Genomic DNA, 144,179 nt, shown 5'->3' with positions numbered 1-144,179 from the left:
ATAACTTACGTATATCTTCTAGAGTTTAGTTCGGGAGATGTTAACTCGTTAAACAACTTCTTCCGTGGTGCTCCAAATTCCTAATGAGTTTATTGTTACATTATTAATTTAATTGGGTAACAATTAAACATAGTTAGTTGATTTGACACATAACAGTTATCAGATTAATGAGTCACGTCACGACAATATATACATGTTTATATATATATTAATTATTTAATTAATCTTTTTTTCCACTTTTTTTTCAACGTTTTTCTTTTATTTGTCATTTTTTTAAATAAGATTTTCTCCAAGAATCATTAGGTTGGGCTACATTTGATTAATTTTTTACTCAAAAAAAAATGAATTTAGCAAATGTAGATTGCTTACTTAAGTTGCTTTGAATAAAAGTGTCCGCTAAATGGCATATATTATTGATGAAATGTTATTAAATGTTATTATGAAATATTATTAGTAATTACGTTACCACACAGCTCATCTTACTCTTTCCCCAGTGAGAACAAACATCAGTTTCTATCTACTGCTATAACCTGTTTATTTTCTAATAGACTTCTCACTTTGAGTGCTGCATTGTGAACTGCTATGAGAAATAATCTGCATCACACCTTCACATACTGTACATGCACTTACAAAAGTCACCAATAAGCTTTCGCATAATTCAAATCCAAAGCTCTGCATGAATATCTAGATTGCATCCCAACTGGCACCCTATTGCCTTCATAGTGCACTACTTTTGGTTAAAGCGGTGCACTTAATAAGGAATTAGCTTTATTACCTGGTATGAAGTGTCACCGGCTCCTCCTCTGCCAGGTGCTAATACAATATATTCCACAGCTGCTTCCTGCAGCTGGACTGTGGTAATGAGAGTATTGACAGAGGGAAGACAGCAAATCACTCTGCATCCTCCTGAGTCCTTCACATCACACCGACACAAGTCAATCAGGTACAATCTCACCTTGTTTAAACTCCCTAAGTAGGAGGAAAAACATTTATATTGTGAGGCATAGTGTCTTAAATGTATATCCTCCCTATTAAATGCAAATGGTTTTGTATGTGAGTCTATAGCAATGTGCAAATGATTGTTATCGTCACACCTATGTGTTTGAGAGCAGACCTGAGTTTCTAGTGGTGATAGTTTTCTTTCAAAGACTTGAGTTGTTCTTGATTGAGCTTGCCTGGTGCAATGGGAACCAATTGAGTAGCCCCAAAGGTCTGGCACTCCTGGCAAATGTTTTGTACATTATTTTACCTTTATTTAGTCAGTTAAGAACACATTCTTATTTACCATGACGGTCTACCAAAAGGCCAAAGGCGTCCTGCGGGGACATGGGTTGGGATTAAAAAATAGACAAAACACATGACGACAAGAGTCACCACAATACTACATGAAGAGAGACCTAAGACAACAACATAGCATGGCAGCAACACATGACAAAACAGCATGGTACCAACACAACATGACATCAGCACAGCATTGTAGCAGCACAAAACATGGTACAAACATCATTGGGCACAGACAACATCACAAATGGTAAGAAGGTAGAGACAACAATATATCACGAGGAGCAGCCACAACTGTCAGTAAGAGTGTCCATGATTGAGTCTTTGAATGAAGATATGGAGATAAAACTGTCCATTTTGAGTGTTTTTTTCAGCTCGTTCCAGTCGTTAGCTGCAGAGAACTGAAAAGAGGAGCGACCCAGGGATGTGTGTCGCTTTGGGGACCTTGAACAGAATGTGACTGGCATAACGGGTGTTGTATGTTGAAGATAAGGGCTGCAGTAGGAATCTCAGAGAGTGGGGAGTGAGGCCTAAGAGGGTTTTATAAATAAGCATCAACTAGTGGGTCTTGCGATTGGTATACAGAGATGACCAGTTTAGAGAACAGTATAGAATGCAGTGATGTGACCTATAAGGATAATTCGGGGCAGATCTGATGGCCGAATGTTAAAGAACATCGAGCCACTCGAGAGCACCCTTACCTGCCGATCTATAAATTACTTCTCCGTAATCTAGCATGAGTAGGATGGTCATCTGAATCAGGGGTTTGGCAGCTGGGGTGAAAGAGGAGTGATTGCGATAGAGGAAACCAAGTCTAGATTTAACCTCTGCGCACAGAACCTGTTAGCGGGATGAAATTCGACAACATAAGGTGATGGCTACATAAATAGTCATATTAAACATTCAAAGTGTCTCACATGTTTTGAAAGCCTAGAATCTTGCTAATCCAACTGCGTTGTCAGATTTAAAAAATGATTTACTGCGAAACAATACGATGCGATTATCTGAGGATACAGCCCCATATAAAAACAACTATTTCAACCACCACAGGCGTCACAAAATCACAAACTGCAAAAAATTAATTGTTTACCTTTGACGATCTTCCTCTGTTTGCAATCCCAATGCTCATTGTTACACAATGAATGGTCTTTTGTTTGATAAAACCCATTTTTATAGCTTAACACAAAACATTTTGTGAATCGCTTGTGTCGTGAATTCCGTCTCATTCCATTTTCGACGACACATTCGATGTAAATACACACACGAAACGTGACTTTTCCAGTCATGTTTGGTTTCATTGCAATCAACTGGTTTGTTTGTAACACAACCAAACATGATGGGTCATTTCGCGGGACGTATTGACTGAAAGAAACCGATTTGAAGACCGATTTCAACAAGTAATGACATCATTGTGCACCAATGATAAGACCGCTGTTTCGTTGATTGCCTGTATTTTAACCCAATGACCACTGATTGTCTTGAAATCTAGCTGGGTAGATAAGCAATAAGCTGAGGTAAACAGCAATATGTAATATTTATGTGTTGGAAGACCAACCCATGTAGTAAACTCCAGCGTAAAGAGGATCATTCGCCATTGAAGTTTCATACCGCAAGGAGCAACGCATGTTACGCACAGCGTTGTTTTGGTAAAGCGCATCTTCAGCTGTTTATATATCAATCAGTATGACGACTAAGTCAGGGAAAGCTAAATCTAAGTCTAGATATACAGATGTACACACCATTTTAGAAGAAATTGATAAGGAAAATGAGACAGAGATTGTTTGGAGGACGATTCATTTAGCGATTCCCAAATATTTTTCGTTTTGGACTGGTAAGTTTTTCTCATGCCAATGACTTTGTTTGAAATGAATAATATAAAATATTATTTGAGAAATTAAATAGCCTATTGGAGGCTGTTGAGGGGAGGGCAGGCCCACAACAATAGCCAAAGTGAAATGGAGACAGTAGATACAGCTGGTCTGTTGTAATATAATAAAGACAGTAGATCTAGCTGGTCTGTCATAATATAATAGAGACAGTAGATCTAGCTGAAGTGTCAAAATATAAAATAGACAGTAGATAGCAGGTCTATAATAATATATTCAACCTTATGTTCCCTGTACTCTATATATATCTGTTTATTATACCTGTTGATATAGGGCTATTCTAACTGAACATTTTCTTTCACAGTGACACTGACTCCGAATGGGAGCCCCCAGTGCCAAGATGTCCATCCCCCACTGAAGCTGGTTCATCCAGCTCCTGCCACAAGTGGTCTTCATCTGCCCAAATGTATTTCTGCAGGCATGGATGTGCCTCAGGGCCAAAAGGGCACAGCATGGAGGCGTCGCTGTGTTCTTTGCAAAATAAGTCCCCCATCACCTGCACCACATGCTTGGTGACCCTCTGCTTTACAGCAGAAAGAGACTGCTATGGCACCTGGCATCAGCAGCACAATATTGTGTAGAGGACTGAGGGTCTTCCAAATATTGAAAGTGTTATTTTGTAAATGTTTATTTATTTTTTTCTCATGTTTTTTCTCCATTTTTGGGGGGGGGGGGTGTGTTAGAATCCATTTTGGTATTTTGTATATAGTTATTCCATTCAAAATGTATAACTTCACCAATTTGGCCACTTGGCTACATTTGGGCTACTTGTGTGGAACACCTGGGTGACTTCATGATAAATGTCATGTAGCACACTCATTTTTGAAGTTATCATTCTGAAACTTTGGACAAGTACTGTTGCCCTCTTATGATTTTCACTGAAATTGTCTCCAAAATCCTATCTGAATGTTTGTTTTGTCTTGTTCATTTTAAAGATGTTGATACAACAATAAAAATGAAAAAAAAACATTTTTTTCATTTTATTATCTAAACCAGATCTATTATGTTATATTCTCCTACATTCAATTCACATTTACACAACTTTCAGAGTGTTTTCTTTCAAATGAAATCAAGATTATGCATATCCTTGGTTCTGAGCCTGGGCTACAGGCAGTTAGCTTTGGGTATGTCTTCAGGCGGAAATTGAAAAAGGTAGGGGGGTACCTGTAAGAGGGTAACACAAAATCCGGGAGGGGTCAGCTGACTATAAGACTGTATCATCTGCATATAAATGGATGAGAGCTTCCTACTGCCTGAGCTATGTTGTTGATGTAAATTGAGAAGTGTGTGGGGCCTAGGATCGAGCCCTGGGGTACTCCCTTGGTGACAGGCACTGGCTGAGCCAGCAGATGTTCTGATTTTATACACTTCACTCAAGAGGAGAGGTAGTTAGCAAACCAGGCCAAAGACCTTTCGGAGACTCCAATACTCCTTCGCCTGCCCACAAGAATGGAATGGTCTACCGTATCAAAAGCTTTGGCCAAGTCAAAAAAAATAGCAGCACAACATTGCTTAGAATCAAGGGCAATGGTGACATAATTTAGGGTCTTTAAGGTTGCATTCATAACCTGAACGGAAACCAGATTGCATACCAGAGAGAATACTATAGACATCAACAAAGCCAGTCAGTCGATTATTGACAAGTTTTGACTTTTGATAAGACAGGGTAAAATAGAAATTGTCCAATAACAGTTAGGATCAGCTTGATCTTCCCCTTTATATAAAGGATGCACTGTGGCTGCCTGCCAAGCAATGGGAACCTCACCAGAGAGGAGAGACAGGTTAAAAAGGTCATAGACAAGCTTGGTGATGATAAGGGAAGCAACCTTGAAGAAGAAAGGGTCTAAACCATCTGACCCAGATTTTTTTTTGGGGGGGGGGATCAAGTTTAAGGAGCTGCTTTAGCACCTCAGACTCAGTGACCACCTGCAGGGATAAACTTTGTAGTGGGCAGGGGAAAATGAGTGATGAGCATCGGGGATAGTCATATTAGAAGATGAGGAAATGTTGGACGGGCAAGGAGGCATGGCTGAGTCAAATCGGGAACCCTGACTTAATGAAGTGGTGATTAAAGAGCTCGGCCATGTGCTCTTTGTCAGTAACAACCACATCATCAACATCATCAACATTAAGGGATATAGGCAGCTGTGAGGAGGAGGGTTTATATACCATGTTCCAGAACTTCTTGGGGTTAGACCCACAGAGAGAGAACTGCCCCTTAAAGTAACTAACTTGACTTCCGGATAGCCTGAGTGCACTTATTTTTCATTTGCCTGAACGAGAGACAGTCAGCCTGAGTATGCGTGTGCCGAGCCTTTCACCAAATGCAATTCTTGAGGTGGAGTAACCACTGCAAGATCACGGTCAAACCAGGGGCTGAACCTGTTTTAATTATAATTTTCTTTATGGGGGGCATTTTTATTAACAGTACCACTGAAAATATAAAAAAAGAAGGTCCAAGCGTCTTCGGCAGAGGGGATCAAGCTGATTCTATACTAATTTACAGAGGCCAGGTCATGAAGGAAGGCATGCTCATAAAAACAAAAATTGGAAGCGTCTATGACTTATCAGGACTGGTCGTTTCACTGAGCAGCGATTACGAACACAGGCTATAAAACAGTGATAACGAAGGTCATTACAGAAAACACCAGACTGATACCTAACAGGATTATTTGTGAGGATAACATCAAGGAGAGTAGCCTTTTATGGGTGTTTGCAGTCATACCTTGTGGGATTGGTAATAATCTGAGAAAGATTTAGGGAGTCCTATTGCTTTAGGATTTGGTCAGGGGGTTTAAACATGTCCCAAATTAGGTCACCTAGCAGGACAGATTCTTAGTGTAAAGTTCCAGGAGAGAGCTTAGGGCAGGTAGGGTACAGGCAGGTGCTGTACAGTCAACAAAGAGCTATTTGAATGTTTAATGCTTAAAACCAGCAAATCAAATTGTTTGGGGGCAGATTTGGTGAAGCCAACCGAGCACTGAAGGTGTTCCTTGGTAAAGATTGCCACTCCACTGCCTTTGGAAGATTAATCTTGCCGGAAAAGGTTATAACCAGAAAGGTTAACACTCTTTCTTAATCACATCTCAGTAATGACCGACACATCTGGATTGGAGCTGTGAACCCACACTTTCAATTGATACATTTTAGGTAATAAGCTCAAATAAACATTCAAAGTTATAAAGAGGTGGCTATACTGTATGTAAGTAATGCTCGGTTTATGAAACTTTAATGAATTAATCACCTCCTTATAATGCACATTGTTGAAGAAAAGTTTCAAACTAAAACAGCATGATTAGAGTGAGGTTTAAGGTATTTCTTGCTCTTTGCACAGTGCTTTTGCTCTACCAAAATGTTGCACTGTATATCAACTGTTTCAACACCGATGTCTCTTTCACTGATGTTTATAATATTCATATTCATCAAAGTCCCTATTTTGCCCTGAAACGAAACCTTCAGCCTATGCAATACTTTGTAGACCAGGACCATCAAGCCACCAGCTCCCCTTCCACCACCCCCATTCTCCCTCTCTGACACTGCAGAGTTGAGTTTGCTCCCGTTAATACTCTCTAGGGTGAGCACACATATATATTTGTCAGTGTTAGATATTAGGCTGATAGTGTGTTATGCATTACAATTAACAGTCATTGTCACTCCAGATGAGGCACTTTACCGTTAATGAATTTCAGCCCGGGTGTGTTGCAATCAGTCAATCAATCTATTTGATGGATTGTTTAATACGATATTGTAGCCGTCAGCTCCTCAAAGGCACGGCTAAGCTCTCTCTCTCTCTCTCTCTCTCTCTCTCTCTCTCTCTCTCTCTCTCTCTCTCTCTCTCTCTCTCTCTCTCTCTCTCTCTCTCCCTCTGAAGTGCGTATGACATTATACTTACCTAATGTGCAAAGTTCTGTACTCATCTTTATTCCCTCTTTCCATTTTCTGTATGTTGTTTTGTAGCGAGTTGAATTCGTGCAAACCCACTTTTAAAAATAGCTCTGGTCCAACCCCACTTTAAACAGTAGTTCTGGTCCAACCCCACTTTAGTTCTGGCCCAATAACGTGCTGTCAATTGAGGGATTTGTTGACAATCTTCTGTTTGATTAATATTCATGTGTATTCAATCAATCACTCCACACAAGTCAATGATGTTAGAGATGTTTGTTTCATGACATTAAAAAGTTTTAAGCTCGTTTAGTGAATATCCAAGGTTATCGTTACATAGAATGTATTCTGTTGACAAGAGGAATGGGAATATAACAAAAACAACATTTGGCACTATGAGTGATTTAAATATTTTGGGATATCTTTACATGCTCTGTAACCTATGTAGTATGACTAGGACCTCCTAATTGCGAGCAGCGGAGGACATTTGCATGCACAACCCGACACTCCTAACTGGCATATAATTAAGATGCCACAATATCTATACATGCTCGGTAACCTATGTAGTATGACTTGGACCTCCTGATTGCGAACAGCGGAGGAAATCTGCATGCGTAACCTGACGCTCCTAACTGGCATGTAATTACGGTGCCAAGGATATGGCAACCTTGCCTGGAAGTATGTACGCTGCCTGGATGATGGCCGACTTGTGAAAGTCAAACAGCTACTTTTGAGTTGGAGGTGCATGCCAGTTGACATCTGCTTGCTGGCCTAAGGGCAGCGAAGAATGTTGATAGGGAAAGGTTGGAGGGTTTGGATTACTTCCTGAAGCGTGCTGCGCTTGGCGTGATGAGCTCCACAGGACTCGGACATTCACAATGACCTCTGGACACTGGTCATATATTCGGACAGCCTCTTATAATCTGACTGATGCATAGATGGAATGCTGAGATGGAAGGAGAGGGGAAATGAGAGAGACTGTCACATGTGATGTTGTCTATGCATTTCAGAACTAGCGCGGTAGAAAATCTGACAATACTTATTTTAGGCTCACGTCAGCTTCACTGTTTTAAGGATTTGTACAGATGACACTGATGTTTCTGTTTTGGGGCGGCAGCGTAGCCTAGTGGTTAGAGTGTTGGACTAGTAACCGGAAGGTTGCGAGTTCAAACCCCCGAGCTGACAAGGTACAAATCTGTCGTTCTGCCCCTGAACAGGCAGTTAACCCACTGTTCCCAGGCCGTCATTGAAAATAAGAATGTGTTCTTAACTGACTTGCCTGGTTAAATAAAGGTCAAATTAAAAAAATTAAAATTATGTCTGGGTTATTGGCTGTATACCATAGTTCCAGATATACTGTAGGCCTGTGATTGGTTATAATTGTCACATCCCAAGACCATCATTTCGTACAGAGAACAGTTAACACTTCTAACATTTCATATCAACAATATTTTCTCTCTTTTTGCAGTAAATCGATTTAATTACTTTTAACAGTCAACAAATGTACAACTACTAGCAACCTGACACCATCTAGAATGGTAGCCTTTGGTATTGGCTGTCGTTCCTTGTTCAATAAATTGTTGTACATTCTGGGTTTTTGTTGAAGGATTCTTTGGACTTACACATCAAACGTGAACATCTGGTTCGAATGCCTTTATTGCAATTTAGCATAAGCTTTGACATAAGATACTTCGATGTGTTGCTTGTGTGTAGTTCTAACTTTTTACTGAAGCCCTACAATTGAGCATTGATTGTAATCGTGAATATGATATTTTTTTATGTATAAACGTAACAATAACGCAAGGACAATCGCAACTAAACTGGGTCAATTACGAATGGGTTTTACTTTCAAGCATTTAAAGTGTTTTTGCAATTCTCGCCGTCAACTTAGCCTTACAGAATGATTAATATTTCAAACAGAGGGAGGAAAAAAATAACAATTATTTAATTCAAACTCAAAAATATCCCACTAATCACTGTCTAATTATATCACAGAGTAATTACACAGCAATTACAGCCCTCTATTCTGTCAGAGTAGAGCACATTTAGAGTAGAAGGTACATATGGGTTGATTAAAATTATACATTAGATCATTTGAATGAGGAAATGTTATAAAGTGTAATGCTCTGTCCGTTCTCCATTCCTCTGCATATTTTAATCTGTTTAATTCTGTGTGATTAAACGTAATACATAGTGTGGGTATGGCAGCACTGCCACGTGTTTACTGTAAAGCTGAGCAATGGGGCTGGAGAAATGTAACCACTTTCAACTGAATTAGATGGACCTATGGATACAAGAACTGACAGTCCATGAAATCACATACCCTATAAGTAGTTATGAATAAAATGTCACAATAGCGTTAGATTTGGCTGCTGGGGGCAAGGAGATCCCAGGTCTGTTAAAACCATTGACAACTATGTGCTGTTTTCAAGGGATTGTTAAATAAATGTTTTAATATTGCCTCTTGAAGAGCATATTCAGAACTAAACATTTCGGGATTATTCCACATTTAGCTCTATCATCATTTATACAGCGAGTACAGTGCCTTTAGAAACCTTTCAAACCACTTGACTTTTTCAAAATGTTGTTATGTTATTGCCTGGATCTAAAACATATTATATTTAGATGTTTCTGACTCTCATCAACTTGTAGGGACTGACGCCAGAGATGAGAAGCAGGTACGAGGAGTCAAACATTTAAACGGAACAGACATGGAACAAGACAGGAACAATGTCAGCCCACGGGTATACAAGGACATATGACAATCAATGCTGAAGCGGGGAACAGAGCGGGGGAACAGACAGATAGGGGAGGTAATGACAGAGGTGATTGAGTCCAGGTGAGTCCAATAATCGCTGATGTGCAATGATGGTGGCAGTAGTAAGTCATGTTGGGGAGCCTGACGCTCGAAGAGCGGGAGCAGGCGTGACAGTACCAGCCCCTCTAGGGGAGCCACCCGGCGTCCCAGCTGGGCGAGCCTGACGGGCCTGCCGCGGCACAGGCGCGAAATCCCAACGAACCGGCAGAGACGTGAGAGCCTGGCGGGCCGGGCTGAAGCATGAAGGCCTGTCGATCCAGCGGAGGGATAGCAGCCGGACGAGCCAGCTGGGCATAAAAACCTGACGATCTGGCTGAGGTCTGACGTGGGATGGGTGCTTTCCGAGCCAACCGGGGCAAGAAACCTCTCGAGCTGGCTTAGGCACCCCCGGTTCCATCGGTGGTGGCCCCCGGACCCGACGTCACCACCAACTGGAAAGCCAGCACTCCTCGATGCTTCGTTTTGGTGGCTTCAGCATTCTGTAAGGTCCGACGCAGGAGATGAGAAGCAGGTACAGGGAAATAATCCCAATAGTGTGCAAAGCTGTCATCAAGGCAAAGGGTGGCTACTTTGAAGAATCTCCAATATAAAATATATTTTGATTTGTTTAACACTTTTTTTTCATGTGTAATTTCATAATTATGATGTCTTCTCTATTACACTACAATGTAGAAAATAGTACAAATAAAGCAAAACCTGGAATAAGTAGGTGTGTCGAAACTTTTGATTGGTACCTTATGTAAATTAGATATTTATATATTTCATTTTCAATAAATTAGCAAAAATGTCTAAAACATCTTTTCACTTTGTCATGATTGGGTATTGTGTGTCAATGGGTCAAAAAAAAATTTTTTTACCCATTTTGAATTCAGGCTGTAACACAAAACAATGTGGACTAAGTCAAGGTGTATGGATACTTTCTGAATGCACTGTTGAAGGTACATTATTTGACTAGCAGGACACTGTAACGTCCATTATTCCTCTGAAGAGTATGAATTAAGCTGTTTGAGAAGGTTTGAATCCTAAGCAGCCTGCATATGCATTGTTGAAAGTACAATAGCTAATGTAGTAGGTCAAAGCTGTGCGCTGGAAAACCTTGGTAGAACATGGGTGGAGTAGGAATTGTGGTACTCATGAATTTCTTTATTTTGGGGGGCTTCAGACCAATCCCTACATCCAACTTAAAATGTCGTTTTTTGTTTTTAATTAATGTTTTTTTAAATTAAGGTGATTATACATGCAAAAGGTTTCTTTAAAAATTGTAAGTTGCGCATCAAATTAGGTTAAAAAAATTGTGTTTTGACTTATTTTTCAGGGCCCAGTTTCCAAAATAGTATCTTAAGGCTAAGTTTATCGTTGGAACATTCATAGGCTTTTCGTTAAATTTCTGAGCTGTTTCCCAAAACCATGTTTTACTAAAAAGGCACTTGAAAACAATTGCTGTTTACCCACTGCCTCAGACCACCCGTAGAACAGCTAAATGAGTCCTTCGATGCCTTTTTACCTTTCCATGTCACTTTATACACAATATTTCCGCTAAACATATAATCAAGATGTTTATCTGTCTCTCTGTGACTGCCTATAACTTCAGAACAATGTTCTGGGCAGAAAACTTTCATTCTTAATCTATCTGCACTGTCCCAATTTACAGTAGCTATTACAGTGAAATAATACCATGCTATTGTTTGAGGAGAGTGCACAATGATGAACTTGAAAATGTATTAATAAACCAATTAGGCACATTTTGGCAGTCTTAATACAACATTTTAAACAGATATGCAACGGTTAATTGGATCAGTCTAAAACGTTGCCCATACACTGCTGCCATCTAGGGGTCAAAATCTAAATTGCGCCTGGACTGGAATAACACATTACGGCCTTTCTCTTGCATTTCACAGAAGATAGCACAAAAAAATACGAAAAAACACATGTATTTTTCTTTGTAAACACATTGAAAAGTAACTTGACACTGTTGATCAGAGTGCAAATTTTTATTTAAATGTCATGAAGAAAATTGCATTGACAGAGGAGTGAGTGTACTGATTTTATGTATCATAAGGTAAGGGCTGAAATTTGTTCTGGATGCTCACTACAATGCGCAGTCGATGCGCTACTTGCATGTGTATTGGACGGGTTTAGATTCAACATAGCTACGTGTGCAGTCAGATGTCACTATCAGCACAAACAGCTGCTTGTTAGTGAACATTTCCTCAACCAAGACCAGCCTCTCACAATACAAACTGTAGCTGATAAAACAAATTATCTTGCCCATTGCATGTATTATAAGTTAGCAGTGTGGCAGTTTCCCAAAAGTTCCCAAAGTTTGCGGTTCACTATGAAATGTACTTAGCTAGCTGTCTAGCTATGCTTTATGGAAGAATGTAGCTAGTTTCATGACGTGGCCCTCTCTGGGTGTAGTTCGTGGCTTCCCACTCTCTCTCAAAAAGGAAGAGTCCTAATAACCAAGGCTGAAGGTATCTCTAAATTAACATATGTCGCTCTTTCTTTATATCTTGACAGAAAATAAGCAAAGCGATAGACCATATACTTTTCAACTTTCTGTCAAGAAACCATACCCATTACATTAGGAAAACTGTTGTAATGAACACTTATGAGTATCGTGGGCTGAATTTTATAATACTTTTAAGATCAATTGGATAAAACAATTTCTAAGAAGGCCCACTTCTATGTGGAACTTTATTCCTCATCATGGCTTCTCTACTTTTGGTGGTTGTCACACCAGCCTTCCCTTTGGCTCCCCCTCCTGTCCACTTCAGGCATTCTGTGTCGCCGGCCTTTTAGCTATATATAAACTCCCTCTGCCATTTGTCATTATCGGTCATTGTAATTGTGACTTGTTTTTAGCACAACAGTGTTTGGGTTTCATCCCGTTTTAATCTATGGTGCTTAAATAAACTCAGTAGTTCTAAACCTGCGACTGCCTCCTGCACCAGTGACAGAATGATCGACCCAAGAAAACAGGAAGCAGCAGGACATCCCAGCAGGACATCCCGGAGTGAAACTCCGCCACCACGACTCGTGCCTGGAGCGTCTCTGGACTGCCATAGACGAGGTGCTCCGGGCCGTATGCCAACTGCGGGCTACACCACCTTCCCAGCTCCCCACAGTCGGTCCAGCCACCCCACCACCATCTACATCACCCGGTCCGATCACCAAAGTCCACCTTCCCCTTCTGGAGCGGTTTGACGGCACCCAAGCTCATTGTAGGGTGTTTCTCCTGCATTGTGACCTCCATCTGGCCGGTCTGCCGGAACAGCCTCCGAGAGGGACAAGGTGACCTTGGTGATCTCGGTGCTAACATGCTGGGCTCTGGAGTGGGCGCACGCCGTCTGTCAAACGAACGGACCAGAAGTGCAGTCCTATGAGCACTTAACCCAACTCTTCCATGCTGTCTTCGACCACCCTACAGAGGGCCGAGAGGAAGGCGAGCATCTCCTCCGTTCAAGCCAGGGGTCCAGGACATCGTTGGAGTACACTCTGGATTTCCGGACGGTGGCTGCATCTACTGGCTGGAACGACCAGCCCCTGTTGACTGTTTTCCACAGTGGCCTACAGGCGCACATCCAGACCGAGCTGGCATGCAGCGATGAGGTCCTCACGCGGGATCAGCTCATCGACATGGCCATTCACCTGGATAATCTCCTGCGTGCCCGTCGTCGCCCATCCCGGGGGTTTGGGTCTCTCCCAGGAACCTCCAGCAAGACTGAGCCCATGGAGATGGGCACGATGCACCTTCCCCCAAGGAACGTGAACGCCGCTGTCAACAGGGTCTCTGTTCCTACTGTGGGGAGTTGGCCCACCCCTGGATGACCTGTCCCAGAAGGAGAACCAGGCGAAGAAGCAACAGGCCGTGGAGGGCTCCTGCACCTTCCCAGGTAGGAGTGGACGTGCCTTGCTCCTCTCTGTCCACACCGACCCATCCTCCTCCCTGTCACCTTCCTTGACTATCCTTGCCCCCCACTGAGTCCTGCCCTAGTGGACTCAGGTGCTGCAGGCAATTTTCTAGACCAATCAGTGGCCTTATCATTACACATTCCTCTAGTACCTTCCTCTAGTCTATTTTTCCCTAGACAACTGTCCCCTAGGAACAGAACTGGTACGCCAGACAACGATTCCCATTTCCCTCACAATTCCTCCCAACCACCATGAACACATCACTTTCTTCATCTTATCCCGGAGGAGAACTGGGACATACAGGTGGCCTTTTCGAAGACTTGTGCCACCTGCCTGCCCCCTCATCGTCCATGGGACTGCGCTATCAACCTACTGTCTGGTTCTACCCTCTCTTGCATGCAGAGACCAAAGTCATGGAGGCCTACATCCAGGAAGCACTGGCCCAAGGATTAATCCGTCCGTCCACCTCTCCGGCAGCCTCCAGGTTATTTTTCATGAAGGAGGGAGGTCTCCGCCCCTGTATTGATTACCGGACACTGAATAAGGCTACTGTTAAATTCAGTTATCCCCTGCCTCTCATTCCCACCGTGATCGTACAGATGCACGGTGCTAAGTACTTTACTAAATTGGTTTTACGCAGTACCTACAACCTGGTGCGCAGGTTGTAGGCACCAGCACCGGGCACTACGAGTACAGGGTAATGCCCTACGGCCTGACAAATGCACCGTCTGTGTTTATATCATTCATTAACGAGGTGTTTAGAGACATGTTGGATCGCTGTGTAGTGGTGTACATAGACGACATCTTGGTGTACACTACACGCAAGCAACATGTCTCTCATGTCAGGTCTGTTTTGGAGAGGCTGATAGGGCATCAACTGTACGCCAAGGCAGAGAGGAGCCATTTCTTTCAGCAGGCGATCTCCTTCCTGGGCTATCGGATATCCACCGCGTGAGTGGAGATGGAAGAATAGAGGGTCAGTACAGTACGGTTGTGGCCTGTTCCATCCAACATCAAGGCGGTGCAGCGGTTCCTTGGTTTTGCCAACTATATCAGGCGCTTCATTAGGGGTTTCAGCACAGTAGTGGCCCTTCTCACCTCCCTCCAGAAGGGAGGTCCTCGACAGCTGAGGAGGCCAACGAAGCCTTCAGTGCGCCCAAGGAACGTTTTACTATTGCACCTGTTCTGGCTCACCCTGACCCGTCTCTGCCCTTCATCGTGGAGGTGGATGCCTCTGAGGTTGGAGGAGGGGCTGTTCTCTCCCAACGCACTGGATTACCGCCCAAACTCTATCCATGCGCCTTCTGCTCATGGAAGCTGTCTTCAGTGGAGCGGAATTACGACATGGGGGAGCGTGAGTTGTTGGCCACCAAGAAGGCGCTGAAAGCATGGCGACACTGGCTGGATACCCATTCCTTGTATAGACGGACCACAGGAATTTGGAGTACACTCGAGCAGCGAAGAGGCTGAACCCACATCAGGCCAGATGGGCCCTATTCTTCGCCAGGTTTGACTTTACCCTCTCCTACCGGCCGGGATCAAAGAACGTTAAGGTCGATGCATTGTCCCAGGTTGAATGACACAGAGGATCGGAGGGAGAAAGTGCCACCCATTATTCCCCTGTCCCGCATTGTGGCTCCTGTCATGTGGAATGTGGACACAGACATCCGTTGAGCCTTGCGACAGGAACCCTCACCTGCCCACTGTATTGAGGGGCGTATCTACGTGCCCTCTGATGTGCGGAACCGTCTCCTCGCCTCGGCATACACAGCACCTGTGTCGGGGAACCTGGGTATAGCCCGTACTATTGACTGTCTCTCCACCAAGTTCTGGTGGCCCACCTTGGCCCGGGACATCCGGGTTTACGTTTCTTCCTGCTCCACCTGCACACAGAGCAAGAAACCTAGACACCTCCCCTATGGCAAACTCTACCTACTGCCGGTTACACAACGACCCTAGTCTCATCTATCCATGTCACACCACCATCCTCGTTATTGTGGACCGGTTTCTAAAGCCTGTTGTTTGAATCATCTGCCTGGTCTCCCTACGGCCCTGCAGACCGCAGAGGCTCTCTTCTCTCACATCTTCTGGCACTACGTGATCCCGGAGGACATTGTCTCTGACTGTGTTCCTCAGTTCACTCGCCGTGTCTTGAAGGCTTTCACGGAATGACTGGAGGTCGTGGACAGCCTCGTGGTCAGCCTACCGTCCCCAATCAAATTGTCAGGTAGAAAGGGTAAATCAGGAACTGGGTAGATACCTTCGTAGTTACTCTCTGGACCGGCGGGGGAGTGGGCTGTGTTTCTGCCTTGGGCAGAATACGCACAAAACTCCCACCGTCGCTCCTCCACTAACCTCACATTCTTTCAGTGTGTTCTAGGCTATCAGCCGGCCCTGGCAACCTGGCACTGGAGTTAGATCGAGGCTCCTGCAGAGGGTGATTGGTTCCGGCGTGCAGAGGAGATATGGAACACCGCGCACACCCATCTCCAGGACGTCGTCCCCCGGCAGAAGGTGCAGGCCGATCGTCACCACAGTGTGGCCACGGTCTTTCACCCCGGTGACAGGCTCTGGCTTTCTACGAAGCACCTACCCATCCACCCGTGGTTTGTGGGGCCATTCAAAGTCCTGAGGAGAGTCAACGAGATAACGTACAGATTACAGCTCCCGTTAATTACCGTATCTCACCCTCATTTTATGTATCTCTCCTCAGGCCAGTGGCAGCTGGTCCCTTGGCTAGTGCTGGAACCTACATTTACATTACATTTAACATTTAAGTCATTTAGCAGACGCTCTTATCCAGAGCGACTTACAAATTGGTGCATACACCTTATGACAACCAGTGGAACAGCCACTTGCATCTAAATCTTGTTGGGGGAGAAGGGGGGTGAGAAGGATTACTTACCCTTACTTACCCTATCCTAGGTATTCCTTGAAGAGGTGGGGTTTCAGGTGTCTCCGGAAGGTGGTGATTGACTCCGCTGTCCTGGCGTCGTGAGGGAGTTTGTTCCACCATTGGGGGGCCAGAGCAGCGAACAGTTTTGACTGGGCTGAGCGGGAACTGTACTTCCTCAGTGGTAGGGAGGCGAGCAGGCCAGAGGTGGATGAACGCAGTGCCCTTGTTTGGGTGTAGGGCCTGATCAGAGCCTGGAGGTACTGAGGTGCCGTTCCCCTCACAGCTCCGTAGGCGAGCACCATGGTTTTGTAGCGGATGCGAGCTTCAACTGGAAGCCAGTGGAGAGAGCGGAGGAGCGGGGTGACGTGAGAGAACTTGGGAAGGTTGAACACCAGACGGGCTGCGGCGTTCTGGATGAGTTGTAGGGGTTTAATGGCACAGGCAGGGAGCCCAGCCAACAGCGAGTTGCAGTAATCAAGACGGGAGATGACAAGTGCCTGGATTAGGACCTGCGCCGCTTCCTGTGTGAGGCAGGGTCGTACTCTGCGGATGTTGTAGAGCATGAACCTACAGGAACGGGACACCGCCTTGATGTTAGTTGAGAACGTCAGGGTGTTGTCCAGGATCACGCCAAGGTTCTTAGCGCTCTGGGAGGAGGACACAATGGAGTTGTCAACCGTGATGGCGAGATCATGGAACGGGCAGTCCTTCCCGGGAGGAAGAGGAGCTCCGTCTTGCTGAGGTTCAGCTTGAGGTGGTGATCCGTCATCCACACTGATATGTCTGCCAGACATGCAGAGATGCGATTCGCCACCTGGTCATCAGAAGGGGAAAGGAGAAGATTAATTGTGTGTCGTCTGCATAGCAATGATAGGAGAGACCATGTGAGGTTATGACAGAGCCAAGTGACTTGGTGTATAGCGAGAATAAGAGAGGGCCTAGAACAGAGCCCTGGGGGACACCAGTGGTGAGAGCGCGTGGTGAGGAGACAGATTCTCGCCACGCCACCTGGTAGGAGCGACCTGTCAGGTAGGACGCAATCCAAGCGTGGGCCGCGCCGGAGATGCCCAACTCGGAGAGGGTGGAGAGGAGGATCTGATGGTTCACAGTATCGAAGGCAGCCGATAGGTCTAGAAGGATGAGAGCAGAGGAGAGAGAGTTAGCTTTAGCAGTGCGGAGCGCCTCCGTGATACAGAGAAGAGCAGTCTCAGTTGAATGACTAGTCTTGAAACCTGACTGATTTGGATCAAGAAGGTCATTCTGAGAGAGATAGCGGTAGAGCTGGCCAAGGACGGCACGCTCAAGAGTTTTGGAGAGAAAAGAGAGAAGGGATACTGATCTGTAGTTGTTGACATCGGAGGGATCGAGTGTAGGTTTTTTCAGAAGGGGTGCAACTCTCGCTCTCTTGAAGACGGGAGGGACGTAGCCAGCGGTCAGGGATGAGTTGATGAGCGAGGTGAGGTAAGGGAGAAGGTCTCCGGAAATGGTCTGGAGAAGAGAGGAGGGGATAGGGTCAAGCGGGCAGGTTGTTGGGCGGCCGGCCGTCACAAGACGCGAGATTTCATCTGGAGAGAGAGGGGAGAAAGAGGTCAGAGCATAGGGTAGGGGAGTGTGAGCAGAACCAGCGGTGTCGTTTGACTTAGCAAACGAGGATCGGATGTCATCGACCTTCTTTTCAAAATGGTTGACGAAGTCATCTGCAGAGAGGGAGGAGGGAGCACAACAGCGTTTGGGTTTCGTCCCGCTTTAACCTATGATCCTTAAATAAACTCAGCAGTTCTATACCTGTGACTGCCTCCTGCCTACTCCTCTCCACACCAGTAACAGGGTCCTTAACTTCATGTTGGTTTGCAATTATAATATTGACAAAGTTCCAGTGAAACTCTCTGCTTTTCATCGGAAGGTTTTCTTATCATGGCCCTTAATTTATAATCATAAATTATGGGTTATGGTGTGGGCAGGAATAAGCTACGGACAACAAACACAATTGCATTTAATCGATGGCAATTTGAAAGCACAGAGATAAAGTGACAAGATCCTAAGGCCCATTGTCGTGCCATTAATCCGCTGCCATCACCTCATGTTTCAGCATGATAATCCTCGACCCCATGTCGCAACTATCTGTACACAATTCCCAGAAGCTGAAAATGTCCCAGTTCTTCCATGGCCTGCATACTCACCAGAAATGTCACCTATTGAGCATGTTTGGAATGCTCTGGATCGACATGTACAACAGAGTGTTCCAGTTCCCGCCAATATAAAGCAACTTCGCACAGCCATTGAAGGGGAATAGGACAACATTCAACAGGCCAAAATCAACAGCCCAATCAACTCTATGCAAAGGAGATGTGTCACTCTGCATGAGGCAAATGGTGCTCACACCAGATACCGACTGGTTTTGTGATCCACGCCCCTACCTTTTTCTAAAAGTTATCCATGACCAACAGATGCATATCCCAGTCATATGATATCCATACATTAGGGTCTAATTAATTTTTTTCAACAGACTGATTTCCTTATATGAACTGTAACTCAGTAAAATCTTCGAAATTGTTGCATGTTGAGTTTTGTTCAGTATAGTTATGTGCAGTATAGAGGTCCCTTTTTAATAGTCGACTGATGAAAATAGACAATTACTCTATTAAAATAATTGAGGGTCTCGCTTTAGATGAAGACTATGAATAATGGTCCATTTGAATAGTCTTGCCCTTTGTAATTTGCCTCTACACTGTGTAATATTTTTTAGAGCCAAATAAGTAATTACCATGTGTAATGAATAGGACTGTTTGCCCCTCCTAAAACCATGAAACATAACTTCTTAGTCTCGGCCATGTCTTGCCTACATTCAATAATGATAAGCGTTAAGTAGCTTTGGAAAAACAATTAATACATTTTGAAATAAGGATATAACACACATGTAAAGTCCATGATATGTGCTCTGCTGTTGTGGTATAGTGAAATGTAACTATTCTTCAGACTTCTAGAATACATCCCTACATTAAAATCTTCCACTATCTCACAATATACGGGGCATTTAATGTCCTCAATGATTTTGGATGTACTGTTTAGGTACGTACATGAGATATGAGGATGTTCCTTCACCGTTTCCGGAGACAGTAATAGACATAAATGTCCTCCGCGCATCACTTGATTGATTATTTGTTTAAACATGACTGCTCTTAGGCTAACTTTATTACAAGACCAAGACAGTCGACTACTGTAGGCTACTGTTATTATGACATTATTTGCCCTTTTCGATGTATTTTGTCTGCCTTAAAAATGACTATGTAAATGTTTTAAATCTCCAAGGGTTCAGGTAGAAATCACAGGCTGTTGTCTTGGAAAGTCGATATTTCCCAGAAAGTGTGTCTCCACATGCCTGTTAATTTAGGCTGACTATATGGTGAATAAAAGGCCTGTTTGGATATTGAAGAGGTAGCTTTCCTAATGATCAGGTCTCAATAAGCCCACTGCCGTCCTCCCCACAGCATCTCTGCAACAGTTGCTTAGGAACCACTATCCAGTTCCCTTCTGGTCCTTTTGTTTTAGCTCATTGTATGACTTTATTTATTCACCTTTATGCCCAGAGGCTTTCATAGGGTATGTGCACAGTTTAACTCCCACTGTTTTATAACTTTCTGCAGCAAGTTTATTAGCATAATTTGGCGAACAGTTGTTTACCTGCTCCAGTAGACGTAGGCAAGCCTGATGAGTTCCCTGTAGGGAATTAAGATTCCAAATGGAAACTATTTCACCTTATATAATCCAAGTAATGGATTTGAATTAGTCTTTTGACTCAATTTATCGCGGTAACATTTTTCAAGGAAAACCAATTTCCCATTCAAACACTGGCAAAATCCCCTCACAATGATCTCAAACTGTGTTTCTAACACACAATAAAATTAAACAAAGAATACCCCTTGCTCATCAGGAAACTGTTGGGTATTTTGTGGTGGACTGCTATTGCAATTGCTTGAAGGGAACCTAGTAAAATTATGTTTTGTAGTGTAGCTAGCCACTGAATGGCTCTGAATTCACTTTCAGCGTGCAGTCAAAGCTATAGTAACCACTTTAGGAGCTAACTACAGCACCTTTAAAAAGCATTCATCCCCCTTGGTGTTTTTCCTATTTTGTTGCATTACAACCTGTAATTTAAATTGATTTTTATTTGGATTTCATGTAATGGACATACACAGAATAGTCTAAATTGGTGAAGTGAAATGAAAAAAATAACTTGTTTAAAAAAATTCAAAAAACGGAAAAGTGGTACATGCATATTTACTCACCCCTCTTCTATGAAGCCCCTAAATAAGATCTGGTGCAACCAATTACTACCTTCAGAAGTCACATAATTAGTTAATTAAAGTACACCTGTGTGCAATTAAAGTGTCACATGATCTGTCACATGATCTCAGTATATATACTGAAAGACCCCAGAGTCTGCTACACCACTAAGAAATGGGCACCACCAAGCAAGCGGCACCATGAACACCAAGGAGCTCTCCAAACAGGTCAGGGACAAAGTTGTGGAGAAGTACAGATCATGGTTTAGTTATGAAAAAATATCAGAAACTCTGAACACGAAGCACCATAAAATCCGTTATTAAAAAATGGAAATGTTACGGCACCACAACAAACCTGCCAAGAGAGGGCGGCCCAACATAACTCACAGACCAGCAAGGAGGGCATTAATCAGAGAAGCAACAAAGCTAACCCTGAAGGATCTGCAAAGTTCCACAGCAGAGTTCTTGGCTTTTTCAGCTACCTTGTCCTTGAACCTCAGGAACTTGTGGTCCATCTTCAGTTTCTCTGAGATCATCTCCCTCACTTTGTCTTCAGACTCCGTCCAAATTCTGCAATTCTGTCCACATCCACGTTGTTCCGCCTTGATTGTCCCTTGAGATAATTGTATTTCTCTGTCATTGTTGTCATGTATTCAGATACAGATCTGATGTCCTCTCTCAATGACATACAGATTGCTGTCATCTTACCGTTCTCCTGTTTAAACTCATCGAGCTGAACCTGGGAGAACTGCAAACTGTTCTTCAGTTCCTGGACCTCTCTGGCCAGGTCGTCCATGCTTTTATTAGTTGACTCCACTAGTATTTGGACAAAACACTTGATGAAATTTTCTTGTTTTCTTGTTGTTGTTACAACTGCTTGTAGAACTATTTTTGTTTGCTTAAAAAATCCTTCACCTGTGATAAAGAGACACCCACAGTCTCTCGCCGGCTTTGGGCTTTGTCATGGTAAAAACGTAGGTTACGCTGTTACTCCTCGCAGTTTCAGACAGGGTAGGTCACAGGGAAAATAGAAAACAACAACAAACAGCAGGTGTCTAGACAGCCACAAGCCCGGGACATGGGCTGCGTTCAAGCCCAACTAGCCTGATATGCAACTAGCTAGAAGCTAGACTAGATGCTGCACCAAACAACTCCTCAGACCCAGCCTTGGTCGGCAGGATCACTGGACAGAGAGTAGCGGTTCCATCCAGTTATGCCAACCGCATCATTGGATCCAAACTCAAAAGATAGCTAGCTAGTAACCAAACCTATTCAATAGACTTTCAAAACTTTCCAAAACAACAAACCAAACTCTCTATCTCGTTTCACATTCAACAGGAAGTGTCTGTATTTACACTGCAAAACAAATGCTATTGGTCACATACACATGTTTAGCAGATGTTATTGTGAGTGTAGCGAAATGCTTGTGTTTCAAGTTCCAACAGTGAAGTAATATAATTAGTAATATCTAACAATTCACAACAATACACACAATACACACACACCTAAAAGTAAAATAATGGAATGAAGGAATATACATTTTTATATTAGGATGAGCAGTGTCGTAGTGGCATAGACTAAAATACAGTAGAATTGAATACAGTATATACAGTGCCTTGCGAAAGTATTCGGCCCCCTTGAACTTTCAGTGCAGCAAACTCTCTCCAGAAGTTCAGTGAGGATCCAATGTTGACCTAAATGACTAATGATGATAAATACAATCCACCTGTGTGTAATCAAGTCTCCGTATAAATGCACCTGCACTGTGATAGTCTCAGAGGTCCGTTAAAAGCGCAGAGAGCATCATGAAGAACAAGGAACACACCAGGCAGGTCCGAGATACTGTTGTGAAGAAGTTTAAAGCCGGATTTGGATACAAAAATATTTCCCAAGCTTTAAACATCCCAAGGAGCACTGTGCAAGCGATAATACTGAAATGGAAGGAGTATCAGACCACTGCAAATCTACCAAGACCTGGCCGTCCCTCTAAACTTTCAGCTCATACAAGGAGAAGACTGATCAGAGATGCAGCCAAGAGGCCCATGATCACTCTGGATGAACTGCAGAGATCTACAGCTGAGGTGGGAGACTCTGTCCATAGGACAACAATCAGTCGTATATTGCACAAATCTGGCCTTTATGGAAGAGTGGCAAGAAGAAAGCCATTTCTTAAAGATATCCATAAAGTGTTGTTTAAAGTTTGCCACAAGCCACCTGGGAGACACACCAAACATGTGGAAGAAGGTGCTCTGGTCAGATGAAACCAAAATTGAACTTTTTGGCAACAATGCAAAACGTTATGTTTGACGTAAAAGCAACACAGCTCATCACCCTGAACACACCATCCCCACTGTCAAACATGGTGGTGGCAGCATCATGGTTTGGGCCTGCTTTTCTTCAGCAGGGACAGGGAAGATGGTTAAAATTGATGGGAAGATGGATGGAGCCAAATACACGACCATTCTGGAAGAAAACCTGATGGAGTCTGCAAAAGACCTGAGACTGGGACGGAGATTTGTCTTCCAACAAGACAATGATCCAAAACATAAAGCAAAATCTACAATGGAATGGTTCAAAAATAAACATATCCAGGTGTTAGAATGGCCAAGTCAAAGTCCAGACCTGAATCCAATCGAGAATCTGTGGAAAGAACTAAAAACTGCTGTTCACAAATGCTCTCCATCCAACCTCATTGAGCTCGAGCTGTTTTGCAAGGAGGAATGGGAAAAAATGTCAGTCTCTCGATGTGCAAAACTGATAGAGACATACCCCAAGCGACTTACAGCTGTAATCGCAGCAAAAGGTGGCGCTACAAAGTATTAACTTAAGGGGGCTGAATAATTTTGCACGCCCAATTTTTCAGTTTTTGATTTGTTAAAAAAGTTTGAAATATCCAATAAATGTCGTTCCACTTCATGATTGTGTCCCACATGTTGTTGATTCTTCACAAAAAAATACAGTTTTATATCTTTATGTTTGAAGCCTGAAATGTGGCAAAAGGTCGCAAAGTTCAAGGGGGCCGAATACTTTCGCAAGGCACTGAACATATGAGGTGAGTAAAGCAAAAATATGTAAACATTCTTAAAGTGGCCAGTGATTTCAAGTCTAGGTATATAGGGCATCAGCCTCTAAGGTACAGGGTTACATATCCGAGTGGAAGCTTGAGATAGAAGCTGCTTTTCAGTCTCTCGGTCCCAGCTTTCATGCATCTGTACTGACCTCGTCTTCTGGATAAGAATGGGGTGAACAGGCAGTTACTCGGGTGGTTATTGTCCTTGATTATCTTTTTGGCCTACATTTGACATTGGGTGCTGTAGGTGACCTGTAGGGAAGGTAGTTTGCCCCCGGTGATGTGTTGGGCAGACCGCACCACCCTCTGGAGAGCCCTGTGGATTTTCGCGGTGCACTTGCCATACCAGGCGGTGATACAGCCCAACAGGACGCTCTCAATTGTGCATATGTAGAAGATTGAGTGTTATAGGTGCCAAGTCAAATTTCTTCAGCCTCCTAAGGTTGAAGAGGCACCTTCTTCACCACACTGTCTGTGTGGGTGGACCATTTTAGATCGTCAGCAAATTGTACAAATATAACGTGAGTAGTGGAATCAATAGCATAGAACATCAGCATTGACTATGTGTGTTTATGGTTATGTGTGTAAGCGTTGGATGTGTGGCTATTCAGTGCAAATAATTTCTAAGGTGCATTTCGTCTCTCCAGTGGAAATAGTCTCTAAGTTGCAGCTTTTTAGCAGTCTGGTGGCATGGTGGTAGAAAATGTCTTGGAGGCTGTTGGTCCGAGACCCTATACTCTGATACTGCTTGCCAGATGGTAACAGTCCATGGCTCAGATGACTAGAGTCCTTGACGGTCTTTCAGGCCTTCCTCATACTCGGCCTGGTATAGATATCACCAAGTCCTTGAATTTAGGTTCAAAGCTGAGTGGAAAAAAAATTAAATTCCCTTATGTTAATGACTTTTTCACATTTATTTAACATCATCACATTGAATTATTTTGTTGAAATGACGTGGAAACAATGTTGGTTCAACCAGTTTTTGCCCAGTGGATTGCTTTGAATATGCCACTTAACTTCAGCTTGGCTCAGAGAGCTCTGCCAGAAGTCAATTTGAATGGAGATCACAATATTTTTATTGTTCACTTTGACACCCTTTTTTACTTACACACTTCTGCACACTTTTTTTATGCATGCTGCATTATGGATGATTTCCCTTTTAATATTTTCCTTTCCCTTTAAGGTTATGGAAGAAGTTGCAGAGTGCACAAAGCGATTCCGCAATATTGCAGCCAAGATAATTTGCCGCTACTCGAACTCTGAATTGTATTCATATTTGATTACATTATGAATTGGATGAGGAATATAATTACCAAAGTAAATACACCTGTCCCGCCAAGCAAGAAATGGAGAAAATCCCACCGAGGTGAGCTTTGGGGAAATTCAGCATCTTGGAGAGATTTGCAACGTGATAATCTGCCTTTGTCTTAGATTTGATTCAAGATGCCACCCTTTGAATGTCAAGTGTATGCAAAACTGTCATCAAGGCAAAGGGTGGCTACTTTGAAGAATCTCAATGTCGATGTGGATGGGGGTGTGCTCACTCTTCTGTCTCCTGAAGTCCTTCATTTTGTTGACATTGAGGGAGAGGTTTTTTTCCTGGCACCACTCCGCCAGTGCCCTCACCTCCTCCCTGTAGGCTGTATCGTCATTGTTGGTAATCAGGCCTACTACTGTTGTGTCATCTGCAAACTTGATGATTGAGTTGGAAGCGTGCGTGGCCATGCAGTCATGGGTGAACAGGGAGTACAGGAGTGGGCTGAGCACGCACCCTTGTGGGGTTCATGTGTTGTGGGTGTTGTTTCCTACCTGAGGGTGGCCCGTCAGGAAGTCCAGGACCCAGTTGCACAAGGCAGGGTTCAGACGCAGGGCCCTGAACTTAATGATGACCTTGGAGTGTACTATGGTGTTGAAGGCTGATCTGTAGTTAATGAACACCTTTTTAGCATGGCCTTTAATCAATGAATTTAATGCGGGTTTTACCAGACACAATAAATTGTCAATATCTACAGGCTACAGTTACCAGTCAAAATTCAATTATATCCTGTTGTCTGGAGCAGAAACAAAAATGTTTGTGTTAATTAACAAGTATGATAAAGTCACACTCTACAATATCACCTTGAAAAAACACTAGAATATCTTAACAGTGGAAAACACAACATTCATGCCATCAAAGCATGCCAATTCGTATCATCTGAGATTCCCAAATATTGGAAAGCTGCCGTGGTCATCCCCCTCTTCAAAGAGGGAGACACTCTAGACCCAAACTGCTATATCTATATCGATCCTATAGACCTATATCGATCCTACCTTGCCTTTCTAAGGTCTTCGAAAGCCAAGTTAACAAACAGATTACCGACCATTTAGAATCCCACCGTCCCTTCTCCCGTTATGCAATCTGGTTTCAGAGCTGGTCATGGGTGCACCTCAGCCATGCTCAAGGTCTTAAACGATATCATAACTGCCATCGATAAGAGACATTACTGTGCAGCCATATTCATCGACCTGGCTAAGGCTTTCGACTTTGTCAATCACAACATTCTAATTGGCAGACTCAACAGCCTTGGTTTCTCAAGTGATTGCCTCGCTTGGTTCACCAACTACTTCTCTGATAGAGTTCAGTGTGTCAAATCGAAGGGCCTGTTGTCCGGACCTCTCGCAGCCTCTATGGGGATGCCGACTCTCGCAGCCCCAATGCTTGGGCCGACTCTCTTCTCTGTATACATCAATGTCGCTCTTGCTGCTGGTGATTCTCTGATCCACCTCTATGCAGATGACACCATTCTGTATACCTCTGGCCCTTCTTTGGACACTGTGTTAACCTCTTGGATTTAGGGGGAGCTATTTGAATTTTTGGATGAAAAACGTTCCCGTTTTAAACAAGATAATTTGTCACGAAAATATGCTTGACTATGCATATAATGACAGCTTTGGAAAGAAGACACTCTGACGTTTCCAAAACTGCAAAGATATTGTCTTTAAGTGCCACAGAACTGATGTTACAGGCGAAACCCAGATAAAAATCCAGCCAGGAAGTGAGGAATTTTTTGAAACCGCCTCATGCCAATGACTCCTTATATGGCTGTGAAAGATCTATGAATGAGCTTACGTTTTCCACATTTTCCCCAAGGTGTCTACAGCATTGTGACGTCTTTTTAGGCCTTTCCATTGAAGAATGGATGCAAGGGACCATATATATGTGGTCACATGGTGTCTCCCGCAGAAAACCTTGCGTAAAATACTGAGGTAGCCATTTTTCCAATCGCTTCTTATGAGAAACCAATTGCCTCGACGGATATATTATCGAATATATATGTTAAAAACACATAGAGGATGGATCCTAAACAACGTTTGCCGTGTTTCTGTCGATATTATGGAGCAAATTCTGAAAAAAGTTTGGCGTTATAGTTGTAGCATTTTTCGGTCAATTTCTCAACCAAGCATGATGAAGAAACGCGAGCTTTTTCCCCTACAAAAATAATATTTTTGGAAAAAAGGAACATTTGCTATCTAACTGGGAGTCTCCTGAGTGAAAGCATCTGAAGTTCTTCAAAGTTAAATTATTTAATTTGGTTGCTTTACAAAACCTCCAGACAAGCTTCAATGCCATACAACTCTCCTTCCATGGCCTCCAACTGCTCTTAAATGCGAGTAAAACTAAATGCATGCTCTTCAACCGATCGCTGCACGCACCCGCCCGCCCTTCCAGCATCACAACTCTGACTTAGAGTATGTGGACAACTATAAATACCTAGGTGTCTGGTTCGACTGTAAACTCTCCTTCCAGACTCACATTAAGCATCTCCAATCCAAAATTAACTCTAGAATTGGCTTCCTATTTCACAACAAAGCATCCTTCACTCATGGTGCCAAACATACTCACGTAAAACTGACCATCCTACCGATCCTCGACTTCGGCGATGTAATTTACTAAATAGCCTCCAACACTCTACTCAACAAATTGGATGCAGTCGATCACAGTGCCATACGTTTTGTCACCAAAGCCCCATATGCTACCCACCACTGCGACCTGTACACTCTCGTTGGCTGGCCTTCGCTTCATACCCACTGGCTCCAGCTCATCTACAAGTCTCTGCTGGGTAAAGCCCCACCTTAGACTCTTATCTCCCTAACAAGCTTTAAACACCAGCTGTCAGAGCAGCTCACAAGTCACTCTACCTGTACATAGCCCATCTGTAAATAGTCCATCGAACTACCTCATCCCCATACTGTATTTATTTATTTATGTTGCTCCTTTTCACCCCAGTATCTCTACTTGCACATTCATCTTCTGCACATTCTACCATTCCAGTGTTTAATTGCTACATTGTAATTACTTCACCACCATGGCCAATTTATTACCTTACCTCCCTTATCCTACCTCATTTGCACATGCTGTATATACACTTTCTTATGTGTTGTTGTATGTGTCGAACTGCTTTGCTTTATCTTGGCCAGGTCGCAGTTGCAAATGAGAACCTGTTCTCAACTAGCCTACCTGGTTAAATAAAGGTGAATTTAAAAATGTTTTAATAAAAACATTTTTGGATGTCATCATTCCACATGGGAATGGTTGGAAAATCCATGCAATGTTGAAAGTAACACTCAATGTAGACACAGTGTCACAGTGTCACAACCTTTATTTCCTTTGTTTTGTCTTCATTTAGTATGGTCGGGGCGTGAGTTGGGATGGGCAGTATGTTTTTTTTCTATGTTGGTTTTTGTGTTCAGCCTAGTATGGTTCTCAATCAGAGGCAGGTGTCGTTAGTTGTCTCTGATTGAGAATCATACTTAGTGTCACGTTCTGACCCTAGTTTTTGTGTTATTTCTTTGTTTTAGTTGGTCATGACGTGAGTTGGGTGGGTATTCAATGTTTTGTGTTTCTAGGTTGGGTTTCTTGTTTGGCCTGATATGGTTCTCAATCAGAGGCAGGTGTTAGTCATTGTCTCTGATTGGGAACCATATTTAGGTAGCCTGTATTCTGTTGGGGTTTGTGGGTTGTTGTTTTCGGTCTTTGTGTGTCTGCACCAGATAGAACTGTTTCGGTTGGCACTTTTGTTGTTTTGTAATTTGAAGTGTTCAGTTTTTTGATTATTATTAAATTAAGATGAACACTAACCACGCTGCGCTTTGGTCCTCTCTATTTCCAGGCGACAACCGTTACACTTAGGTAGCCTGGGTTTCACTGTTGGTTTGTGGGTGTTTGTTTCCGTGTGAGTGTTTGTCGCCACACGGTACTGTTTCGGTTTTCGTTTTAATCACATCGTTTATTGTTTTGTATTTCAGTGTTCAGTTTCATTTTTAATAAATCGTCATGAACACTTACCACTCTGCATCTTGGTCCGATCCTTACTCCTTTTCAGACGAAGAGGAAATCTGCCGTTACACACAGTAATCAATTTAATTGGGAGTAAAATGGAAAATTCATGAAAAAGTTACACTTGCCCTGTTTGCAACTGTACTTTCACTTCTTTTGAACATTCATATGCCTCACCTTGGTTCATTGTACTCCATTGCTGCATCTAAGAAGCCAACAAGCAGACAAGATATCGCTGAAGAGTTCATCAAGTTCCTATCAAATGCTATTCAGCGATGGAGCATAGAGGGGGAAAGAGCAAATGTTTATTTTTCTAATTCTTCCAGGTTTGCTCTAGCTGCTCCCATCAGCCCGCCTCTAATCTGTAGGTATCTGGCGTGTACTTGACAAATACATTTGATTATTTTCTATGGGTATAGAAGCCCGAGTTTCGCTCTGAATGCTGCAAGGGGGATGGGGGTCTGTGGATGATCGACTCCAGTGCTGACAAGACACTATTCCTGAAAGAGCTGCTGCAAAATGTTACAGTAATTGTAAAGGTTTATATCAATAGGAAAAAGCTGACTAAGCCTCACGGCTATCAGATCTGGCAGACAATGTGTGTCGGAATGTTGCCTGCCACACTAAAGTCCTGCTTGACCAGGTTTAGCCCAAATGATCTCCGTTGTACTGACCTTAGTCATCATTCCTCCTCTTCCTTATGCAACCTAGGTTTATGTGAGTGCTTACATTCTAGTAAAACAACACGGGCAACACCGCAACAATTCCATCGATGTGCGATCTTAATAGGTTTAAAGGCATTGCTGTAGGAGTTACATACTGTATGGACTATCAAGCATAGCCTTGAAGAGAAACTCCACTCAACTTATATTTTGGTATTTTCTACATTAGTCCACTGTTGATACAATCCCAAAATGTTTTCCATGTCAGCAGCCAAGTTCTCAAGATATTGGACTTTGAAGAAGAAAGTGTCACCAGCCATATCAGCATGATATGCAAAACATTTTGAGACTGTATCAACAATGGACTAATTTTTTTTTTAAATACCAGAATATCAAGGTTCCCTTTAAAAACTCCCACACAACTTCAGGTCTTCCTTTTGCATGAAAGGTTGGAAATCTGACAGATCTCACCAGATGTTTGATAGCTTAACTGTTTGCACAGTGTCACAGTGGCCTTAGCCTGTAAAGGTATTGAACAGCATGGTGTGTCAATGTATAATAGTGTTTCAAAGTGTGTCATAGTGTGTTAAAGTAAGTTCTACATGGAACAGAGGACCAGGAAATTAACTATTTTCTGTTGATTTGTGTGGGAGCACCATCCTGAGTGTTGTTTATATTTGTGTATTTGCTGTGGTTGCTGTATTTGCTGACAGTTGCATTCACTTGAAAGAGCATTTAGACAGCCAGGCTAGAGCACACATGCTAAAATGTTCATGCCTGCTCTTCCTCATAAAAGATTGTTGAAAAGAAAAATAATTATTTGTATTTTCTCGTACACTTTCAAAAGTTTGCTCGTCCCCCTAGAGTCAGATAATTCAACGTAAAATTAGAATAACTATCCCGGGTGTAGTTCAGTATCTCAGAGTTAAACATCTACCTCAGATATTCCATTATTTGAATTTCGAGCAGACTTCGGCTGGATACATCTGCTTTTCTTATAATGGAAATCAGAAGTGTTTAAGTAATTCCATCCCATCCCTCCCCTTTCAGAGCACTCTCAAATTACCAATGGAATGAAGTTTGGACTCTTACTTCTAGAGCCTCAGTAGTTTTACCAGCTAGGACAAGTGAATCTGAAGAAATTCTTCTCTAGGCTTGCATTATGGAAAATAGCTCTCAATCCAGCAGTCAGCAGGCTCTATGGAAAGATGTGAGTCTTAATTTCATTATTTTGTACTAATTGTTCATACTCTACCGACTGTAGAATATGGTAAGGATTAGGAGATGTTGGTAATAAGTGGCAATACATTCAATATCTTCATTGAATTAATACATATCTTGATGCTTATGGACACATAATCAGTGATGTAACATGGGGTCATTGGGTGTTATATTATTGGGTGATGAAAAGATAATGAATGCAATTAAAATGACAACAAATGTCAGTATTTTGTCATGCATATTGGGCAAAAACATCCTTTACAGACAAAATAACAATTGCAATTGGTATATTGTGAGTTTTAGGTGGTTTGAGGGGCTAAAAGATCATTGAGATGTTAAGAAAAAATAAAATACTGATGTATTTCAAATTCCTAGAATTATATCTGACATTTGCACTTTGAATTAACAATTAGAATGGGACTTGATATTGGTGTCTGCCTCAGTGCTTAGAGTATACTATTTTCCTCATCTTTCCTCTCTACCTTGCCTATCTTCCGTACACTTAAGTTGTACAAGTTCACCTGAGCTAGGGGACTTGCTAAATTCCTCCATTTTTTATCATCTAGCTATTATCATCTAGCTATTATTTTGAATTTTAGTACCCTTGTATGTACATTTTTGGGGGGGATAAAATATTGAATTTAGCCTTTACTACCACGACCCATAGAAGCACATTGAATTTCACATTCATAAATGGAAAAACAGACAGTCCCCCAAAGAATCTCATGTGAAGATTGTGTCAATTGTTACAGCAGACTCACTGAGGGAATTATTATGATTCAAAAACCACCTGTGGCATTACATTTCTGAAGAAAATATTCAATAATAAAGTGTGTATTGAATGCAAAGTGGACCACACTTAGTCCAGTCTTGTGGAATAATTTAAACTAGTCTTGTGGACTCATTCAAATGTTGTGTTCAGCAAAAATGTCAATCACATGGGATGTACAGTACATTAGCTCTTGCAGTGTTTTCTTTTTTATTTCATTTCTTAAAGAATGCCCTCTATCCATCCCTCTCTCTTTCTGCCTCCCTCAGAATAACAAGGGGCTTCAGGCTCCCCTCATCACAGACTGAGTCCTGCCATAGAAGCACCAAATACCTGCCTGATTGTCAACTCTTAAACCCGTTTAACACTGGTCGACTGGCAGTTGTCTGTGTGCACACTCTCTACTCCTTTCACTCTCTTCGCCTCTGCCTCCGCCTCCCCCTCCCCCCACCCCCTCTGTCTTTCTTTGAACAATTTATATTCTGTGCAGACAGAGCTTTGTCGTCAAGTGAAGTTTCCACTACATACCGTATGCAAGCTGTTGGAGGAGAGAGTAGACTTCGGCCACATTTATAAGGCCTTCTGTTTCCTATCCTCATTGTGAGGAGAGCTAGAGCCTTGAATGTTTATTGCTACAGTTATAGTTAATCACATACAATGCCTTCGGAAAGTATTCAGACCCCTTGACTTTTTCCACACTTTCACGTTAGAGCCGTATTCAAACATTTATTAAATAGTTTTTTCCCCTCATCAATCTACAGACAATACCCCATAATAACAAAAGAAAAAAATATATTTTTGCTAATTTATTAAACAGAGAAAACAAAAATATCACATTTACATAAGTATTCAGACCCTTTAATCAGTACTTTGTTTGTTGAAGGACCTTTGGCAGCGATTACAGCATTGATTGTTTTTGGGTATGACGCTACAAGCTTGGCACATCTGTATTTGGGGAGTTTCTCCCATTCTTCTCTGCAGATCCTCTCAAGGCGTACAGAGGCCCATTATCAGCAACCATCACTCCTGTGTTCCAATGGCATGTTGTGTTAGCTAATCCAAGTTTATAATTTTAAAAGGCTGATTGATCATTAGAAAACCCTTTTGCAATTATGTTAGCAGAGCTGAAAACTGTTGTCCTGATTAAGAGGCAATAGAACTGGCCTTCTTTAGACTAGTTGAGTATCTGGAGCATCAGCATTTGTGGGTTTGATTACAGGCTCAAAATGGCCAGAAACAAAGAACTTTCTTCTGAAACCCGTCAAGTCTATTCTTCTTCTGAGAAATTAAGGCTATTCCATGCGAGAAATTGCCAAGAAACTGAAGATCTTGTACAACGCTGTGTACTATTCAATTCACAGAACAGCTCAAACTGGCTATAACCAGAATTGAAAGAGGGGTGGGAAGCCCCGGTGCACAACTGAGAAAAAGCCATATCTCAGACTGGCCAATAAAAATAAAAGATTAAGATGGGCAGAAGAACACAGACACTGGACAGAGGAACTCTGCATACTAGGCCAGCATCCCGGAGTCGCCTCTTCACTGTTGACGTTGAGACTGGTGTTTTGCGGGTACTATTTCATGAAGCTGCCAAGGCCCATATCGGCGGATGGGGTGGATTGAGATGCAGTCCATGCAAAAACATATATCTTAAACAGACTGATTTTTATATTGTATATTATTATGATAATTGATTTCCATGGGGGCATGGACATCAACTCTAGGGGGTATTAATGCACGCAGCTTTTGCTCAATACATTTTTTTACGACTACCACACTGTTTAAAGTCCCCACTATTAATAGTATAAACACTATAATAAGAAATCCATTGCATATCAGACTTGGAAAGTCTAAGCTGCCTATCACACACCCCTGATTTTGCGCTTCAGCACCATTGAGAGCAGTTGAATTTGATGTTTTCTTTTTGGTGTCGCCATGGCTAACAATAACATAATCAAAAAAGTATATTTAATGCACATGACTGTGGAAATATCAGAGCTGTGCCCATGGTAACCTCGTGAACAATTAATGTGCTAATGCCCGGCTATTAAAAGGGACAGGCAACTATTTGAGACTCGCCTTTTAGTTGAATTTTTTGAGTACTTCAGACTCCAGAAATAAGCATTTATAATTATTTTACCCATTAAATCTTCATTCACCCCTCTAATACTTGTCCATGGGACCGGCTGACATTCACTCAGTCACACTACTTCTCTCACTCACATTCATGAACAAGATATTGTGTATGAACTACATATACCTTTTATAAATGGCACCCTTATTTTGTCAAGCATTACCCAATTCACTGTAATAATTACAATCACAATAGAGACAACAAAGCTGTTTTATCATAGCCTTGCATGCAAGAAGATGGCCCAATTATTTTAAAGAACAACTTCGCTAATTGAACTTTGCTCCGATATCTTCTTTTCATTGTCCTCTGAGACCTTCGATAGCAGCAGTGTGAATCAGAACATTTCATTCCCTCACCACTGGAGCTTTGTGGGGGAACAAAAGCCCTTTTTTATTAATCTGTGGCCTTGAGCCCAGGGAATTCAGTTTTAATTTTAAGAAAAGTAAAATATACATGACCTTTTAGTATATCTGCAGTTCTGCAGATTTTCAAAATAATTATTATTTACTTTGTGCAGACAAGTACACTACATAACCAAAAGTATGTGGACACCTGCTCTTCAAAGATCTCATTCCAAAATCATGGGCGTTAATATGGAGTTTTTTTTACATTTTATGCTATAACAGCGTCTACTTTTCTGGGAAGGCTTTCCACTAAATGTTGGAACATTGCTGCCGGAACTTGCTTCCATTCAGCCACAAGAGCATTAGTGAGGTCGAGCACTGATGTTGGGCGATAAGGCCTGGCTCGCAGTAGGTGTTCCAATTCATCCCAAAGGTGTTTGATTGGGTTGAGGTTAAACTGTTCAGGCCAGTCCAGTTCTTCCACAGCGATCTCGACAAACCATTTCTTTATGGACCTCGCTTTGTGCACAGGACATTGTCATGCTGAAACAGGAAAGGGCCTTCCCCAAACTGTTGCCACAAAGTTGGAAGCACAGAATCATCTAGAATGTCATTGTATGCTGTAGCATTAATATTTGCCTTCAGCCCCACATCATTATTCTTGGGTATTTGTTTACATAATCCTCCCAGCATTCCTGCAACTTTATATAGTTTGACAGTTCACACTATGAATAGAGTATTCATGGGTTGGACGTTTGTCACAATATTGTTTTGAAGGTTCTCTTGAGGTCTGGTGACCGACTGAATGTTCTACCTAATGCTTTCTCAATTGGCACTGAAGAAGATTTACTGTAAAGTGTGTTATAGTGACTTGGAAACAAAATTACATTTCTAAAGGAGGCAAATAATTAATAGGAAAACCTTTTGTCATCATTGTGATGTAGTCAGATTGACTTTAGATGTAGGATAGCATCATCTAGCTAGCTAAGAGTGAGGAGTGCCAAAAGTTAGTTAGCTAACGTAGTTTTGACAAACTTTGCTTGCTAATGACAACATTTCCATCGATCTAAAGTCAATTCAACGACCTAATGATGACAAAATTGTTTCCTACTAATCATTGGTTTTCCAAGCCACTATAGTGTAATTTAGAAGAAACAATAATCTGCACTCAGTGACTGGGCACCATTTGACTTTTATGCACTTCTATGGCTGAGAGCATCTTGAGAACGTTGATATCAATGGCTTGATGCGACCAAGTGATGTAGGTGAAACCCATAAATAGAGGCTATCTAGAGAATTAACATATTTTTGTAAGCAACATTAGGGATCTTGCATCTAATGATTGTCAGACATGATTTCACTTATGTCATGTTATAATGAGGTTATTACAATGTATATCATTGCTAATACCATTAGAATAACATATTTTCTCAGTGCAGCTGTAGTGATTTTAAAGTCATTATAGTTACTTAAAGGACAGTATGATATGTACATGAACCACTCTGAAGTGTGAATGGATAAAAAAATGCTTCTCAATTCATATGTTCTCCTTAGGTGGAGGTGGGGAAAGAGAAGACCGTGTACCGGAGCTACCAGCGAGGAGCCCTGATTCTGGGGCTGGTTTTCCTGGTGTTGACCCTGGGCATCTTCAGCCTTAGACACCTCTGGAGCCCAAGTCTGGGGAGGGTAAGGCCTGGCTCAGTAACAGCAGTATTGCTACACAATCATCTAGTAAACTAGAGTCACCGTAAATGTTTAGTCTAGGGGGGTAAGACCTGGCTCATGTCAATAACAGGGGGATATCATGACTGATCATATTGCTTCAAGATCAACCAGTTGACTAGAGTCATGGTAAACATTTAGTCTGGGCATGGGGAGGGTAAGACCTATCTTATGTCAATAACTGTGGAATGTTACGATTAGGGCTGTGGTGGTCACAAAATTTCGTCAGCCAGTGTCTGTCAAGTAAATAACTGTCGGTCTCACGGTAATTGAGCATTAATTAACAGAAACACATTTAGCATCTCCTGGCTTTCACACATAGCCTGCTGATGCAGACCTTTGGAACATCTACAAGTCTAATGAATCCATGTAATATAGCCAACAACTTCACAACAAATCTATTTATTTTAGACAGGGTTAAAGAAGCATGATATGAAAATGTAGTCGATTTCAGAAGAACAGAATAGCATACTCCGAGTTGTCCTTATGTTAGGTCCTGATGTGGCTATGCCAAATGGCTTTGGGCTACACTAGTTCATTTAGCAGACAAGATTTCTTTAAAAATCTGTGGCATTATTTTATATTTTATTGTATGAATAATACAATTGAACAAAGCTGAGTTGTTATACAAATGTTGGGCTATATGTTTTGATAAATTAATACATTTTAAGGCTGCATGATGCGACTAATTGTGATTTGTAAAAAGTTGCTTGAAAGGCATGAGCTCTGCTTTGTTTTTTTTGCTCAGGCTGTACACACTTCATCAGTATCTCATTCACAATTTGACAAGCACTTGATAAAAACAAAAACAACAAACGTGTAAACCCAAAACAGTCCCGTGTGGCACAAACACTGACACAGGAGACAATCACCCACAAAACCCAACAGGCTACCTAAATATGGTTCCCAATCAGAGACAATGACTAACACCTGCCTCTGATTGAGAACCAGACACGGGAGACACACAACATAGAATGCCCACTCAGATCACACCCTGACCAAACAAAACATAGAAACATACAAAGCAAACTATGGTCAGGGTGTGACAAGTAGGCTATAAGCGGGAATGTTCAATTAGCGTGCAAACACCATTTTCAAAAGTGACCGCAAATGCGATTATGCATGTAATGCTTTTATTATAAAGGTGCATTTTTATGGTAAATGATCTTCCCCAAAATTGAAACTCATGTGCTGCTTATGTATGCCAGTTAGGCTCTACACCCTTGTAGAGCGGGTTAATGTGCATAATTTTAAGAAGTTATTTGGCAACTTTAGATGTGATACAAACCTTATCAAAACATATAGGCCTATGGTCTAGGCTACATGAGATGTGTGATTATTCGAAAAAGTTTCTTATTGCTGGGCATCATTCACAAGGAATAGGCTAATATTGTCACTCATCAGACTATTCTTGATTTAATCTTATCTATACAAATACTAACTAATGTGTGTAAAATGTATTTTAATTTAGACTGGACCATTATCATGCCCCCGTCGGAAAAAATATGTCATCTATGCACTTAAATAGCAAATGGCAGACGATTTTCCCGTGATTAATTTTCATGCCAGCCAGGTAGGCTGTACTCCTGTTGTAAAGATAAGCAATATGCTTAATTTTAGGAAAATTGACAAATAAATATAGCAGGCCTAACCTAATAGAAAGCTGATTGGATTGGATCCTCCTATTTTTAGTAGAGGCCATCGCTCTGTTTTCTCACGCAATTGCATAGCCTATAGAAATGTAATGCAAATAGAAATGTTTGCAGAAATGTAGGCTCTCATGAGTGTTTGATTTGATTTTCGATGACATTTGCATTGATGTCAGAGTGATTAGCGAGACAATAGAGTACTAAGTAGCAGGCAGTTAGCAAGTTTGGTAGGCTACTAATGACCATTAGCAGCATCAGAGCTTCCAGAAGTCTAATTACCATGACTAACCGGTCACGTGGAATTTCACTGCCTTCATGACTCGTGACCACTGGTGTGGCGGTAATATGGTCATCGCAACAGCACTAGTCATGATGACTCTTCATATTTCTTCACAATCAACCAGTAGACTAGGTATCCATCGCTCTTATCAAACAAGCTCATGTCCGACCTTGAAACAGGTTAACAGTTACACATCTGCTCATTCTTCTCTACCTGCTCATAAAAAAGCTGTATCGATGTCCTGCTACAATGCTGTATGGCCCAGCTTTTAATGGAACATTTGAATTGCTAGGACTCTGGATTGCTAGGACTCTAGATAAAAGACCCACTGAAGCTTTTCCTGACCAAATCATATCTATGACTTTCATGGAAAATGTGTAAGAAATGGAAAGAGATGGTCACACAAAGAGCCAAAGACAGCCTCAGTCTGCATTCGGTATAATATAACAGAGTATAATAATATACTAAATTAAAAGCTCTATTGGCCATCAAAAAGACAGCCATTTTGAAATTATTATTTCAATGTCTTGGCTGTCAACTATGTAATTTCAAGAAGCATTTGTGTTAAACGATGATTTCTCTGGTTGACTGCAGCGTCATTTATCATTTTGTCTATTAGCTTCTCTCTACAAGCCGTGTAAATATGTTTAAGCAATTCGTGTTCCTGATACCTCTGTCCAAACAAACTTAATTGCTGTTGACCACATTGGCAGCACTAGAACTCAAGCCTCTTCATTATATAATTGGAGTAAACTCTTGTCCGATCCATTCGTCTTGTAAAAATCCAATTCACTCACTTTTGATGGAGAGCATTTTCACTCCGCATCTTTCCCCCAGAATACCCAAGGGGGGTAGAAGCTAATTAACTCAAGACTATGCCCCAAAAAAATACATCAATAATTTCTTCTCAAGGACAATTATCCAGTATTTTTGTTCCAGGCGCTACTGTGAATAAGAGAAAATGACTGCAAATGATTTTGTTTCTTAACCAGAAAATTAAGACTGATAATCAAACTACCTATATGCTATATTGCTCAAGTTTGGGAATGTCGTCAAATAATTCATATTTATTCAAATAATTAATATTTATTTATAGTATTCCTAAAAAATAAAAAAGACAGCATTATAGGAAGGGACAACTAATGCAATAATAAACCCCCAAATACAAGGAACTGGAACACAAAAGTACTAAAAAGCCTGAAATTAGGCAGGAATCAATGTGGCAATAGAAACAAAACAAACAGAGGACATATGAGATACGGTATGTGAGTGAGTATATGTGGGGGAGGAGTACAGGTGTGTTTGAAGATGGGGTGCCTGAGAGTTTGTGGGATTGGAACAGTGTGATGAGTTGAAAGTCAGTGAGAAAAGAAAGTAGTTGCAAATGTCGGAACCCATTTGTGTCTGTGAGCAGAAGTTGTGACGAGTTCAGAGATCCACTAAAGCAACCCAGTACCCTCAAGAGTCTGAGCATAATATACAAGGATTTTCTCAAAGCTGCTAATGACAACCTTGACAACTTCGTATCTTGCTGAAGGTAATTCCGGTGGGGTATCAAGAATGGTCCACCACCTAAAGGACATCAGGCAAACTTAACACAACTGTGGGACGCATTGGAGTCAACATGGGCCGGAATGCCAGTATAATGCTTTCGGCACCTTGTAGAGTCCATGCCCTGAGGAATTGAGTCTGTTCTGAGGGCGAAGGGGGGCGATGCAACTCAATATTAGGAAGTTGTTACATAAGTATTCAGACCTTTTACTCAGTACTTTGTTGAAACATCTTTGGCAGTGATAACCGCTTTAAATCTTCTTGGGTATTACGCTACAAGCTTGGCACACCTGTAATTGGGGAGTTTCTCCCATTCTTCTCTGCAGATCCTCTCAAACTCTGTCAGAATGGATGGGGAGCATCGCTGCACAGCTATTTTTAGGTCTCTCCAGAGATTTTAAATTGGGTTCAAGTCCAGGCTCTGGCTGGGTCACTCAAGGACATTCAAGACAATTCCTGCGTAGTCTTGGTTGTGTCCTTATGATTGTTGTCTTGTTGGAAGGTGAACCTTGGCCCCAGTCTGAGGTCCTGAATACTCTGGAGCAGGATTTCATCAAGGATCTCTGTACTTTGCTCCATTCATCTTTCCCTCGATCCTGACTAGTCTCCCAGTCCCTCCCGCTGAAAAACATCCCCATAGCATAATGCTGCCACCACCATGCTTCACCATAGGGATGGTGCCAGGGTTTCTCCAGACGTGACGCTTGGCATTCAGGCCAAAGAGCAATCTTGGTTTCATCAGACCAGACAATCTTGTTTCTCATGGTCTGAGAATCCTTTAGGTGCCTTTTACCAAACTCCAAGCGGGCTGTCATGTGCCTTTTACTGAGGAGTGGCTTCTGTTTGGCCACCCTGCCATAAAGGCCTGATTGGTGAAGTACTGCAGAGATGGTTGTCCTTCTGGAAGGTTTTCCCATCTCCACAGAAGAACTCTGGAGCTCTGTCAGAGTGACCATCAGGTTCTTGGTCACCACCCTGACCAAGGCCCTTCTCCCCCGATTGCTCAGTTTGGCTGGGTGGCCAATTCCAGGAAGAGTCTTGGTTCTTCCAAACTTCGTCCATTGAAGAATGATGGAGGCCAGTGTGTTCTTGGGGACCTTCAACATTGCAGAAAAGTGCCTCGACACAACCCTGTCTCAGAACTCTATGGAAAATTCCTTCGACCTCTTGACTTGGTTTTTGCTCTGACATGCACTGTCAACTGTGGAACCTTATAGAGACAGGTGTGTGCCTAGTCCAATCAATTGAATTTACCACAGCTGGACTCCAATCAACTTATAGAAACATATTGTCGTGACTTGACTTGAACATTAATCTGAGAACTGTTATTTATCTCATCAAGTGACTAACAATTAACTCATTATGATATGGGGCACCACAACAGCGGTTATTTAAAGAGTTACCATCTCTTGAATTAAAATCTAAAAGGTCTTTACCTATCTCATGTATAAACAGTCAACTTATTAATCATGACCTCATATTATATAATAATTCTGAACTGTCAAATACCTCGTTGCATCAGCACATTTGTTTAATTATTTACTTGCTAATTAAATGGTAATACAGGAAAAACATACACACTTAATATGTTAAGAACAGGTCCCTAGCAGACTGACAACAATATGGTTGCTTGTTACAAAAGACATGGAGAGTGTGAGAGAGAGAGAGATGGACAGAGACACTTAACGTTGGTACATTTAGAAACTACTCTCATTTATAGAACTCCAATACTTTGCACACTAACCCCCACCCGCTTGTAGTAAGAAATCATTCAATTATTTTGTGAAATTCCTTGGTTCGCCGTTGTAACGGTTTTCATGTGGTGAAGGAGAGTCGGACCAAACTGCAGCGTGTAGATTGCGATCCATGTTTAATAAACAACGTAGACACGAATAAACACAAACACTACAAAACAATAAACGTAACGAAAACCGAAACAGCCTATACTTTGTGTAAACTAACACAGAACAAGGACATCAGGACACTAAGGACAATCACCCACAACACAACCAAAGAATATGGCTGCCTAAATATGGTTCCCAATCAGAGACAACGATAAACACCTGCCTCTGATTGAGAACCACTTCAGACAGCCATAGACTTACCTAGAACACCCCACTAAGCTACAATCCCACTACATACACACCACATACAAAAACCCATGTCACACCCTGGCCTGACCAAATAAATGAAGATAAACACAAAATACTTCGACCAGGGCGTGACAGAACCCCCCCCTAAGGTGCGGACTCCTGAATGCACCTCAAAACAATAGGGAGGGTCTGGGTGGGCGTCTGTCCATGGTGGCGGCTCCGGCGCGGGACGTGGACTCCACTCAACCACTGTCTTAGTCCCTCCTCGCGTCCTTGGATAGTCCACCCTCGCCTCCGAACATGGCCTAGTAGTCCTCACCCAGAACCCCACTAGACTGAGGAGCAGATCGGGACTGAGGGGCAGCTCGGGACTGAGGCAGCTCGGGACTGAGGGGAAGCTCGGGACTGAGGGGAAGCTCGGGACTGAGGGGAAGCTCGGGACTGAGGGGAAGCTCGGGACTGAGGGGAAGCTCAGGAGTGAAAGGAAGCTCAGGAGTGAAAGGAAGCTCAGGAGTGAAAGGAAGCTCAGGAGTGAGAGGAAGCTCAGGCAGGTTGATGGATCTACCAGATCCTGGCTGACTTGCAGATCCTGGCTGACTGGCGGATCCTGGCCGACTGGCGGATCCTGGCCGACTGGCGGATCTGGAAGAGCCGGGTTGACTGGCAGATCTGGAAGATTCTGGCTGACTGGCAGATCTGGAAGAATCTGGCTGACTGGCAGATCTGGAAGATCTGGCTGCTCCATGCTGACTGGCGGCTCTGACTGCTCCACGCTGACTGGCGGCTCTGGCTGCTCCATGTAGGCTGACAGCTCTGGTGGCTTCTTACAGACTAGCAGCTCTGACGGCTCCGTGCAGACTGGCAGCTCCTTGCAGACTGGAAGCTCCTTGCAGACTGGCAGCACCTTGCAGACTGGCAGCTCCTTGCAGACTGGCAGCTCCTTGCAGACTGGCAGCTCCTTGCAGACTGACAGCTCTGGCTGCTTCATGCAGACTGACAGCTCTGTCTGCTTCATGCAGACTGACAGCTCTGACTGCTCCATGCAGACTGACAGCTCTGACTGTTCCATGCAGACTGACAGCAGCTCTGGCTGCTCCATGCAGGCTGGCAGCTCTGGCTGCTCCATGCAGACTGACAGCTCTGACTGCTCCATGCAGGCTGGCAGCTCTGGCTGCTCCATGCAGGCTGGCAGCTCTGGCTGCTCCATGTAGACTGGCAGCTCTGGCTGCTCTATGCAGACTGACAGCTCTGGCTGCTCCATGTAGACTGGCAGCTCTGGCTGCTCCATGCAGACTGACAGCTCTGACTGCTCCATGTAGGCTGGCAGCTCTGACTGCTCCATGCAGGCTGGCAGCTCTGGCTGCGCTGAACAGACAGGAGACTCCGGTAGCACAGGAGAGGAGAAAGGCTCCGACAGCGCTGAACAGACAGGAGGCTCCGGCAGCGCAGGAGAGGAGAGGCGCACTGTAGGCCTGATGCGTGGTGCTGGCACTGGTGGTACTGGGCCGAGGACACACACAGGAAGCCTGGTGCGGGGAGCTACTACCGGAGGGCTGGTGTGTGGAGGTGGCACAGGATGGGCTAGACCGTGAAGATCACTGGAGATCTTGAGAGCAGTGTTGGCACAGGACGTGCAAGGCTAGGGATGTGCACAGGAGGCCTGGTGCGTGAGGCTGGCACCAACTTCACCAGCCGACTAACACGCACCTCAGGACGAGCATGGAGTGCTGACCCAGGTGCCATCAAATCCCTGACATGTTCCGTCGGGCGAATTCCATGCAAAAAGCACCAACACAGCAACTCCCTCATTTCTCTCTCCTCCAATTTCCCCATTAACTCCTTCACAGTCTCTGCTTCGCTCACCTCCAACACCGGCTCTGGTCTCCTCCTTGGCTCCTCACGATAAACAGGGAGAGTTGGCTCAGGTCTGACTCCTGACTCTGCCACTCTCTCCCTGATCCCCCAAATACATTTTTGGGGCTGACTCTCAGGCTTCCTTGCCAACCGTGTTCCCTCATATCGCCGGCTCCTCTCTCCGGCTGACTCTGCTCTCCTCGCTGCCTCCACCTGTTCCACCTTTGGGCGGCTACACTCCCCTGGTTTAGCCCAGGGTCCTCTCCCGTCGAGGATTTCCTCCCATGTCCAGAAATCCGGTGTCCGGTGGTGTCCGGTGACTTGTCGTGTAGTCCTGAACAGAAGTACAGAGTTGATTTTCCTTCCATTCACTCTGAAAGATGCCTCTTGAAGGTAGGCTATCCAGCCGTGTCAGGGTGGCAGGGTAGCCTAGTGTTTAGAGCGTTGGACTACTAACCGGAAGGTTGCAAGTTCAAACCCCCGAGCTGACAAGGTACAAAATCTGTCGTTCTGCCCCTGAACAGGCAGTTAACCCACTGTTCCTAGGCCATCATTGAAAATAATAATTTGTTCTTAACTGACTTGCCTAGTGAAATAAAGGTAAAATATATTTTTTTTAATTAAGTGTCGATGGTTCCCAGTGGGGTGGTGAGAGTAGAGTAATATGATGGTTTGAGCAGAGTAGTAGAATGGTCCCACTCAATTAGCTTTTCTAGATACTTTACTTAGGACAGTGATTGTCCGGGAGGTGAGTTTATCGTCAAACCACTTTAAATGTAAAGCTGCAGCTCTATGTCTCCCTGGTTTGATATGTTCATTCTTAACCCATCATTTTATGCAGTTTGTTCAAAATGGGTGGTTCCGTCAGGCTGACACACTCTCTGACCTCACTCAGGGATGTCTTTCACTGTGTAAAGCTTATGTAAAATAATTATCTCTTATAGTTTCTTTAAAACAAACAAAACGACATTAGTGTTCTGTAGATCGCCTCTGACCATTCCCCACGTTCTATGATAGAAATATGTTTTTTGTAGTATAGTTTTGAATTTTGAATGTGTTAGAGTTTGGACGTGAAAAAGTATTCTTGAAACAAAGCACACTCCTTGGGTGAATTTGGAGAGGGAGAACAGAATGTTCTGTCCTTGATATACAACAGGGAGAGAGTTGTTAAACCCCCTGCAGTAAATGTGATATTTGTAATACATTTGCAAAAAAGTCTAAAAAGCTGTTCTTGCTTTGTTGTTATTGGACATTGTGTGTAGATTGATGAGTGGGAAAAAAACAATTTAATCAATTTTAAAATAAGGCTGTAACGTAACAACATGTGGAAAAAGGGAAGGGGTCTGAATATTTTCTGAAAGCACTGTACAGTACAACTGAGGCAAAAGCGTTAGAAATGCTGTTGGCGGCACTTTGCTCTTTTCAAAGGTTGGGTCCCGATCTCTGTGAAGCCCTATGGTCTATGTGTGCAGGGGTGTGTCTGCCAGTCATGGGGACGACAATCCAACTAGGGATGGGGGGAGGTTTTAGAGGACAATTGGAGTTTTTAGAGGACAATTGGAGTTTTACTCAGTCACAGCTACAGTATGCTTAACATTGCAAATATCATGGTACATCTTCATCGACACTAAATCATCATGGTACTTTCTAATGGCAGGTTTACAAATATGTATTACGGTAACTACAATTGAAACTTGTATCTCCTTACGGTAAGCGGTGAAATAAGTATAGCTAGTTAAAATTGACATGGCTTAGCTAACAAAAGATGTTAAGTCTTTACCTGCCTACAGGAGAAGGAATATAATATCTAATGTTTACAGGAAACTCATTCTACATTTTTTGATGAAGTTGTGTGGATAAATGACAGGGGGGTGAAATATATTTCTCCCATGGACAAAGTAACTCAAAAGGGGTGATGATATTAATTAACAAACATTTAGATCCGAATGTGCACACTGTCCAAACAGATCCGCAAGGAAGGTGGATCTTTTTAAGTGTGCTATTGGACAATAAATATATTTGTCTCAATCTACTGAGAGAAACGTGGTGGACGCTCCATCAATCTAATCGTCTTGGCTACTTTCTTATATCATTGTCGCTGGCACCAAAAGTTGTTCATTAATATGGGACAGAATGCGGTCGGGCCATCAAGTAATTGGCATACACATTACTCTTACGGCATTTCCACATAGGTGATGATATTGGACATGTCACAACTCTCTCTCTTGTGTGAGGATCATAGGCGCCAGATCAGCTCACCCTCTCTCACTCTCTCACCAGAGTTTTATTACTTAACAACCGGATCGTAAATACTTTGCAGAAACTCTCCCTTCTGCTCCGCAGTATTTGGTTTTAAATATACTTAAGTATCAAAAGTAAAACTATAAATCATTTAAAATGTCTTAAATTAAGCAAACCAGATGGCACGGTTTTCTAGTTTTTAAAAATGTATGGATAGCCACAGGCACAAACCAACATTGAGATATAATTTACAAACAAAGCATTTGTTTTTAGTAAGTCCGCCAGATCAGTGGCAGTAGGGATGACCAGGAATGTTTCTTTTGATAGGGACGTGAATTGGATCATTTTCCTGCCCTGCTAAGCATTCAAAATGTAACGAGTACTTTTGGATGTCGGGGAAAATGTGTGGAGTAAAAGGTATATTACTTTCTTTAGGAATGTAGTGGAGTAAAAGTAAAAGTTGTCAAATGTAAATACCTCCAAAAACAACTTAAGTATTACTTAAGTATTTTTACTTCAGTACTTTACACCACTGCTTTACCCTACAAGAGTAAGCAGATCTCCTTTTTGTTTGGGACACTTCAAATGTTTCATTAGACCCCATGCAATTCAATACTCATTTTTTTAAATTATATATTTCCAGTGCCTACAGAAAGCATTCATACCCCTTGTCTTAATGCACATTTTGTTGTGTTACCGCCTGAATTGAAAATCATTTAAAAAATAATTCATCACACCCATCTACGCTACACACAACACCCCATAATGACGAAGTGAAAATGTGTTTTTAGAAATGTTTATTCATTTCTTGAAAATTACATACAGAAATAGCTCATTTACATAAGTATTTACACCCCTGAGTCAATACATGTTAGAATCACCTTTGACAGCAATTACAGCTGTGAATCTTTCTGGTCTCTAAGAGGTTTTCTTACCTGGATTGTACAATATTTGCATTATTCTTTAAAACATTCTTCAATGTCTCTCAAGTTTGTTGTTAGACAGCCATTTTTTTAGTCGTGTCATATTTTCAAACCACTCAAAGACATTAAAACAATGTGATGGGGAGCATCCACTCCCAGCCTCTTCAGAGGGCAAAAATAAACTCTGTTTTTACAACTGTACATTGTACACATTTTACATACAAGTCACTTTTTTCTCTTTATTTCTTACAGTAGCTACATAACAAATTCATATAATATTTTAATATACAGTGTGTGAAAATAATGCTGTAAGAATGCTTTCAAAAATAGACTTCTTAATAGATTATTTGTATCAATTGTCTAAATTCCAAATGAGTGAACAGTAGAAAAATCTAAATCAAATCCATATTTGGTGTGACCATCCTTTGCCTTCAAAACAGCATAAATTGGTGTAGGTACACTTGCACAAAGTCAGGGATTTTGTAGGCATATAGTCAGGTGTATGATTAAACAATAATTCCAAACAGGTGCTAATGATAATCAATTCAATATGTAGGTTGAAACACAATCATTAACTGAATCAAAAACAGCTGTGTATGAGGAATACAACTGGATGAGGAACAGTCAAACTCAGCTAACAAGTTGAGGTTGCTGAAGACCGTTTACTATCAAAAGTCATACACCATGGCAAGACTGAGCACAGCAAGACCCAAGTTAGTTATACTGCATCAGCAAGGTCTCTCCCAGGCAGATATTTCAAATCAGGCAGGGGTTTTCAGAGGTGCTGTCCAAGCTCTTCTGAAGACGCACAAAGAAATGGGCAACGTTGAGGACCGTAGAAGCAGTGTTCAGCCAAGGAAACTTACTGCAGCAGATGAAACACACAGCATGCTTACTTTCCTTTGCAATCGGAAGATGTCCGTCAGTGCCATCAGCTCAGAATTGGCAGAAAACAGCGGGACCCTGGTACAGCAATCTACTGTCCGGAGAAGTCTGGTCAGAAGTAGCCTTCGTGGAAGACTTCCGGACAAAAAGCCATACCTCCGACGTGGAAACAAGGCCAAGCAACTCAACTATGCACGAAAACACAGGAACTGGGGTGCAGAAAAATTGCAGCAGGTGCTCTGGACTGATTAGTCAAATTGTTAAATATTTGGCTATTGCAGGAGGCAGTTTGTTCACCGAAGGGCTGGAGAGCGGTACACAAATGATTGTCTGCAGGCAACAGTGAAGCATGGTGGAGGTTCCTTGCAAGTTTGGGGCTGCATGTCTGCAAATGGAGTTGGGTATTTGGTCAGAATTAATCTCCTCAATGCTGAGAAGTACAGGCAGAGACTTATGCATCATGCAATACCATCAGGGAGGCATCTGATTGGCCCCAAATGTATTGTGCAGCATGACAAGGACCCCAAATATACAGCGACTCATTAAGAACTTTCAGCGTAAAGAAGGAGTCCTGGAAGTGATGGTATGGCCCCTACAGAGCCCTGATCTCAACATTGAGTCAATATCGGATTACATGAAGACAGAGAAGCACATGAGGCTGCCTAAATCCACAGAAGAACTGTGGTTAGTTCTCCAAGATGTTTGGGCCAACCTACCTGCCGAGTTCCTTCAAAAACTGTGCGCAAGTGTGCCTTTAGAAGAATTGATGCCGTTTAAGGGAAAGGGTCGTCACACCAAATATCGATTTGTCTTCTGTTCACTCACTTTGCATTTTGTTAATTGATAAATATAATCTATTAACATGTCTGTTTTTGAAGCATTCTTACAATACAGCACACCTTGTCACACCTGCCTAAAACTTTAGATCGTACATATACATTGTGTTTTCAGTCAAAACTATTTTAGAACATGAGCTTTTAAACCCACCTCTCAGCTACTCTCAGTAAACCACCCTCTTGTGATTTCTATGTGCCATATTTTTCAACTGTGCTGTTGTAACGGGATTCTTCCGTTGAAGGAGAGGCGGACCAAAATGCAGTGTGGTTATAATTCATGGTTCTTTAATAAAGAAACTATACATGAATAAACTACAAAAACAAGAAACGTGAAAACCCGAAACAGTCCCGTGTGGTACAAATACTGACACAAATACTGACACAGGAGACAACCATCCAGAACCATCCAGAAAACAGGAGACACCAGGAGACACCTGAAACCCCACCTCTTTAAGGAATACCTAGGATAGGATAAGTAATCCTTCTCACCCCCCACCTTTTAAGATTTAGATGCACTATTGTAAAGTGACTGTTCCACTGGATGTCATAAGGTAAGTCGCTCTGGATAAGAGCGTCTGCTAAATGACTTAAATGTAATGTAAATGTAATGTAAATGTAAATATGGTTCCCAATCAGAGACAATGACTAACACCTGCCTCTGATTGAGAACCATATCAGGCCAGACATAGAAACAGACAAATAAGACATCCAACATAGAATGCCCACTCAGATCACACCCTGACCAACCAAAACATAGAAACATACAAAGCAAACTATTTACATTTACATTTAAGTCATTTAGCAGACGCTCTTATCCAGAGCGACTTACAAATTGGTGCATTCACCTTATGACATCCAGTGGAACAGCCACTTTACAATAGTGCATCTAAATCTTTTAGGGGGGGGGGGGTGAGAAGGATTACTTATCCTATCCTAGGTATTCCTTAAAGAGGTGGGGTTTCAGGTGTCTCCGGAAGGTGGTGATTGACTCCGCTGTCCTGGCGTCGTGGGGGAGTTTGTTCCACCATTGGGGGGCCAGAGCAGCGAACAGTTTTGACTGGGCTGAGCGGGAACTGTACTTCCTCAGTGGTAGGGAGGCGAGCAGGCCAGAGGTGGATGAACGCAGTGCCCTTGTTTGGGTGTAGGGCCTGATCAGAGCCTGGAGGTACTGAGGTGCCGTTCCCCTCACAGCTCCGTAGGCAAGCACCATGGTCTTGTAGCGGATGCGAGCTTCAACTGGAAGCCAGTGGAGAGAGCGGAGGAGCGGGGTGACGTGAGAGAACTTGGGAAGGTTGAACACCAGACGGGCTGCGGCGTTCTGGATGAGTTGTAGGGGTTTAATGGCACAGGCAGGGAGCCCAGCCAACAGCGAGTTGCAGTAATCCAGATGGGAGATGACAAGTGCCTGGATTAGGACCTGCGCCGCTTCCTGTGTGAGGCAGGGTCGTACTCTGTGGATGTTGTAGAGCATGAACCTACAGGAACGGGCCACCGCCTTGATGTTAGTTGAGAATGACAGGGTGTTGTCCAGGATCACGCCAAGGTTCTTAGCGCTCTGGGAGGAGGACACAATGGAGTTGTCAACCGTGATGGCGAGATCATGGAACGGGCAATCCTTCCCCGGGAGGAAGAGCAGCTCCGTCTTGCCGAGGTTCAGCTTGAGGTGGTGATCCGTCGTCCACACTGATATGTCTGCCAGACATGCAGAGATGCGATTCGCCACCTGGTCATCAGAAGGGGGAAAGGAGAAGATTAATTGTGTGTCGTCTGCATAGCAATTGATAGGAGAGACCATGTGAGGTTATGACAGAGCCAAGTGACTTGGTGTATAGCGAGAATAGGAGAGGGCCTAGAACAGAGCCCTGGGGGACACCAGTGGTGAGAGTGCGTGGTGAGGAGACAGATTCTCGCCACGCCACCTGGTAGGAGCGTTAGCTTTAGCAGTGCGGAGCGCCTCCGTGATGCAGAGAAGAGCAGTCTCAGTTGAATGACTAGTCTTGAAACCTGACTGATTTGGATCAAGAAGGTCATTCTGAGAGAGATAGCGGTAGAGCTGGCCAAGGACGGCACGTTCAAGAGTTTTGGAGAGAAAAGAAAGAAGGGATACTGGTCTGTAGTTGTTGACATCGGAGGGATCGAGTGTAGGTTTTTTCAGAAGGGGTGCAACTCTCGCTCTCTTGAGGACGGAAGGGGCGTAGCCAGCGGTCAGGGATGAGTTGATGAGCGAGGTGAGGTAAGGGAGAAGGTCTCCGGAAATGGTCTGGAGAAGAGAGGAGGGGATAGGGTCAAGCGGACAGGTTGTTGGGCGGCCGGCCGTCACAAGACGCAAGATTTCATCTGGAGAGAGAGGGGAGAAAGAGGTCAGAGCACAGGGTAGGGCAGTGTGAGCAGAAACAGCGGTGTCGTTTGACTTAGCAAACGAGGATCGGATGTCGTCGACCTTCTTTTCAAAATGGTTGACGAAGTCATCTGCAGAGAGGGAGGAGGGGGGGAGGGGGAGGAGGATTCAGGAGGGAGGAGAAGGTGGCAAAGAGCTTCCTAGGGTTAGAGGCAGATGCTTGGAATTTAGAGTGGTAGAAAGTGGCTTTAGCAGCAGAGACAGAGGAGGAAAATGTAAAGAGGAGGGAGTGAAAGGATGCCAGGTCCGCAGGGAGGCGAGTTTTCCTCCATTTCCGCTCGGCTGCCCGGAGCCCTGTTCTATTCTAAACTATGGTCAGGGTGTGACAGTGTGTGACAGGGTGTGACAGTACACCCCCCCAAGATGTAAAACCTGAACCTATTGGGGAGGGTCAGGGTGGGCATCTGTCCGCGGTGGCGGCTCTGGTGCTGGACGTGGCCCACACTTCACCATAGTCTTAGTCCGCCACATTGTCCGCTTCCATGGCCTCCTAACCACAGCGACCCTTCTAAATGACCCCACTGGACAGAGGGGCAGCTCGGGACAGAGGGGCGGAAGCTCTGGCGCCTCTGGGCTGAGGGGCTCTGGCGCCTCTGTGCTGAGGGGCTCCGGCGCCTCTGAACTGTGAAAACCCGAAATAGTCCCGTGTGGTACAAATACTGACACAGGAGACAACCACCCATAAAACCCAACACAAAACAGGCTACCTAAATATGGTTCCCAATCAGAGACAATGACGAACACCTGCCTCTGATTGAGAACCATATCAGGCCAGACATAGAAATAGACAAACTAAGACACACAACATAGAATGCCCACTCAGATCACACTCTGACCAAACAAAACATAGAAACATACAAAGCAAACTATGGTCAGGGTGTGACAGCTGTGATTGTTTACATAAATGCTGAACCTGTCTAATAGCAAAGTATCTACAGATTCTAAGTTAAAGATTTTTTATTGAAAGTATTATTATATTGTTGATGGATTGACACTGGTTTTCCAAATCTCACATTAATGCTATTTGTAGGGTTAATTTGAGATAAATGTTGAGTTTCCTTCCATTCCAGCAACTGAGTTAGGAAGGACGCCTGTATATGTGTAGTGACTGGGTGTATTGGTACACCATCCAAAGTGTAATTAATAACTTCACCATGCTCAAAGGGATATTCAATGTTGCTTTTTTTCACCCATCTACCAATAGGTGCCCTTCTTTGTAAGGCATTGGAAAACCTCCCTGGTCTTTGTGGTTGAATCTGTTTTTGAAATGTACTGCTTGACTGAGGGACCTTACAGATAATTGTATGTCAAAGGTAACCCTGAAGGAGCTGCAAAGCTCCACAGCGGAGATTGGATTATCTGTCCATAGGACCACTTTAAGCCATACACAACATAGAGCTGAACTTTACGGAAGAGTTGCCAGAAAAAAGCCATTGCTTAAAGAAAAAAATAAGCAAACACGTTTGGTGTTCTCCAAAAGGCATGTGGGATATTACAAAACTTATTGAAGAAGATACTCTGTTCAGATGAGACTAAAATTGAGCTTTTTGGCCATGAAGGAAAACGCTATGTCTGGCGCAAACCCAACCCACCCAGCATTGTAGTGGCAGCATCATGCTGTGGGGATGTTTTTCATCGGCAGGGACTGGGAAACTGGTCAGAATTGAAGGAATGATTGAAATTCTTGAGGGAAACCTGTTTCAGTCTTCCAGAGATGAGAGACTGGGGAGGAGGTTCACCTTCCAGCAGGACAATGACCCTAAGCATACTGCTAAAGCAACACTCGAGTGGTTTAAGAGGAAACGTCTTGGAATGGCCTAGTCAAAGCCCAGACCTCAATCCAATTGAGAATCTGTGGTATGACTTAAAGATTGCTGTACAACAGCGGAACCCATCCAACTTGAAAGAGCTGGAGCAGTTTTGCCTTGAAAATGGGAAGAAATCCCAGTGGATAGAAGTGCCAAGCTTACAGAGACATACCCCAAGAGACTTAGCTGTAATTGCTGTAAAAGGTGGCTCTACAAAGTATCAACTTTTTTTTAAAGTCTTTTTTTGTCTTCTTTCTTGTTTGTTTCCCAATAAATCATATTTTGCATCATCGAAGTGGTAGGCATGTTGTGTAAATCAAATGATACAAACCACCAAAATATCTATATTAATTTGAGGTTGTAAGGCAACAAAACAGGACAAATGCCAATAGGGGTGAATACTTCCAAAAGCCACTGTATATATATATTTTTTTAATTAAGCAAACTGGATGGAATATGGGAAAAAAATATATATATATATTATTAAAATTATTCACAGAAATTTCCCTACATTAAGATTACAACCTCTCACTTTCGGTTATTTGATCAATTAATTAATCTCCAAAATATCGCTATTTTTTAAATAAACCATGGAAATCTGGTTGAAATTTCAGTTTAATCCACCAGGGAAAAAAACAGAATAAATATTGCAACATATTATTGTTAAACTCGAATATACTATTGATTTAAAAAAAAAAAACATTACAAATAAGACAGAAATGCAGTTGAAGATTACATACACCATAGCCAAATACATTTAAACTCAGTTTTTCACAATTCCTGACATTTAATCCTAGAAAATATTCCCTGTTTTAGGTCAGTTAGGATCACCACTTTATTTTAAGAATGTAAAATTACAGAATAATGGTAGAGAGAATGATTGATTTATTTCAGCTTTTATTTATTTCATCACATTCCCAGTGGGTCAGAACTTTACATACACTCAATTAGTATTTGGTAATCTTGCCTTTAAATTGTTTAACTTGGGTCAAACGTTTCGGGTAGCCTTCCACAAGCTTCCTACAATAAATTGGGTGAATTTTGGCCCATTCCTCCTGACAGAGCTGGTGTAAGTGAGTCAGGTTTGTAAGCCTCCTTGCTCGCACATGCTTTTTCAGTTCTGCCCACAAATGTTCTATGGGATTGAGGTCAAGGCTTTGTGATGTCCACTCCAATACCTTGACTTTGTTGTCCTTAAGCCATGTTGCCACAACTTTGGAAGTATGCTTGGGGTCATTGTCCATTTGAAAGACCCATTTGCGACCAAGCTTTAACTTCCTGACTGATGTCTTGAGATGCTGCTTCAATATATCCACATGATTTTCATTCCTCATGTTGCCATTTATTTAGTGAAGTTCACCAGTCCCTCGTGCAGCAAAGTGCCCCCACAACATGATGCTGCCACCCCCGTGCTTCATGATTGGGATGGTGTTCTTCAGCTTGCAAGCCTCCCCCTTTGTCATCCAAACATAACGATGGTCATTATGGCCAAACAGTTATATTTTTGTTTCATCAGACCAGAGGACATTTCTCCAAAAACTACGATCTTTGCCCCCATGTGCAGTTGCAGACCGTAGTCTGGCTTTTTTATGGCAGAGCAGTGGCTTCTTACTTCCTTTGGAGCAGTGGCTTCTTCCTTACTGAACAGCCTTTCAGGTTATGTCGCTATAGGACTCGTTTCACTGTGGATATACTTTTTTACCTGTTTCCTCCAGCATCTTCACAAGGTATTTGGCTGTTTTTCTGGGATCTATTTGCACTTTTCGCACCAGAGTACGTTCATCTCTAGGAGACAGAATGTGTCTCCTTCCTGAGCGGTATGACGGCTGCGTGGTCCCATGGTGTTTATACTTGTGTACTATTGTTTGTACATATGAACATGGTACCTTCAGGCATTTGGAAATTTCTCCCAAGGATGAACCAGACTTGTGGAGGTCTACAATGTTTTTTCCGAGATCTCGACTGATTTCTTTTGATTTTCCCATGATGTCAAGTAAGAGACACTGGGTCTCTTGAAATACATCCACAGGTACACCTGCAATTGACTCAAATGATGTCAATTAGCCTATCAGAAGCTTAGCCTATCAGAAGCTTCTAAATCCATGACATCATTTTTGGGAATTTTTCAAGCTGTTTAACCTGTTATGGCTGCAATCCCATTATCGGGATCGATATGACAACTACCAGTGAAAATAGAGGGCGCCAAATTCAAACCACAGAAATCTCATAATTACAATTCCTATAACAAGCATGTGTTTTATATCATTTTAAAGCTATTCTCATTGTTAATCCCACCAAAGTGTCCGATTACAAATAGGCTTTTCAGCGAAAGCACTACAAACGATTATGTTAGGTCTCCACCAAACCACAATAAGCACAGCCATTTTCCAGCAATGTAGATGATAATACAAGTTATACACATGGGATTATATATATACCTCTCCTTAATGCAACCGCTGTGTCAGATTTCAAAAAAAGTTTACGGAAAAAGCAACCCATGCAATAATCTGAGAAGGCGCTCAGAACAGTAGCCAAATTAGCCTCCATGTTGGAGTCAACAGAAACCAGAAAATACATGATAAATGTTTCCTTACCTTTGATGAAATTCATCAGAATGGAGTCCTAGAAATCCCAGGTCCACAATAAATGCTTGATTTGTTCGAAAATGTCCATTATTTATGTCCAGTTAGCTACTTTGGTTAGTGCGTTTGGTAAACAATTCCAAAGTCACAAAGAGCGTCCACTATAACGTGACGAAATGTCCAAAAATTCCGTAACAGTTAGTAGAAACATGTCAAACGATGTACTGAATCAATCTTTAGAACGTTGTTTTCATATATCTTGAATATTGTTCCAACCGGAGAATTGGAATTACTTCAGATGAGCGGTGGAACGCAAATCCTTCCCCTGTGAACGCGTCTGGTGAAAGCATGTCCACTCATGGCTGTGGTGACTATTTCCTGTGTCAATCGACCCCCCTTCAAATTAGAGTCATCAGACAGAAGTTCTATTGACTGCTGACATCTAGTGGAAGGCGTAGGAAGTGAAAACTCATCCATATCTCGCTGTAATTTCAATGAGACCTTGGTTGAAAATCTGCCTCCTCCAGAAAAAAAACAGGAAGTGGAATTTCTCAGGTTTTTGCCTGCTATATGAGTTCTGTTATACTCACAGACATAATTCAAACAGTTTTGTGATTTCTATCCAATACTACTAATAATATACAAATATTAGCAACTATGACTGAGGAGCAGGCCGTTTGATATGGGCACCTTTTTCCAAGCTACTCAATACTGCCCCTGCAGCCATAAAAAGTTAAAGGCACAGTCAACTTATTGTATGTAAACTTCTGACCAACTGGAATTGTGATACAGTTAATTATAATTGAAATAATCTGTCTGCAAACAATTGTTGGGAATATTACTTGTGTCATGCACAAAGTAGATGTCGTAACCAACTTGCCAAAACTATACTTTGTTAACAAGAAATTTGTGGAGTGGTTGACTCCAACCTAAGTGTTTGTTAACTTCCAACTTCAACTGTACCTTATTTACACAAGCATTCAGATCCTTTGCTATGATACTACTCGAAATTGAGCTCAGGTGCATCCTCTTTCGATTGATCATTCTTGAGATGTTTCTACAAATTGATTGTAGTCTCCTGTGTAAAATTATATGATTTGACATGATTTGGAAAGGCACACACCTGTCTATATAAGGTCCTACAGTTGACAGTGCATGTCATAGCAAAAACCAAGCCTTGAGGTCGAAGGAACCACCAAGACTCTTCCTGGAGCTCGTCACCCAGCCAAACTCAACAGTCAGGGGATAAGAGCCTCTGACAGAGTTCCAGAGTTATTTTGTGGAGATGGAAGAACTTTCCAGAAGCACAACCATGTCTGCAGCACTCCATTAATCAGGCCTTTATGGTAGAGCGGCCAGATGGAAGCCACTCCTTAGTAAAAAGCACATGAAAACCCTCTTGGAGTTTGCCTAAGACTCTCAGACCATGAGAAACACGATTCTCTGGTCTGATGAAACCAACATTTAACTATTTGGCCTGAATGCCAAGCATTATGTCTGAAGGAAACCTGGCACCATTCCTACGGTGAAGCATGGTTGTAACGCTTGTCGTCTGGGGAAGGAGAGGAGGACCAAGGTGCAGCGTGGTAAGTGTTCATATTGTTTAACAAAATATGCAACACTAGACAAAACAACAAACACGACAAACAAACAGCCCTGAAAGGTGAAACAAAAACACTAAACAGGAAACAGTCACGTGTGGCACAGACACTAACACGGAACATAAACACCCACAACTCCAAAGTGAAACCAGGCTACCTAAGTATGATACTCAATCAGGGACAACGATTGACAGCTGCCTCTGATTGAGAACCAGACTAGGCCGAACACAGAAATCCCAAATGATAGAAAAACGAACATAGACAACCCACCCAACTCACGCCATGACCATACTAAAACAAAGACATAACAAAGGAACTAAGGTCAGAACGTGACAATGGTGGTGGCAGCATCATGCTGTGGGCATGTATTTCAGTGGCAGGAATTGAGATAAGTCAGGATCGAGGGAAAGATGAACGAAGCAAAGTACTGAGAGAACCTTGATGTAAACTAGTGTATTACAAACTCAAATATATGAAGTGCAAACAACTAACTGGATCTCAAAAATTCCTTCCATTCAACTTAATTTTATCAGATTTACAACAGTTTTTTGTTGTTTGACCTGCTTACATTCTTCAAGTCCCAGAACTAATGTTATAAGTTTGATATACTTAATGTAATCAGTTACAGACTTATTATTGTACATTTAATTTGCTGAATTTATTCAGTATCGTAATTGATATTCTGTTTTATCTACAAATGTTTTTTTCTCAGTTACTTATGGTACGTCTTGTCGTGTCGTGTCCCTTGTATATATCGTTTTTTTACATATTTTTTACATATTTTGCTTCACATATCTTTTAAAACATTTTGCTAAACCTCAACTTCTAAATACTCTCCTGCAACCTGCCTCACCCAATATAGCGCGGATCTGCTTTTTTTCTAAAGTAGTTACATTTACTTCGGATCCGGAACCCCTCAACTGAAGCTAGCCAGCTAACTACCAGCTATCAGTCAGCAAACCATTGCTAGTGGTCTTCAGCTAACCGGTCATCAGCTAACCTTTAGCTCGGAAAGCTCTCGCCAGTTCGAACAACGCGACTCTAACCAGAGCATAACGGACCTATTATTTTTTTATCCCCGGATTCCCACCGGATTCCCACCGTAAACGGAACATTTTCAGCTGGATCTTCACAGCTAGCTAACTAACTAACCGCAACCCTGGATGATTACTCCTGGCTAGCGTTTCCACCCACTTAGCTTGAAGCTCGCCCGGCCAGAGCTCCTGTGCTACCCCCGAAGCATACTCCTGGGCTACAATATCCGGACCCACGACCGGTCTATCGATGTCACCGCATGAAGAGGCATAAACAGACTCACCCCATTGCGACGTCCCCCAAAGGCTAACTTTCTAGCCCTTGCTATCTCCTTGCTTGCTAATTCGGCCTGCTAACTGCTAGCTTGTTTAGCCCCGGTCCGCTAACTGCTACCTTGTTTAGCCCCGGCCTACTAACTGTTAACTTGTTAGCACAGGCCTGCTAACCGTCTGAATCGCCGCATCCCAACCACTCACTGGACCCATATTTACTTTCAATCTCTTTTCGATTTTTAATTCGTTTATACCTTCCGGTAACCTGCATCACCCAATGTGATACGGAATCGCTATTACTTTTCATTTTTAGAACACACTCAAGAACCTCCAGAAGCTAACCAGCTAACTAGCTACAAGCTATTTAGTCATTGTTAGCCACTGCTAGCGGCTTTTACCTTTTACCTTCTGCACAGCCAGCCAGTTTTTTTAACCTGGATAATACTCGCCAGTCTAGCTTCCCTGCCCCATCCACCGCTGCCCCCTGGACACTGATCACTTGGCTACATAGCTGATGCATGCTGGACTGTCCATTAATCACGCTACTCCATTCTGCTTGTTTATGTTTTATCTGTCAGCCCCAGCCGCACTCAGGCTCTGTGTGTAGTTAATCCGACCCTCCCTGCCTAGTCAACGCCATTTTACCTGCTGTTGTTGTGCTAGCTGATTAGCTGTTGTTGTCTCAACTACTGTGATTACTGTAGGCCTCGATGTATGTCTCTCTCCAATGTCAATATGCCTTGTATACTGTTGTTCATTTTAGTTATCGTTGTTTTAGTTTACAATGGAGCCCCTAGTTCCACCCTTCATACCTCTGATACCTCCTTTGTCCCACCTCCCACACATGCGGTGACCTCACCCATTACAACCAGCATGTCCAGTGATACAACCTCTCTCATCATCACCCAGTGCCTGGGCTTACCTCCGCTGTACCCGCACCCCACCATACCCCTGTCTGCGCAATATGCCCTGAATATATTCTACCATGCCCAGAAATCTGCTCCTTTTATTCTCTGTCCCCAACGCTCTAGGCGACCAGTTTTGATAGCCTTTAGCCGCACCCTCATTCTACTCCTCCTCTGTTCCGCGGGTGATGTGGAGGTAAACCCAGGCCCTGCATGTCCCCAGGCACCCTCATTTGTTGACTTCTGTGATCAAAAAAGCCTTGGTTTCATGCATGTCAACATCAGAAGCCTCCTCCCTAAGTTTGTTTCACTCACTGCTTTAGCACACTCTGCTAACTCTGATGTCCTTGCCGTGTCTGAATCCTGGCTCAGGAAGGCCACCAAAAATTCTGAGATTTCCATACCCAACTATAACATTTTCCGTCAAGATAGAACTGCCAAAGGGGGAGGAGTTGCAGTCTACTGCAGAGATAGCCTGCAAAGTAATGTCATACTTTCCAGGTCCATACCCAAACAGTTCGAACTACTAATTTTGAAAATTACTCTCTCCAGAAATAAGTCTCTCACTGTTGCCGCCTGCTTACCGACCCCCCTCAGCTCCCAGCTGTGCCCTGGACACCATTTGTGAATTGATCGCCCCCCATCTAGCTTCAGAGTTTGTTCTGTTAGGTGACCTAAACTGGGATATGCTTAACACCCCGGCAGTCCTACAATCTAAGCTAGATGCCCTCAATCTCACACAAATCATCAAGGAACCCACCAGGTACAACCCTAAATCTGTAAACAAGGGCACCCTCATAGACGTCATCCTGACCAACTGGCTCTCCAAATATACCTCCGCTGTCTTCAACCAGGATCTCAGCGATCACTGCCTCATTGCCTGTATCCACTACGGAGCCGCAGTCAAACGACCACCCCTCATCACTGTCAAACGCTCCCTAAAACACTTCTGTGAGCAGGCCTTTCTAATCGACCTGGCCTGGGTATCCTGGAAGGACATTGACCTCATCCCGTCAGTTGAGGATGCCTGGTCATTCTTTAAAAGTAACTTCCTCACCATTTTAGATAAGCATGCTCCGTTCAAAAAATGCAGAACTAAGAACAGATATAGCCCTTGGTTCTCTCCAAACCTGACTGCCCTCGACCAGCACAAAAACATCCGGTGGCGGACTGCAACAGCATCGAATAGTCCCCGCGATATGCAACTGTTCAGGGAAGTCAGGAACCAATACACGCAGTCAGTCAGGAATGCTAAGGCCAGCTTCTTCAGGCAGAAATTTGCAGCCCAAGCCTCTCCAGATTCTCCTTTACCCAAATCCAGATAGCTGATGTTCTGAAAGAGCTGCAAAACCTAGACCCGTACAAATCAGCTGGGCTTGACAATCTGGACCCTCTATTTCTGAAACTATCCACCGCCATTGTCGCAACCCCTATTACCAGCCTGTTCAACCTCTCTTTCATATCGTCTGAGATCCCCAAGGATTGGAAAGCTGCCGCAGTCATCCCCCTCTTCAAAGGGGGAGACACCCTGGACCCAAACTGTTACAGACCTATATCCATCCTGCCCTGCCTATCTAAGGTCTTCGAAAGCCAAGTCAACAAACAGGTCACTGACCATCTTGAATCCCACCGTACCTTCTCCGCTGTGCAATCTGGTTTCCGAGACGGTCACGGGTGCACCTCAGCCACGCTCAAGGTACTAACCGATATCATAACCGGCATCGATAAAAGACAGTACTGTGCAGCCGTCTTCATCGACCTTGCCAAGTCTTTCGACTCTGTCAATCACCATATTCTTATCGGCAGACTCAGTAGCCTCGGTTTTTCGGATGACTGCCTTGCCTGGTTCACCAACTACTTTGCAGACAGAGTTCAGTGTGTCAAATCGGAGGGCATGCTGTCCGGTCCTCTGGCAGTCTCTATGGGGGTGCCACAGGGTTCAATCCTCGGGCCGACTCTTTTCTCTGTATATATCAATGATGTTGCTCTTGCTGCGGGCGATTCCCTGATCCACCTCTACGCAGACGACACCATTCTATATACACCCGGCCCGTCCTTGGACACTGTGCTATCTAACCTCCAAACGAGCTTCAATGCCATACAACACTCCTTCCGTGGCCTCCAACTGCTCTTAAACGCTAGTAAAGCCAAATGCATGCTTTTCAACCGTTCGCTGCCTGCACCCGCACGCCTGACCAGCATGACCACCCTGGATGGTTCCTACCTTGAATATGTGGACATCTATAAGTACCTAGGTGTCTGGCTAGACTGTAAACTCTCCTTCCAGGCTCGAAAATCAAATCTAGAGTCGGCTTTCTATCCCGCAACAAAGCCTCCTTCACTCACGCCGCCAAACTTACCCTAGTAAAACTGACTATCCTACCGATCCTCGACTTCGGCGATGTCATCTACAAAATTGCTTCCAACACTCTACTCAGCAAACTGTATGCAGTTTATCACAGTGCCATCCGTTTTGTCACTAAAGCACCTTATACCACCCACCACTGTGACCTGTATGCTCTAGTCGGCTGGCCCTCGCTACATATTCGTCGTCAGAACCACTGGCTCCAGGTCATCTACAAGTCCATGCTAGGTAAAGCTCCGCATTATCTCAGTTCACTGGTCACGATGGCAACACCCATCCGTAGCACACGCTCCAGCAGGTGTATCTCACTGATCATCCCTAAAGCCAACACCTCATTTGGCCGCCTTTCGTTCCAGTTCTCTGCTGCCTGTGACTGGAACAAATTGCAAAAATCGCTGAAGTTGGAGACTTTTATCTCCCTCACCAACTTCAAACATCTGCTATCTGAGCAGCTAACCGATCGCTGCACCTGTACATAGTCTATCGGTAAATAGCCCACCCATTTTTACCTACCTCATCCCCATACTGTTTTATTTATTTACTTTTCTGCTCTTTTGCACACCAATATCTCTACCTGTACATGACCATCTGATCATTTATCACTCCAGTGTTAATCTGCAAAATTGTAATTATTCGCCTACCTCCTCATGCCTTTTGCACACAATATATATAGACTCCCCTTTTTTCTACTGTGTTATTGACTTGTTAATTGTTTACTCCATGTGTAACTCTGTGTTGTCTGTTCGCACTGCTATGCTTTATCTTGGCCAGGTCGCAGTTGCAAATGAGAACTTGTTCTCAACTAGCCTACCTGGTTAAATAAAGGTGAAATAAAAAAAATTACAAAATAAATAAAAAGTACTCAGGTTAGTAAAATGTATTTAAATTGGGTCCCTACTGCTAAAAAATATACTCACAACTATACTTAAAAAGCTGTCAAATAGTTACCTCAATATACTTGGGATAATTTACTAAAAAGTATTATTTCTATACAAGGGGGGAATACGCAAAAAGAAACAATGGTGTTCAACTTCAAACTTCCACACCTTTATTTTGAATAAAATAAATGTTATAATTGTATCATTTCTTCAAACTTCAATCTCAAATTGCACCTTAAACTCTACTCCTTAGGCATTCGTATTTTGTCATCTGTAAGCATTCTGGGTATAGCTCCACCTTGCCTCCTTAGGTAAAGTTACATCCAGATAGCTTGCACCTGACTACAAATACTTTTAGATCTACACAACTGCATAACGTTCAGGTGATAGTTTGAGATTAGCACTTTGACCTCACAATTTGGCAATCATTTTCTGGTGGTCTGTGTGCCCCTTAACAACAAAGCAATATTTTAATAGAAACGTAAATTAACGATTTGTCTTAATAGACTTTACACAAAGCACAATAGGAACTTTAGCTCAAATACAACCTAATTTAAACTGTTTTAGATTAATGAAAACATACATTGCACATTTGTTACAAAATATATGCCAAATTGTCCCTTAAACCTGATTCCATATGGACTAGTGAAGACCATATGGACATATTGTTTTGACAGGTATAAGCATTCTGGGTATAACTCCACCTTGCCTACTTAGGTAAAATTACATCCAGATAGCTGACACCTGACAAATAATATCAGATATCCACCAGTGCATATGGAGTAAGTTTTAAAACAAAGCTGTTTTTTAAACAGGAATAGACAATGTCTCTTATGACTTCACCTGACAAAGAGCATCATATAAACTGTAGCTCCTATACCGCCTAACAACTAGATTTGCAGCTTACTGAGTAGGGTTTAGACCACAGTTTGTGGGTGGCCCTTTCAGAGTTATTATAGATATCTTTATATATCTCTGAAAACAAGTAACTTCATCTTTAGAGCTTGGATCCGTGGGAAGGTCCTGAGATGATCGACTTCCAAGAATACTTTTTGGAACACCTCAAAGGTACATTTCAGTTCTTTGGGGTACCCTAGATTTAAGCCAAAGATGAGGCCCAGAAGTAAGGTACATGACTGTGTAAGACAGGGAATACCAGCCAGGACCACCCATGCTCTATATTCTGGTGCAGATCCTTCACAGTAAACACCTTTGTCGTGTCTTTGGCTATGCCGGATTAAGTGATATGACATGCTATTCTATAAAATAATTTCTCTGTAATTAATATCACCTGTTTGAGCTAATCATGTAAATGTAATTAACTAGAGAGTCGGGCACCACAAAATAATATTTATAGAGCTGTTATCTCCCGAATAAACTCTTAAAGACCTAGTAATATTTTAATATCAATAGCAATTTTCGGGCGACCCATTTCCATGTATACATCAATGATGTTGCTCTTGCTGCTGGTGATTCTCTGATCCACCTCTACGCAGACGACACCATTCTGTATACTTCTGGCCCTTCTTTGGACACTGTGATAGCTAACCTCCAGACGAGCTTCAATGCCATACAACCCTCCTTCAGTGGCCTCCAACTGCTCTTAAATGCAAGTAAAACTAAATGCATGCTCTTCAACCGATCGCTGCCCGCACCTGTCCGCCCATCCAGCATTCCTACTCTGGACGGTTCTGACTTAAGTGGACAACTACAAATACTTAGGTGTCTGGTTAGACTGTAAACTCTTCTTCACCATTGCAACCTGTACACTCTCGTTGGCTGGCCCTCACTTCATACTCGTCGCTAAACCCACTGGCTCCAGGTCATATACAAGTCTCTGCTAGGTAAAGCCTCACCTTATCTCAGCTCACTGGTCACCATAGCAGCACCCACCCGTTGCATGCACTCCAGCAGGTATATCTCACTTGTCACCCCCAATTCCTCCTTTGGCTGCCTTTCCTTCCAGTTCTCTGCTGCCAAAATCACTGAAGCTGGAGACTCATATCTCCCTCACTAGCTTTAAGCACCAGCTGCCAGAGCAGCTCACAGATCACTGCACCTGTACATAGCCCATCTGTAAATAGCCCATCCAACTACCTCATCCCCATACTGTATTTATTTATTTATTTATTTATCTTGGTCCTTTGCACCCCAGTATCTCTACTTGCACATTCATCTTCTGCACATCATTCACTCCAGTGTTTAATTGGTATATTGTAATTACTTTATCTTACCTCATTTGCACACACTGTATAGAGACTTTTTTTTCCTACTGTATTATTGACTGTTTGTTTATTCCATGTGTGACTCTGTGTTGTTGTATGTGTCGAACTGCTTTGCTTTATTCTTGGCCAGGTCTCAGTTGTAAATGAGAACTTGTTCTCAACTAGCCTATCTGGTTAAATAAAGATGAAATATATATATTTTTTAAGTAAGTCAAGAATTCCTATGTGCATCAAAATGGACCTTTTAACTTCACTTGAGGGATAGTACTGGAAGGTTACAGAGCACAGGCTAATCAAGGTACAGCGAAACTTTTTGTATGGAAGTCCGCCTTCTCTTCCTCCCTGCTCACCAGATATAAATCACCTTTGCGTCCGTCTTCTTTGTCCTTGTTAAGTATTTCATGCCGGAGGTGGAGGAGTCATTATTTCTACTTAAGTAAGCTGTGAACACTCTCACGTGGCACATAATACCTCAATCCCAAATGGCACCCTATCTCATATATAGTGCACTACTTTTGACCAGAGCCCTGAGGGCCTTGGTCAGAAGTAGTGCACTATAAGGTGAATAGGGTGCCTTTTGGGACGCAACCAACATGTTGATGGCAGAGGCTGCCCAGTCATTGGACATCAAACCTGTGGGCCCTCAGTTCCCCTTTAATGGGGTCTTGAGGAGGAGGCCTCGTTCTCTGGCCTCAGTGAGAAAGATGGAGCCACTTCAAAGCCCAATTACCTGTCTGTCTGCCTGATGGGAAGCCCCTTTAGACACACAGCAGTAAAATACACCGAATTGTATCCTCTCCAAGCCCATCTGGGTCCTGAAGGAGAGTTTGCACAGAGGATGGGAACATGTGTGTGTGTGAGAGAGAGAGTTAATTAATTAATCAAATGTTATTTTCGTGTCAAATCGCCAGCTGGCAACCGATTGATTGATACATAAATAAACATTACAATAATTCACATTGATTATTTAGTCATTCTCCAGTGTTTTGTGCAGTGCGCACCACATAAAGAATGAAAAAGAAATCAATATATAATAGTAATTAAGGTTATTCAAGCAATAATAATGACCCTAGAGCAGTAAAAAGAATATAAAAGCAAATAAATGAAAAGGAAGGCGTTTGAACCCGGTCTGACACAAATAGAAGTTTCAAGTGTGAGACAGGGCTACACACAATCTATATACATTCGTGCCCTTTGCTACATTTCTGTAGATAAAAATATATATATAATTTAATTATAGGTCACCCTTTTTTCATTTATTTCATTCTTTATCTACAAATTCCCCAAATGGAAATAATCAATGGACAAAAAAAACAAGTACAAGCGTATGCAGTGCATTCAGAAAGTATTCAGACCCCTTCACTTTTTCCACATTTTGTTATGTTACAGCCTTATTCTAAAATGGATTAAAATACTATTTTCCTCATCAATCTACACACAATACCCTATAATGACAAAGTGAAAACAGGTTAAGAAATTTTTGCAAATTTATACACATTTAAAAACAGAAATAGCTTATTTACTTCAGTATGCAGACACTTTGTTTTGAATATCGAAATTGAGTTCAGGTGCATCCTGTTTCCATTGGTCTTCCTTAAGTTGTTTCTACAACTTGATTGGAGTCCATATGTGGTAAATTCAATTGGTTGGACATGATTTGGAAAGTCACACACCTGTCTTTATAAGGTCCCACCGTTGACAGTTCATGTTGGCTGGCTGCCCAGCCAAACTGAGCAATCGAGGGAGAAGGGCCTTGGTCAGGGAGGTGACCAAGAACCCGATGGTCACTCTGACAGAGTTCCTCTGTGGAGATGGGAGAACCTTTCATTAGGACAACCTACCCTGCTGCACTAAACCAATCAGACCTTTATGTTTTTCAGCGGCAGGGACTGGGTGACTAGTCAGGGTTGAGGGAAAGATTAATGGACCAAAGTACAGAGAGAACCTTGAAGAAAACTTGCTCCAGAGCGGTCAGGACCACAGTCTGGGGCGAGGGTTCAACTTCCAACAGGACAACGACCCTAAGGTACACAACCAAGACAATGCAGGAGTGTCTTCGGGACAAGTCTCTAAATATCCTTGAGTGGCCAGCCAGAGCCCGGATTTGAACCCGATCAAACATCTCTGGAGATACCTAATAGCTGTGCAGCAACGTTCCCCATCCAACCTGACAGAGCTTGAGAGGATCTGCAGAGAAGAATGGAGAAACGCCCAAATACATGTGTGCCAAGCTTGTAGCATCATACCCAAGAACACTCGAGGTTGTGATCGCTGCCAAAGGTGCTTCAAAAAAGTTCTGAGTAAAGTGTCTGATATTTCATTTTTTAGTGTTTATATTTTTTCATACATTTTCTAAACTTTTTTTTGCTTTCTCATTATGTGGTATTGTGCGTAGATTGATGAGTGAAACAAACAACAATTGAATCTGTTTTAGAATAAGGCTGTAACGTAACAAAATGTGGGAAAAAAGTTAAGCGGCATGAATATGTTCTAAATGTGCTGTTTATCATGATAGAAATGGAAATAGAGGATAAAATGTATTTCATTCTCTATTTCTTCGAGGTCACAGTACTTACATAGCCTTTCCTCTTCAATTTCACCACAATACCGACCTGCTTCAGCTTCCATAGAAAATCACAATAAGACCTGTAAATATGCAGGCACAACTTCACAGCCCCCTATAAATATTTCAACCACAATAATACCTATTTCATGCACAACCTCCTCTGCCTATGTGGATGAGTCATTTTTTTCTTTAGTTTTTTATCATGTCTTAAAAACTAAAAGCTTGCCTTTCTGTTACCCTGTTAGCTCTCATTAATTATTACCTTGCTCTAGAAAGCTTTAACCCCTGACAAACGAATTAGAAGTCAGTACATAAATAGGGATGGAGATTTCCTCTGCCACTCCCCACTCTGGCAGGAGGCTCCAACACACTGATCTCCTGTGCTCCGCTTTACATAAACTGCCATGGAAAGAACATTTGTTCGGCACATTCTATTTCAATATGAAATGGGAACGAAATGGGAACATCTTTTAATTACTTGCAAACATACAGAACCAGTCAAAAGTTTGGACACACCTACTTATTCAAAGAATTGTCTTTATTTTTACTATTTTCTACATTGTAGAATAATAGTGAAGACATCAAAATTATGAAATAGCACATATGGAATCATGTAGTAGCCAAAAGAGTGTTAAACAATCAAAATAGGTCTGGGACAGGTAGCACGTCCAGTGAACAGGTCAGGGTTCCATAGCCACAGGCAAAACAGTTGAAACTGGAGCAGCAGCACGGCCAGGTGGACTGGGGACAGCAAGGAGTCATCATGCCAGGTAGTCCTGAGGCATGGTCCTAGGGCTCAGGTCCCCCGAGAGAGGGAGAAAGAAAGAGAGAGCGAATTAGAGAGCGCATACTTAAATTCACACAGGACACCGGATAAGACAGGAGAAGTACTTCAGATATAACAGACTGACCCTAGCCCCCTGACACAAACTACTGCAGCATAAATACTGGAGGCTGAGACAGGAGGGGTCAGGAGACACTGTGGCCCCATCCGATGATACCCCCAGACAGAGCCAAACAGGCAGGATTTAACCCCACCCACTTTGCCAAAGCACAGCCCCCACACCACTAGAGGGATATCTTCAACCACCAACTTACCATCCTGAGACAAGGCCGAGTATAGCCCACAAAGATCTCTGCCACGGCACAACCCAAGGGGGGGGCACCAACCCAACAAGTGTAGACCTTACCATGCTTAATTTACAAGCCTTTAACCAACAGTGCAGTTCAAGTAGAGTAAGAAAATATTTACCAAATAAACTAAAGTAAAAAATAATAAAAAGTACCACAATAAAATAACAATAATGAGGCTATATATAGGGTGTACCAGTACCGAATCAGTGTGTGGGGGCACAGGTTAGTTGAGGTCATTTGTGCATGTAGGTAGGGGTGAAGTGACTATGCATAGATAATAAACAGTGAGCAGCAGCACTGTATAAAACAATGTAAATAGTCCGGTGGCCATTTGATTAATTGACTAATCAAATCAAAGTTTATTTGTCACATGCGCCGAATACAGCAGGTGTAAACCTTACAGTGAAATGCTTACTTACAGGCTCTAAACAATGGTGCGGGGGGGAAAAGCTGTGTATGTGTGTGGGGGGGTAAGTAAAGAAATAAAACAACAGTAAAAATACATTTGAAAAAAGAGTAGCAAGTCTATATACAGACACCTGTTAGTCAGGCTTCTTGAGGTAGTATGTACATGTAGGTATCGTTAAATTGACTATGCATATATGATGAACAGAGAGTAGCAGAAGCGTAAAAAGACAGGTTGGTGGGTGGTGGGACACAATGCAGATAGCCCGGTTAGCCAATGTGCGGGATTACTGGTTGGTCGGGCCAATTTAGGTAGTATGTACATTAAAATATATTTAAAGTGACTATGCATATAAGATAAACAGACAGTAGCAGCAGCATAAAAGAGGGGTTGGGGGGAGCACAGAATGCAAATAGTCCGGGTAACCATTTGGTTACCTGTCCAGTAGTCTTATGGCTTGGGGGTAAAAACTGTTGAGAAGCCTTTTTGTCCTAGACTTGGCACTCCGGTACTGCTTGCCATGCGGTAGTAGAGAGAACAGCCTATGAGTGGCTGGCATCTTTGGCTGGCATCTTAGGGCCTTCCTCTGACACCGCCTGGTGTAGAGGTCCTGGATGGCAGGCAGCTTTGCCCCAGTGATGTACTGGGCCGTACGCACTACCCTTTGAAGTGCCTTGGGGTCGGAGGCCGGGCAATTGCCGTACCAGGCAGTGATGCAACCAGCTTTCGATGTTGCAGCTGTAGAACCTTTTGAGGATCTCAGGACCCATGCCAAATCTTTTTCGTTTCCTGGGGAGGAATAGGCTTTGTTGTGCCCTCTTCACAACTGTCTTGGTGTGTTTGGACCAATCTAGTTTGTTATTGATGTGGACACCAAGGAATTTGAAGCTCTCAACCTGCTACACTACAGCCCCGTCGATGAGAATGGGGACGTGCTCGGTCCTCCTTTTCCTGTAGTCCACAATCATCTCCTTAGTCTTGGTTACATTGAGGGACAGGTTGTTATTCTGGCACACCCCGGCCAGGTCTCTGACCTCCTCCCTATAGGCTGTCTCGTCGTTGTCGGTGATCAGGCCTACCACTGTTGTGTCGTCAGCAAACTTAATGATGGTGTCTGGCCATGCAGTTGTGGGTGAACAGGGAGTACAGGAGGGGACTGAGCATGCACCCCTGGGGAGCTCCAGTGTGGAGGATCAGCGTGGCAGATGTGTTGCTACCTACCTTCACCACCTGGGAGCGGCCGGTCTAGAAGTCCAGGATCCAGTTGAAGAGGGAGGTGTTTAGTCCCAGGATCCTTAGCTTGGTAATGAGCTTTGAGGGTACTATGGTGTTGAACGCTGAACTGTAGTCAATGAATAGAGATTGCATCATCTGTGGGTCTGTTTGGGCGGTATGCAAATTGGAGTGGGTCTAGGGTTTCTGGGATAATGGTGTTGATGTGAGCCATTACGAGCCTTTCAAAGCACTTCATGGCTACGGACGTGAGTGCTAGTAGGTATGTAGTAATTTAGGCATTTAGAGAGGTTGCCTTTGTGTTATTGGGCACAGCTATGGTTCACAATCAGCTCCTTGTTCAGCAGTCTTATGGCTTGGGGGTAGGAGCTGTTAATGAACCTTTTGGTCCTAGACTTGGCGGTACCACTTGCCAGTGATGTACTGGGCCATACACACTACCCTATGTTTGGCCTTACGGTTAGATGCCGAGAAGTTGCCATACCAGGCGGTGATGCAACCGGTCAGGATGCTCTCGATGGTGCAGCTGTAGAACTTTTTGAGGATCTGTGGACCCATGCCAAATCTTTTCAATCTCCTGAATGGGAAAAGGTTTTGTTGTGCCTTCTTCACAACTGTCTTGGTATGTTTGGACCATGATAGTTAACTGGTGATGTGGGCACCAACGAACTTGAAAATCTTGACCCGCTGCACTACAGCCCTGTCGATGTTAATGGGGGCCTGTTCGGCCCACCTTTTCCTGTAGTCCACAATCAGCTCCTTTGTCTTGCTCACATTGAGGGAGAGGTTGTTGTCCTGGCACCGCACTGCCAGTTCTCTTACCTCCTCTCTATATGCCGTCTCATCGATGTCGGTGATCAGGCCTACCACTGTTGTGTTGTCAGCCAACTTAATGATGGTGTTGGAGTCGTGTTTGGCCACGCAGTCGTGGGTGAACAGGGAGGGGGACTCAGGGTGGGACTAAGTACACAGCCTGATACACCCCAGTCTTAAGGATCAGCGTGGCAGATGTGTTGTTGCTTACCCTTACCACCTGGGGGGTGGCCCGTCAGGATGTCCGGCATCCAGTTGCAGAGGGAGGTGTTTAGTCCCAGGGTCTTTAGCTTAGTGAGGACCCTGGGACTATGGTGTTGAACGCTGAGATGTACTGTAGTCAATAAACAGCATTCTCACATAGGTGTTCCTTTTGTCCAGTTGGGAAAGGGCAGTGTGGAGTTCGATTGAGATTGCGCCATCTGTGGATCTGTTTGGGTGGTATTCAAATTAGAGTGGGTCTAGGGTATCCGGGAGGATGCTGTTGCCATGACCGACCTTTCAAATCACTTCATGGCTACCGATGTGAGTGCTACGGTGCGGTAATAATTTAGGCAGGTTACCTTCGTCTCCTTGGGCACAGAGACTATGGTGGTCTGCATGAATCATGTAGGTATTACAGACTTGGTCAGGGAGAGGTTGAAAATGTCAGTGAAAACACATGCCAGTTGGTCTGCGCATGCTTTGAGTACACATCCTGGTAATCCGTCTGGCCCCACGGCATTGTGAATGTTGACCTCTTTAAAGGTCTTGCTCACATCGGCTACTGAGAGCGTTATCACACAGTCATCCAGAACAGCTGGTATTTTTCTCAGGTTTTCGCCTGCCATATGAGTTATGTTATACTCAGACATCATTCAAACAGTTTTCTATCCAATACTAATAATAATATGCATATATTAGCATCTGGCAGTTCACTCTGGGCACGCTATTCATCCAAAAGTGAAAATGCTGCCCTACATCCCAAAAAGGTTCATCCTGTATTGATCCTGTATTGACACTTTGCTTGTTTGATTGTTTGTCTGAGGGCATAGAAGGATTTCTTCTAAGCTTCCGGATGAGTGTCCCGCTACTTTAGCTAGCCTTTAGCTCGATTTGGATGTTGCCTGTAATCCATGGCTTCTGGTTTAAATATGTACGTACGGTCACTGTGGGGATGACATCGACAATGCACTTGTGGTGAAGCAAATGACAGAGGTGGTATACTCCTCCAATGCCATTGGATGAATCCCGGAACCTATTTCAGTCTGTGCTAGCAAAACAGTCTTGTAGCATAGCATCTGTGTCATCTGACCCCTTCCGTATTGAGCAAGTCACTGGTATTTCCTGCTTTAGTTTTTGTTTGTAAGCAGGAGTCAGGAGTATTGAATTATGGTCACATTTGCCAAATGGATGGCGGGGGAGAGCATTGTATGCATCTCTGAGTGTGGAGAAGAGGTGGTCTTGGAATTTTTTCCCCTGGTTGCACATCTGACATGCATGTAAAAATTTGGTAAAACTGATTTAAGTTTTCCTGCATTAATGCCGCCGGCCACTAAGAGTACACCACCCCTACCTTGTCACAACACAACTGATTGGCTCAAACGCATTAAGAAGGAAAGAAATTCCAAAAATGAACTTTTAACAAGGCACACCTGTGAATTGAAATGCATTCCAGATGAATACCTCATTAATCACATTTCAGGTAAGACCCAAATGCAGACTGTGTTCAAGCAACAATGTTTATTACAGCAACAGGGGCAGGCAAACGACAGGTCAAGACAGGCAGAGGTCAAAAATCCAGAGTGGGGGCAAAGGCACAGGACGGTAGACTCAGGGGCAGGTAGAGTGGTCAGGCAGGCGGGCCCAGAGTCAAGACAGGCAAGGGTCAAAACCAGGAGTGCGAGAAAAAGAGAGACTGGGGAAAAACAGGAGCTGAGACAAAACATTGGTTGACTTGTCAAACAAGATGAACTGGCAACAGACAAACAGTGAACACATGTATAAGTACCCAGGGGATAATGGGGAAGATGAGCGACACCTGGAGGGGGCTGGAGACAAGCATAAGGACACGTGAGACAAATCAGGGCGTGACATGAAGCTGGTTGAGAGAATGCCAAGAGTGTGCAAAGCTGTCATCAAGGGCGGCTACTTTGAAGAATCTCAAATATAAAATATATTTTGTTTTGTTTAACACTTTTTTTTACATATGTGTTATTTAATAGTTCTGATGTCTTCACTATTATTCTACAATGTAGAAAATAGTCAAAATATGTAAAAACCCTTTGGTAGGTGTGTCCAAACTTTTGACTGGTACTGTACAGTATGTTGCAATGGAAGCCTGCCATCGTTCTCCCTGCCGGTGTGTGTTTAAGTGTGCAGGCTGGGCTGCTTCCTACATCCTCTGTTGGCTTCAAGTACATTTCTGTCTCAATGTTTCCTGTGTGCTCATTATTTTTCAGGGGCTCCAAAGATCGCAGGGGATTTTGCTTCCTAATATACTGTTATTATCAATATCCAATGGTTATGCCCATGGATATTCTATAGTGTGCTTTTAGCAACTCATCAAGGGATTAACTGTGGTGAAAGATGTGTGTTTTTGATGCAATACAATGGATTATATCAGTTTTGGTATTGTGCTGTTATTTCTTTGGAAGGACTTATTGCAGATAATTCCTCACTTCTTAGGCAGTATTTTTTATCTTTCGCCTCACGTTGCTCAAGTGATTGCTTTGCTCTCCAAAGCCTCTTCAAGGCTTGAAACAATTTGGGGGCAGAATAACTTCTCGGAAGGCAACTAGCCACAGAATAATTGTGAATCGAGAGTCGTTTGTGAACCAGTGACTCCAGGGGGATCCCAAATAGCTCACAGGTGTTGGTGGCCCTGTATGGTGAAATTGCCTTAGAAACACAGGAGTGTCAGGCCGAAAGGAAGCACTCCATTATTCACGCTCCAATTGCATTGCTCACCTTGATGTCTCGCCCCAGTCCCCGGGCAGTCCCTCACTCGCCTCCCCTGATCGCCTCTTAAAGACTTCAGTGTCAGGCTGGGGTTGCCTAATGAACAGTCTTGCACCTGCTCTTTCTAATGGTCACAGGTGCAGGGCTTTCTACTGCCCTCCTGAGTTTGTTTGTTTACTGCTCGTGTCCTGTGTCTGTTTTGACAATCGCATGTTTTGTATTCAGTGTCATCCTACCAACCTATCATATGGTCACATTTTTTCAAGAAGGGGAGAAATGCTCACTCACTCCAAGTTCTCTTGGACCCAGTGTCTTCATCTCTGTCATGTCGTGTGCATGGAATAATTATTCTAATGGAGCAGTTGAGAACAGCTGCTTTTGGCAGGACCCACTGGGACCTCCTTGCCTTCAGCCTGTAATCTTTTCAGATTTTTACATGTCGAGCTCATTCATTCATTAAAATGTCCTCCCTGTGTCCACTTCTCCTCAAGCTGGCCTGCGAATCTCATCCTGAGATGATGCATTATACCCTCCATCAGGCAAAAAGCAGAGGTAGGGTAGGAGAGTTTGAGGAGGGAGGGAAAAATGATTTTCCTTAAACCCTGTCCATCGGCGAGCCCAAGATAGTGACTGTGTTGTGATGTGTGAAGGGAGGCACGACGTCAGCTGTGGCATGATCCCGCATTAGGGAACTGGGAGCGCTTCAACTGTAGCTTCTGCTGGGAGCATTGAGAACACTGCTACAAAGCATGCTGGGAACACTCGTCGAGGCCGTGTGGCCTTTCAATGCGTGTCTGTGCATCTCCCTCTCCCGAAAAATTTGCATTTCAATGGCCGGCAGTTTACTTCCAAATCTCCAGGCACCTTGTGTGACGTATTGTACAGTCTGTAAACTCAGTCACTGAGGCAAGGCTGGCAGGCTCATTCCCTCCATTCCACTTCTCCCCTACTCTCCCCAAGCTCCCCCATCTCTTACTAGAGCAATGCCAAGCAGGCTTAGTCTCCCCTATGTTTTACAATTTGGAATCTGATTGAACTTTCACATCTTGTTTGGCTCTCCCAGTGAGTCTGGTCCTCTGCTTCTGTCACAGTGGATTCTCTAGCCGTGTGGAATAAGAGCACACACTCCATACTGTCAAAGTGTTATTACTGCCACATCTGCAACAAGTCACAAAGGCCCAGGGTCTTGACATTGACAAATCGAGTTTGACATGGAATGAAATTGTATTCATTACAACGCTTTCCATTGTGGGGTTATACTAAGTAAAACTGAATGAACAATTATTTTTGAGTTTTGCATTGAATATGAACTGCGAATCGAAGCCGACAAAGACTAATGTTACATACATCTGACAGTAGCTCCGTCTTGCCTTACGCGTTGTGTTCCTATCAGGCTCTGTCAACATCCCTGCAATTGTATGCAACGCAGCATCTCAACTGGACTAAAGCCAGATGCGGATGCTCTGTGGTTGTTTCATGTGGCGTAACTTATCAAAGGTGGAGTGAAAAGGTCCCCTTTGCCCGCCAGATGCTGGTCGCTTTGTCAGTCATGTTTGTCATGTTTTGTCATGTTAATAAAGCTTTGTGAAGATCTATAATTTGCTTCAGAAACTCAAAGTATTATATTTATATGGCACCTTCCGAAACAAAGTAGACGTCTTGAAAGATAAGCGTCAGATCTGGAAATAAATAAAACATCAGACGACATACGCAGAAGCACTCTCGGCAACAAATGTATTTAAATTGATTATTGCATAATTTATGAGCTCCCAAAGACTGAAATAAGATAAATATCTGTTTTTTGAGTGCACTTGAAATATGCAGCTTGCAATACGAATTGTCTTGATCGTATGAAGAGGTAACTACGTTGACTATTTTCGCCAATTTATTGAACGATATCCAGTGTTCCAGTTTGACTAGACTACAGCTGCATATGCATATTAGCCAACACAGCATATCCTACACATATAGCATACCTTGTAATACAATCTTCTCTAAAAACAGATGGGAAAAAATGTATACAATGTGGTCGGCAATCGGATGATCAGAGTTTGATGGAGTTGTCAAATGTCAGCAGCTGCCCAATACCATGTTGTGCGTACATAATGTTGCATGCTTTGCGAATGATGAACAGTCTGCAGGATCATAGAAAAATAATTATGGTAAATGAATGTTTTAGTTTCAAATACTAAATGTTCAGTGAATATAAGTACATGTTAGGTGGTTTAAATGATTAGTCTAACTTTCCAACTTACCTTCTAAAAGTTGACGGTGCCAAATTCTTGCCAGTCCATTATTCTACTACTAACTATGACTATTGCATGTTTTTTTTAAATAATGTATGTTTTATGCATATACATTCGAACAAAGAAGAACATCACATATAATATTTCACCATTTACTGAGTACAAAGTAGAATAGCAAAGGTGTCTCAGGCAGTATTTGAAGTAACTAAATATAACCTACCAATCAAAGAGAGAGAAGTGCGATGGCGGGGTCACAATCTTACAATGTTGCAGTCAAGAAATACGTGCTAAACCATCTATGTCAAAAGCCTGAGCCTCTAATGGTGACAGTAGAACTGTCATCAACGCATGCTTCAGTATTTTCCCCTCTCTCCAGAAGCATTCGTGTGCCCATGCCAAGCACTATACAAGTTGCCGAGACACTATACAAGTTGCCGAGGCACTATACAAGTTGCCGAGGCACTATACAGGTTGCCGAGTTGCCTGCCATCGAGGCAGAGGCAGGGTGTTGCAAAGAAGTATCAGGAGCTTTGGCAATTTCCACACTGCATAAAATCTTCGGACAGGAAACACGTTAGCATCGAACCCCCCCAAACACAGTGGATCCCAATACCACAATTACAAGGGCAACCACTCCATTGTGCTAATGGCTCTAATGGATGCAGACCTCAAATATACCTATGTGGAAGTTGGCACCAATGGTAGAATGAGTGATGGGGGGTCTGGACAAGTGTTCCCTCAGCCAGGCACTACAGGAAAGGTCCCTAAAAATCCCTCAGCCATCTGCCCTCCCATCACGGAGTACACCTGTCCTCTATGTGGTGGTAGCCAATGAGGCTTTCGGCTTGAAGAAATCAAATCCAATTTTATTGGTCACATACACATGGTTAGCAGATGTTATTGCGAGTGGGGGATATGCTATTGCTTCTAGATCCGACAGTGCAGCTGTTGTATCTTACAGGTAATATCTAACAAATTCCACAACAGAACCTGATATACACAATCTAGTAAAGGAATGGGATAAGAATATATAAGTATAAAATATATGGATAAGCAGTGACAAAGCGACTAAGATGCAATAGATAGTAAAGAATAGATAGTATACAGTATACATTATATACAGTTGAAGTGAGAAGATTCCATACACCTTAGCCAAAAACATTTAAATTCAGTTTTTCACAACTCCTGACATTTAATCCTAGTAAAAATTATCTGTCTTAGGTCAGTTAGGATCACCACTTTATTTTAAGAATGTGAAATGTTAGAAAAATTATAGAGAAAATTACTTATTTCAGCTTTCATTTCTTTCATCACATTCCCAGTGGGTCAGATGTTTACATACACTCAATTAGTATTTGGTAGCATTGCCTTGAAATTGTTTAACTTGGGTCAATCATTTCAAGTAGCCTTCCACGAGCTTCCCACAATAAGTTGGGTGAATGTTGTCCCATTCCTCCTGACAGAGCTGGTGTAACTGAGTCAGGATTGTAAGCATCCTTGCTTGCACACGCTTTTTCAGTTCTGCCCACAAATTTTCTATAGGTTTGAGGACATACCTTGACTTTGTTGTCCTTAAGCCATTTGGAAGACCCATTTGCAACCAAGCTTTAACTTCCTGACTGATTTTCTAATTTTCCATCTTCATGATGCCATCTATTTTGTAAAGTGCACCAGTCCCTCCTGCAGCAAAGCACCCCACAACATCATGCTGCCACCCCCGTGCTTCACGGTTGGGATGGTGTTCGTCGGCTTGCCAGCCTCCCCCTTTTTCCTCCAGACATAACGATTGTCTGGTCATTATGGAAAAATAGTCCTATTTTTGTTTCATCAGACCAGAGGACATTTCTCAAAAAAGTATGATCTTTGTCCCCATGTGCAGTTGCAAACCGTGGTCTGGCTTTTCTATGGCGGTTTTGGAGCAGTGGATTCTTCCTTGCTGAGCGACCTTTCAGGTTATGTCGATATAGGGCTCGTTTTACTGTGGATAAAGATACTTTTGTACCTATTTCCTCCAACATCTTCACAAGGTCGTTTGCTGTTGTTCTGGGATATATTTAAGTTTCTCGCACCAAAGTAAGTTAATCTCTAGGAGACAGAAGGAGTCTCCTTCCTGAGCTGTATGACGACTGCGTGGTCCCATGGTGTTTATACTTGCGTACTATTGTTTGTACTGATGAACGTGGTACCTTCAGGTGTTTGGAAATTGCTCCCAATGATGATCCAGACTTGTGGGGGTCTACTATTTTTTTCTCAGGTCTTGGCTGATTTATTTTGATTTTCCCATGATGTCAAGCAAAGAGGCACTGAGTTTGAAGGTAAGCCTTGAAATACATCCACAGGTACACCTGCAATTGACTCACATGCTGTCAATTAGCCTATCAGAAGCTTCTAAAGCCATGACATCATTTTCAGGAATTTTCCAAGCTGTTTAAAGGCACAGTCAACTTAGTGTATGTAATATTCTGATATTGTGAGATACAGTGAATTATACGTGAAATAATCTGTCTGTAAACAATTGTTGGAAAAATGACTTGTGTCATGCAAAAAGTAGATGTCCTAACCAACTTGCTAAAACCATAGTTTGTGGAGTGGGTGAAAAACTAGTTTTAATGACTCCAACCTAAGTGTATGTAAACTTCCGTTTTCAACTGTAAGTATGAGATTAGTAATGAGAGGTACTGTATGTAAACATTCTTAAAGTGGCATTATTAAAGTGTTCCATTTATTAAAATGGCCAATAATATCAAGTCTGTAGGTAGGCAGCAGCCTCTCTGTGCTAGTGGTGACAATTGCCTTGAGATAAGAAGCTGTTTTTCAATCTCTCTTTCCCAGCTTTGATGCACCTGCCTTCTGAATGGAAGCAGGGTGAGCCAGCAGTGACTCGGATGGTTATCGTCCTTGATTATCTTTTTTGCCTTCCTTTGACATCGGGTGTTGAAGGTGTCCTGGAGGGCAGGTAGTTTTCCCACGGTTATGCGTTGTGCAGACCGCAACACCCTCTAAAAGTTTTTGGTGACAAGCCACGTTTCTTCAGCCTCCTGAGGTTGAAGAGGCGCTGTTGAGCCTTCTTCACATTACATTACATCATTACATTTAAGTCATTTAGCAGACGCTCTTATCCAGAGCGACTTACAAATTGGTGCATTCACCTTATGACATCCAGTGGAACAGCCACTTTACAATAGTGCATCTAAATCTTTTAAGGGGGGTGAGAAGGATTACTTTATCCTATCCTAGGTATTCCTTAAAGAGGTGGGGTTTCAGGTGTCTCCGGAAGGTGGTGATTGACTCCGCTGTCCTGGCGTCGTGGGGGAGTTTGTTCCACCATTGAGGGGGCCAGAGCAGCGAACAGTTTTGACTGGGCTGAGCGGGAACTGTACTTCCTCAGTGGGAGGGAGGCGAGCAGGCCAGAGGTGGATGAACGCAGTGCCCTTGTTTGGGTGTAGGGCCTGATCAGAGCCTGGAGGTACTGAGGTGCCGTTCCCCTCACAGCTCCGTAGGCAAGCACCATGGTCTTGTAGCGGATGCAAGCTTCAACTGGAAGCCAGTGGAGAGAGCGGAGGAGCAGGGTGACGTGAGAGAACTTGGGAAGGTTGAACACCAGACGGGCTGCAGCGTTCTGGATGAGTAGACAGCACACACTGTCTGCGTGCATGGACCATTTCAGTTTGTTGGTGATATGTACAATACACCGAGGAACTTAAAACTTTCCACCTTCTCCACTGCTGTCCCGTCGATGTGGATAGGTGGGTGCTCACTGTGCTGTTTCCTGAAGTCCAAGATCATCTCTTTTGTTTTGCTGACATAGAGTGAGAGGTGAGAGAGAAGGAGAGCCCACAGTCTTTGGTAGCGAGCCGCGTCGGTGACACTGTATTGTCCTCAACGCGTGCAAATATGTTGTTTAATTTGTCTGGAAGCAAGACGTCGATGTCCGCGGACGGGGCTGGTTTTCTTTTTGTAGTCCGTGATTGTCTGTAGACCCTACCACATACGTCTCGTTTTTGAGCCGTAAAATCGTGACTCCTCTGACACTTTGCTTGTTTGATTGCCGTATGGAGGGAATAACAATGCTGTTTGTATTCTGCCATATTTCCAGTCTCTTAGCCATGATTAAATGCTATGGTATTTCAGTTTTGCACAAATGCTGCCATCAATCCACGGTTTCAGGTTGGGGAAGGTTTTAATAGCCACAGTGGGTACAACATATTCTATACACTTCCTTATAAACTCGCTCACCGAGTCAGCGTATACATCAATGTTATTATCTGAGGCTACCCGGAACATATCCCAGTCCACGTGATTAAAGAAATCTTGAAGCATGGAATCCGATTGGTCAGACCAACGTTGGATAGACCTAAGCCTCGGGAGGCTGAAGAAATTTGGCTTGGCACCTAAAGCCCTCACAAACTTTTACAGATGCACAATTGAGAGCATCTTGTCGGGCTGTATCACCGCCTGGTACGGCAACTGCTAAGCCCGCAAACACAGGGCTCTCCAGAGGGTTGTGCGGTCTGCCCAACGCATCACCGGGGGCAAACTACCTGCCCTCCAGGACACCTACAGCACCCAATGTCATAGGAAGGCCAAAATGATTATCAAGGACAACAACCACCCAAGCCACTGCCTGTTCACTCCGCTATCATCCAGAAGGTGAGGTCAAAACTGGTGCATCAAAGCTGGGACAGAGAGACTGAAAAGCAGCTTCTATCTCAAGGCCATCAGATTGTTAAATAGACATCACTAGGTGGCTTCCACTCAGTTAAGTAACCCTACACCTTAGAGGCTGCTGCCCTATGTACATATACTTTAAATCACTGGCCACTTCAACAATGGAACACTAGTCACTTTAATAATGTTTACATCATTTTGCTTTCCTCACCTCATATGTACATACTCAATTCTATTCTACTGTATTTAATCTATGCGACTCCGACATTGTTCATCCCAATGATTCATTCCATTCTTTGACTTTTAGGTTTGTGTGTATTGTGTGTACTCTTGTGAATTGTTAGATATTACTGCACTGTTGGAGCTAGAAACACAAGCATTTCACTACACCCCCAATAACATCTGCTAAACATGTCTATGTGACCATGTGTAGCATAGATGACATGTATTTTTTCCCGCTGACCCTGTTTCGAGACAGGTGCATGATAATGGTCCATTCTAAATCAAATAAAATGTCACAAAAATGTATATATAAAGACGAGATTAAATAAAGAATAGTCTGATGGGCGACAATATTCGACTATCACTTGTGAATGATACATTATCACTGAATGATGCCCAGCATAAGAAACTGCCTTTTATTTTTAGAATCATTGATGCACACGTCATATAGCCTAGCCCATATGTTGTTTTTGTGTGTCGAAGGTTGAAAGCCATGCGTCCTGCGACACACAACCCGGCCCGCCACAGCGCGCTTCTTAACACAGCGTGCATCCAACCCAGTCACACCAATGTGTTGGAGGAAACACCGTGCACGTGGTTAGCGTGCACTGCGCCCGGCCCGCCACAGGAGTCACTAGTGCACGATGAGACAAGGATAGCCCTACCGGCCAAACCCTCCCTAAACCGGCCACACACTAATGACGCTGGTTATGCCACAGGAGTCACTAGTGAGTGAGACGCCCCCTCCCTAAACGGACCTCCCGGTTGGAGGAAACCGGCATGTGACAGAGCCTGGGATGAGACAAACAAACCGGACCCAGCCAGTCTCTGGTGGCACAGCTAGCACTGCGATGCAGTGCCCTAGACCACTGCGCCACCCGGGAGGCCAGGCCTATATGTTTTGATAAGGTTTGTCACATGTTCACACACCCTCAAACCATTTGGAGGAAATATTTAGATTTTATTCAGCTTTGTTCGATTGTATTATTCATACAATAAAATATTATAAAATTATGCCACGGATTTGTAAGGAAATCTTGTCTGCTAAATGAACTAGTGTAGCCCAAAGCCATTTGGCATAGCCACATCAGGACCTAACATAAGGACAACTCAGAATATGCTATTATGTTCTTCTGAAATAGACTACATTTTCTTCATATCATGCTTCTTTAACCCTGTCTAAAATAAATAGATTTGTTGTGAAGTTGTTGGCTATATTACATGGATTCATTAGACTTGTAGATGTTCCAAAGGTCTGCATCAGCAGGCTATGTGTGAAAGCCAGGAGATGCTAAATGTGTTTCTGTTAATTAATGCTCAATTACCGTGAGACCGACAGTTATTTACTTAACAGACACTGGCTGATGAAATTTCGTGACCACCCCAGCCCTAATCATAACATTCCACAGTTATTGACATAAGACAGGCCTTACCCTCCCCGTGCGCTCTGCTTTACAATGGGTTTAGAGCCTAACTGGCATACATAAGCACCGTGTGAGTTTCAAATTTGGGGAAAATAATTTTTACCATAAAAATGCACTTTTTGATAATGGTGTTTTCCGCTAATGGAACTTTTGCGCTTATAGCCTACTGACGTGTGCGCTTTGCTGCACTTATTATGTGAAGAAATAGCCTAATAGTTTATCAGCATTTTCACCACCACGGGATGGGTGTCCCTAAACAGGGATGATTGTTGCTAACGTGACTAGAATTACATTGTATACAACAGCCAACTTTCCGGGACGTAGACATGTGTGATACGGGCAAAAAGCTGACATTCTTGTTAATCTAACTGCAGTGTCCAATTCACAGTATCTGTTACAGTGAAAACAAATGCTATTGTTTGAGGAGAGTGCACAACAACAAAAACATTTTATCACGGCAACTAGTTTGATACATTCTGAAGGTAAATAATGTACTTACATTCCGTAATCTTGCTCTGATTTGTCACCCTGAGGGTCCCAGACATAAAATGTAGCATAGTTTTGTTATATAAAATAACTTTATGTTCAAATGTAGGAATGTGTCTCTACAATTTGACCCCACTGCTGTCTCTGGATCCATACCCACGCCACCCAGCCATCTGTGAAAGTTAATGTATAAGCCAATGATCCATCATGTATGATATTCCTGGGAGTGTGTAAGCTGAAATGTTTTATTACCATAGCATGTTTGTATGTTCTCTATAGTTATGTACTTGAAAATGTATCAATTGACCAATTTGGCACATTTGGGCAAACTCCAGCCTGACAAAATATTGTGTATTTATGCAATTGTTTACTGAATCTGTCAGAAATTACACTGCTGCCATCTGGTGGCCAAAATCTAAATTACACCTAGACTCCTTTCTGAAAGTATGGCCTTTCTCAAAGATGATAATATTTTACCTGATCTAATGTGTTATATTCTCCTACATTAATTTCACATTTCTACAAACTTCAAAGTGCTGCCTTTCAAATGGTATCGACAATATGCATATCCTTGCTCCAGGTCCTGAGCTACAGGTGGGTAGATTTGGGTATGTCATGATCTCATTGCGTAAAAACTTTTTTTCATGCTAGTGGTGGTTGTATTCATTTGGGATCTAACGCATCCCACAACTGTCTCCGACTATGTTTGGAATATTGTGAAGGTGTAGGCTATATTATATGGATTTATTAGACTTTTTCAAAATGTAGATGTTCCAAAGGTGGAAGCCAGGAGATGCTAAATGTGTTTATGTTAATTAACAGTACAGACAGTTATTTGCTTGACAATCACCGGCTGACAACATTTTCTGACGCCACAGCCCTAGCCAGGTGCACCGGTTTGTGTCAAGAATCGCAACGCTGCTGTATTTTTCACACTCAACAGTTTCTTGTGTGTTTCAAGAATGGTCCACTACCCAAAGGACATCCAGCCTACTTGACACAACTGTTGGGGGGGGTGTAACTCAATATTATAATATTTGGAATATTTGTACACTCTGTATTTAGAGCCACTCAATAAACTCAATGCATTATTAAAAGCTACAGAAATGCATGCAGTAGGTGATTGAGTATTGCTGGGATCAGGTGGGTAGATTTATTCAAACTGATTCTCATATCGTGCTTTCACAATCAACATGGAATCGTGTTAGTCTTTGCATCTGTGAGAGTGGGGCCACTGAGGGCCCTTGTATGCCAGACTCTCCCATATGAAGGCCCAAGCTAGTGCTGACAAGTTGTGCCCACACACACAGGGGCCATGGCAACAGATCAGGGAGTTATCCTCATCACCACCACCAACCATCTGCAGGGCCTCAGTCAATGACTTCCCTTTATTGCATCTTCAAGGCAGCAACTTGGTGTGAACAACGTTTGAACAATTATGAGGCTGTAAATCTCACAGTGGTCACTAAGGTATTGTCCCATACAGTCTACCTTGTTCAAGGGATAGCATGTTATGTAAGTAAGTAATGAGGCAGTAGTGAAGGGAGTGAAATATTCAGCCCTGTGGGAACTGTTGTGCTGAGAATATCGATAGCATTGTGGAACATTAAAGGAGAGAGAGATATTTGCTGAAAAGATGGATAGTCGAGCTGGTGTAGATGTTCAATGGAAAGACATTGGGAAGACAGTGTTTTGATAATCATCCAGTTTCTTTGAAAGCTTGAGATTGCCAAGTCGTGATCACATATAATGTATTGTGCTCCTCTGCAACACATGCAGTTGACAAGCTTTGGAGCAAAATATGTAACTCCCCTACCCCTGTGGAGAAATCCCTACTTAAAAGTTACAAACCTGCTTGCTAATGACTGAAGTATCTTTCACGACCTCGCGCTACCATACAGAAACGCTTCATTAATAGTTCCTCCTCTGTGGAGAAAGAATGTCCGGTCCTTCTTAGCAGCTAATGCTGTTCACCTGGCTGTGGCATGGACAGGTGAAGTCGGAAATTTACATACACTTAGGTTGGAGTAATTAAAACTCGTTTTTAACCCTTCCACACATTTCTTGTTAACAAACTATAGTTTTGGCAAGTCGGTTAGGACATCTACTTTGTGCCTGACACAAGTCATGTTTTGTTTAAAAACAGATTATTTAACTTATAACTCACTGTACCACAATTCCACTGGGTCAGACATTTACATACACTGTTGCCTGTGGCTTTAAACAGCCTGTAAAATGCCCGAAAATGATGTCATGGCTTTAGAAGCTTCTGATAGTCTAATTGACAACATTTGAGTCAATTGGAGGTGTACTTGTGGATGTATTTCAAGGCTTACCTTCAAACTCAGTGCCTCTTTGCTTGACATCATGGGAAAATCAAAAGAAATCTGCCAAGACCTCAGAAAAAAATGGTAGACCCCCACAAGTCTGGTTCATCCTCGGGATCAATTTCCAAATGCCTGAAGGTACCACGTTCATCTGTACAAACAATAGTACACAAGTTTAAACACCATGGGACCACACAGCCATCATACCGCTCAGGAAAGAGACGGAGATGAGCATACTTTGGTGCATAAAGTGCAAATCAATCCCAGAACAACAGCAAAGGACCTTGTGAAGATGCTGAAGGGAACAGGTATAAAATTATCTATATCCACAGTAAAATGAGTCCTATATCAACATAACCTGAAAAAGCTGCTCAGCAAGGAAGAAGCCACTGCTCCAAAACCGCAATAAAAAAGCCAGACTAGGTCTCATTCCAACAACGGACGTAACACCAGCGAGTACTTAGCCTCCCTTGATAATTAAAAAAATTATAATAATATCCAATCAGCGTTGAGACAAACTTAGTGAATGGTCCTGGTGCACCCAAAAAAACTTGAATTGTTGCATCTCGTTGTGTTGTTATCTTCCAGTGGCTAACTAGCTTGTCCCTTTCCTAAATTAGCCATGGATGGAGATAGGGATTGGAATTGTGGTTTTACTTCATTCTCCATACTGGCCAATGATTATAACAGCGATTCTGATCCAACCATAAATTCATACATCGTGCCCCTGGACTGAGAGGATGGAAGTTCAATATGTAGCTAGATGTAGTAGGCTAATGTTAACTAGCTGGCCCATCGTTGCCCATGAAAGGAAGTTAGGCTAGCGAGCAAGTATTTTAGCCAGGTAGCCTAGGACAACAAAAAAACTCAAAGCATGTAACTACTGTAAGACAGAGTCATACACCGTTTGGGAAACATGAAAGAGAGGGGGATGGCATTGGCTTTTCTCTATAAGTAGGGTGAGTCAACGCGTTTTTTTATATGTACGCTCACACACACATAAATCAGTACCATGGACAGCCACATGATATTTAGCTTACATTAATTGGACTACATTGTTTTTGGTATATTTTAGCTGTCACTATATTAGACTAAGCATAGGTGATTTGATGACATTGAAATGTTGAAGTTGAAATGGTGCTGGAATAGTGGAGGCAGTTTCTGTTTTCTTTGCTACATCGGTAACTCTCCGGTGTTCTAAATCAATAGTTAAGTAAAAAAATATATATATTAAACCTTTATTTAACTATTAACATTAACTTGATTGAACATGCTGTTGGTCATGTAACTGTTTGTTACATGCAAAACACTTTGTGGACTTTACCAGACAGATGTTGCTCTCCAGTTTAGTGATGAAACAAAGGTGTGGTTGAATTTATTCTGCCAATGTCTTCTTATTCTCTCAACCTTAGGCCTATACAGTATATCATGGTGGCAAGGCATATGAACTACCACAACACATAGGTTGTAATATGGCTTTTTTTGGCTTCCCCAGTGATTTTGGGAGAGCAGAGGACACTCTTGTTGATTTTTTAAAGACGTGGTGTGGCCAGGAACCAAACCAAAGTGACAGAGAGGCATATCCACTGTAGAGGTGACACCCCCCCGATGGCTTTCCTAGGCTTATCATTCAGTGACTCTCGTGGACATTTACCTCAATATTTGGTCTGGCCAAGTTTGTTTGTCATTTATGGAAATGCATCAGTGTGTCAAAATCTTGGGGGGATGCCTTTGATGAATATTTCATGCTACATCAACTGTCCTTTTATTAGCAAAGATTGTAGGCTTTATTCAAAGAGTGGAAATGTATTTAGACCAAAAATCAGAAATAGGATTCATTCAATATGCTCCTCGTGAGGAAAATGCCACTCGCCGGCCATCACAGGGTAAAAAGAAAGCGAGAGAGAGAGAAAGAGAAAGTAGAGAAAGATTGTCAGTGAAAAAAAGAGAGATGAGAGAGAGAGAGAGAGAGAGAGAGAGAGAGAGAGAGAGAGAGAGAGAGAGGATAATAATAAATAGTTGTTTTTTCTTAGATTTTTTGTTAGGATCATAAAAACAAGTAATGCTTTAGACAACTGTGTCACGGTCGCTGAGTTTGCCAAACAATAGTGGGCTGACCATGAAGAGATGGAATTGGTCCCAAAGCCCCCCTTGTTCTACCCACACCTGAACATAGCTCTATTACAGGCACAGTAGCTCGTATCAAGGTGATTTATTGCCAGAGAGGGCTCAAGTCGTTTAAAATGGCTGTTGCGATTAGTCATATATGTTCCAGAGCTGAAAAAATGTGAACATAGGTTCTCGTGAAAATTTAAAGCAGCTGTAAACGGTAGTGGACCACAGCAAACGTGGCAAGCGGCTGAGAGTCACTGGGGAACAAGGAGAAAAAGTGTGTCATTACACTCCTTTCAGGAATTAAGTGGGGAAGAATAGAGTTGCGTTCAACATCTAGAGACCCTGCACACCAGCAGCCAAAACACCCATTTCATTCCAGGAATATAAATACAGTAGAACAAAATCATTTCTGAATGATGTTGAAATTGGTGAAATGGCTCTATAATAACCCTACATGTATGGTATTTTTGACTTCTTATTCTGGTCACAAACTGGTTGAAATTGTTTTTACTGATCAGAATATTATGTATTTTTCTGACCCCCATACAACCAGTTGGTCATAATTGTGACCTCTATACTGACCAGCGGGTCATAATTCTGACAACTATAATATGTGCTATATTATGTAGCCTACTGGTCATAGTTAAGACCTCATCATAACCTGGTAAAGACCACTACAGCTTATTCCCTATACACTCTTAGAAAAAAGGATTCCAAAAGGCTTCTTCAACTCTCCCGCATGGAAGAACCCTTTTTGGTTCCACATTGAACCCTTTTGGTTCCCATGTAGAACCCTCTCTGGAAAGGGTTCTACCTGAAACCAAAAGGGTTCTCCTATGGGGACAGCCGAATAACCCTAATTTTCTAAGAGTGTACTATAAAAAGTATTGCAGAGGATCAAGTTGGATATTGAAAACAGTGTTCATTACATTTCTATTTGTTTCCATAGTAACCAATTAAAGTTAACCTGCAACATATTCTTACATTTAAAATAGATCAAGCAATGGCAAAAACAAATCTAATCAAAAAAATGTATACATCTGCATAGAGTAATTGGTTCATAATTCACCCACAGAAATGACATGCATAGAAATACTGGGAATATATACTGGCCCTCTTGAAAGGTTGTGTGATGGGTCTGATCTGCAGTTAAAAGAATCAGCACATTACAACTTTATCTATTTGAGATTTTATAAGTAAACTAGAAAAGGCCAAAAACTTTGTGGAAACGTATTTCTATAGTACTAGTTGAAGAATTCTGTGGCAGTTACAGATTAGAGATGTCTTTAAAAAAGAGCAAATTGCTCATATTCATACTTTGCATCCTTCTCCAATACGCCCCAGGAGCCTATTTCAGGACTTTCCAGAGGTCCCGCAACACATCAACGTCCTTAGTATTCTGGCTTTCCATGACATTTACTGTGAGCATAAAACATTTAAAATATACATTTACGCATAATGTGGACATGCAGGACACGACATCACAGTAACGCACAGTAAAATATCTTTAACAGTCAGGATCTACTGAAAGTGGTAGCAAAGGCATGTTTGCTCCTCTGTCCCTTGATATTGAAGTGGGACATTAATTCAATCTGAAAAAATGTTAAGAAAGAGGATATCAAAATAAGACAGTAGTTGGTTAATGAAAATGTTTAACTCCTCTCTAAATGGTAAAGTTTAGCTTAAAGCTAATACATGCTGTAATATTCAAACAACTTTTTATAAACACCCTCTCCATAATTCTGAGGACATTGTCCCGGACAATCATGGGTAGCTGAATAGCTGAATAGCATGTTTCTTGGGGAATCCAGTCTCAGTGAGACCTGATCCAGAGAAAAAACGTTAATGATCATCTGCATAGCTAGTACAAGCCTAGCTCTTACAACGCTGGTTAGTAGGAATCAATACATATTGAAATCAGAGTATCAACATTTTGCACACAACTTACTGTCAATGAGTATGGATTTAAGGAGTGGTGGTTCTGGTCTCTCCTTTCCCTGGGATATGGCAGAATAGGTCACTCATAAATGAGTGGGTGGCCCAGAACTGCTATAGAGGCCATACATCGGGTCATTGACATGTTTCAGGAACTATAAAGACAGAGATGAATCATGATTAACCATTACCTAAGGTCTTCACTAAATTAGACTTAGCCTAGCAAGTACATTGACTATGTTTCCCCTCGTCAATCTGGCAGTGAGACAGACAGATGGAGAGAGATAGAGAGATAAACAGCAAAGCATAGGCTATTTCTTAGTCATCTAGCTGGATCATTTCTGTACTCATTCCCTTTGTTCCCTCCTCCATCCTTCCAAATCCAAGCTAGAAGATTCTTGCAAAAACAGAGAATCAAGAATTGAAAACTGCAGTTGAGAGGTGTAACGTTAGATAGTGTGTTAGTCCAAATGTATGGTATTGTCAAATACAAAATACACATAAATACAAGGATATCTGATGAATCAAGAAAATCTTAACATCCATATTGGGGGTACAAGTTTCAAGAATTAGCCTAGCTTGCTGTCTTACACACACAAACACTCAATCTCTCTCTCTCTCTCTCTCTCTCTCTCTCTCTCTCTCTCTCTCTCTCTTTCATACACACACATCTAGCATGACATGATGTCAATCTTTTCTAGAAGTTATTGTGATCATAATAATCATCTCTCTCCCCCTCTCTCACACACAAATACACAGTTAGCATGACAACATTGACATTACAATGTTTTCTAAAGTCTCTCTCACCCTCTCACCACACACACACACATTTACTATCATTAACTAAACAGAAATCAAAATGTCAAAATGTTAGTTAGCTAGCTATAACCAACGCCTACAACAGCTAAAAATGAAAATGTACCATGTCCATGGAGGATTAGCCAGAGAGCTAACATTAGCTAGCTAGCTAAAATTAGCCGGTTAACAAGAATAGGGGAGATCTAGGACTAACGTAAACTCACTCACTTTTGTACATCGCCTTGGTCCGTACAAATGACCTTATTTTAGCACCCAAAAAACGTAATATTTCCAGATCAACTGTAATGTCAATACCATTGTAAAGCACAATTTCTCCCCTTTCCAACGAATCATTTACATGACCCCAACGCTGCACGTTTCTGCATGATTCAAGAAGGCAATGAGCCCTGTCGGGTCTTTTTTTAAATGGAGGGTGGGGAATCGAAACTAATGCGTGATAGTGAGAAGGAGAGATGTTGTGTGGGAAATGTCTTTTTTTGACTCGATCTGTCCAACTTATCACCTTAGGTGTCATTACATACCTATTTGAAGGTTTGTGTCGAATTTGAATCGGGTTTTTAGGGCGGTGCTAAAGTGATCTTAGAAGTAAACAGCGGCTTTGAGAATGATGATCGCATGCAATGATGACGCAAAAAATTACTAGGTATCCCACCCTTACCCCCGTCACTGTCCATTTCTTGTTTTTAAACTATGAGAGAAGTGCTCCACCTGGTGGAGAGAGATTGTAAGACAGAAATAGTTGCTTTATGCGTGCTGTACGTTACGGCATGACACGTCACGATGTAACGGAGGGTCAGTTTTTTCAACTTTTCTCCAATACCATAGATCCATTACCATGTCGATCAATGCTTGAATAGAAACCTAGTTCACACCCCCGATTTTGAAGTCAACACAGTCGCTACAGTCCCATTACTTTTCTTTGTAGCCTCGTTTGAATGTTGCGGTTGTGCACATTTGTACGGAATGGGGTGAGTTTACGTTACCACTTAGCAGTCAAATGTTTGACATTTTTATTTAGCTACTGAAATGAAAATACAATTACTGCATGCATTGTTAATTGCTTAAAACCTTTAAGGAAAAATATAATTTTAATATTTTCAGGGTCAAATTCAGGTGCAATAATATTGGACTAATTGTTGATGAAAAATATATGCGCTAACTTTTTTTGACAACTATTTGACCGCAGAGAAATTTGAGCTTTTAACTATGCACATGTTTATATAGATTGGTTTCTCTTAATTGAGTAGCTTTTAGACAACTGGTCAGTAGTTTAATCAGATTTCAACCAAAAAACAGATATCAACCAAAATAAGATGTATTTTTCATGAAGAAGATGTCTTAATCAAATCAAATCTACATGTATTTGCCACATGTGCCTTATACAACAAGTGTATACTTTACCATGAAATGCTTACTTACAAGCCATTAATCAACAGTGCAGTTCAAGAAGAAGAAAATATTTACCAAGTAGGCTAAAAATAAAAAGTAACACAATAAGAATAACAATAATGAGGCTATATACAGGGGAGACCGGTCCCGAGTCAGTGTGCAGGGGTACAGGCTAGTTGAGGTAATCTGGTTGTGATCTGGTTGCATGACATCCCGATCAGATTCCAACCAGTAAAATACATCTATATCACATGTTATGAACACTGGGGAGGCCTTGTAATCAATGTACACAAGCATAACTCCCCATGTCTCATGACACCTATATGTAACCTGCATCTGGATTTCTCTTCCATATACCCACAAGGGTAATAGAGAGAGACAGCTACTGTGTGGTGTTATCTAAAGCTTTCCTTGAAAGACTGGTGCCATTTGTAGGTCTATCCCTTAGAGAAGAATTGGAGATTCTGGCAAGAAAGAATGCGTGTGTATCTGTCTGATTCATTGTACAATGTATGACAATGAAAATGTGTTTTGAAGAAAGCACCAGCTGTGCTGAAGTGAGTGTGCATTAGTGAGCTGATTTCCACTTTGAGGATTTACAGGAGTATTATTGCATTTTCAGCATTCTATCCGCCCACGGTAGCTGATTGGGTGGACTTTGACATGCATTCAACACATGTGAATGCCATCTGCACTCCTGTCTCCGCTGGAGTGGTTGAAGTTATTTCCCTTGTGGTTCTTCATTTTCCAGCAATATGTCCATAGGTACCTGGTTCGACTTTTTTTCTATCCATCTCTCTTGACTGTTTAATTTCTTGTGTTTCTCTGAATCTTCTCTGGTTTGTTTTTTCTCCTCTCTCTTCTTGTTTGTCTTGCGGTTTCTACCCACCTTCTGGTTGAACATGCTGAAATCCCCCATGGGAGAGAAGCGGAGCTGTAGATTGAATTCAGTGTCTCTAATTTGAATCATTCTTAAAGAGCAGAGGAAGAGTTGGTGGTGTTGGTGGAAGGGGAAAGTGTCGGGTTTCCATGTATAGAGGTTGTTTAAGTGGTTATTTTCAATGTCTCTAACAGATATGTCCATTTCCATCTGAGGAGGGGAAAACTCTAATAAAACAACATTGTGGAGAAGCGAGTGCAACCCTGGGGAGACATTTTTTTAGTTCTCATGTGAGGCAAGAGTCTTGAGCTCAGCTAAATCACCATGCTGCAGTTTTCTGGAGGACAAGGAGCTAATGGTGGGGCCTCTGTGTGCAAAAGGAGAAAAGAGAAAAGCTATAAGAGAGAGCTCGGGAAGTTTCCATTCCGATAGCTCACTGTTGGCAACCAACAAAGGCTGAACACTAGACTCTCCTCTCTCTCTACTTATACAGCTGTTTTGACTTTACGCTCCACCTTGGAGGAGTCTGACTAATTTATCTACCCAGGAGACCATCTTCCGTAGTAGTAACTGTGGTGCTTATGAATTTCCCATCCTTTTATACATCCACCCATTAAACTTCCTTCAGTAACAATGAGAGGTTCAAACGGCATGACTTGTAATTGGTGAGCTGCTGCTCACCGCTATCCTTCACCGGTCGGCCCTGTGCCACATGGAAGGCCTGCCCCCTGCGCCCTCTCACCCCCACAAGCCCCCCACACTAAGTGGCAGGCGTCACGGTTCTGCTCAAGTGGAAGGAAGCCTGTATCTCACAGCCTTCAAGTACAACTAGGGGACATGTCGTCATCAGCAGCGCATACACACACTCATGCACAACACACACATGCACCCTCTCCATCCTTTGAGTAATGTTCTCTGGTGTCACAGCCAGATAGAAGCCCCATTCACACAGACCTTCACTGGCCCCTTTTGTGGCTCTACGTTTGAAACCATCTGGGTAGAGGTTGTTGAGGACCACCTCGGAGATAAGGCCTTGCAGTGGTTAAATAAACAAGGCATTGTCAGGAAATGCTTCCACAATTCGCAGTGTCATGTTCATGCATTTCCCGCTGTGGAACAGCTTTTTTTGGGGGGTTTTTGTGTGTCAACTGATGATGGTGAGAGGCATAAGGATATGTGGGAAACCTGAGCCATTCTTAAGGGGAATGGGAGATACTGATGGTGGTTTTTGACAAGTGCAATAGGAGATCTAGCCCTCATACTCTGTAAAACTTTGATTCAGCAGGTTGTATGGAGTAAGGAAGGCAAATAATAATGTGTACTGTGACATTCATAGAATTAGGGTTAGGGTTAGACCACAAAATAATGTTTATAGAGCTGTTATCTTCCGAATAAACTCTTAAAGACCTAGTAATCTTTTACATCAGTAGCAGTCAATATTTAATCATCACTTTATTTAGTCTCATCTGAAAGTTATAAATTCTTGGTTATATTCACGAACACTGGCTAACAAGTTGAATCGACAATACAAAATTTGGTTTAATCATTCATTTACTAAATACCAAAATAATCACACAGAATTACATCTACACAGAATGGATCATACATTGATTACAAATTATGTCATAAAGGAAAACGTCCCTGGCGGACGGAACAGATATGACGGCTGGTTACACAAAGAAAGAGGGTTGGGTTTTGAATTAAACAAAGGGAGAAGCTATGCTATCATAAATACAGAATCGTATGCATTCTAAATAACTGACCATTTGGAGAAAGGAAAATGCAATAAATATTTACTCTGCGCTGCGCTTCAATAGGTTGGTCGTAGATGGAAGGCCGGGTTGCCCAGCAGGGATCTCTTGTCCTCTGAAAAATGTCTCTGGTGGTAACCTGGATATGTTGTAGTGTTGTTGTGTGTGTTAGACTGGATACATCGTCCGTCCTTTCCTATCCCACGTTTACAGCGGCTGCTGCTAACTCAACGGCTAGGAGGTATCACTTCTGGAGTGAATAAGAGTTCAAAGTTTATACCAAGTTGCCATACTTTTAAGCTCCACCAGAGCTGTTGCCAGAAAATGGAATGCTAATTTTTCTACCATAAGCCGCCTCCAAAGCTGTTTTAGAGAATTTGGCAGTACGTCCATCCAGCCTCACAACCACAGACCACATGTATGGCATTGTGTGGGTGAGCAGTTTGCTGATGTCAACGTTGTGAACAAAGTGCCCCATAAGCTACAGACAACGAACACAATTGCATTTTATCGATGGCAGTTTGAATGCACAGAAATACCGTGACGAGATCCTGAAGCCCATTGTTGTGCCATTCACCCGCCGGCATCACCTCATGTTCCAGCATGATAATGCAATAATGCAAGGCCCCATGTCGCAAGAATCTGTACACAATTTCTTGAATCTGAAAATGTCCAAGTTCTTCCATGGCCTGCATACTCACCAGACATGTTACCCATTGAACATGTTGGGGATGCTCTGGACTGACATGTACGACAGCGTGTTCCAGTTCCCGCCAATATAAAGCAACTTCGCACAGCATCGAAGAGGAGTGGGACAACTTTCCACAGAACACAATCAACAGCCTAACGTCTAACGTCAGTGCTGAAGTTTACTGAAAGAGTGCTGAAAGATCTGATAGAATGGTTGTTGTTATTGGGGATTTTCAAATGAAACATTTTTTTACAGGCATACATAGGTACGTTTTGAGTATCTGTTGTCAACACTGTTAGTGGCTTGTCAACTCTGTCACTGATGGAGTCAATCATTTTTTGTCAATATTCAGAAAAAGTATTTGAATCACTGTTCTGCAACATTTACTTAAACAACTGATGTGTTTTGCTATGCAGACCTAAGGGACAATGTTTGCCTTATAAATATTGTTTTATGTTCTAAATCTAGAAAAACATGCCAAAATGCTAACACAATTATCCCTGGAGCATTTAAGAACACTATAAAACAAAACAAAAATAAGTTGGAGATTTGTATTACCTATTTGAATAACCTAATCTTAGAAATAAACAATCAAGGCCATTAAACACTTGTTGGTCAATAATTGTAAAAATGAAATTATGTTTATAGTGTCTGACGGAGTTGACATGAATCCAGTTAGTTGCATTTTATGTTAAAAAAAACATGTAATTAGGAGGTTGTTCCTTTAGCTGATACTTTGGTAGATCAAAATATACACTGCCGTTCAAAAGTTTGGGGTCACTTAGAAATGTCCTTGTTTTTGAAAGAAAAGCACATTTTGTTGTCCATTAAAATAACATCAAATTGATTCTAAATACTTTGTAGACATTGTTAATGTTGTAAATGACTATGGTGGCTGGAAAAGGCTGATTTTTTAATGGAATATCTACATAGGCATACAGAGGCCCATTATCAGCAAACATCACTCCTGTGTTCCAATGGCACATTGTGTTAGCTAATCCAAGTTTATCATTTTAAAAGGCTAATTGATCATTAGAAAACCCTTTTGCAATTATGTAAGCACAACTGAAAACCGTGGTGCTTATTAAAGAAGCAATAAAACTGGTCTTCTTTAGACTAGTTGAGTATCTGTAGCATCAGCATCTGTGGGTTACATTACCGCCTCAAAATGGCCAGAAACAAAGACTTTCTTCTGAAACTCATCAGTCTATTCTTGTTCTGAGAAATGAAGGCTATTCCATGCGAGAAATTGCCAAGAAACTGAAGATCTTGAACAACACTGTACTACTCCCATCACAGAACAGCGCAAACTGGCTCTAACCAGAATATAAAGAGGAGTGGGAGGCCCCGGTGCACAACTGAGCAAGAGTTGTGCTTTAGAGTGTGTAGTTTGAGAAACTGACACCTCACAAGTCATCAACTGGCAGCTTCATTAAATAGTACCCGCAAAACACTAGTCTTAACGTCAACAGTGAAGAGGTGACTCAGGGATGCTGGCCTTCTAGGCGGGGTTGCAAAGAAAAAGCCATAACTCAGACTGGCCAATAAAAAGAAGATTAAGACGGGCAAAAGAACACAGACACTGGACAGAGGAACTCTGCCTAGAAGGCCAGCATCCCGGAGTCGCCTCTTCCATGCTCAAAGGGATAGTCAATGTCTGCTTTTTACCCATATACCAATAAGTGCCCTTCTTTGCGAGGCATTGGAAAACCTCCCTGGTCTTTGTGGTGGAATCTGTGTTTGAAATTCACTGCTCGACTGAGGGACCTTACAGATAATTGTATGTGTAGGGTACAAAGATGATGTACTCATTCAAAAATAATGTTGAACAGCCTCCCGGGGGGGCGCCGTGGTCTAGGGTACTGCATCGTAGTGCTAGCTGTGCCACCAGAGAATCTGGGTTTGTGCCCAGGCTCTGTCGCAGCCGGCCGTGACCAGGAGGTCCGTGGGGCGAGGCACAGTTGGCCTAACATCGTCCGGGTTAGGGAGGGCATGGTTGAGATATCCTTGTCTCATCGGGCACTAGCGACTCCTGTGGTGGTCCGGGCGCAGTGCACGCTAACCAGGTTGCCAGGTGCACAGTGTTTCCTCTGTCTGACACATTGGTGCGGCTGGCTTCCGGGTAGGATGCGCGATGTGTTAAAAAGCAGTGCGGCTTCGTTGGGTTGTGTTTCGGAGGACGCATGCCCTTCGTCTCTCCCGAGCCCGTATGGGAGTTGTAGTGATGAGACAAGATAGTGACTACTAACATTTGGATACCACCAAATTGGGGAGAAAAGGGGGTAAAAATGTTTAAAATAATAATAAACACTATTATTGCACACACAGAGTGAGTCAATGCAACTTATTATGTGACTTGTTAAGCATATTTTTACTCCTAAACTTATTTAGGCTTGTCATAACAAAAACGTTGAATACTTATTGAATCAATCATTTTATATTCCGAAAAACATAATTCCATTATGGGGTGTGTAGGCCAGTGACAAAAAAAATCAACATTTCATACGTTTTGAATTCAGGCTGTAACACAAGTTGTGGAAAAAGTCAAGGGGTGTGAATACTTTCTGAAGCTACTGCATTTGATAGCATTTTATAATAACTCCACTTAAATAAAACATTTATAATTGGTTAGTAAATAGTTTAGTCATTATCTATTAATTATTACTCCATTCATTCATAACATGTTTAATGTAGGTCCTTCTAAACTATTTACTAATCACTAGTTAAGTCTTTTTGTGCGGCCTCATCTAAAGGATGGGCTATTTATACTTTATAAATACTTTATGAAAGGTCTTATAAATGTTTTGAATGACCAGCATAATTTCTCACAAAATGCTAGACATGCCATTGATAGACATTCCAGCAGTACCTGATGCGCCTTAAGGTCTGACAATAGCCTAGAACATACCAATTGTAAAAGAATAACCACAAAACGCAGGATGTTTAAGGAAATATACATATATTTTTTGTACTCTTCAGATGAACTCAGGAATGGGGATGGAGACGGAGAAGTAGTTTTAAACTCAACGAGTTATTTACTGAAAAGTTCTACGCCTTTCAGTACTTTAGGAAGTCATCTAACAATTGACAGTGAACAGGATTGTGTTAATATTAAGGCAAATATTTGTTGGAAAAAAGTTGTCCCATTTTTCAAGAATCCCTGAGCTCGAAAACAGCAACATTTTCTCTCAGCCTCATGGCAAAATGTGTAAAATAGTATGAAATTGGCGAAACTGTGCTCTACGCCACTGCAGACAGTAAATTACAGTGCCTTCAGAAAGTATTCCTACCTCTTGATTACAGCCTGAATTCAAAATTGATCAAAAAAATAATTTTGCACACCCATCTTTACACAAAACCACATTATGAAAACTGAAAACATTTTTTTTGAATGTTATGCAAATGTATTGAAACTGAAATATAGAAATATCGCATTTACATAAAGTGAGTATTCACACCCTTGAGTCAATACGTTGTAGAAGCATCTTTGGCAGCAATTAGAGCTATGAGCCTTTCTGGATAAGTCACCAAGAGCTTTCCACACCTGGTTTGTGGGATGTTTGCCCATTATTTTTTTCAAAATTCTTGATCATTGCTGCACAATCATTTTCAGGTCTTGCCATAGATTTTCAAGTAGATTTAGGTCAAAACTGTAACTCGGCCACTCAGTAACATTCATTGTCTTGTTGGTAAGCAACTCCAGTGTAGATTTGGCTACATTTGGCAACATCGCTCCTTCCACTGGTCTTGCAATATCCAGGTCTCGGGCTCTCCGGCCAATCCCAGGGAAGCAGTGGTGCTAGGCTTGGCGTGTTTCGGATGGTTTGACATGACGGGCAGGATCTGGCTTGGGCTTCAATGTCATGGTCTAGTCCCAGCCACCAGAAATATCTACATGCTAACTCCTTCATCCGGACGATAGCACAATGTCCAGAGTGCAGCTCGTTCAGGATAGGTTTCCACAGCTTTGGCGGTATGATGACACCCATACCTCAGAGTCACTGTCAACTCCTTTCCCCGTGAAAGGTAAGGCTGGAACTCCAGTGGCGCGTCAGCGATGCATGACAGAACGCTTCTCATCACTCGGTCAAACACTCTGGACAGTGTTGGATCTCCTCCTGTTTCCTTCTTGATCTGGTGTGCTGTCACAGGTGTGTTCTCCACCATGTTGAAATAGATAATCTTCTGTTCACTGCTCTTAAGGCAGTCATGCGGAGGAGACCTGCCACGCGCTTCAGACCTCCGGTACTTGATGTCATAGTTATGAGAACTAAGAAGTAGCACCCATTCTGCTTTCTGCCAGAGTTGGTATGCTGGAGTACCAAAGATAGCAAGGTGAACCTCCATCTGAACAGGTAGGTGTGGAACTTTTTGATCCTGAAGATAATACCCAAGCTTCTTTCTCAATCTGTGGGTATCTCACCTTCACGTTGCCTCGAATCCAAGACGCAAAGACAATGGGATTCTCTTCTCCTGTTAGTCGGTGTGATATGTGACACGATGGCCCCAACTACATATGGGGAAGCGTCGCAGGCTAGTTGAATTTGCAAGGATGGGTCGAAGTGAGTCAACACTGTCTTGTCAATCAACATTGCCTTTGCTTTCTAGAAAGCAGCGTCACACTCATTTATCCACGATGAGGTATTGTTCTCTCTCTGAAGCTCATGCAAAGGCTTCAGCTGCGTCGCCAGCTGTGGGATTAACTTGCCGTAGTAGTTCCAGAGGCCAAGGAAAGACAGCAGCTGGCTGACATTCTCAGGAGCAGGAGTCTCTGCAGTCGCTGTCATTTTCGATGGGGATGTATGGAGACCGTTGGCATCAATCACATGGCCTTAGTACTTTTCAAGGTTTATCCGATGCTCCTGTGACTAGGATGTCATCAAGGTAACACTGTACCCCAGGGAGACTGTTCAAGATCTAATCCATGGCCCTCTGGAACAAGTCAGATGCCGACGTGATCCAAAAGGCAAATGGCACTGTAGACTCCCCTATGGGTAGTGATGTGAGGTACTTCTGTGACTCTTCTTCTACATGAATCTTTCCTATTTTGTTGCATTACAACCTGTAATTTAAAATATTTTTTATTTGGTGAAGTGAAATAAAAATTAAAAATACACAGAAAAGTGGTGAGTACATATGTATTCAACCCCTTTGCTATGAAGCCCCTAAATAAATCTGGTTCAAACAATTACCTTCAGAAGTCACATAATTAGTTAAATAAACTCCACCGGTGTGCCATCTAAGTGTCACATGATCTGTCACATGATCTCAGTTCATATATATATACACCTGTTCTGAAAGGCCCCAGAGTCTACAACACCACTAAGCAAGGGGCACCACCAAGCAAGCGGCACCATGAAGACCAAGGAGCTCTCCAAACAGGTCAGGGACAAAGTTGTGGAGAAGTACAGATCAGGGTTGGGTTATAAAAAAATATCCAAAACTTTGAACATCCCACAGAGCACCATTAAATGCATTTTTTTTTTTAAATGAAAGAATATGGCACCACAACAAACCTGCCCGTTCATCTCAATTTGGTTGAGGTTGGGTGATTGTGGAGGCCAGGTCATTTGATTCAGCACTCCATCACTCTACTTCTTGGTAAAATAGTACTTACACAGTCTGCAGGTGTGTTGGGTCATTGTCCTGTTGAAAAGCAAATGATAGTCCCACTAAGGCCAAACCAGATGCAATGGCGTATTCCTGCAGAATGTGGTGGTAGCCATGCTGGTTAGGTGTGCCTTGAATTCTAAATAAATCACAGACAGTGTCACCAGCAAAGCACCCCCACACCATAACACCTCCTCCTCCATATTTACAGTGGGAAATACACATGCGGAGGGAGGTCAGCCGTTGATCCACACGGAAGTTGGAACCAAAAATCAGATCTAGCGTCCATTGCTTGTGTTTCTTGGCAAGTCTCTTATTATTATTGGTGTCCTTTGGTAGTGGTTTCTTTGCAGCAATTCGACCATAGAGTCCAAATACACGCAGTCTCCTCTAAACAGTTAATGTTGAGATGTGTCTATTACTTGAACTCTGTGAAGTATTTATCTGGGCTGGTAAAGCTAATGAACTTATCCTTATACAGAGGTGTCATGACGCTAGCCCTTTCAGTGAATTGGCTAGTAGAGATTTGAACACCCCCCCCATTCTGTTAGTGGGGGCAATTTTCCAACCACGTTGTAAATTCGTTGTAAATTCCTTGCAGACACTCTTGTCTCCCTGACCATACAGTATGGGAGAGAGATGGTCACAGTAGAACAAAGGCACAGCTACGATCCGGTCCATTTTGTTTCATGTTTGTGACCTCATGAAAGAAAATACAGCCACATTACCCTTACTATGTTTGTACAGGTTCCTCAGTTATGAGGCTTGCATCTAATTCTTGTATAAAATGAATAAGTAAAGATGAAACTATTTGCGAAATGATGTAATGTGATGTTAACCTTTAAAATGAAAGAATTGGCCTTCCATGTAAAGTTTAACGAAGTCTGTAGCCATGCCCAAGTGAATAGACATTGGTTGGAAATGATGAACCAACCTATTTTCCATTCTTGAATAAAAGCCTCCGTGACGAAAAGTCACCTCAGTTCTAAATATCGTGAGGACTTGTCCTCACATTTAAAAAGGGCGAATTCTAATTTCAACCATACAGGCCAGAAAACGTGAGAGCTTGTTCTACATGTGAAATGTTATGAACTCTGAACTATTGATCACTCAAGAAGAAGTCCAAGATTACAGACTAACAGACTGCAGCTGGAAAGGTTGCAAATCTAGTAAGAACATTAACCGATGCAGAAAACCACAACATCTCACTCCATGACAACCCAGAAGAATCCACAAAGGACAATGGCGACCTCGACTGGGCAAACCAGAGCCTCACACCACCAGCTCAACTATCAAAGTCAGCTTCATGCAAATACAATGCATTATCTTTCTCTGAATGAGCTATCGTTAGTGGCATATGTATCTATGTGAGAATAGCTTCCCATGTCCAGTAGAGACCAAGTCTACCTTCCAAATCCCCCCTTCTCTACTCTCTGAATCTATCATGTTATAACCAAACTGTTTGTGTTTATAGTCCACTAGGGATGGTATTTACTGTATAATGTCATTATGTATTGTATATTCTGTATTTGATGAATTAGTTAGTAAATTAATAATTGAGCCAATTTGTGTATAGATGATTCATAAGTAAAGGCTGGCTTTGTGCAGATAACCAAGAATTTTACAACTTTCAGATGAGACAGATATTAGGTAAAGAATAATTAATGACTGAGTGCTTTTGATATAAAAGATCTTCAGATCTTTAAGAGTGGATTCGGGTGATAGCCGCTCTATATAAACTAATGCGTCCATGGTGCCATAGGTTATTAAAGGTTTAATTCTTGCATGGTTTAATTCAATCACGTAATCAATTAAACGTTAGGTAACCAATTTGATAAAATTGCTTGTCATCACGTTAATGAAGTCAGAGACACGACAGAGGTAACTCTGGGTCTTCCACTGACCTTCATGTCTTAAAGTAATGATGGACTGTTATTCTCTTTGCTTATTTGAGCTTTTCTTGCCATAATATGGACTTGGTCTTTTACCAAATAGGGCTATCTTCTGTATACCCCCCTATTGAATTTCCGCCTGACTGACAGGCCCAAAGTAAACTGCCTGTTAGTCAGGCCCAGAAGGCAGGATATGCACATAATTGGTAGCATTAGCATTGGATAGAAAACACTTTGAAGTTTGTATACATTTTTTAAAAATGTATGAGACTATAACACAATTGATATGGCTGGCAAAAATCCAAAGAAAAACCAACCAGAATGTTTTTTATAATGGAAGGCTATGGGTCCTATGCAATTCTAGCTCCCAGAATGCAATTCCTATGGCTTCCACTAGATGGCAAAAGTTTTTGTTTAAGGTTTCAGGCTTGTTTCTTCCAAAATGAGAAAGAATTTGGAGTTTTGGAGTTTTGTTACAAAGAGTCCCAGTGGAAAATCAGTCTGTCGGCGCGCCTGCTTATTTTTCTTTTCTATTGAACATACTTCTTTCAGTATGAAATATTATAGTTTATTTACATTTTAGGGTACCTGAGGACTAAATTGAAACATAGTTTGACTTGTTTGAACAAAGTTTAGCGATAGCTTTTTGGATTCCTTTGTCTGCTTGTTTAACGAGAGGATAACTGAAATCGATGGCGCCAAGTAAACTAGACTTTTTGGGATATAACAAAATGACCATTCATGTTGTAGCTGGGACCCTTGGGATTGCAAACAGAGGAAGATTATTTATTTAAGCGCTATTTGTGATTTTATGAAGCTGATTGAAAGATATATTGATGTGGGGCGCCGTCCTCAAAGAATAGCATGGTATGCTTTCGCTGTAATGCCTATTGTAAATCGGACAAGGCAGTTAGATTAACAAGAATGTAAGCTGTAAAGATACTTGTATGTTCAGAAATGTTTAATATTACGATTATTTATTTGAATTGCTTACCCTTCAATTTCACCGGATGTTGTTGACAAGCCTTAAGAAGGAAATCAATTCCATAAATGAACTTTATAGAAGGTGCACCTGTTAATTGAAATGCATTCCAGGTGACTACCTCATGAAGCTGGTTGAGAGAATGCCAAGAGTGTGCAAAGCTGTCATCAAGGCGAAGGATGGTTATTTGAAGAATCTCAAATATAAAATTGATTTTGATTTGTTTAACACTTTTTTGGTTACCATGTGATTCCAAATGTGTTATTTCCTAGTTTTGATGTCTTCATAATTATTCTACAATGTAGAAAATAGTAAAATAAAGAAAAACCGTTGAATGAGTAGAAGTTCTAAAACTTTGTGTATATCATGAGTAAGTATATAATTTGTATTTATTGTTATTTGTAAACCTTGCCATAAAATAAGCAGCAGCAGTACAAAACCATAGCTAGACTGGTACATTGGACGGCACATTACTCACTCGCCAGAAACAAAATTGTAGACCCGCACCAGGATGGGAAGACTGAATCTGCAAAAGGTAAGCAGCTTAGTTTGAAGAAATCAACTGTGGGAGCAATTATTAGGAAATGGAAGACATACAAGACCACTGATAATCTCCCTCGATCTGGGGCTCCATGCAAGATCTCACCCCGTGGGGTCAAAATGATCACAAGAACGGTGAGCAAAATCCAGGAACCACACGGGGTGATCTAGTGAATGACCTCCAGAGAGCTGGGACCAAAGTAACAAAGCCTACCATCAGTAACACACTACACCACCAGGGACTCAAATCCTGCAGTGCCAGACGTGTCCCCCTGCTTAAGCCAGTACATGTCCAGGCCCGTCTGAAGTTTACTAGAGAGCATTTGGATGATCCAGAAGAAGATTGGGAGAATGTCATATGGTCAGATGTAACCAAAATATAACTTTTTGATAAAAACTCAACTCGTCGTGTTTGGCGGGCAAAGAATGCTGTGTTGCATCCAAAGAACACCATACCTACTGTGAAGCATGGGGGTGGAAACATCATGCTTTGGGGCTGTTTTTCTGCAAAGGAACCAGGACGACTGATCCGTGTAAAGGAAAGAATGAATGGGGCCATGTGTCATGAAATTTGGAAACCTGTGGAAACCTCCTTCCATCAGCAAGGGCATTGAAGATGAAACGTGGCTGGGTCTTTCAGCATGACAATGATCCCAAACACACCGCCCGGGCAACGAATGAGTGGCTTCGTAAGAAGCATTTCAAGGTCCTGGAGTGGCCTAGCCAGTCTCCAGGTCTCAACCCCAGAGAAAATCTTTGCAGAGTTGAAAGTCTGTGTTGCCCAGCAACAGCCCCAAAACATCACTGCTCTAGAGGAGATCTGCATGGAGGAATGGGCCAAAATACCAGCAACAGTGTGTGAAAAAGACTTACAGAAAACGTTTGACCTCTGTCATTGCCAACAAAGGGTATATAACAAAGTATTGAGATAAACTTTTGTTATTGACCAAATTCTTATTTTCCACCATAATTTGCAAATAACTTCATTAAAAATCCTACAATGTGATTTTCTGGATTTTTTTTCTCAGTCATAGTTGAAGTGTACCTATGATGAAAATTACAGGCCTCTCTCATCTTTTTACTTTTTTGCCCCACTGTATATCCCAGACAATCCTGAAGAATAGGACAAATAGACAAGTGAATATAAGTCTGTTATTGTGTCTGTAGCAGTTTGTATGAATGAAATACATAAAATACATGTTGATGTTAAATGGCTGCGAAACAGAGATAAGGAGTATCTTGCTGTAATGTCAGGTAAGGTACCACTGAAGGCCCCAGTATTCAGTCTGGCAGCTGGAAGCATATGTGTCCCCATTCAGGCTCATGTCACAGCATGCATAGGCCTGATGGAGAGATGACGTACCTTTCATCACCGAAGCCATGTTAGTATTTACTGCACATGTTGCTGAACAATCACACCATTCTGTTAGTGTTATTGATATAAATGGGCAATTCACATACAATATCCAGTTCATAAGCATTGACTGTAATACCTCTAGAGATCCTGTGGCTGTCTGGCAGCGTTCTACTTTCTTGTCATCTTACTCCCTCTTCTACCTGAAATGCAATAATAACATGAATAACAATAAGCCTAGTCAGTAATTTGGCTAACTAGGCTAATTAGACACTTGTAAATATGCACAAGACTATTCAGCCATAATTATACCAAAACAATGCAGCCTAATTCTTGTCAACTTTTTCAATCAATAAACAGGCAGTGTAATTAAGTAGTTTGTCAAAAGAGTTCAAAAGTCATTAAGAAAAGTATTTGAAATATAGCTAGCAAATATATTGTTTTAGTTTTTCTAGAATCCCAACATCATGATGTGATGATGGTGGGAGTTTTTCCCCAATTCTATACTGAACAAAAATATGAACTCAACATGCAACAATTTCAAATATTTTACTGAGATACAGTTTATAGTGTAAGGAAATCAATCAATTGAAATAAATTCATTAGGCCCTAATCTATGGATTTCACATGACTGGGCAGGGGTGCAGCCATGGGTGGGCCTTGGAGGTCATAGGCTCACCCACTGGGGAGCCGGGTCCAGCCAAGTTTTCCCCCACAAAAGGGCTTTATTACAGACAAAAATACTCCTCAAGGTACACCTGTTCAATCAGCTTATTGATATGCCACACCTGTTAGGTGTGAATTTGTTTTCCCCTCGCATCTAAAGCTGCCTGATGAAGCTAAGTTGCCAGTTGATAGTAATGCTAGGATGAATGTCAGAAGCCAGTAGCTAAAGTTAATTAGAAATGTACCATTTATATTTCATTTGATGAACAAACTACTGTTATGTGTTTTCACCCAAGAAATCAATGTACACATAAGAGATTATTACCTTCAAGTAGATAGCTTTCTTCTAGTACTTCAGGCCGAGTAGCGTTAACATTGCTCTGTTCTTCTTTGATGGGGTTTAACGACGGTTGGCATCCATTGTTAAGGGTGCATTACCGCCACCAGCTGGATGGTGTATTGAATAAGAAACTTAATAAAAACTTTCCGGGAAAGGGGTAAAACGACATCATACATAGTAAAACACGTCAACTAAAAAACATAAAGAATAAGAAGGCTCAGGGGCCTGTGATGGGGCTACATTCACCGGCAGGATTCCTTGCACTGCCTCGGCTGTAAAAACGTGAAGACCCTAAAAAAAATTCAGCTACATTCACAATGATTCCAATTTTCTTAGACTTCTTCTCTGCTTCTGCTGTACAGTTTATGACCATTGCAATAAATAATGCAAAGTCCACCTTTTTAATAACATGTAACATTTCACTATCCCTCGGTTGATGAAAAACCATCACTGGTCTTGTTGACTCTACTACCATTGCTTCTTCCCCGCCTCTCGTTCCTTCCAATTTTCTCACCGCCTCCAGATAGGAGACACACTGGACACTCCTTACCCTTGCCACCTCACAGGGCACTCCAATAATTCAGGTGCATGTTCACCTCCACAGTTGCAACATTTCCCTTCATCTAGCATACGATATTCTTCCCTTCTGCACACACTTGACACATGACCAAATCTTTTACATGTATGACACTGAAGGGGCTTGTGCACAAAAGCTCTTACAGGGTATACAATGAATCCTAACTTGATATGAGAAGGGAGAGACTCTTTATCCAAGAACAGTAGCATGGATGAAGTGAACTTTTTTTCTCCATCCACCATACAGGTCAGTCGACGAGCACCAACCACTCCATCGATGTCTTCAGTTATATCCTCTGCCTTTATTTCTTGCGCCACCCAGGAAATAACCCCCTTTTATTTTTTGACCTTTATTTAACGAGGCAAGCCAGTTAAAAACAAATTAAAAAACGTATTTACAATGACGGCCTACCCCGGCCAAACCCAGATGACGCTGGGCCAATTGTGCGCCGCCCTATGGCGGACTCCCAATCATGGCCGGATGTGTTACGACACTGGCTCTCACTGACTCCACACTTTATTCCAACACATTACAGGAGACGTTAGATGGATTTCTCCAGTAGCATTCATCCAAAACCCTGACCAAAAACGAGTCTAGTGGTTTCCTATTTACCAACATAGCTTTACTTATATGTTTCCCTTTTTCTTCACCACTGTTACCCACTTATTCTCACTTTCTGTACAATTAGCTTCACTCGACTCACTAGCAGTTTCAAAGAAAACCTCAGTTTCCACCATCTTCCGTCAACGAACGTACAGTACACTCTCTACTCTGGTTGCCTTTCATGGGTAGCTTACGACTTCTCTTCAAGCTACTTCCTGAGATTTGATTGATGGGTCAATCTAGCCAATTGTGCAGCAATTGGTGACTGTGGTTTTGGCTGATTGGTCAGGAGTAAAAGGTCCTGCTACCAACACTGCTCAAACCAGTTTTTTTTACTTGCGAATCTCTTACTACAAACTTACAAAACTTTCTACAGGCTTTTGAACCTCTAGGTAACGTGACAACAATGGCGGAACTCAGAGCTTGCGCAGATTTAAAAAAAATATCTGCACGTTTCTTTTTGATTCACAGCCTAATATTCATAGTCGTAAATGGACTTCACAAGTTTGTGACCGTTTTTCACAAAACATGATACAAGCTTGCGAAATTAAATTACACATTTGTGAATTGTATGGTACTTGCAACAACGACGCTCAATGTGCGACCACGAAATTCAAGATACAAACTCACATGTTTCTGTCATTATTATCCCATAGTTTCTCAGGATGAACCAAGCTCCTTAGCAAGTTAAACATTTTAGCTCCCTTCACACTAACGAATGTTGCCACTTTAATTCATCTTTATTGCCATTGGCTGTCACATCTCAAATGTTCTGTGTAGACACTCCCATTGCTCCACTGTTTCATCAAACTGACCAAATGCTCCTATTAAAAGACACTTTATCACATTTCCTTCTTTGCTATCAGGTTTGCTAGTAAATTCCTTATACTAGTTATAACTTACTACTTCATCCTCCAGTTTTTTAATGATTTTCTTCTACTTGTTAGAACTTTTACTAACTTTGACTTCCTGTTTCTCCATTTATTTTTATTCACTCTGTTGCAACTACTCTCCTCCCCCTTGAGGCTCAAGCACAATGCAGCATTCAGTCAACAAATGGCGGATTCAACGATGAAAGATCTTACTTTTATCACTGTCATCATCCTGGAAAAATGCAGCATAATTCCATCGAACCTCATCGCCAGTTCCTTTGTTAAATTTAGTCTAATTCAGGAATGGGGATGGGGAAGTCACAATTTAGTGTGCCTCCCGCCACCTACTGTGCAGGATGGAAACACGATACCCCAAAAATGTAAAACAATGAAAAAAAATATGAATAAACTAAATCAAAATATGTTCTGTAAAAAATGGTGTTCTGTAAAAAATGGTGTTGGGACCCTCGCCGCCGACCTTCTCTGCGGGCCCGGGACTGGACGCCCTCGTTGCGGGCCCCGGACTGGAGGCCGTCGCTGGAGGCTCCAGACTGGAGCCCGTCGCTAGGAGGCTCCGGACTGGAGACCGTCGTTGGAGGCTTCGTACCATGGGTCATCGTTGGAGGTTTCGTGCCATGGGTCATCACTGGAGGCTTCGTGCCATTGATTATCACTGGAGGCTTTGTGCCATGGATCATCACTGGAGGCTTCTTGCCATGGATCATCACTGGAGGCTTCTTGCCATGGATCATCACTGAAGGCTTCGTGCCATGGATCATCACTGGAGGCTTCTTGCCATGGATCACCACTGGAAGCTTCTTGCCATGGATCATCACTGGAGGCTTCGTGCCATGGATCATCACTGGAGGCTTCTTGCCATGGATCACCACTGGAAGCTTCTTGCCATGGATCATCACTGGAGGCTTCGTGCCATGGATCATCACTGGAGGCTTCGTGCCAAGGATCGTCACTGGAGGCTTCGTGTCATGGATCACCACTGGAGGCTTTGGGCCATGGATCCCCACTGGAGGCCGGGTGCGTAGAGTTGGCACAGGGCTTACCGGGCTGGGCAGACGTACAGGAGACCGGGTGCGTGGTGCTGGCACAGGATATACTGATATACTAAGCGACTGTCTTGTTCCAGACTGCCAACCACTCCTCGCTCAAACGGTCCAAGAATTCCTCCTCGTCTCGGACTCACCCCTCAGCGCCGACGCCCACGTCATCTGCCCCCCAAAAAAGAAATATATATATTTTGGGGCTGCCTCTCAGGTTTCCGTCGTGTCCTCTCCTCCTGACCACGCTGCTTGGTTCTTTGGTGGTGGGTAGTTCTGTCATGGCCGTCAAATGAAATAGACCAAGGTGCAGCGTGGTGAGCGTACATTTATTTTTATTTAAGATAAATGTCGCAGACAAAACAAGAAAACGACCGTGAAGCTCAACAGGGCTAAGTGCCACAAACAATGTTAACTACCCACAATCACAGGTGGGAAAAAGGCCTGCCTAAGTATGGTTCCCAATCAGAGACAACGATAGACAGCTGTCCCTGATTGAGAACCCGGCAAAAACAAAGAAATACAAAACAGAAAATAGAACATAGAATGCTCACCCCACATCACACCCTGACCTAACCAAATAGAGAAATAAAACAGCTCTCTAAGGTCAGGGCGTGACACACACCTACTCATTCAACGTTTTTTCTTTATTTTTTACTATTTTCTACATTGTAGAATTATAGTGAACATGTGAAAACTTTGAAATAACACATATGGAGTCATGTGGTAACCAAAAACAAATCCAAATATATTGGAGATTCTTCAAAGTAGCTGCCCTTTGCCTTGATGACAATTTTTGAATTTCTTTCCTTCTTAATGCATTTGAGACAATCAGTTGTGTTGTGACAAGGTACGGGTGGTATACAGGAGATAGCCCTATTTGGACCAAGTCCATTATGGCAAGAACCACTGTGGACCGGTGGAAATCTGTCCTTTGGTCTGATGAGTTCACATGATTCAATATGTGTTATTTCATGGTTTTGATGTCTTCACTATTATTCTGGTACTGTACGTCATCATCCCTGAGATGACTCCTTTGATGGGTGCTTTGCTCTGAAGTTCAAAGCACGATACATCTGTTGTCCCGATTTGTTTCGAGGCCCATGACAATCTCCTCTGTTCTTCAGAAATACAATTAATCAGAATAAGACCACTCCTGGTCACTCTGATTGACTTCACTTCTCCCAGCGCATACTTCACCATTTCACACCTCAAATGGGTCTCCCACTTATGCATCCTTACTCAACAAACTCATCCCAACAACAAATAATCCATTATCATTCATAAACATATCCTGCACTCCAATTTTATACAACAGTTTCACACTACTGTTGTCCGTTCAGGACATTGATCTTCCCCAACTTTGCTCAACTCGCTGCTTGATTCAAACTCTGTATCCACTTCCTCCATCTCTTCAGCTCTATCCACTGAGTTCTTCACTGAAAGTTGTACTTCTTAAAATACTTCAGGAAGTCATCTAACAATTGACTTCAATACCCATAGTGATAAGCATTAGAACTACTGCTACAGAAAACCCCATGGGACAGAAATACTTAGTCCTAATACATAACAATTTTATTCAGAAAACTGTTGTAAAACGACTGTTCCAAGGACGTGAGGAAGAGTTGGAATGTGAGTGTTTTGCTAATTGTTTCAACCTCGCGAACGCAAACTAATCATAAAATAGGGAGATGTAGCCAGCACACAAAAGCTGTCCGGATAAGACAGTTTTTCTCTTGTGGATTTTATTCCTTGATTATTACTGATATGTGTTTGAGGTAGAAATGTTACATGTATGATTTGCAGTAAGTATGTTCAACCAACTATCACAAATCAAATCTTCAACAAAACAAAGGAGACGTCAACAAAACAAAGGAGATGATCATGGACTTCAGGAAACAACAGAGGGAGCACCCCCCTATCCACATCGAAGGGACAGCAATGTAGAACGTGGAAAGTTTGAAGTTCCTCTGCGTACACATCACGGACAAACTGAAATGGTCCACCCACACAGACAGCGTAGTGAAAAAGGCGCAATAGCCTCAGGAGGCTGAAGAAATTTGGCTTGTCACCCAAAACCCTGACAAACCTTTACAGATGCACAATCGAAAGCATCCTGTCAGGCTGTTTCACAGCTTGGTATGGCAACTGTACCGCCCTGAACCGCAAGGCTTTCCACAGTGTGGTGCGGTCTGCACAACGTATAACCGAGGGCAAACTACCTGCCCTCCATGACACCTACAGCATCGATGTCACAGGAAGGCCAAAAAGATCATCAATAACAACAACCAACCGAGCCATTACCTGTTCACCCCGCTATCATCCAGAAGGCGAGGTCAGTACAGGTGCATCAAAGCTGAGACCGAGAGATTGAAAAACAGCTTCTATGTCAAGGCCATCAGACTGCTAAACAGCAATCACTAACTCAGAGACGCTGCTGCCTGCATTGAGACCCAATCACTGAACACTTTCATAAATGGATAACTAGTCATTTTAACAATGCCACTTTATATAATGCCACTTCAATAATGTTTGCATATCTTACATTACTCATATCACATGTACAGTTGAAGTCAGAAGTTTACATACACCTTAGCCAAATACATTTAAACTCAGTTTTTCACAATTACTGACATTTAATCCAAGTAAAAATTCCCTGTTTTAGGTCAGTTAGGATCAGAATGTGAAATGAATGTGAAATGTCAGAATAATAGTACAGAGAATGATTTATTTCAGATTTTGTTTCTTTCATCACATTCCCAGTGTGTCAGAAGTTTACATACACTCAATTAGTATTTGGTAGCCTACACCTCCAATTGACTCAAATTATGTCAATTAGCCTATCAGAAGCTTCTAAAGCCATGACATCATTTTCTGGAATTTTCCAAGCTGTTTAAAGGCACAGTCAATTTAGTGTATATAAACTTCTGACCCACTGGAATTGTGATACAGTGAATTACAAGTGAAATAATCTGTAAACAATTGTTGGAAAAATGACTTGTGTCATGCACAAAGTAGATGTCCTAACCAACTTGCCAAAACTACAGTTTGTTAAATTAACAAGAAATTGTATTTACTGTATTTAATTCCATCTACTGTACCTTGCCTATGCCGCTCGGCCATCGCTCATCCATATACTTATATGTACATATTCACATTCACCCCTTTTGATTTGTGTGTATTAGGTAGTTGTTGGGGAATTGTTAGATTACTTGTTAGATATTACTACACTGTCGGAACTAGAAGCACAAGCATTTCGCTACACTCGCATCAACATCTGCTAAACGATTATGTCACCAATAAAGTTAGATTTGATTCGATTTGAAATCACAAAACTTATTCAAAATATGTGACAATTTTCTCGTGTCCACCAGACGTTTAAAAATAATTTGTGTGTCTTTCACGATAATCTGTGATTGTGTGTTGATAATGTTAAACCTTAAATGTTTGCAGTCCTTAGGTCTTCTACTTTTTTAACCACAGACTATTTTCACACATGGCTTTGTTTGGCAGCACTTTAACTGGTCCTTTTAAAGGTAGCAACTCTTTAAACGTAGTGTGATAGTTCAGTGAAATGATGTATTCAGATTTGTTTCCTTACCTAAAACAGTCCATGGACTGCTCTAAGGAGTTACTGCAATAAACACTTTTTTGGGGGGTAGAACAGTCACAGCCAAGAAATACTAATGTTAGCATTTTTGGACAACAAGCTTAACGTTACTTAGCATAGAGTGGGTCTGAAGTTACACATCACACTATTACAACAGTGTGACTGGCATTTTGAGACGTTCAGGGACTTCTGGAATGTCTATGGCCTGTCCATCTTTTTGTGAGAAATTACTCTGGTCACTCAAAATATTTTTTAAAGTATATATTTATAAAGTATAAATAGCTCACACTTTATGAGGCCACACAAAAATACTTAACTACTGATTAGTAAATGGTTTATAAGGGGAAAGGGGGATTCCTCAGTCAGTTCTACAACTGAATACATTCAACTGAAATGTGTCTTCCGCATTTAACCCAACCCCTCTGAATCAGAGGTGAGGGGGTCTACTTTAAACGACATCCACGTCATCGGCGCCCAGGGAACAGGGTCAGAACGACAGATTCGATCCAGCAACCAACACTTTTTTTGGGGGTAGAACAGTCACAGCCAAGAAATACTAATGTTAGCATTTTTGGACAACAAGCTTAACGTTACTTAGCATAGAGTGGGTCTGAAGTTACACATCACACTATTACAACAGTGTGACTGGCATTTTGAGACGTTCAGGAGCGTCAGGGACTTCTGGAATGTCTATGGCCTGTCCATCTTTTTGTGAGAAATTACTCTGGTCACTCAAAATATTTTTTAAAGTATATATTTATAAAGTATAAATAGCTCACACTTTATGAGGCCACACAAAAATACTTAACTACTGATTAGTAAATGGTTTATAAGGGGAAAGGGGGATTCCTCAGTCAGTTCTACAACTGAATACATTCAACTGAAATGTGTCTTCCGCATTTAACCCAACCCCTCTGAATCAGAGGTGAGGGGGTCTACTTTAAACGACATCCACGTCATCGGCGCCCAGGGAACAGGGTCAGAACGACAGATTCGATCCAGCAACCTTTCGGTTACTGGTCCAACGCTCCTACCCTGCCAGGCTACCTGCCGTCTATAAGGACCTATAATAAACATCTTACGAATGGAGTAAAGATTAATAAATGATTTAACTATTTACTCATACATTAAAAATGCTTTATTGCGTGGGGCTATAACTAATTGCTACCCATTTTGTTGCTTGCCTGAAACTGACAAGACTAATTCATTAACTTTTTAAAATTGTTCCTTAAACTTAATTTCATTGTTTTGATAAGTTATATTTCTTATACTTCATGGGTTTTAGGTATGTTATTCAAAACAGTTTCAATACTTAAAACAGCGTTGAATCTGAACCTTCAAATTAATTATATGGCATTTCTGAATAGCCAACCCGATCGAGTGCTAATCATTATGACATTTCTTCAGGAGTTCTCAGGATGTACTGAACAGAACCTTTATAATATGAGAGCCCAACAGTCTTTGTACCTGCATTAGCTACACCTTGAACTAATGTCATCCCTGAATATTGGCCTCCCCGCCTACGTGAAGTCGCAGAGAAAGCTAATTAACTTTCACTATCATTACTTCCTTGCAACGTCTGGGTCTTTTGTGAGCTAGTCAGGCTTCGGTTGCCGAGCATGTACATCTGGAAGAATTTGTTTTTTGGTAATTGGTTGTAAAGGCTGAGCAGATAATAAAGTGAAGTTACAAGTGAAGGCCACTCTCAGTTTCTTGTGAAGACACTCAATGGTGGTGAGGATGACAGATACTTGCATATCATCTCCAATCTTCATTTGGCTGCGTCTTACGGTTTTAAAGTTTGGGTTCCTTTCTGAGCCAAGGCCATTGTGATCCATGTTAATGGTTATTTATATTGCAGAGCCATACTTGCTGTGATCTTCTGTTAAAGAATTATATCCCATTAAATCATTATTGCTCCCCTATTCTAGAGCCTGGTAATAAGTGGGGCAGATCATTTAAAATGTCAAAAGGATTATGTGTTAGTGACCATGTTATAGAGCTTTAACTAGTGTTACTGTAGTCACTAGACCATAGACCAACATATGAGCATCAGACAGGGGGACATTGTAGTCATAAACACCAGAAAGAAACTATATTTTTCACAGGGCTTGGGTTATTTTTGTTGATTGGGAATATTAATCTTAATTGATTTCATTGGCCACCTTCTTGTATCCATTAATCAACTCTCTCATTGGTACAGTATGGGGCGCTTTGTTTCACCACCACAACAGACGAAGATGAACTCAGCAACATGTATTTCTCATTATAACACCACACTCCACATAAATATTAATAGCGTCGTTTTCAGCTTGTGGGCATGAATCATTTTTGTAGACAGGGAATTTTAACAGCCAGCCATGCATACCCATGAACAGTCCATAAGCAAGGTGTCGTGATAAACAACCAGTGCACCAAGTTACGGCCAAGTAAAAAAGAAAAATAATATCCAAGCCACGTATTCAAAGTGCCATTTATTCGACGTAGCTACTCACAGAGTACTTACGCAGCCTCTATGGATGTGCAAATCTTAATTTGAACTTGCGGTTTGTCAATAGCAATGTATTAACAATGACTCAGTGTTATCTCTGGTCGTGCTTATGAATACTTTGGCACTTTACAAATGTCGGCATGCCGGACGCCGTTCACTGCAGTGGTGTATTTCTAGCATTGGTCATGTGTTGTGTGTTACTTCGGACACGATGCTTTGAAGAATATGACAGAAATCAATGTGATTGCATCAAGTGTGTATTGGCCTCAAATCTTTGTACTACAGTATTTCTCTTTGGCTTATAACACCCTTGCCACCAATTTTAAAGGGGGGGTGATGGTGTATTTAGCCTGGTTAAATGCTATTGGAAGGCTACAGGTATATGAAGCAGTAGCGGTGCGTGGATAAAATCCCTTTGGAAGCCAAGCCAGGGGAGAAAAAGCAATATTGCAACCTACAGTGGGGAGAACAAGTATTTGATACACTACCGATTTTGCAGGTTTTCCTACTTACAAAGCATGTAGAGGTCTGTAATTTTTATCATAGGTACACTTCAACTGTGAGAGACGGAATCTAAAACAAAAATCCAGAAAATCGCATTGTATGATTTTTAAGTAATTAATTTGCATTTTATTGCATAACATAAGTATTTGATCACCTACCAATCAGTTAGAATTCCGGCTCTCACAGACCTGTTAGTTTTTCTTTAAGAAGCCCTCTGTAACGGCTCTCTTCTATCTCCTCCTCTGACGAAGAGGTAGAACAAGGATCAGACCAAAATGCAGCGTGATGATGATTCATGATATTTTAATGAAGAAAAACCTATACATACAGAAACTACAAAAATAACGAAATGAAATAATGAAAACCGAAACAGCCCAAACACAAAGACAGGAACAATCACCCACGAAAACACTCACAGAATATGGCTGCCTAAATATGGTTCCCAATCAGAGACAATGAGAATCACCTGACTCTGATTGAGAACCGCCTCAGGCAGCCATAGACTACGTCGACGCCCCACAAAACCCCAAGACAAAAAACACACCACAATAACCCATGTCACACCCTGGCCTGACCAAATATATAAAGAAAACACAAAATACTAAAACCAAGGCGTGACACCCTCATGTTCTCCACTCATTACCTGTATTAACTGCACCTGTTTGAACTCGTTACCTGTATAAAAGACACCTGTCCACACACTCAATCAAACAGACTCCAACCTCTCCACAATGGCCAAGACCAGAGAGCTGTATAAGGACATCAGGAATAAAATTGTAGACCTGCACAAGGCTGGGATGGGCTACAGGACAATAGACAAGTAGCTTGGTGAGAAGGCAACAACTGTTGGCACAATTATTAGAAAATGGAAGAAGTTCAAGATGACGGTCAATCACCCTCGGTCTGGGGCTACATGCAAGATCTCACCTCGTGGGGCATCAATGATCATGAGGAAGGTGAGGGATCAGCCCAGAACTACACGGCAGGACCTGGTCAATGATCTGAAGAGAGGTGTTTGAGGTCAGGGCAGGGCTCTGTGCAGGCCAGTCAAGTTCTTCAACACCAATCTCAACAAACTATTTCTGTGTGGACCTCACTTTGTACACGGTGGCATTGTCATGCTGAAACAGGAAAGGGTCTTCCCCAAACTGTTGCCACAAAGTTGGAAACACATAATTGTCTAGAATGTCATTGTATGCTAGAATTCCCTTCACTGGAACTGAGGAGCCTAGCCCAAACTATGAAAAACAGCCCTATACCATGATTCCTGCTCCACCAAACTTTACAATTGGCACTATGTATTGGGGCAGGTAGCGCTCTCCTGGCATCTGCCAGGATGTCGTACTGTCAGATGGTGAAGCGTGATTCATCACTCCAGAGAACGTATTTCCACAGTCCAATGGTGGCAAGCTTTACACCACTCTAGCCCGACGCTTAGCATTGCGTTTGGTGATCTTAGGCTGCTCGGCCATGGAAACCCATTTCATGAAGCTCCCGACTAACAGTTCTTCTGCTGACGTTGCTTCCAGAGGCAGTTGGGAACTTGGTGGTGAGTGTTGCAACTGAGGACAGACAATTGTAACGCGCTACAGCACTCAGTGGTTCCATTCTGTGAGCTTGTGTGGTCTACCACTTCGCGGCTGAGTCGTTGTTGCTCCTAGATGTTTCCACTTCAAAATAACAGCACTTACAGTTGACCGGGGCAGCTCTAGCAGGGCAGAAATTTGATGAACTGACTTATTGGAAAGACAGCATCCTATGATGGTGCCACATGAAAGTGACTGAGCTCTTCAGTAAGGCCATTCTACTGCCAATGTTTTCCTATGGAGATTGTATGGGTGTGTGCTCGATTTGATACACCTGTCAGCAACGGGTGTCACTGAAATAGCTGAATCCGCTAATTTGAAGGGGTGTCCAAATAATTATGTATATATATACTGTATGCTTAGTCTAATATAGTGACAAATAAAAGATACCAAAAACTATTTAGTCTAATCAACGTAAGCTAAATATGTGGCTGTCCGTAGGACTGATTTCTCTGTGTGTGTGTGCGAAAGTAGAAAAAACATGTTGACTCACCAATCCTATCCTCGTCTCTTTCATGTTGCCAAAACAGTGTAGGACTCTGTCATACAGTAGGCTACACACTTTTAGTTTTTGTTGTCCTGGCTAAAATGTTTGCTCACTAGCCTAACTTCCTAGCCCCTACATATTGAACTTCAGACCAGGGACACAAAGTAGGAATTCATGGTTGGATCAGAATCATTGTTATAATCATTGCCCAGTATCGAGAATTAAGTAGAACCAGAAGTCCAAATCTCCATCTATGTATAAAAGGACAATTTTAGCAAGCTAGCTAGCCACTGGAGGACAACAAAATGAGATACAACCATTTTTTTTCTGTCAATGACGTTTGGCTTTTGTTGTGTTGTGAGTGGTGTGAAGCCAAATCCAACCTGCGCCAGGACCATTCACAGTTGACCTCGCTCAGATCCTTTCAATGCTGATTGGCTATTATTTTACTGTTTTTCTCAGGGAGGCCAAATGCTCGCTGGCTTCCCTTGCATTCAATGCTACGGCGGCAACAATATCATACTATTTTTGATCAGACCTCAATAGATAGATGGGCTACACATAGAGACAGATGGGTGCTGTTTTGCTCGCTCGCATGCTTTCTCCGGTGAGATACATTCAGCCTCTTGCGAATTAAAGGAAAATGATGAAACACAGAGACGAAAGATAAATTATTTAGTTTTTATATGTCTTTATTGGTAAAGTTTTTGGGGAAGCCTGGCTTCCCTTGGCATTCATGAATACACGTCACTGATATTAAGCCTATTGAAAGGCTGTAGATTTGAGCTAATCAGTTAAGTTGCCCCACCCTCATGTATTATTGGTTAAATGACCTGTCAGCTTGGCTGAGGATGTTTCTGATTGGTCCTGTGTCTCCAGGTGTACAACCAACATTATCAGGCCGTGCTGGACGGCATGGAAACAGACAGCATCATGGAGATTGACCCCACCCACCGCATTGAGATCTTCAGGATGGGCAACGGTAGCAATGAGGTCCTCGAGGTCCACGACTTCAAACATGTAAGTATTGATAAAATACACATTACGTACAGCATACTTTATGCATACTTCATTTACCGTTTCTTTTTTATTATTAATATAGTTTTTGTGCAAAATGATTGAATTTGTGTTTGAGCACTTTCGAAATTGTTCTTATATTGTGTAAAAGCATTTCTGTTCTCCTGAAATCATATCTTCTTCGACAATACCCTGCACTCTCTCCTATTTTTTTCTCTCTCTCACACAGAAAAAGCTGATGTGACAATGTGTGTCATAAATAATACACAATATCATAACAAGAGCTTTCAATTCCCTCTCATACACAATCCCTTAACCAACGTGCACACATACACACAAAAAGTGCTTTCTAGAACCTAAAAGGGTTATTCGGCTGCATGTAGATTGTAGAACCCTCTTGAAAAGGGGTCTACATGGACCCCAAAAGGCCCAAAAGGGTTCTACCTGGAACCAAAACAATTTATCCTATGGGAACAGCTGAAAAACGTTTTTGGAACACTTTTTTTCTATATAAAACTAAATATCTAATAACAAGAGGTCTCAGTTACTTTTCATACTCACACGCAAGCACTTGCGCACACACACACACACACACACACACACACACACACACACACACACACACACACACACACACACACACACACACACACACACACACACCGATAGCATGCATATTGCTGGTTCCTCCTCCATTCCATCCAGTCTGAATTATTGACTTCTGTCAGTGAAGCAAATTCACCACGAAAATGTGTTTGATTCCGGGCACTGGCACGGGAGATGGCGAAACAAGTGAGAGAGCAGAATAATTCCAGCGTGATTACAAAAGAAAAAAAGAGAGTGGAGGAAAACACAAACCTGATTATAACTTATACTAAGTGTTAGCTGGGGGGGGGGGGGTTGAATATACTTTTTAAAATAAAGGATGTTTCAGGTCATTACAAATTCAAAATGCACCTTAACTATCTCCGTCAAGCTCAAGGGCTGTGAATGAGGAATTGAAATGGGGCAGGTAATGCCGCTTCTTTTGTTTCAGGTTAATACAGGGAACATGCTGCATGAAGAACCTAGGGAACAAGAAGTGGAGATAAGAATACCAGTAGAGACAGGACTGGCATTCAAGCATATTCAACAGTCTTTTGTATGAGAATAATTATGGTCACATAGTGCAACTACCACCAACACACATCTAATGTGTTTCAATGTAGCTCTTCTAAAAAATATATTTTGATGCAAAAGACAGCATCTATGTAACGGCGTTCTTCGTTTGTCGAAAGAGAGTCGGACCGAAATGCAGCGTGGTGGTTACTCATGTCTTGACGATACATGAAATAACTTAATAAATACAAAAACAACAAACGGAACGTGAAAACCTAATACAGCCTGTCTGGTGAACAACTACACAGAGACAGGAACAATCACCCACGAAATACACAGTGAAACCCAGGCTACCTAAATACGGTTCCCTATCAGAGACAACAAGAATCACCTGACTCTGATTGAGAACCGCCTCAGGCAGCCAAGCCTAAACTAGACACACCCCTAATCAACCACAATCCCAATGCCTACAAAAACCCCAATACGACAACACAATAAACCCATGTCACACCCTGGCCTGAACAAATATATAACGAAAACACAAAATACAATGACCAAGGCGTGACAATCTATGTATTTTGAAGGTTACTCTCTTTTGTTAAAAATTATATCTGGAACGAGAGTAAAAGCTCTAAATCATTCCTATTACACAATCAATTACTTTCAAACCATATCAAAATAAGCAATAATACAAGAATACATTTCAAATAATGATGTAGAATTAATTTGGAATTAATTTAGGGGAAAGAGTATAGATGAGAGTAGTCCTACCTCTTCCAGTTTTCCAGAACCTTGCGCTTGACATCAACACAAACTTGCGTTCTACAAATTGATTCAATCTAAGACACGGCTCCCTTTTATGTGAAGTCTTCCAGGTTACCTTTATGAGCAACACACAGTACCTCGTCATATCACTCCAGATTCTATACTGCAATTATCTGCTTTACATTTAGTCATGAAATAATCAATATTTTCCTTAAACTACATACTGTTTCTCAGATATTACAATATCCAAAGATTACATTGTTTATTGTTTACGGCAAGTGACATTAATCCTAGGTTGTGTCCATTAGGCTCAAAACAGAGGGAAATGGACTGAAAGAGGAAGGCACTACCTTTAGTTGTCCAAAAACAAACAATCATTTATATTGTCCATTGTGAAATGTTTTTTTCCTGTGAACACGACTGTGAATGAAAGGAAATCACAAACAGAGGTTCAGCGACTCGGAGATAATATTTCATGGCATGGGTTTAGGGCCCCCTTTAACAGGAGCTGAGGGGAGAGCGTGGAGTTAATAACTGATCATTTATTAAAGGTAGTATGAGCATCCATGTTTTTTTTCCTCAACATATTACCTGGGCTGACACTCACAAGATGCTAGATGCAGGAAGAGATGGTAATATAGAGCCCAAATGACAATGAATCATACAGCGTCCCCTAACCTTTCTCTGCAATGGCAATGCAATGAGCCCTCCAATCAAATCATTGTTCAGTTGGAAAGCTTAAAGCTATCAGTATACGTGTAGCATGTTTAATCAGGGGTGAATAGCGAGCCGGTATTCTGACATTATTTTATAAACCTTGCATCCTTTTCCCATTTATTATCCCCATAATGATGTGTATTTTCTTTCTATTCTGGTTGACCAACTCTGTTAATTATTGCATCACATCCCGAGATTGTCCTTTTCCTCTCTCTGTGGTGGTGCTCGCCATTACAGTAAAATAAACAGGGGCTCATCACAATAAAGTCAGGCGTAAACATTATACTTCTGTGTCGGCGACAGTTTTTGTAGTGTTTTAAAGACAATTACAGACAAGAGGATTATGACAGGCTCCATATCGTGTCGTGGTGTGTGACCTCTAAAGACAATTACAGACAAGAGGATTATGACAGGCTCCATATCGTGTCGTGGTGTGTGACCTCTAAAGACAATTACAGACAAGAGGATTATGACAGGCTCCATATCGTGTCGTGGTGTGTGACCTCTAAAGACAATTACAGACAAGAGGAGTATGACAGGCTTCATATCGTGTTGTGGTGTGTGACCTCTAAAGACAATTACAGACAAGAGGATTATGACAGGCTCCATATTGTGTCGTGGTGTGTGACCTCCAAAGACAAGTGGAAGAGAACTTCCGTATTTCCCAGTTAAACGCTAATTTAAAGATGTCAGAAAGGTATTAGAGCTCTGCTCCATGTCGATGTAATTCAATTACGATTTGAATCGAGTCCATTTTCATGCCACCACTTATACAATGTTAAGGCGAGCGTGGCCGGTGAAGATCCGGCAGTCTATTCTCATATGCACATGACTCTGGTAGCCCTAGAGACGGCACGATTTACAATCTCATATGCTTTCAGACTTATTCCAGCAGAACTACTTAGTCAAACAGATAATTGCACAAAAAGATAATTAACAGATATGTCTGCTTTGTTGAAATAGGCTTTCTCCTGTCGTCGTCAAACTGAAAGGCCCTGCATTCCACAAGTTGGGGGGGGGGATCATCAATGGAGCTGAAAAGAGTGGCTCTTCACTAGGCTGCACAGATTAAGAGAGTGACAGGAACCTATGACTGACTAATTCAGCGGGGGCAGCCTCCATAGAAACACTGGATGCATTCCAAATATCACCCTATGCCATATACAGTAACCTCAGAAAGTATTCACACCCCTTGACCTTTTCCACATTTTGTTGTGTTACAAAGTGGGATTCAAATGGACTTGCATGTATTTTTTTGTGTGAACAATGTACACAAAATACTCTGTCAAAGTGGAAGAAAAAAATATGAATCATAAAACACTGACTATATCTTGACTTGTTTTTTACTCAATCTCTTCTAAAAGTGAGGCTTGTGTTGTCGGAGATACATTTTCTTGAATGTGCTGTAATCTAGGAGGTAGAAAAAAGGTAGAAGGAGAAAAACAAAGCATGAAACTCAAAAGGCACTCTCATTAGGTTCTAACTTCTGTTAGTTATTAAGAGCATAGGTTTTTCTTCAAGAGACTGAAGAAACATTTTGAAAAATGATATCGCCCCATCGCCATGCTGTTCCACATCACAGACAAAGTAATAAACGATACATATCAGAATTTTGTATTATTCCATCTCGCTTTTTCCGCTCAAAGGGAATCACAGGTATCCGGTTCGCCAAACATCAGAGGTGTTACATCAAGACCCAGACCAGGGAGCTTCCCAAAGTGACAGAGGTGGCGACCTTGAACACAGAGATACCGGTACAGTATGAATATCTGCATCTCTCTGACTCAGTGTGTGTGTGTGTGTGTGTGTGTGTGTGTGTGTGTGTGTGTGTGTGTGTGTGTGTGTGTGTGTGTGTGTGTGTGTGTGTGTGTGTGTGTGTGTGTGTGTGTGTGTGTGTGTGTGTGTGTGTGTGTGTGGAGGAAAATATGTATTTTGCAGGGGTAGTAGGAATAAAACAGAGAAGATGAGTCGGAGAGCTGCGCTCAAACACTCACCCTGACCTCTGCCCTCTCCCGCTGAAGTATAATCTCTGTCTCCAGCACACAGGAAACCGTCTTAAAGCTGCCCGCAAACCCACCAAACCCCCTTTGTGGATCACATCAAATGGTGTTTGCTGTCAATCTTGAACTAATATACATTTGTAATCATACTCCTCCAAAGGCTTGACCAAAATAGCCTAAAGGGGTAAGTGTGAACGAGAACGTAAGAGAGGGATCTGAGGAAGAGGTATAAACCATTAAAGGGTGCGTGCATTTCTTAGAGCGATTCATTTCACTTCTCCTGGCCTAAGAGCCGTATATGAAGTACGGCAGATGAATGCCTCACAAAATATTTTCAGCCTCTACCATCCTCCACTCTCATTTACATTTTACAGATGGCAATTACCAGCTACATCATTAAAACAAAAATGTTTTTAAATGTTGCTCCATCGTCATGCCAAGTAAATCCCAGATATCCCTTTCTGACTTTAGGAACACAAGCTGTTTTGACGGAGAACCAGACTGCATCCCCTTCTCTGTCATCTTTTGAATGTCTGGTCCCTGTTTACAGATAGTAATTGTCCAGCCTGCACCATATTCCCTTTCGTTGTTGTCTTCTTTTGCACATTGTGAAACCTAATTAAACTTCTGTGGAATCAATTAGATAGGGGCGTTGGCTGTGGTGAGGAGTAGACTGGGAAGAGAGAGGAGGAAGAGGGGCTCCAAAGGATAGTGAAAGATACTTGGTGTGTGATTAGAGCAAGGATGCACACACGCTTAATCTCACACACACAAATGAGCGTGCAGACACACGTATGCTCACACACAGGGTTAGCTCACAATCACACTGGGTTAGTCAAGAACAAGTCCCCATAATAATATTATACTGGTACATAGCCTTTCTGCTGTGGAAATGTCAAGTTATGACACCCTACAGTACTGTGTATATGACACCCTTAAGTACACTGTGCAGTGCATTTCTCAATCCAATTATGTGTTCATGGACTTGTTAACTATTAACACATTGTATATCTTATCAATGTATTTAGTCATAATTTACTCATATTAACTACTAAATTAGCTCATACTAATTCATATACAGTTGATGTCGGAAGTTTACATACACATAGGTTGGAGTCATTAAAACTCGTTTTTCAACCACTCCACAAATGTATTGACAACAAACTATAGTTTTGGTAAGTCGTTCAGGACATCTACTTTGTGTATGACACAATCATTTTTCCAACAATTGTTTACAGACAGATTATTTCACTTATAATTCACTGTATCACAGTTCCAGTGGGTCAGAAGTTTACATACACTAAATTGACTGTGCCTTTAAACAGCTTGGAAAATTCCAGAAAATGATGTCATGGCTTTAGAAGCTTCTGATAAGCTTATTGACATAATTTGATGTATTTCAAGGCCTACCTTCAAACACAGTGCCTCTTTGCTTGACATGGGGAAATCAAAAGAAATCAGTCAAGACGTCAGAAAAACAATTGTAGACCTCCACAAGTCTGGCAAGTCTGGTTCATCCTTGGGAGCAATTTACAAATGCCTGAAGGTAGTACGTTCATCTGTACAAACAATAGCATAAACAAGCATAAAAAAGCAAGCATAAACACCATGGGACCACGCAGCCGTCATACTGCTCAGGAAGGAGACGCGTTCTGTCTCCTAGAGATGAACGTACTTTGGTGGGAAAAGTGCAAATCAATTCCAGAACAACAGCAAAGGACCTTGTGAAGATGCTGGAGGAAACAGGTACAAAGTATCTATATCCAAAGTAAAACGAGTCCTATATCATCAGAACCTGAAAGGCCGCTCAGCAAGGAAGAAGCCACTGCTCCAAAACCCGCCATAATAAAGTCAGACTACGATTTGCAACTGCACATGGGGACAAAGATTGTATTTTTTGGAGAAATGTCCTCTGGTCTGATGAAACAAATATACAGTGCCTTGCGAAAGTATTCGGCCCCCTTGAACTTTGCGACCTTTTGCCACATTTCAGGCTTCAAACATAAAGATATAAAACTGTATTTTTTTTGTGAAGAATCAACAACAAGTGGGACACAATCATGAAGTGGAACGACATTTATTGGATATTTCAAACTTTTTTAACAAATCAAAACTGAAAAATTGGGCGTGCAAAATTATTCAGCCCCTTAAGTTAATACTTTGTAGCGCCACCTTTTGCTGCGATTACAGCTGTAAGTCGCTTGGGGTATGTCTCTATCAGTTTTGCAATAATAATATAATATATGCCATTTAGCAGACGCTTTTATCCAAAGCGACTTACAGTCATGTGTGCATACATTCTACGTATGGGTGGTCCCGGGAATCAAACCCACTACCCTGGCATTACAAGCGCCATGCTCTACCAACTGAGCTACAGAAGGACATCGAGAGACTGAAATTTTTTCCCATTCCTCCTTGCAAAACAGCTCGAGCTCAGTGAGGTTGGATGGAGAGCATTTCTGAACAGCAGTTTTCAGTTCTTTCCACAGATTCTCGATTGGATTTAGGTCTGGACTTTGACTTGGCCATTCTAACACTTGGATATGCTTATTTTTGAACCATTCCATTGTAGATTTTGCTTTATGTTTTGGATCATTGTCTTGTTGGAAGACAAATCTCCGTCCCAGTCTCAGGTCTTTTGCAGACTCCATCAGGGTTTCTTCCAGAATGGTCCTGTATATGGCTCCCTCCATCTTCCCATCAATTTTAACCATCTTCCCTGTCCCTGCTGAAGAAAAGCAGGCCCAAACCATGATGCTGCCACCACCATGTTTGACAGTGGGGATCGTGTGTCCAGGGTGATGAGCTGTGTTGCTTTTACGCCAAACATAACGTTTTGCATTGTTGCCAAAAAGTTCAATTTTGGTTTCATCTGACCAGAGCACCTTCTTACACATGTTTGGTGTGTCTCCCAGGTGGCTTGGGGCAAACTTTAAACGACACTTTTTATGGATATCTTTAAGAAATGGCTTTCTTCTTGCAACTCTTCCATAAAGGCTAGATTTGTGCAATATACGACTGATTGTTGTCCTATGGACAGAGTCTCCCACCTCAGCTGTAGATCTCTGCAGTTCATCCAGAGTGATCATGGGCCTCTTGGCTGCATCTCTGATCAGTCTTCTCCTTGTATGAGCTGAAAGTTTAGAGGGATGGCCAGGTCTTGGTAGATTTGCAGTGGTCTGATACTCCTTCCATTTCAATATTATCGCTTGCACAGTGCTCCTTGGGATGTTTAAAGCTTGGGAAATCTTTTTGTATCCAAATTCGGCTTTAAACTTCTTCACAACAGTATCTCGGACCTGCCTGGTGTGTTCCTTGTTCTTCATGATGCTCTCTGCACTTTTAACGGACCTCTGAGACTATCACAGTGCAGGTGCATTCATACGGAGACTTGATTACACACAGGTGGATTGTATTTATCATCATTAGTCATTTAGGTCAACATTGGATCATTCAGAGATCCTCACTGAACTTCTGGAGAGAGTTTGCTGCACTGAAAGTAAAGGGGCTGAATAATTTTGCACGCCCAATTTTTCATTTTTTGATTTGTTAAACAAGTTTTAAATATCCAATAAATGTCGTTCCACTTCATGATTGTGTCCCACTTGTTGTTGATTCTTCACAAAAAAATACAGTTTTATATCTTTATGTTTGAAGCCTGAAATGTGGCAAAATGTCGCAAAGTTCAAGGGGGCCGAATACTTTCGCAAGGCACTGTATGACTGTTTGGCCATAATGACCATCTTTAATGTTTAGAGGAAAAAGGGGGAGGCTTGCAAGCCGAAGAACACCATCGGAACCATGAAGCATGGTGGTGGCAGCATCATGTTGTGGGGGTGCTTTGCTGCAGAATGGACTGGTGCACTTCACAAAATAGATGGCATCATGACAAAGGAAAATTACGTGGATATATTGAAGCAACATCTCAAGACATCAGTCAGGAAGTTAAAGCTTGGTCGCAAATGGGTCTTCCAAATGGACAATGACCCCAAGCATACTTCCAAAGTTGTAGCAAAATGGCTTAAGAACATCAAAGTCAAGGAATTGGAGTGGCCATCACAAAGTCCTGACCTCAAATCCAATAGAAAATGTGTGGGAAGAACTGAAAAAGCATGTGAGAGCAATGAGGCCTACAACCCTGACTCAGTTACACCAGCTCTGTCAGGAGGAAAACATGTATAAAAACAATATGGGGATGTAGGTAGATTGGGTGGGATATTTACAGATGGTCTATGAAATATACATCTCAGGCTTCAGCGATTTTTGCCATTCGTTCCAGTCATTGGCGGCAGAGAACTGGAAGGAAAGGCGGCCAAAGGAGGTGTTGGCTTTGGGGATGACCAGTGAGATATAACTGCTGGAGCGCGTGCTACGGGTGGGTGTTGTTATCGTGACCAGTGAGCTGAGATAAGGCGGGGCTTTACCAAGCATAGACTCATAGATGACCTGCAGCCAGTGGGTTTGGCGACGAATATGTAGCGAGTGCCAGCCGACTAGAGCATACAAATCGCAGTGGTGGGTGGTATAAGGGGCTTTGGTGACAAAAACGGATGGCACTGTGATGGACTGCATCCAGTTTGCTGAGTAGAGTATTGGAAGCTATTTTGTAAGTGACATCGCCGAAGTCGAGGATTGGTAGGATAGTCAGTTTTATGGAGGGTATGTTTAGCGGCGTGAGTGAAGGAGGCTTTGTTGCGAAATAGAAAGTCGATTCTAGATTTAATTTTGGATTGGAGATGTTTAGTATGAGTCTGGAAGGAGAGTTTAAAGTCCAGCCAGACACTTAGGTATTTGTAGTTGTCCACATATTCTAAGTCAGAACCGTCCAGAGTAGTGATGCTAGTCGGGCGCGCGGGTGCGGGCAGCGAACGGTTGAAAAGCATGCATTTGGTTTTACTAGCGTCTAAGAGCAGTTGGAGGCCACTGAAGGAGGGTTGTATGGCATTGAAGCTTGACTGGAGGTTAGTTATCACAGTGTCCAAAGAAGGGCCAGATGTATACAGAATGGTGTCATCTACGTAGAGGTGGATCAGGGAATCACTCGCAGCAAGAACGACATCGTTGATATATACAAAGAAAAGAGTCATCCCAAGAATTGAACCCTGTGGTACCCCCACAGAGACTGCCAGAGGTCCGGACAACAGGCCCTCCGATTTGACACACTGAACTCTGTCTGAGAAGTAGTTGGTGAACCAGGCGAGGCAGTCATTTGAGAAATGTTACAACCGTGTGAACCACAGAGTGGTTAATTAAAAACAAAACAGCTTATGCTGCTGCTCAGCTCATCCAAGCTGCAGGCTATGTGAATGTGGGCTCAGTGGTGGACGTCTGGGGCCTCAGATTCTCAGAGGTGAGGTGAAAACAATGTAGCCGGTGAGGGATCTGCGAGTGGCTGATAAGGAAATAAAGCACCCGGGGAGTAGAACAAGGTGACAAACATGAATTGTTTGCCGCCGGTATTTTCGGCCATTTTCACTTTGCTCCTCCTATGAAATGATGGGAGGCTGTAATCCCTGAGCCTCCCCTAGTTTCCCTCCAGTCTTGAAGCTGATGAAATTCCCGTTGTCCTCCTCCTTCAGACAGTAGAATAGTGTGTTATTGGATCTCTTCTTCCTCCTCAGGGTAACCACTTAATATGTATTGCCACAACCAACCTAGCTGGCAAGGAAACCTCCCACTCAGATAAAACACAAACAAATGCCAAACAATGCATGGAAAAACAACACATTCTTGGAATTATATGTAGGTAGGTAAATGTCATTTGACAAAAAAAAAAGTTGTGTGTCATTTTGAACATGCGGAGCATTCACATTATTAAAAGTGTGGGTAACACTTTACTTGACACCCAGCGTCATAACACATTATGACACGGTCATAACCATGTCATGTGTCATAGCTGCTGACATAACTTGTTATAATATGGTCATAAAACACTGTCATGACAGATATATTTACACCTGTTGTGACATATAGTGTTATTTTACGGCTGGTTATGACACCTACATAAGAGTGTCAAAATCCACAAAACCTACCACACTTGGCAAAACATTCCATTACACCATAGCTTATGTCGCAACATTGTTATACAATTATTTATTTTTTGACCATGTGAAATTATCATTGTAATTGGCACACATTGATGTCAGACATGCACCGACCCCAATGCTCTGTTGCTAATGACTGGGTTAAATGCAGGAGCAGATGTCAGGATCAGGTCAAGACACTCTTTCTGACTGATGACTGATATACGGTGGAAGTCGGAAGTTTACATACACCTTAGCCAAAAACATTTAAACTCAGTTTTTCACAATTCCTGACATTTAATCCTAGTATAAAGTCCCTGTCTTAGGTCAGTTAGGATCACCACTTTATTTTAAGAATGTGACATTTCAGAATAACAGGAGAGAGAATGATTTATGTCAGCTTTTATTTATTTCATCACATTCCCAGTGGGTCAGAAGTTTACATACACTCAATTATTATTTGGTAGTATTGCCTTTAAATTGTTTAACTTGGGTCAAACGTTTCGGGTAGCCTTCCACAAGCTTCCCACAATAAGTTGGGTTAATTTTGGCCCATTCCTCCTGACAGAGCTGGTGTAACTGAGTCAAGGTTGGAGCCTCCTTGCTCGCACATACTTTTGCAGTTCTGTCCACACATTTTCTATAGGATTGAGGTCAGGGCTTTGTGATGGACACTCCAACCCTAACCCTAACCCTTAAGCCATTTTGTCACAACTTTGGAAGTATGCTTGGGGTCATTGTCCATTTGGAAGACCCATTTGCGACCAAGCTTTAACTTCCTGACTGATGTCTTGAGATGTTGCTTCAATATGTCCACATCATTTTCCTACCTCATGATGATCTATTTTGTGAAGTGCACCAGTCCCTCCTGCAGCAAAGCACCCCCACAACATGATGCTGCCACCCCCGTGCTTCACGGTTGGGATGGTTTTCTTCAGCATGCAAGCCTCCTCCTTTGCCCTCCAAACGTAACGATGGTCATTATGGCCAAACAGTTCTATTTTTGTTACATCAGACCAGAGACATTTCTCCAAAAAGTACCATCTTTGTCCCCATGTGGAGTTGCAAACTGTAGTCTGGCTTTTTTATGGTTGGTTTGGAGCAGTGGCTTCTTACTTGCTGAGTGGCATTTCAGGTTCTGTCGATATAGGGCTCATTTTCCTCCAACATCTTCACAAGGTCCTTTCCTGTTGTTCTGGAATTGTTTTGCACTTTTCGCACCAAAGTACGTTCATCTCTAGGAGACAGAACGCGTCTCCTTCCTAAGCAGTATGACAGCTGCGTGGTCCCATGGTGTTTATGCTTGCGCACTATTGTTTGTATAGATAAACGTGGTACCTTCAGGAATTTGGAAATTGCTCCCAAGGATGAACCAGACTTGTTGAGGTCTACAATTTTTTTCTGACTTCTTAGCTGATTTATTTTGATTTTCCCATGATGTCAAGCAAAGAGCCAATGAGTTTGAAGGTAGGCCTTGAAATACATCCACTGGTACACCTCCAATTGCCTCAAATGATGTCAATTAACCTATCAGAAGCTTCTAAAGCCATGACATCCTTTTCGGGAATTTTCAAAGCTGTTTAAAGGCACAGGCAATTTAGTGTATGTAAACTTCTGACCCACTGGAATTGTGATTCAGTGAATTATAAGTGAAATCTGTCGGTAACAATTGTTGGAAAAATTACTTGTGTCATACACAAAGTAGATGTCCTAACCCACTTGCCAAAACTATAGTTTGTTAACAAGAAATGTGTGGAGTGGTTGAAAAACGGGTTTTAATGACTCCAACCTAAGTGTATGTAAACTTCCGACTTCAACTGTAAGGGCATGTATGTGATAGGCATATCTGGCTTATATGATTATAATGGTCAAAATGCCTCTTGATCGTCTCAAAGTGTATTTTCTCAATCCAAGTGAAGTGACACAGAATGGTCATAATGCTTCATGACAGTGTCATAAAGTGTATTTTCTTTTAAATATGATGAAAAAAAACATGACTGAAGAGAATGAATTACAACAACAAAAAAGGATTTAAGACGAACTTTCAAACAAAAGGAATCTTCTTGGCAGGGGAAAAACTCTTTTGAATAAATGTTGGTTTTTACACTCTTATGTAGGTATCATTACCAACCATAAAATAGTGCAATATGTCACAACAGGTGTAAATATATGGGTCATGACATTGTTATGTCAAGTAAAGTGTTACCAAAATGTGCCATGGCTTTATCCAGGGTCTTATGGTGTCATGAGAAAATATTAATTGATCAATGACAAACACAATTGACCTACAGTATGAGCTTGAGTCACAAAGTTGCACCCTTAAGACATTATAGCGAGAGAGGGCAAGTGTATGTTCATCACAGCATGATACCTAATGTGGCTCCGATCTATAGTAAATAAATAATTAGTCTGACATCTAATACAAAATATCTTTACTTAAGCAATGTCCAATATTAGATACAAGACAGTTTCATTTATGATATAACTGCATCATAAAATCATTATAGTCTTTGTACTTGTCAATTGGTATTTTTAAATCACTATTCCACACTAGCCATGATGAACTTAAATATTTCCCAGAGAGCGGTCTCCCTTTGCAACTTATTGGTCTTGTGTCTCAGCTGCAAAGTTAAAGTCCTATTACAGTGCTCTGTGTCGTGACCTCCATTTCCTAATTTCGGGAAGGTTTCCTTAGTTGCTCCTCTTCAGCGGTTCTGCAGTCCAATTAGAGAGGTCTGTTTGTGTTTCCTGGCCTTCATTTTAATTTCTGTAGTTCAGGAGGAGCGAACGCCGCCAGAGTCCCCCTAGTCCTCCTCTGAGTCGTCATTAGCTTAGCCCCACCCAGACCAGGCTAAAAATGAGCTGGAAAAAAAGAGTGAGAGCAAACTGTCAAAGGCTTGACTGCTTGTCTAAGCACAAACTAGCACTTAAGTGGCCACGCCGCTAAGCTAGGTATTCTTTCATCTGGCCCGGAATGGGGTGAGAGTTCATCTCCGCAGGCTCATTGATGTCATGTCACTTCACAACAAACAGTTACAGCGAGACTGTAGCGCAGACTGTAAATTAGAATAAAGCGAGAATCAGCGAGGGGTGAGAAGGGAAAGGAGGGAGAGTCGAGAGTGCACAACCTAATATAAATGATATCGGCTCCAACCATAGCCCGGGGATCCTACATCAAGATCAACTAATGTGCAATTAAGCTTCAGACTAGGAGAGAATCACCTTGTAAAAACATTTGTCAAGTAAACTGTTTTTCTGTTCTCTCCAGCTGCTAATTAACGAGGCACTGGGAAGAGGGGTTTGTTTGCCGACGTATTTACATATACATAAAGAAACACATCAGGCACGGTAGTGGAATGCGCCATTGCCAAAGCCCCTTTTATACATCTCTTAGATAGCAGTGACACGTATTCCCTGTCATTAAGCACTAATAGTTTACTTTACAGCTCATGAACTACAGTATAAACAAATTAAGCATGTCGCTAGTGCTGTGAGCTGAATGCGGTATTAAGGGGATGTGTGAGGGAAGAGGACGCTATGCTTTATTATTGTGTCTGTCGGATTTAACGATATTGCAGCCTTTCGTGGCACAATAAAGTAGAAAGCACTACAAAGTCGTTTTCAAAGTCAAATCTATGCCCGTTGTTGGATTCTTGTGTTGTTGTTGTCAGGGAGAAAGGGCGAGGAGGAAGTCCAGGCTAGTGGGAGTCAGCAGGAGGCAGGAAGCGGCGGTACTCCCGGTGGGCAATAAGGGGTTGTGAATAAAAGGATGTGGCCAGGGCTTGTGTGCTGTGTCTCTGGGAAGAGGGGGCTGAGAATGCAGAGGGCATAGAACTGAGGGCTTGTGTGTGTGTGTGTGTGTGTGTGTGTGTGTGTGTGTGTGTGTGTGTGTGTGTGTGTGTGTGTGTGTGTGTGTGTGTGTGTGTGTGTGTGTGTGTGTGTGTGTGTGTGTGTGTGTGTGCGTGTGTTTCCTCTCCCTGGCAGGTGGGCAACACGGAGGGCATGGACATGCAGGTAGTCGGGGACTCCCAGGTGTGGGTGCCTGCTGAGGAGCCCATCGCTAACCCAGCTTTCCTCTTCAACTCCAAGATCTGGGAGATATGCCAGGAGCTACCCATCTACTGGATCCATCCCTCCCCCATGACAGGTACAGGGTCACCGGTGTCTCTCCACCCCTCTCCTCTCTCATTCTCGCAGCACTTTGAAAATGGTGGGATGAGAGATTTGTTTTTGTAAAGTTGTATACTGATTATAAAAATATTTTTTAGGCTTCTTTTTATCGACCAGAAAAAGATGTCTACCTGGTTGTAATCTGGTTATCTGACCGTATAACAACCAAAATATGACATTGTTCCCAAGCACCTTGACGTTATTATAAAAAGACATCTTACCTGGTTGTAATCTGGTTATATGCTCTATTCAACCAGAATGGCATCATTATGACATCCCATGCCAGATTCTCTGTACTTTGTACACTGCAGCAGTTTAAAGAATGGCCTCTCAGAAAAACATCCAGATTTATTTACAGTAGAAGGCAAGCTATTTTCCTTCAGATCGCCTCAAACAGGAGAAAAAAATATGTTTCTGCTGTGATCTGGTAAAGTACATCAACAGCTGTTCTGTGTACTTCCTCCTTTTGGTGCAGATGCTGAGTTCCACGAGGTGGAGGATGATGAGGACATTCCTGATGCTGAGGTCGGAGGTCACCGCGTCGCCCGTGACATCCTGGACCAGGTTCCTGTCAATGACTATGTACGTACTGTATAGGGGCTGCATCTGAATTGGAACCATATTCCCTACTGTATATCATGCAGTAGGTCAAATGTACACTGAACAAAAATATAAACGCAACATGCAGCCATTTCAAAGATTTTGCTGAGTTACTGTTCATATAAGGAAATCAGTCAATTGCAATAAATTCATTATGCCCTAATCTATGGGTTTCACATGACTGGGCATTGACACTGCCTGGGAGGGCATAGGCCCACCCACTTGGGAGTCAGGCCGACCCACTGGGGAGTCAAGCCCAGCCAATCACAATGTTTTTCCCCACAAAAGGGCTTCATCACAGACAGAAATAAAACATTGGTGGCGGCTTATGATAGAGAAATGAACATTCAATTATCTGGCAACAGCTCTGGTGGACATCTCTGAAGTCAGCATGCCAATTGTACGCTCCCTCAAAACTCCCTCTGTGGTGTTGTGTGACAAAACTGCACATTTTAGAGTGGCCTTTTATTGTCCCCAACACAAGGTCCACCTGTATAATGATCATGGTGTTTAATCAGCTTCTTGATATGCCACACATGTCAGGTGGATGGATTATCTTGGCAAAGGAGAAATGCTCACTAACAGGGATGTAAACAAATATTTGCACAAAATCTGAGATATAAGCTTTTTTGTGTATGGAACATTTCTGTTGATCTTTTATTTCAGCTCATGAAACATGGGACCAACACTTTACATGTTGCATTTATATTTTTGTTCAGGGTATATATAGGGCCTATACACTGAGATTACAACAATTAAAACTTCTTATGGTATAGGGGACGCTTGCGTCCCACTCTGCCAAAAGCCAGGGAAAATGCAGCGCGGCAAATTCAAATAAATGATGTAAAAATCTAACTTTCATTAAATCACACATGTAAGATCCTCAATTAAAGCTACACTCGTTGTGAATCCAGCCAACATATCAGATTTTAAAAAGGCCATTCCGGTGAAAGCATAAGAAGCTATTATCTGATGATACCACAACAGTAAACAAAGAGGGTAGCATATTTCAACCCTGCAGGCGCTACACAAAACGCAGAAATAAAATATAAAACATGCCTTACCTTTGACAAGCTTCGTTTGTTGGCACTCCAATATGCCCCATAAACATCACAATTGGTCCTTTTGTTTGATTAATTCCGTCCATATACACTGCTCAAAAAAATAAAGGGAACACTTAAACAACACAATGTAACTCCAAGTCAATCACACTTCTGTGAAATCAAACTGTCCACTTAGGAAGCAACACTGATTGACAATAAATTTCACATGCTGTTGTGCAAATGGAATAGACAACAGGTGGAAATTATAGGCATCCCCAATAAAGGAGTGGTTCTGCAGGTGGTGACCAGGCCACTTCTCAGTTCCTATGCTTCCTGGCTGTTGTTTTGGTCACTTTTGAATGCTGGCGGTGCTTTCACTCTAGTGGTAGCATGAGACGGAGTCTACAACCCACACAAGTGGCACAGTTAGTGCAGCTCATTCAGAATGGCACATCAATGCGAGCTGTGGCAAGAAGGTTTGCTGTGTCTGTCAGCGTAGTGTCCAGGTGCTACCAGGAGACAGGCCAGTACATCAGGAGACGTGGAGGAGGCCGTAGGAGGACAACAACCCAGCAGCAGGACCGCTACCTCCGCCTTTGTGCAAGGAGGAGCAGGAGGAGCACTGCCAGAGCCCTGCAAAATTACCTCCAGCAGGCCACAAATGTGCATGTGTCTGCTCAAACGGTCAGAAACAGACTCCATGAGGGTGGTATGAGGGCCCGACGTCCACAGGTGGGGGTTGTGCTTACAGCCCAACACCGTGCAGGACGTTTGGCATTTGCCAGAGAAAACCAAGATTAGCAAATTCGCCACTGGCGCCCTGTGCTCTTCACAGATGAAAGCAGGTTCACACTGAGCACATGTGACAGACGTGACAGAGTCTGGAGAGCCGTGGAGAACGTTCTGCTGCCTGCAACATCTTCCAGCATGACCGGTTTGGCGGTGGATGAGTCATGGTGTGGGGTGGCATTTCTTTGGGGGGGCCACACAGCCCTCCATGTGCTCGCCAGAGGTAGCCTGACTGCCATTAGGTACCGAGATGAGATCCTCAGACCCCTTGTGAGACCATGTGCGGTTGGTCCTGGGTTCCTCCTAATGCAAGACAATGCTAGACCTCATGTGGCTGGAGTGTGTCAGCAGTTCCTGCATGAGGAAGGCATTGATGCTATGGACTGGCCCGCCCATTCCCCAGACCTGAATCCAATTGAGCACATCTGGGACATCATGTCTCGCTCCATCCACCAACGCCACGTTGCACCACAGACTGTCCATGAGTTGGCGGATGCTTTAGTCCAGGTCAGGGAGGAGATCACTCAGGAGACCATCCGCCACCTCATCAGGAGCATGCCCAGCCGTTGTAGGGAGGTCATACAGGCACGTGGAGGCCACACACACTACTGAGCCTCATTTTGACTTGTTTTAAGGACATTACATCAAAGTTGGATCAGCCTGTAGTGTGGCTTTCCACTTTAACTTTCACTTTAACTCCAAATCCAGAACTCCATGGGTTGATAAATTTGATTTCCATTGATCATTTTTGTGTGATTTTGTTGTCAGCACATTCAACTATGTAAAGAAATAAGTATTTAATAAGAATATTTCATTCATTCAGAACTAGGATGTGTTATTGTAGTGTTCCCTTTATTTTTTGAGCAGTGTATATCCAAAATGTCAATTTATTTGGCGCGTTTGTTCCAGAAAAAAAAACAAATTCCAAATTGTGCAACGTCACAAATATTTCAAAAGTTGCCTATAAACTTTGCCAAAATATTTCAAAATACTTTTGTAATACAACTTTAGGTATTTTTAAACGTTAATAATCGATCAAATTGAAGACAGGTCTATCTGTGTTCAATACAGGAACAAAACAAACCAAGCTACTTTTCAAGCCTTGCGCAACTCTCAACAATGTTACGCAGTTCCTAGATAGCCGTACTTCTTCATTGCACAAATGAATAACCTCAACCAAATTCCAAAGACTGGTGACATCCGGTGGAAGCGGTAGGAACTGAAAACACGTTCCTAAGAAATATCGTTTGCCAATGAGAACTCACTGAACAGACAAAGACCTAAAAAAAAGAAATTCTGAACTGTTAGTCCTCTGGGTTTTCCCTGCATAAGTTCTGTTATACTCAGACATGATTCAAACAGTTTTAGAAACTTCAGAGTGTTTTCTATCCAACTCTACTAAAAATATGCATATCTTATATTCTTGACATGAGTAGCAGGAAGTTGAAATTGGGCAGGCTATTTATCTAAAAGTGAAAATGCTGCCCCCTATACCTTAAGAAGTTAATAACACCTGCTCTTTCCATGACTTAGACCGACAAGGTGAATCCAGCTGAATGCTATGATCCCTTATTGATGTCACTCGCTAAAATCCCTTATTGATTACAGGTTAAAGAAGGATTTTTATGCCTTGAGACAATTGAGACATGGGTTGTGTATGTGTACCATTCAGAGGGTGAATGGGCAAAAGAAAAAATTTAATTGCCTTTGAACGGGTTATGTTAGTAGGTGCCAGGCGCAACGGTTTGTGTCAAGAACTGCAACGCTGTTGGGTTTCTCATGCTCAACAGTTTCCCATATGTGTCAAGAATGGTCCACCACCGAAAGGACATCCAGCGAACTTAACACAACTGTGGAGCATTGGAGTCAACATGTGCCAGCATCCCTGTGGAATGCTTTTGATACCTTGTAGAGTCCATGCCCCGGCGAACTGAGGGCAAATGGGGGGGTGCAACTCAATATTTGGAAGGTTTTCCTAATGTTTGATATACTCTGTGTATACAGTAGTTCACTGCTTTTGACCTAGTGGATGCACACCAAGACCACACTAGGAGATACGAACCACGGTGGTGCCTAGTTCTCCTTCGTTTCTTTGTGCATGGAAATCGCTCGTTAATTGACGCTGACTTTCATGGCATCAAACGGACTTGTGTTTGTGTACCGCAGGGCATAGAAATTGCTCTATATATCTGTTTAAATGCACTTGCCATGCTTAAGACTCCCTTAATGTCTCTCCATTACTGGAGAGGAATATCTCGCCTTCAAAGGCAGCAACTTTTTCCCTAAAGTCTCAGCTGGAGCCTTTCTTGTCTTTTCTCGGGCGAAGGCAGGCATCTAGCGACGTACAAAGCAGCGCTCCCAAGGACACTCATTGCTGAATAGATAGCCTACATTTATTAATTATGCCTTAATTATCAAGTCAAGAAAGAAAAGAGTCTAGAGGCCAAAATGCCATATTTTTGTGCATGTGAGAGGCTTAGTACTCTATGATTAATTACCCTTGACACACACGTACACGCAAAGGTAAACATACATACTGGACACACTCACAGACAGCACAGTCAGGTGGGCCAGCATGCAAGCACACACACCACAGCCATAATAGTAACCTTTATCAGGCTGGGCCCGGAAATACCTGCCTGCCTCCATGCACTCTCCTCCTATCCATCTCTCCTCCTCTATTCCTCTCCTCATCTCTGCTCATCCTCTATGACTGCGCAGCAATGCATTGTCCTGTAATTTTAGCATACCAGGAGATGAAACTCGCTCCCCTTTTTTAAGGTAATACTGTACATAGCTAAAGCTCACCCATATTATGGCCACAGCCAGTCAGTGTTTGTGGGCCCGGAAAATAACAAAGGCCTTTGTGACCAACGGAGGGGAGGCGATTCTGACCCCAGCACCCCTCCACCTGATCTGGCCTCCACCGTGGCCCCTTGCCTGTCCGCCAATGGAGCCCCTGATTTCGTATTTACACGAGTTATTTCGGTGCGGCATGACTTTTTATTTTTCAACCTGAATAATCATTAGAGTATCAGTGACAGAGGTGGGTAGATATATGGGGCCAACCTATAGCCAGGGCTGCCACGGTGGAGCATCCGCATGGCGCTGAGGCAGCGGCCCTGGATATCTCTCCAACTGAATAACTATCATCCAACATCGCTGGAGGAGCCGCATCACTGTCCTTGACCTAGATAGGGGAAGGATAAGCCTTCAAATATGATTGGGCAGCGGGGCTCTGTCGGTCAACCCGGCACTCACATGTTCTGGGACGGTTTTGGGCCAGTTGGAGGTTGGTGGTGGGCCATTGTGTGACACTGTACCTCTGCCCAGCCCTCTTTGGCATCCAAAGCTAGCATTGAAACAACACGGCTTCCCATGCATGAGTGGGCAGTGATGGTTCACAGGAAACCGAGGGTAAACAGAGGCTGTAAATACCTCCTCTGCTCCCTGACCGTAAGCTACACCAAACCGTAAACAGTTACTGCCTGGGCCTGTGTGGTTCAGCTGGTAAGAGCATGGCGAGTGGTGCGAATGATGCCAAGGTCGTGGGTTCATGTCCTACATACTGTACTCCTACTAAAAATGTATGCAAGTTGCTTTGGATAAAAGCTAAGTGGCATATTTTACTAATATGTTTAATATTACATTTCCCCTTGAGTTTAACCATTAGAGGTTTCACCCTTGCCTGCATAATGAGAAAATGTGGCTTTTCATGTGGATGATGAGACCACACAATTAGCGTTGGGAGTACAAAGCAGTACCTGCTTCATATTCGTCGTCGCGTCTTGATTCTCTTCCTCCTTATTATTGAATAACCGACTGAAAGTTTTCAACTTGACAGACTGATCAAACCTCTGATATGATGTTATGTGTGAGGTGCCGTTTCGGTGTGTGTCGAAAATCCGACGGAGTCGAGGGTAATGACTTTTACCCATGGTTAATGCTGCTTGATTGTGACGAGCGCAGATTTCCCAGGGTGCCCCATTCCGATCACCGTTGAAGAGGGGAATTTGAAGCCAAAATTATTAATATACGCTTTAAAAAAGGATGCATCTGATTAATTTGTCTCAGATGTACAATGCCAACCGATTGTCTGTTTGTTTTTGTAATCACCCATTATTTGAATAAATATATTTCGCTTAATTTTCCCTAACTGAAGCTCTGGATTTGGATTTCATACCGTCACAGTTTTAGCTGTGAGGTGGCTGACAAGATTATTGTCTATGTTGTTTCCATAATAGATTGTTGCCTCGCAGCTGATGACTCTAAACTTGACTAAAATCATCCATCAGTAATTGCCCACCAGCCTTTGTCAGAGTCGTAAATCAAACACACCTTTTGCATATCATCTTTTATTTCTTTCTGAGTTGTTAGTCCCCCATGTTAGGAGTATGCAGTGTTAGTCCATTTATCATCTGTGACAGCAGTTGTGATGGCTGATTCGTGATTTGAATCCTACTTACTGCACTGTTTGTGTTGTGTATTTAAAGTGCTGGCTCCAAAAGTTATGGGAGCCTGAATGTAGCTTAACGCCAGCCACAAACACTACAGTCCACAACATCTGTGAGACCCTGGGCTATTTAGTGCCCTATAAACTATTTCCTGTGACTAATACTGCTTTTCTAGGGAAGTAGCCAAACAACTTCCAGTCCACACTGCCCATAGTTTACAGTAGAGGAGAAATTAGGGTCAGAGCTATGTGTTCCTATGGGTCCCAGGCCTTTTCAAGACTGGGGTGAAACAATGACCTTGCATTGTTCCCCCTCTCAATGGATTTCTGTGAAATGTTGTTTGTCTTCTGTTATGAAAGGCTGACTCATAAGGAAAGCATCAGGTAAAGTCCAAAGGGGGGACAATTGGTCTCTTTCATCAAAGCTATTTAACCAGACAGTGCTGGATTGTCTCTGAAGTTTTAGTCAAATTCACTCAATACAGGAGATTGAAAACGTTGTCAAATGCATGTATCTGTGCAGCTCTGGGAGGGCTTTAAGTGGCACTTCTCTGAGTCCAATTCAGAATTGCCCTCGATCAAAGGCATGGCACTCAGCCCTAACTCCGTCTGGAGAGGGCACGGGCCCGGGGGACTGGCACAAAGGAAAAAGCCAAGGGCCATTAATTCTTCCCAATTTACCTTTCGTTTGGGTTTCATTTGGCCCTTATATTAATTCACACCCATTCAGCGCGAGCAAATAAAAGAATCCTTGTTAGTCGATCATTACTTTCCTAATTGCTTTAGGAATGTGCCATCCACTTAAAGTCAAGGTCAGGGGGAGGGCGCCCAAGATGAAGAGCCTCTCATTTGTAGGCTCTAATGGACGGGGTGGCGGCCATTTTGACTCAGCTCGCATAGGTCACAGCAGGGGGAGTGGGGGGTCAGAGATGAAAAAAATACTGTAAATTTCCCAGTAAACGGCAGTGTCAGTCACTTTGATTGAATATAGCCCTGGGACAAAGGGGCCGAGGACTCTTGGATGTGAGATGGAGCTTGGAAAGAGTAATGCTACCACTGACATAACAGAAAGGTCAAGGGTATTATATCATGTTTTATGCTCCCGGATCGAGGCGGCCCCGCTTTCCAATGCTATCTTCTTTTTTTTTGATCCGTGTGTCACAGTCGAGCGTGGAACCATTTTGACCGTTCATTTCCTTGGACATCCATTTGAATCTTTCTCTTCTGTTTAGTTGCTTCATAGCTTTTTTTCTGACCAACGACCGAAGCGAGAACATCGAGTCACCCAATCAAATCCTCTGTCCTGACTGTCCCTGCTCTGGGAGTGCTGCTATTCATCATGTGTGTGACCCTACTTTTGTGTTCTTCACAGGGAAAAGAAAAGGAGATTGATTTTGCTTGATAAATATTTAATTTAAAGTATAAGTGCAGACCTTACTGAACAGAAAATTCTAAAGCCAAAAGAAAGAGAAACATTTAGCACTTAATTTTCGAATAAGGAGCTACCGCAGAAGAATAAACCTTGCCAGTGCGGTGTAGGCATTCCACACTCCACCTATACTTCCAATTAAATGTTCTCAAGATCGCTGTGTGTCTTTCTCTTTCCCTGGCTCTCCTTTCTTTGTATCACCTGCCCTTTGAAGCACTTCATTTCTTTCCTTCCTTTCATCGACTTGCCACTTGTCCTTCACAGAGAGACATTGGAGTTGAGCTGGATAACCATCTAGATGACCATGGCTACTGCTGCCAGCACTGTCGTCGTGGTTACCGCTATTGCCAGCGCTACTATGAGCCACTGGGTGGTTTTAACCCCTACCCGTACTACTACCAAGGAGGACGTGTCATCTGTCAGATCATTATGCCCTGCAACTGGTGGATCGCCCGTATGCTCGGGAGAATATGATTGGATGGTCAAACTGGATTCACTATGTTTCAGCTCACATGATAGGTGCATTCATGTTAGGCTGGATTTACACCACACGAGGCGTAGCATCCCAGCAACCACTTTGTGACTTCACCATGTACAACACAGACTTTGGTGCTTGCCAGAATTTGTAATAACGAATGCAACCCTTGCTACTCCCCAATCGCTATTCCAAAGCCTTTGTGATAGCAAAACATTTATAGTACACAATTGTAATCAATCCTGTCTCAAAAATAAGCAAATTGACTGGCAGTCTTGCCTTCGGTCTAAATTGAGTTATGGGAGCGTCTGTGCGATATCTCTAAGATCTCCCGAGCTGTTACATTGTGAATGTTTACCTAGCCATCAAATTCTGGTTGTGTGGCCTTGTTGTGTCTGTGCACTGAAGTGCAATTTTGCTTTCAACATGTTTTCAATCAAAGTGCTACGTTTGGCTGTTTCTCTCATTGCTGCATTTCTTTCTCATTTAATTTTCCTCTATATGTTTATTATAGGTGGCATGTAACCGACATTCTCTTGCTTGTGGAGCAGACCTGGGTTTAAATAGTATTATATTTTTATCAAATACTTTGAGCGCTTGATTGAGCCTTCCTGGAGTGACAGATTGGGAATGGTTTGCACTTTTCGGACTATCCCAGTGGTGCGCCATATAATCTCAGTCAAACTCAGTTTAAGTATTTAACAAAAAATTATATTTTAACCCAGGTCTGCTTTGAAATATGATAACCAATAACGTATATAGAACTGTAGCCTGCTCACTCTGTCAACCCTTTCTAGACTTTATCGGTTGAACAAAAATAACATAAGTCCTTTTTTTGTGAATTATGTATTTTGACTATTGTTACCACAGTTAGCATGTTACCTTGAAATAGTGTTTTTAATATCAGAATGAGTCTACTAATTATAATAAAGCAATAGCTGTATTCATGTATATGTGTCACAACCGTGTGTAGAGGAGGACCAAGGCACAGCGGAGGACAATATCCCACAAACACAGGTGTGAAACAGCTACTTAAATATGATCCCCAATTAGAGACGAACGATTACCAGCTGCCTCTAATTGGAAATCATACAAATCACCAACATAGAAAATAAACTTAGAACACCACATTGAAATAAATAAACTAGATCACCCCCAGTGACAATATGCTGCATTCTTCTAATTTAACTTGATCATATTTATTTGATGTAAACACATTTTTGTTATTTTATGCAGCATTGTTTTAACTACAATGGCTGTAAATGACTGTAATAGTACCACAGTTCAATTATCATACAGTAATATAATCTTTGCTAATTTTCCCATTTGCTCAAGCTCACGATAAGTATGTTCTGAACAGTGATTCTACCAGCATGGTTAAGCCTCCAAGAATGAGAAAGATGTCATGGCTTGACATGCTTAAGTGATCAACAAGTACATACATTTTAATTGTATCTTGAAACTAAATTACATCTAATACCCACTCATATCAAGATAAAGAACTGATTTTTACAGTCACCGTGAGTATGGCGATACGGCATCCATATTAGGACATTTTATCCAGTGACTATTGGAGTTTCACCTGACAATTGAGGAACTTCCTAATATGGATGCCAAAGTAAGGTTTCAACTTGCTGAAATTCCAACATTGGTTGATAAAGGTCAAATGCTATACATTCAAATGGTCCAGTTCTGCAGTTCAAATAACCTTTTGAGGGTCAATCTATCAGTTACTGTATGTCCTGACTCCAAAATTGATTGATTGATTAGGTCATATTCCACTTTGCTTCATAAAGCATTATACA

General features: G+C 42.3%; 1 protein-coding gene and 1 long non-coding RNA gene across 2 annotated transcripts; one reads left to right on the top strand and one right to left on the bottom strand.

The window, feature by feature from the left end:
• Window positions 1–31,059: 31,059 nt before the first annotated feature.
• LOC118363643 (tenomodulin-like) lies at window positions 31,060–143,323 on the top strand. The gene is made up of 7 exons (XM_052488469.1): window positions 31,060–31,220; window positions 36,033–36,164; window positions 118,675–118,815; window positions 123,039–123,146; window positions 133,400–133,562; window positions 134,061–134,167; window positions 142,164–143,323. Exons 1-7 carry the CDS (start codon window positions 31,173–31,175, stop codon window positions 142,371–142,373), a joined length of 909 nt encoding a protein of 302 aa, XP_052344429.1. The 5' UTR covers window positions 31,060–31,172; the 3' UTR covers window positions 142,374–143,323.
• LOC118363644 (uncharacterized) lies at window positions 89,124–106,063 on the bottom strand. Its single transcript, XR_004821438.1, has 3 exons — window positions 105,996–106,063; window positions 105,144–105,207; window positions 89,124–89,251 (listed from the first exon to the last, which is right to left on the bottom strand). It is a non-coding gene; the product is annotated as an uncharacterized LOC118363644 (long non-coding RNA).
• Window positions 143,324–144,179: the final 856 nt, after the last annotated feature.

The sequence above is a fragment of the Oncorhynchus keta genome, chromosome 30, assembly GCF_023373465.1.
Source record: "Oncorhynchus keta strain PuntledgeMale-10-30-2019 chromosome 30, Oket_V2, whole genome shotgun sequence".
NCBI lineage: Eukaryota > Metazoa > Chordata > Actinopteri > Salmoniformes > Salmonidae > Oncorhynchus > Oncorhynchus keta.
This window is presented reverse-complemented; position numbering and strand designations above follow the sequence as displayed.

Bases quoted from the DNA above. Each gene is read 5' to 3' on its own strand.
- LOC118363643 (XM_052488469.1), top strand. From the start codon at position 31,173: ATGGAAAATAGCTCTCAATCCAGCAGTCAGCAGGCTCTATGGAAAGAT. The intron at 31,221-36,032 runs GTGAGTCTTAAT...TGTTCTCCTTAG, and splicing joins AGCAGGCTCTATGGAAAGAT to GTGGAGGTGGGGAAAGAGAA. The intron at 118,816-123,038 runs GTAAGTATTGAT...TTCCGCTCAAAG, and splicing joins AGGTCCACGACTTCAAACAT to GGAATCACAGGTATCCGGTT.